A 123,329-nucleotide genomic window follows, 5' to 3' on the forward strand; every position below is an offset into this window, starting at 1 on the left:
AACACTGTTCTGACGCTGAACGCCGAACACCCACCTATGGAGCTCGAAGGAGCCCAAAGGGGTGAGGCACCTGGTCACGACACCCGACCACAACGGTCTAGTGAGAGTCACAAGACATCACAGACTCAACCGTCTCATCCGAGAGACGGCTACTCGAAACCTCACTGGCCCAGAAAAGAGCGATCTTACTCACGTGCAGAACACAACGAACCTCCTTTTAACCCTCACAGAGGAAAGTTCTTCCCAAACCGGTTTCCCAAATACCCAGCTCGGGAGAACCAGGGTGACTATAAAAATAGGCCTCGGGACACACATCCACGCACGGAATGGTCCAAATTATCCCAACAGGAATCGAATGATTCACACAAAAGGAGCAACAAAGACTCTCCAGGCATGAGATCTGAAAAGGAAAAAGAAGCCTTTGGTCTCAGCCAGGATGAGATAGACAATATTAAACGTTTGTTGCAAGAAATGAAAGAAAAGAAAGTTAACAAAAAGTCTGACCTTCTGTCTATAACCACTGTGACACAGAACCTGGCCCTGCCAGCTGATTCCCTTTCACAGCCAGAACGAGTAGCCGAGCCAACTCCAGAATCTGAGCTGGACCCACAACAGGCTCAAACAGAGTCACAAACTCCTGTGAACAGCACAGAAGAAGAGGCAAAAGATCCTCTCCCACCTAGCGCAGTCTTGGTTGTACAGCTGGATCAAAAAGAGATCTCCTCTGACCAGGATGCCTCTCTGATACAAGTTGAACCACCTGTACACCAATTTCTGTGCAACCTCTCTGAAAAGGGAGTCGCACGCAAGTTTTACATCTCACTAACCTTGGAAAATGTGCTGAGACATGAAGCTCTCCTCGACACCGCCGCGGATATAACTTTAATGTCTCTATCTCTTTTTAACAGACTTCGTAAGGCAGCAAACCACGGCAATAAAGAGTTAAAACTCCAACCTTGCTCTCTGGAGGTGCGCCCGTACGCCTCTAATAACACTACGCTGTCAGCAGTATCTCTGATACAACTGTCAATCGGACCAATGACTCTGATTCATCCCGTGTATGTGTCATCGCTTGAGTCCATTCCTTTGCTTGTCGGAAAAGATCTTCTGAACCGTTTCGAGCCTTTACTCGATTTCAAACGATTGAAAGTGTGGGCACAAGTGCGAGAACCTCTGACGATTACTTTTCCGTACAATGAAGATTTTAGCTGCTATGTCCTTGAAAGTGAAAAGCATAACTCTGTCCAACAGATAACTTTACTCGAGCCGTCCGAAACCGTAACACACGATGAGGTTGTCCACAGCAGTCCAGCCGCTCAGGCCGACCCTGACAACCTGGTGACGCAGCTCGCGACACAGCGAGACACTTTCCTGTGTGCATTACAACCGTCAGCCACGCAAGACGAGTACTGTCCACAGGTGCTCGGAGGTCTTGAACTGCAAAAGTCGCAGATAGATGATGTGATTATAGCTTTATGGGCTGATAAATCCGCAATCAGTAAAGATCTATATGAGTCACTGGCACGAGAAAACGCCAATCTCCGGATGGTGAAGAAGACCTTCCGTTTCCCATTAGATCCTACACCAACCACAACACTCACTGCCATGGGTGTTTGTGCTCTCACATTAAAGTGGAATAACAGAATGTTGATTCACACTTTTCTGGTTATTCCCGACCTTCCACACTCAGTGTACGTAGGAGGCGATATACTGGTGAGACTAGGAGTCCAAATTGACACAGTAAATAACATTCTGTGGTCACTAACAACCGTGCGTGATTCTTCTTATCTGCCTGACGCAGACAACCTGAAGTCAGGACAGACAATTCCAGAGGTATGCCAAGTAGCTAACTTCCAACATGCCACAATACCAGCACGCACGGCGAATGTCCCTCTCCGGATATGCATGCAACCAGGCCAGAGTCTTAACCACTCACAAGCTCTGTTTCAACCTTCGCCACTGTTCTTCGAACTTGGACTGTCCCTGGAAGCAACTCCTCTTTTGGGCCTAAATTCTAGGACCACATTCTTGCTGATCAACAACATCGGCGAGGAAGCCATACTGATCCCAAAAGGCACGCCACTGGGCTGGCTTATCAGTACCGACTTCCATGACTTTGAGCTGGGCATCCCAATACTGGGACAAATCCCAACTCCACTCTTCCCAAAACATCAGACAACCCACGTTGTCTACACAAAGCCTTCAAGGGCGATCGCACTCTTTTCGGTCGTGACTCTCGACCAGAACTCAGTCAGTCGCATTGATCTTAGTCATGATGAACAAATGACACTTCACACGGTTGACGTCTTGGCGGTTACATCAACCCCAGATTCTCCCGACGCACAGGAAAAAGTAACAACAGGGCCATCCCCTAATGTTGCTGATCGAATCGAAGAAGTGGTAACGCAAGCTAACGCTCTCGTTAATGACGAGGAACGCGACAAGCTACGCCAAACCCTTCTCAAATATCAGGATTTTTTCTCACTTGATTCTTCGGATTGTGGATTAACCACAATCCACTCAATGCGCATTCCTACTCCACCAGACGCACCGCCAACTTTTGTGCGTCAGTATAAGATTCCTCTAGCATCACAGGAGCCTATACAAGAAATAATAGACGACCTGTTGAAAAACGGGATCATTCGGCCTTGTAACAGCACTTACTCGGCACCGCTCTGGCCGGTCGTGAAACCCAATGGAAAATGGAGACTCACGATCGACTATCGAAAACTCAACCAACAGGTCCCTCTCTCGAGATGGCCAATGACTCAGCTTGAACAAGAACTTCCTCGCGTTAAAAATGCCAAATACTTCTCCACTCTAGACGTGGCGTCAGGTTTCTGGACCATTCCAGTACACGCTGAGGACCAACACAAGTTGGCATTCACGTTCGCTAACCGTCAATATACATTCACCAGGTGTCCTTTTGGCTACGCCAACTCACCTGCTGAATTCAACATATTTCTGAACAAAGCATGTCCTGATGCCGGCGAACGAGGTAACCTCATCTACGTCGATGACATCCTCCTCCGTAGCCCCAACCTGGATGCACACATTCAGGAAATCGACCATGTCCTGGGTCAACTCACCACTGCGGGTGCAAAAATATCACTCTCAAAATGTCAGTGGTGCAAAACCAAAGTAGACTACGTCGGTCTCCTAGTAGGACCAAGTGGTGTCGAGCCACAAGTTAACCGCATCCAGGGCATCAGTAACATCAAAGTTCCCTCAAACGTCTCTGAGCTCCGCAGCTTCTTAGGAGTCTGCAACTACTCTCGACAGTTCATTGAGAGCTATGCCGACATAGCAAAACCTCTAACTGAACTACTTAAAAAGGACACACCTTTTATCTGGGCTGGGCCACAACAAAAGGCCATGTCCACCTTAAAAGAAAAACTGTGCACAGCACCATGTTTAAACTACCCTAACTGCGACAAACCATTCCACCTCGAAGTGGGCTTCTCAACTCACTGTTTAAGCGCTGGTCTGTATCAGAAATACGACCAGGATAAGAGAGTAGTGGCGTACGCCAGTAAAACGCTAGCTATACCCGAGCTGAAATATTCTGACTGTGAAAAAGCTCTGCTTGCCACAGTTTGGGCAGTTAAACATTTCTCCAACTACCTTGGAGGCCAAAAGGTCATTGTAGAAACACAACACCAACCTACCACGTTCCTTAACAGCCAACGTATAAGGGATGGAGTTGTAACAAATGCCCGTGTGGCCTCATGGCTAATGGCTCTGCAAAGTTTCGACTTAGAAGTCCGCTACGCGCAGAACAAAAAGAGCCCTCTCGGCACCGATCTTGCTGCATGTCAGAACTGCACTGCAGATACACCCCCACTCTGTGCAATTACAGACAAACCCTCACCTGTAACCAACCTCCACCACCACTACTACGATGAAAACGTGTGTAAAAACATGACTACTGCGTATGTAGATGGGTGCTCTTTCCATCACGACACGGTTACACGAGCAGGTGCAGGCGTCGTTTGGCTCCAAAACAAACCCTATGAACCTCAAAGCTTCCAGCTTGGTTCACAGTCGTCCCAATACGCAGAAGTGGCAGGTGTCCTGATCACGGTACAACTCGCTGCAGAAAAAGGTGTGAAAAACTTATTGATTTGTACTGATTCTAACTACGCTCGTCTCAGTTTCTCTTGCCACCTTGCCACGTGGAAACGCAATGGTTTCCTGACTTCCAGCAGAAAACCTGTGAAAAATAAAGAATTGTTCCTGGCATGTAACCATGCCATTGAGTCCAACGACATGCAGATCTACTGGAAAAAGGTCAGAGGCCACTCACGTGTACCAGGGCAAGACAAAGAACTGAACGATCTAACTGATTCCTTGGCAAAACAGGGAGCGATGCATGGCATCCCCTGGTCACTGGATCCCTCGTGGCTAACCGCAGCCACCGCGGACTCCTCCGAACCACAGATCTGTGTGGTGACGCGTTCCAAAACAAACCCTCCCGCCCAGACATCTAACGATGGATCAGTGTCAGTGGAACCAGCGTTCACCGACACTGACCTGGTCACCCTTCAATCGCTCGACCCTGCCATCAATAAAATGGTGTTGTTCGTGTCTGACGGCTCAAACACACCCTCTGAGTCTGACCTCAATAACATTCCTGATTTAAGGAAACTCTTTGCCACTCGATCAGCCCTGCGGTTGGTCAAAGGTGTCTTAGTTCATGTTTCCGACGCACTCTCTTCACCTGCGTTCGTGGTCCCTCGAAACCAAAGGGGGGTGATGCTTGTGCACGCACACGACCTTCCCGCGGCTGGACACAAAGGTGTCAAAGCAACATACAGCGCGTTAAAACAAGTGGCATACTGGCCAAAAATGAGAAAAGATGTAGCCGACTACATCAAAGGATGCCTTGTGTGTTGCCAGTTTCAGCCGACAAACCCGATACACCGGGCTCCGTTGCAGAGGAGAGGCATCTCATTCCCATGGTCAGACCTCCAAATTGACTGGGTGGGACCTCTCACCAAATCAACCAGAGGCAACAAATACTTCCTCACGGTTACATGTGCATTCACCAAATGGGTAGAATGCCTACCAGCTGCAAACGATACAGCTGAAACTACCGCCTACCTGCTCATGAACCATGTGTTCTCAAGATTCGGCCTTCCGAGTCGTGTCAACTCAGACAGAGGAACACACTTCACGGCAGAAGTCATGCAACAGTTGTGGCAAGCTCTGGGTGTGAAAGCAAACTTTCACATCAGTTATCACCCGCAAGCCTCAGGTCAAGTAGAGCGAGCCAACCGAACTGTGGTGAACATACTCAAGAAGTACGTTGCATCCAACCAACGAGATTGGGATGTGAAATTACCGTTGGTCTTAATGGCCATCAGAGCAACACCACACGAAGCAACGGGAATCTCCCCGTTTGAAATGATGACAGGCAGACAGATGACAATGCCACTGCATCTGCTCTACCAACCAGGTGAAGCCAGTGTAGCAACAGCGTACACCACTCACCAGTACATGAAGGACCTCAGCAGACACCTACAGGTAACCTTTGCATTCGCTCAGAAACACCTGGAAAAATCGGTCGAGGGAAGAAAGAGCTATTATGACCAAAAAGCCTCACAGGAGGAACTCCAAGTGGGGGACAAGGTCTGGTACTACAACTTCACCAAAACCGGTGAACAGACGAGTCACAAGGTTGGAAAGCTGGCCAAAAAGTTCCTTCCTCGATGGACAGGACCCCACCTGATCACCGAAAAACTGTCACCAGTGGTGTATCAGATAAAAATCAGCCAAGGACAGAAAGAAGCCAAGTCCAAATGGGTCCACAGAAACCAAATTAGACCACATAAAAGCTTTAGGGGACCCGCTGAGGACAATAAGGTCCCAGCAGACCCATAAAACCGAGATCCACAAGGGGGGGAGCAAAAGCCTTAACAAAAACGATAAAAGAAAAGAACACAGAGCTCCCTCCTAAACAATATTATTAGCAAGGAACTAAAATCAAAATAGGCAAAACCAGAATAGTTCAAACTAAAATCCGTCTTCCCGATCCGACTGCCTGTCTAATAAAAGCTACTAACACACTAACTGCAAGTGGGGGTGAACTAGCCAACTCTAACCTCCGTCCAACCAAAAGTGTATCAATTTGAAATAAGCCCTAATATCCATCACTGTTTTTCACCAGGATGATGACACTCTGGCTCATACTTGCGACGATGGGACTGGCAACTATTCCCACTTGGACTGAGATCGTTGAACCCGGACCAGACTCCGGAATTGTTCTAATGGAACAACCCGGACTCCTGATCACCAACTGCCGGCTACACACCCAGAAGGTGTATGTCCGGTTCAGTCCTAGTGTGCTGTGCACGAGGAACGTGCCTAGCTCCGCCAAACTGACTTCGTGGGCCGGCGCTCGGTGGAAGAGAGAAGTCATCACTCATGCGGAGGTAGACATCACCCATATGTTGCAACAACTCCAGAAGTTCACCATCACTCAATCAGAACTGAGTGGGGCGAACAGAAGGGAGAAACGCTTCATTGGGGGACTACTGGCAGCCGCATCCGCCGTCGGCTCCCTATTCAGTTTGGGGGCGTCAGCCGTGAATGCCGTAAACATTGCCGCGATAAAGCGTCATATGGGTGAGTTGCAGGGTGAAATCCCGGGCATCCAACAGCAACTAGACTTGCAGAGAGGACAGCTCAGCACGGTGACCAAAACTGTGGAAGGCACGGTCTTGGTTTTGAACTCCCATAGTGAAACCCTGATGAAGACAGTCGCAGCAGAAGACACACTGCTGGGAGTTTTAAAGGTTGATTATGCTCACACACAGCTGGTAACTATGCTCATGTCTGATCTGATAAGAGATGTTAGCTCCTCCGTTGATACTCTAGCTATGGGAAAAATCCCTCCGTACCTAGTGTCGCTAGCCGTAGTACAGGACATTCTGTCCACGGCCACTAGAGAAATTGTTAACCCCTTGCAAGCACATCTAGCTTATACACTAGGCAGCGCAGTCCCCATTCACGTAAATCCCGAAGGCCGCGAAATAGCCTTCCTCATTAATCTTCCCATAGTTACCCTCGACAACATCTACCGACTAAAAGACGTCATCAACGTAGGAATCTGGAAAGGTGAAACCCACGTTAAAGTGCACACACCAACAGTGGTAGCGTACCACGATAGTTCTCCAGATCTCTACCTCGCGCCCAATTTAAAAATGTGCACCCTTACCAGAGACATTCATTATCTCTGCCCCAGCAAACCATTCGTTAGAGACGACACTGGGGGCCTCTGTGGACTTAAACTTCTCACCGAAGACTCCCAGTGCCAAACAACTCTCACACCAAAATACCAAGTAACTAACACCCAAGCAGAAACTGTGGGAAGTCGCTGGTTGGTTAACACTCCAGCGAAGACCGCCACTATTAGTTACGATCAACACGACACGTCTACCAAAATGGAACTACCAAACCGCACATTGTGGGTCACAGTTCCTGAAGGCGCAATCCTTCACATAGGAGACCTGGCCCTTTACCACCTTAATCCTGACCAATACGACGGGGAAATAGAAATCTCCGATTTCTACTCAAAGCAATCCCTGGAGCTTGAGGCAGACACGGTCACTCAACTCCAATTTGAAGGTTTTAAAACCATTGACGTCAGTCCCATAGAGAACGTGCTGAAAGAAATAACCTCCAGCAACAAACCTCCCCGACCAACTATATCCTACTCATGGTCAGGCCCCGACACAGTAACCGCGACTATGGTTGCCCTAGGCTACCTCCTCACCTTCGGAATCGCGTACCTATATTCTCGACGCGCTAACGCCCTCCAGGGCCAAATTAACCTACTCAAATGGACCATGAGACGTAACAAACGTAAGAAGCCAGATCAGGACAAAAACACCACCGATCTAGTGACTTTTGATGAGGAGACAGAATCGGAAGAACCCCGAGTCATATATTCCCCTGCAGTCCACGAACTAGCGAATGAAGTATAACTCTAAGCCAACTTTTCTGTCACCTCTGCCCCTTTTTGATTTTTCTTTGTTACTTAGTCCATTTACCCTTTTATAAAGAATTAGCTAGAAGATAGGTTAGACATTAGTTTCAGGCTACGACTATAGTCCCTTAAGAAACCGTAGTTAAATTCGTTATATCTTTTTATATGTTTTTCTAATTCCATAAGTCTTACAGTAAAATAGTACTACAAGATAGGAAAAGCCAACACAACCACCTCAGAGAACACCTCAGCCTCTTGGACCTGAGACCACTGGGATTACTCCTCCGTGATTCCGAGATCTCCCCAGGACACCTCCAAATCAAGTGGGGGATATGTAGCGTGCTCTCAGGAAAGACAGAGCACAGAGATGTTTACATAAAGATCCAACCTTTCTTGACATCAAGAAACGTACCCTCTTTACGACCCTCTCAACGGATCAGCTCAAAGGAGATAACGGAGCCAGATGTGAGACCAACTAAATGGGGTTCTTTGTTTCCGAGTCTTCTCTCCCCCAGACCAGCTACGAATAATAAATTATGTAGGACACCTCCTGATAAGGGAGCAGATGTAGCCTCAAATGTCCTGCTGGTCCAACCTGAAGGAATGCCACACTTCCCTATTTTCAGAGAGTGAAAATTCCACTATAAACCTCGCTTTCCGTAGACTGAAAGTGTGAAAATCATTACTGGACAAACCTACAGATCATTTTGAAACATTCGCCATTCTTGTACCTTCTTCAATTAGCAAATTATGAAAATTGGATTTAAAAGGGATCCCTCTCGTGGAGCCACAGTGCCCCCCAAAGGACATGGATAACGGACACTTTTCAATATATCAGCCTAAACAACCATGGACAATTTCAACTACGGATGTTAATGTTCTCATTATGTGCAATGCAAAACCTAATAGGGTTTAATTCCACAGGTATTACTCGAACAGCTGCAGATCATTCTAAATTAACAGCAAGCAAAGTTGTCATTACCATTTTTGTCATGATAATATGAAGTATTGTATGCTAATAAGTGTTTCATGCTCATATTTGTGTTTATGCCTGCTTTTATGTGACATTATTGTCTGTTAAGAACATTATATTGTCTAAAATCACTGTCATATGGGTTAAATACGGTATAAGAAAGGAGCAGAATCCCCCCTTTTTGTCTCATGAATTCAGCATGGTCAACCCCCCTTTTTTCCCTTTGGTCAAAAGCCAGCTGAACTCTGATTGGACGAAAGCTGACATGTGACCTCGAGTTTAAAACCCGAGCGCACCAGAGATTCTCGCTCTCATATCTACCATCTTCCCCCTCTTAGCTCGCTCTTACTGCTTACTCTCAAAATCCGCAACTCTGGGACCTCCCTGTGGTCCTCCAAGCCTTGACCACTCCCTTTGTCCCCTAAGCTTATGCTTACAATTTTTGACCTCTTGTAGTCTTATCGCTTGCTCTTAGCTCAACTCTTCTGTCCTCTCTCTATTTTACTCCGTAACTATTAATTCCCATTTTTTTAGACTTCCTTTTTTTTATAAAGTCTGGTCCGATACACGCGAGTGTTTGCTAAATCACACCGCCCGGCCCAAGAAGAACAGCCGACTAAACGTCACCCAGCCGGTCACCAAGGAAACGTGGTCTCCAACAACGACGCCCAGCCGCTGGTAACCAAGGAAACGTGGTCTCCAACAACGACGCCCAGCCGCTGGTAACCAAGGAAACGTGGTCTCCAAGGACTGACGCTCACCTTGTAAATAACCACGATACTCTACGACAAAGTAAGGTGCTGGTTTGAGATCTTTTGAAACCGTGGATAAAGTGAAAACTTTCTCTGGAAGCGACGAATGAACAGACCTACGCGGGCAGAAGACTGTTGGCACAATATCCGTGTTATGAACCAGATTTAGTCACATTTTTGATAGGTAACTCTGTTAATGGCCTGCTCCTTTCTTCCCTATTACCCTTTTTTTTGGTTTCCCCAATAATTCTAATTTCTGTCTCTTTATCAATTGTTTATACCCCTATATACCTGTGCAATGTTGAATAAATGTTTATTTTAAGCCACTTAAGAGTGTCACAGACAGTTACTAAAGCCGGTTACCAATCCAAATAGGACGCACGACTCAGAATGAGACTGATTCTTAAAATAACATACTAGGATTGCAAGATTTTAAACAGTCTTCCTCTTTGGACTGTAACGTAACAAATTAAAATAAAAGAGGTGGTGTCCCAGCTATTTTCGAGGTAAATATTAATTAATAACGTGTCAACGCTACACTCTGTAAAGCCTCTTTTCCCCCCTTCCATAGTGGCATTTCACCTTTTTCCGACTCTTTCCGGACCTTTAAATAGATGCAGTATGGCTTGGGGCATGTCTATTCATTAAAGGGACATGCTTTGTCTTCATCATTTACATCTGCAATCGGACTGTCTATGAAAGTCTGTCAAATCAACATTTAATAATATAAAGAGTGAGATTACAAGTCTTCATCCAAGCTGGAGTGTGCACATATACAGACTTGGTCAATTTAAATGCAGTCTCCTTTAACAAATTGTAGTTCTACTGTAGCTGCTGAGCCCTCAAGTCTCTAAATGCATCTGACAGAGGATGTGGTGAGTGTCTCGTTAACATGAGCTAACTTTATAGATGAAACTTAACAAATCTTCGTGCTTGCCAGTGAATTTTTAATTGTTGTGAGAAGCCATGACTGAAGTAACAGACTATATGGATTTATACATTCAACACTTCTTAAAATACGATTTTTGTGCCTCTAAAATAATAACCTGGCCTCTTGTCATAAGAGGACCTTCACAGAAAATCCTCATAATGACTCTGAGATGAGAACCACCATTAATAACTGGCTAGAGATGATCCGAACACACACAACAAGACACAGGGGCTTTAAAACATCAATGATTGGTCTGTTACAAGCAAGCAGCGTGCTCCTTATTGCGTGTGCACCAGTCATACTGTTTCTTTTATTTAAATAGGATTACAGCTACATCTACTAAGATTTAGACCATCTGCACTTCATTTGAATTACAATTGTAAAAATGCATTTTATTTTTAACATCATTCAGCAAACAAAAGTAACACGGATCTTGCAGACAAAACAGAAAGCAAAGAATCAGCTTAATAAGTAGGTCCACTGGGTAATTCTCTGGTTTTGTCTAGACTTCAGAAATGCTATTGTGTAAAAACTTGTGAGGCCAAAAAACAGACAAAAAAGAAAAACAATCTCCATATATATTACTGTATGGACTATAATCAATGCAAGGCACCACAGGAGAAAGAGAGGACTCCATGGAAAGAGAAAGATGTCTAAAAAAAAAATGTTAAAATGTCAGTAAAAATGAGACATTTCTCTAACAGTCAGCGGGGGAGCTGGGTCAGAACACGGGAAGCTGGGAAGGGTGAGAGGTGTCGCAACGGGTCGGGTTCAGATGACAGAGCGAGTTCCATATAGCATGTCCGATTTCTACTGACTCCCTCTTTAAATGGGCTCTGGTTTGAGCTTTTCAGCCAGGAAATCGTTGACAAACTGCTCCACTACGATTGGCGTGATCTCCTCTACGTCCAGAACGTACTTGGCACGGGCCGACATGTCCAGGATAGTCAGCAGAGGTGCCGCCTCTGGCAGGTTAGTGTAGTCTCGCAGGGAGTCACTTATGTCGTCCTGTGGTGAAAGAGAGAGAAAAAATTCAAAGTGGGATATTGCAGTAATGGCCTTTTCATGAAGTAAAACATTAAGCAGAGACTTTCCCATCTTATTGTGTTCAGCAGCCCATCACTTCTCAATTATTTAGGTTATGACAGCTCTAAGTACTTAAAGGTACAAGGTTTTGGATGTTTTGACTTCCAGCAGTATAAAATTGCAGATTGCAACCAAATGAAATGCTGCTTTTGATGAACCTCAGAGGTTTCATGTCAGAACTAATCTGAAAGGGCTCCTTTTTGGTATCCCTGCTCGATTTCACCTCATCTAAAAAGGGAAGGATTTTGGATCATGGGTGGTTGCCATGGACCCCCACTGAACTATGATTGACCCCTGAAGTACCTCTGTCTGGTTACTGGGGCCTTGAGCCTTTACAGATGAGTAAAAGTTACTAACTGTGGCACTTTAAACACTGCTGCAACAATCTTGTATTTACATCTCGTGGGACATCGCTAATCCAATCTAAATTGTAGCCAACAGTAAACAATGGATGTTTGGTGAAATGTATAGCCTATATCCCTCATTTCTTGGAAAAAAAATCCTTGGTTTGCCCCTGTTTTGGTTATTTAATCAATGCAGGCAGACTAGGCTGCAATCATCCTTAAACCCAAGATCGTGTAACCCTCGGAAATTATGCCACGAGTACGTTTAATGGCAGTTGCTTGAAAATCAGCTCAAGTTAGGAGGGGCCAGCAACATTCGATTAAATTGTAGAGAGGACGAAAGAGCAAAACAAGAGTGAAAGACAGACAAACGACTACAATGGACTCCCCCACAAAGCCAATTTTTGTCCAACATGATTTCTGTCTTTTCCGCAGCAGTGCAAAGGTAAAGGACCAACAAGAACATCAACAACCAAAAGTAATCCAAAGATCAGACTGTTCCACTTCTATCTGAGATTGCCCCCGAAGTGGCAGCAAAATGCTCACTCATTTAGAAGTGAGTTTTTTGGAGCACCAACATGTAGGCGTCACAGAACCATGTTTAACCCCTGAGGCTCAACTGGCCATGACCTGCTGATATGTAATCTGTCAAAAAGGCATGAAAGTATAGATACTTTTTTTTTTTTCTTTTAAAGAATTTCAACTAATTAAGTTGGAATATGAGCACGATCTTCAGGTATAAAAACATCTCCAGGAAATCCCTGTAAACATCAAAAAACAAATGTTTACAGGGCTGCAAGTGATGCAGCTCTGTATGTGTACTGGGGGTGAGCGGCTGCAAAGTGAGGGGAATTTTTTTTTTTTTTACATTGGATCTCATTATCCATGCTGATGTAGCATTTTAATTACTTGGACAAAAATGAAAGTCAATTATGTTTCTCTGAAGACGCTCACTCCAGCTCATCAGCTCAGATTTCAGAAAATGAGGACAGCGCCCTGTACTTGAACTACACGATGCGGTTACCTCATAACATCCCGAACTGCCTGACACCATCTTCACTAATACACACTCCCTAAGACAGTTAAGGTTGAAACTCATCTGTTCTGATGTCATCCTGCAGGCAGCCTGCCCAGAGAAACCAGAGAGTTTCTGCTTAGTCACACATCCTGCTGTGTGGAGAGACGGGAAGGAACCAGGTGGGGGTCCAACAAGATCCCCCGCTTTCTCAGAGCTTTCCCAATCGCATAGCCTTTGAATAGCATATGCAGGAAACCGTTAGATGATACACAGACTCGTGAAGGAGGGTGTTAAAAATAGATTACTGCTGGGCTTAGCTGGAGTCCAGTTTTATTTCTCTGCAGTTATTTTCAAAGACCCTCACCCATGTTCAGCCTGAGGCTTGATGTCACCTTCACCCTTCAACAACTCAAGACTCACAGCTGTAGCCAAAGGTAACAAGAATGAATCACAAACAGGCGGACAGGCACGTAGCAGCTTTCAAACAAGCGCGAGAATGCCATTAATTATTGAGACTGAATAAGAAATTCAGTTTCAGTTCCAGCTGGGAGAACTTCTGCAGCTGGCATTCCTGCCCTCACAGAGATCCATTCTTCTTGTTACAGCTCCAAGTTAAATGGATTTCATGTGCTAAGGTCGAACAGTTCACTGGAGTGCAAACACCTAAAAGTAATAGAATTTTGAACATTCTATGTTAAAAGTACACGTTTCCAAGCATAAATGTTCTGGTACACAAGCCTGTGAATTGTCTGAGGAAGATCCTGTGAATCAAAGTGCTGCCTACTTATAAAGAGAGTTAAATTATTTTGGGGATCTAACAGTGCCGACTTCTTCTCATTCTCATGACCCGATCTCCCCTTGGCTTTGTGTGCTCGGTGGGAGACTCTCAAAGATTAAAGATCAGCTTCATATGGAAAAGATTAAGCTGCGAATGCAGACGTTACGAGAAAAGGCCAGAGGGTGGCACTGCAACAAAGAGCGAGACTTTTGATGGGAGCAGTGCCTCTGATGTCAATACTTTTAGTTAGTGATTTATGCACCTCTTTGTGTTTAGTGCAAACAAAGTCAATGACGAGTGGCTTTGGATGAATTTCCTGCTACATTAAAAACTCAACCACCCCGTCCTCTCAGCTCTTTGTGGTTCTGCTAAATAAAAATCCTCAACTATTCGTGCTAAATAGATCAAACCACACAATCAGCTCTCATGCTTGTCATTGAAAAGCTTGGCAGTGTCCCTACCTAAAAAGGATAAATATGCCAGGAGGATGAAGTCTGTGACCTCTACTTCGCAATACTGCAAAGAGATGGAACAGATGAGCTGCAGTGTGGTATTTTCTCAAAGGCAGCTAACTCCCTCTGAAGTAAGCCCGTTCTATTACGCTGCAAATCACCAAGCACTGAACAGTTAATACTCACAGATGTAAGCCATCAAAGAGGACAGCGTTGTTACCAGTGAAATACTGCTTTTTTTCCCCTCTTACTACAAATAAAAGTCTTCCCTTTCAGGCTCTCTTGCAGCCACATGAAGCGTAGATTATAGATCTTTTGGGCATGCGGTGTGAAGAAGCCACAAAGAGAGAAATTCCACAGTCTCTCACTGTGGCCTTTCCCGCCTCACTGATATGAGAAGATGTAATCTCTGCATCAGTATTTACCTCCATAGGAAGTCATGCATCTTCTTTTGTGTGGCTTTCCTGCTTGTGTAAACTGCTTTTCTTGAGTTGCCGCCATTCCAGAGGCCCCCCGCCCTCTGCAGCTCAGCCCAGAACAAAAAAGACAAAAGGCCTCGCTGCTGCCGCCCACACTCAGTGCGGTGATAAGGCTCAGCATGTGTTCACCGTGTGGAACCTGCTGGGCAATGTCAGGATTATTCTGATTATTGATGCACTGTGGCATTTCACGACGATGACCACCTGATAAAGCCTCAGCTAAGAGCAATAACAAACCTTCCGGTTGGTCTCTAAGCTAGGGCTGCGTTCATCTCTTGGACAAGCCTTGAGGAACGATCATCACGGGCAAATACTGGACGTCAGCACTAACTGCTCAGCTACTAATATCCTACAACATTTACAAGCTACATGAGATCCCTTTCATAATCAAACCTAGCGCTCACAATCACAATGCTGATATTTTGATTTTAAGCAGTTGAATATTTTTTTCCTATTCAGCTAGTTAGTATTAGCATGCTAACAACTACAAACTATGCAGCCCTGAACTCATTAGTTTTGCAAATATTTTTTTATTTTAAGTACTTAAACCTGATAACGGTGCTGGTTAAAAACATTTTAATCCTAAAAGGCAACATTCATCTCTGTAACAAAGTTAGTTATTCAATTCACCCCCTAACAGCAAATATTAAAAAAGGCAGAAAATACCATATTTTGAATATTAAATACAGTCATGTTAAGAGGAAAGTACATTCTCCTTCAGTTCCAAAGGAGTGTACATAGCAGGATATAATAAAAATAAATAAATCATCAGATCCTTACTAGGTCTTAAAATTAAGTAAATACAACCTCAAATGAACAACACATGACATAATACACAGTGTCATTATTTACTTAACAGAAGCAATATTTGAAAAACTAAGTACATCCCATGATCCACCTTTAGCAGCAATAATGAAGTAATTGTTTTCTGTATGATATCAGTCCACGCTGTTCAGTTCATTGAAGTTTGCAGCCATTAAGTCCTACCATAGAATTTCAGTTAAGCTGAGGTCTGGACCTTTATTGACTCTTTGCAACACTGATTCTTTACATTTTCAGCCATTGTGTTTTCGATTTGCTTAGGTGCTTGGGATCACTTTTCTGCCTCATATGTGACTCTACAATACTTTGGTATACAGAGGAGTTCAGGGTCCACTCAATGACTGCAAGGTGCCCAGGTCACATATGGGTGGTCTTACTTTTTCCACACGCCTTTTTTTAGTGCACCCTGAACTGGAACTGGAGATGAACATGCTGACTTTTTCACATGTCTGTAATCTGGTGTTTATTTCTTTTATCACGGTTTGTTCTCTGAAACATCAAAAAGAATGAAAAATACAATTCGGTGAATGCTGATGCCCAAACTAATGCCATCAGCCGTCTTCTCCATCGATTCCAAAAGACTAAATGTGGCACAAATGTGAGATCGAGTTAGAGCTTGGAACTTTTAGGGATGTAGAATTTTTGTGAGAAGAAAAGACAAGTGATTGTTGCTGACACCAAATCATTTCAGCTCCAACAGTAAACCTGACTGTGTTGCTGGAGGAAGGCGGTGCCCCAAATCACGACAATCTATCAAACTGTTGCTGAAACCTTTGATTTATTAGCACTCATGTGAACCTCATGGTGGCACTAGAGGTAAGGTAAGTACATCACAAATACCAGAGGCCGTCAAAAATGCACATCACTTATCCAATAATTGTGTAATTTCTTGTGTACACACAGTAAAAATAAAGAAAATATCTTATATTTTGAATTTATAAAGCAGTACACCACTCTGTGGCGAATGTTTATTTTTTTTTTTACAGTAGGGTAAGAAGATCTGGTGTCATTCGTCTCAGCCCAGCCTCTCCCTAAGAAACTGCCAGCATACTGCCGTCTCATGGACACAGAAAACCCAGCTGCTGACTTGGCAGTGAAGTGTGCGAGTACCAGGGCAAACCCAGGCCAAGGTGAAGGAGTCCGGGCCCAGAGCCTGGAAGCTCCACTGAATCCCTAAAATGGGAAGTGATATCCAACTGTGAACCCAATCTGGAAATGAAACCTGGTGATTTCGTCGAAAGCTAAGCTACAGCCAGGAAATTCTACCTGCACTACATGGATATAAAAATATATGGCTCTGCATGTGTGCCACAAGGGAAACAAAGCAAACACAGACTACCGCTAACACGAGAAGCTCCTGAATTACTACAAGCTTCAGCGCAACAATGTTTCTTTGTGTTTGGTCAAATAAAAATTGGCACAAAGACAATGAAGCCCTAATGTTGTCGTGACGGCCTTCATCTTTCTGAAAATCTGAGCATTTTCTCGCTCCGTGTTCGTGTGTCACTGACATTTCAAGGCTGATATTGGAGCGGAGCAGTCAGGGTGGTGCTGACAGCACATGTGCGAGCCCCGCGGCCGAAACCTGAGCCTGCTTTTTTAGTACGTGACACAAGAAACCTGCGCTGTTCTCCCAGATGGCTGGGCAGAGGGAGATCTGGGAGGAAGGCATGCTGGAGGGCAGAGAACAGGGGGACTGAGGAGAGAGGTAGCTAAGCTGGTAATTATGTGTGCTGTTGCTGCTAACACCACCAGCTCTGGAAAGGTCGCCACAGAGCAACACGAGATAAGATAAGTTCTGAAAACTCAATGGTTCATCCCACGAAGGGAAAATGTAAGAGATACAGCAGGAGATGGGAGGGTGATTTGAAGGAGAGAGCTGGCTGTAAAGCTCCGGGTCTACACAGGAGAACAGAGACAAGCGGCTGAATTGTGGATCATGGATAGGACTGAGTGTCTATGCTGAAGGTTCAAACAGAGCGTCGAATAATGCCATTTCAACAGGATCTTTACCATAAGATTGTTGTTTCCGCTGTTCGGTGTCTGCTCGACCACATGTGTAATTTGAAGTGTGATTGGAAGCCGTTTACGAATTTAAAAAAAAGTTTTAAAAACTGACGACCCGCTCAGCAACACTCAGCAGACACAGTACTTACGTGCTTAACTAACAAACGGAACATTTAACAACAAATGATCCAGATATTGACCCACATCTGCTGTTCTGGCTAATTTAGCAGCAATCTCACCAGTACATACTTTGCCTGCAAATTTTAAACAAGGAGGAACTATAAGAGACTTTGTAACTCAAGTACTGAATCCTTTTTTCCTTCACCAAAGACCGGGAGCTGATAGATAAAAGTCTGGAGCAAAGATGAGTGGGTTGAATTGAAGTAAAACTGTGAAGGACACAATGGTCATGAAATGATGCACAAGGGGAAAAGCATAAAGCCCCAGAGCAGGTGGATCTAATTTATTGAGTGTCTTTGCTCATTACAAGAGAAAATGACCATTCTTTAAAATCACATCGGAAATCTTTATTTATGTTTCATGTTTAGAGCAGCCTATCTCACCTCTCCAGCCACAAAGAACAGCAGCGGCGTCTCCTCCTCCTTGGCTTTATACTTGGCCATGAGCTTCTCCGCTATTGGCTGAATCAACTCCTTGGCTGGCTCCAGCTCACCTTCCTCCTCTGCATCTGAATAAAAGAAGGAGGGAACAAAAAATAATGTAAAAAAAAAAAAACAACAACTGGTGCACAGGTGGGTAAAAAGAGATGAGAACACTACACAGATGGTCTCCATCTTGTTTTGCACTTTGATTTGACCTCAAGATTTCTGGGGCCTCTCACATTTTGAGGGTCATCGCTGTGAATCCTCCTAATCTTTTCTCAGTTCTATAATGTCATCAAATCTGCTTTGCATTCTTGTCAAAGAATGGCTTCGATCTACTGGAAAACATATGTTCACACTTTCCACATTAACACACAGATTTGTAAATGCTACAAACATCTCTGGAACTCCTAGACACAATTTTTTTTCCACACAGTCTGACATTCAGTATCCGCTCACAGTAAATGCCATTTCATTATGTCAGAGCCCCATGTGGAGCCAAACTGCATCATAAATCCCCATCTACTGACCCACAAACAGGACGAGGCAGGGCCCCTCGTGGAGCTGCACAGCGTTGGACTCGCTCAGCTCAAGCACAGGCCGGGGGTGCCAGGGGAAGAGCCGGCACTCTGGGTCGTTCAGCACCTCCACCCGGCCCTGCCGTGTGATCACGTGACCCTCTGTGTCCAACAGAATCAGCGTGGGAATACCTGGAGAGAGAAAGATGAAGAGAGTGGGATGTGAGAGGAAGACAAACAGAGGAGGGGAGGAAATGGGCAAGACTGTGAAAGTTAGTTTGGGTCATTTCCACCAATTATTGCTTCGTGATGCAGATGTTTCCCTCTCCCACTGAGATTTTATTTGCTTTGTGGAATCTCTTTACCTTTTAGATGACTTTCCCCACTCTAGAGGTGAAAAAGTCAGAGCTAATGTTTTTTTTTTTTTTTTTTTTTTTTTTTTTTAAATCAGAACGTTTTGGCCCCCACCATCCTTCTGATTACATTCTCCTCACCTTATTAGCAGCCTTATCAGAAACAGACACCATCAGCCAGCTAGCTGTGCATGAGTCAGTGTGTTCCTGTCTGCGCATGTGGACTGAGGTCTGCAGAGGTGGAGGCGTTCATGGACTGCAGGGGTTTGAGTGCAGGAGGGGCGCAGTGTTGACTCGTCCTCTGTGCATTCCTCGCATTCTTTGCAGGACAGACCGAGAGCCAGCCCCAGCTAACTTCATTCACAGTCCTCTGCACAGGCACGGTGGAGGGAATTGGGAGAAAAGAGCAAGGCACTGAGGCGCTGCACTTCAGCAGCCAGTGAGACAGTAAACTTGATAACCAGCCCACATTCCTCAGGCTGCAGGGCAATCTGAGATGCTATTTGCCTGCCTGATGCAGAGAGCTGTCAGCCATTGTGCCAGTGTTTCAGTTTGTGACATAACTTAGTTAGGCAGGGATAGAAAAAAAAAACAAATCTACTCTTCGCTTGAAGCTCTGAGGCATTATGAGGAGGATGCGGCTGTGAAATACCTTGTATTCCATAGAGTCTGTTGAGCCGTGATCTCCGAGCCTCATCTGAATATGGCACCGCCAACCATGGCATCTCGCTGAAGTACTGCTTAAAGGACTCCTCCGACCTAGAAAGGCAGAAAAGCACCAAAAAGCAAGACAACAGATGAAAGAAAATGAGTATTTACTTTCTTGACAGCCCGAGACAAAAACTGTACATCACAGCCAATCTCACCTGTCAGCGCTGACAAACACAATCTCAAACTTTTGCCCCGACTCTTTGATGGTACGATAGGATTCTACCAAAACCCGGGTCAAGCTGCGGCATGGTGGACACTATAAGAGACAAACGGAGGAGAAATGACTAAATGTGATATGTTGCTGCAGCAGCTTTCCTTGCTGGGGTATTTCCCTACGCTTTCCCTCTGTTTGTCACCAAACACCTTTCCACAAACTGCCAATTCTCCCTTGTTTTGTATCCAACTGCTTTAAAACCCAAAGTATTGCAGCACTAATCCTGCTGCCATACTCTAGATTAGGAAAATATTTGCTCTGCTGTGTGTGCTTGGGGAGGCCACATTCTATCCAGGCCGAGGGAGGGGAGGCGGGCCTGGCATGAGGGTGACATCAGAGTGATGCCAGCAGGAAGAAAAACAGACCAACCTTATCTCCAAACCTCTTTCCCATGCTCCGTGTGTTGCCCAATGATATTTATTCTCTTCTGAACAGATGGTAAAATAGAACAAAAATGGTTATAATTTGCACGAGACAATTTGGAGAAGATATGCAGTTCAGTCTGCTTTAATAACTTTTGTAAGAGAGGTACAATTGAGTACTTATTCTCTCAGTTTGCTCATTTTCTCATTTCCTGGTAATCTTGGATTTGTTGGCCACTAGAAACTGTAATCACAACACTGATGTTTTCACTTTAATAAGTAGATATGGCAGGTTAGTTACTTGTTAAGCTTGAGCATCTTTTTCATACGTTTTAGTATATTAAGATATTTTTGTTTGTTATAATAATGCATCATATTCTGTAAAGCCTAATTAGGTGCAGGCAATCCAAGCTTCTACTCGATACAGCGTGTTACGCTCTGTGATTTATCCACAGCAACACAAAGGGACAGTGCTATGACAGTGTGAAGCACAAAGCCTTGATTACCACTTGGTGATTGGTGATTATCAACAGACTCATTCACACTTTATATTGTGTTCTTTTTGTCCACAACAGAGTAGTGTCAGTGCAATTATTTTATTATGCCGTCTATTTTGGGCTTTTGTTTCTTGTGGCTAAAGTTACAAAAGCTAAAAAAAAAAATAGAATATAGAAAAATTCAGGTCACATGTCTGTCTGGCAAGGGCCATTTCAGGTCCCCGTGAACACTGAGGGGAAAAGAAATATATAAACAGAGGTGCTGGTGTTTCAGGTCTGTAAAATGACTTTTATAGCAGATAGATTTACAGAAGTAACCAGAAGTAACCAAGAGTAACGTGGTGTAAAAACACAAATGACACAAATAAACTCCTGGAATGGCCTTTGTGACTTGTCGTTTTCAGTGTTTAATGAGTTTGGGGTGCGAGCCAGCACATTATGGCGTCAGCATGCTGAGTCGGCGGTATCTGAGGCTGCACCTCTGGCAGCTGTTGGGCTGACTGGCCTTTGACGCATGTGCTGCATCTCATCAGTTACAGTTAGCTGACAATTTAGCTGATCATCGGTGAGTCATGATCCAGATGTGGTGGCAAAAAGATTGATGGAGACAGTTAACCACTGTCAAACACAATTGCCTCCACTTTCCTGCTGATATCTCTTATCATGCTCTGCCCCTTCCTGCTCTGCTCTGCCCCTTCCTCTCTTCAGCGTCTCAGTGTATTCACATAGTTAACAGGCCTGGAAAGTAAAAACCGGAGTCCTCTTTGTTCCCTTTTTCCCTCTCTTTACACTCACCCAGTGTGCGGAGAAATACACTCCCACGTAGTGTCCCTCCAGAGAGCTGCCGTCTGTTGTCTGCCTGTTGTTCCTGAGCAGAGGCCCTGCCACCACCTCCGCAAATGGCTTCGGCCCCCAGGGAAACTCCAGGCCTGAGAGAGGGAAGGGAAGTGGAGGTGCGCAATGAAAGGGGGAACATGGGCAGAAAAACAAGAGATCATAGCCACAGCTCTGCTTTGACTTAAATGCTAATGTTAAAAAAAAAAAATTCAACAATTAACAGGTGCAACTGACACTGGATCACGACAATCCGTCTAATAATTGTGCAGATATTTAGCTCAAAGCGTTAAGCTCATAGTTTAACTTGCAGAGCGAGATATTGGGAATTTCCTGGGAGTTTCAGCCATTACCAAATTGTCTTTATTCTTAAAGCTACTTAGATATTTAAATCTAGACGAAAGAGTTGAGCCACTTGCATGGCTCAAAATCATTCTTCAGTAGGTGAAAGCCCCATTGACACTTATTGTCTGCACATATCAGACTTTTTTTCCCCTAATATCTGCTTTTAAGAAGGGACACCTTGAACACACACGCACACGCACAAAAATGGTTTTAATGAATACTAAAAGCTAAGAGTCTCACACAAACGAAGGGTGCCAGAAATGCTTCCCTCCTGCTCTCTTTCACACTTTCTATTTCGTTTTCTTTGTTCTGGTCCTGGTCTGGAGATGCATTTGGTACAGCCGAATTTAAGAGGAGGTAATTATGAATAAAACCTTGTATGGTAGCTTCATGGTGGCCTCTTTATGTGAGCGTGGTTGTCAAGGGCTTCATTAGGCAGGGATGATGTGTCTGCACCGTGTAGGCATGGCCTTTCATTGTTGTCTTGATTATAAAAGTGTACTCCATCTTTACGCTTCAGGCTAGTCTGCCGCCACTCAAGTCAGGCCTTTCATTGAGAGTGAAAGGAAGAGGGTCCTGAATTGCTCACCCACCCCTTTCAGTCTCAGTGTATGACAAACCTTCCACTGCCCGTTTCCTCTCTGAACTGCGGCGGCTGGAAATGAACTAACTTGTATTGGTCAAATACAGAAAAACAGGAAAAGAATCCCGATGTGATAACATTATAAAACTGTTCAAAAAAAAATCTAAGCCTTATTTTTATTTCTTTGTCTTCGTTAGGAAAGTACAATCACACATTTCTTATCTCCCCACATCCACTTTGGAAGGGTGTATAATAGGTGGTGGAAATATTCCGAGTAGCTTGCATTGCTTTAATAAGACTGACAGAAAAATCTGTCCAAATTCTCATACAAAACTCATCCCGCATCACTGTTTTCCCAGCCAAAGTGCTGCTCTTCTCCCTTTTCACTACTGACCGACTGCACACACTGTTTTTTTTTTTTAATTTCAAGCTGACCAAACAGGGAACGAAGAGGAGGCGTTTTAAAACATTTAGATTTTCTCAGCCTCCGAGGACGCCCGCAGTACAGGAGAGGAAAGCGAGCCCACTCTTGTTAATTCTGCATCTCCACTTCAAAGTGCAGAAATGATAGGTTTTGCTTATGAGGGACTGAAACATGGACACACTATAATATCCATGGAGACCGTAATTATAGCTGTATCAACTCAAACAAGGGGAAAAAGTTAAAAGGAAAGGCTTCAGCCAAATGCTGACTGATATGAGAGTAATATCTCCACAGTGGATATCCTCAGTTACAGCACCCTTTATTTTACTTATTTATATATACCCAAGCTGTGTGATACAGTGTGGCAGGTTAGATACTGCGCTTTTAGTTGCATTAGTTGCGCTATTTAGAGTGCTGCAAAAGTTATCATTCCTTGCGATTCTGTGGCTCATAGTCCCGTCCCTGAGTATGAACAGTTGCTGCGTAGCTAATAATGTATATTTAGCCTGCAACTAAAACCTCAGTCAAACTTCCACCGAAAAGACAACAGGAGGCAAATGAAAATGTCAGATCTGTGAGGATGATGGGCAGAGTGATGCTATTCAGCCTTGCTGCCCGTTTGTCCCATTAGTGGTTTGTGGTTCTCCATTGAAACAATCAGCAGTACCCCGAAAAACACATGAAACCGCCCGGAAAAGGAATTTTTAAAGTGTGTTACATCATCTCTGTGTTATGTCTGAATGCATGTGCAGAGCCAGCAAGGCAAACACTAATGCCCATATGGAGTTGGCAACGTGGAAAAAAGCGGAGCCCTCAGGGGATTTGAGCCATTGTTGAACTATGAGTAAAATGGCCAAAAAAAAAAAAAAAATTTAAAAAAAAAAAGATGAAAACCTTTTTCAGGCTGTCATAATACCCTCCAAAAGACCTTATGAAACATTATCAATTTTGGCTAATAACGTTTGTAATGTCTGGAGGGATTATTGAATTTTATCTCTTTGGCATTTAGGAAACCAACAAAAACCTGGAGTATACAACATCTGCACTATTTACACAGGACTGAATGACTCACTGTCTTTTTGCACGAGGCTGAAATTACAACACATTCATGGTGTGAATAGAATAAAAACATAACCGTTACATATTTACTCATGCTGTAAACATATATTCTATATTTACAGTACATTTTCCGCAAGATTTTCCATGGCTTGAGATTTTAATTACACACCGTTTTACACCAAACTGGAGAATCTGCAACAGCCGTTGTGCTTAGCACTAATAATGCACATTAACACACCCTTTCTTTTAATAAGCTTCCAGGCATTTAGATGGCACTTTGAATCCGTCTCACATCCAAGTTGTTGATTCTTGTATTGTACATTGTTTAATGGGAGACCATAACAGTAGACAGTCTCATGTGAAGCCACAGTGGGTGATTTGGAGTGTTACCCACAGCCTTGAGCGACTGAAGAGTGCTATTCACCAAGAATGAAGGATTATACAGATATGACAGACAAGAAGTGTGGGAAAAGCATAAACAGTGTTCTGTCCTCATGACCTTTAAATGTTCCCCTGTTAGCACAATAAAAAGTGTTGTTTTTTTAAGGGTTGAATAATTGGTGGTTAGGGTTACGGTTAACCATTCAGTAAAGAGGATTAAGGTCTCAGCTTGAGGTTAGCAAGAAGGCTTCCCAAATATTATGTTGAGTGCATCTGTGGCTGTAGAAATTTGATCTCACCTTTTGGGTCATCTCTGACCACCAGAAGACCATTTCTACACACAACCTTCCCCGTGGCTGAATCCACAAACACCAGAGATGGGATGCTGGTCACCTTGTACTTGTTCCACAGCTTCATCTGTAGAGGGAAAAGCATGGGAGAGGTTGGATAATGTGGTTGGTAAAGACCACAGGAAACAGCAGGTTGCGTTCATTTCAATTTCAACACTGGAGAAACAGCTTTAGCTCTGCTGCGTGTTCACAAGAAACGTTACAGTAGGAACAAAAGTCACCCAAGTACTACATGCATTTTATTGGACAAAGAGTGACTCTGCTGGTTAAAGGAGAAGCATGGGACTAAGAACAAAACCAGCCCTGAGTAGAATTAACAGAGGGCGGGAAGCACACTGCTGGATTTAACAGAGAGCTGCATTAATAAATAGTAAAGTAAAAGTATGTGGTTTATAGGATTCATTCTTTGATGGGCATGTATGAACACTAATTGGCCTTAAATCTAACCATAATACTTTCTAAATGACAAGATTATATTAAAACAGCCTAATAAAGCCAGAGAAGACACTTTATAGAGAAAAAAAAAGCTATTCATGAACTATTCATAGAGTTCAGCTATCAGCACACTTCTTAACATCAAAGAGCAGATAAATCATTTCTGAGACTCACTCTCCACATCAGAGGCAGATTCTTAGCCCAAGAACTGAATACAACCATATAAAGAGCAGCAACTGGCATCATGTAGTGAAAATGGTACTTTACACAAAAACCAGAGACAAACTTTGCAAATTTTGAAGAAGAAAAACAAAGATACACTGCGTTTTATTCTCTTTTTATTGAACAGACTCCTCGTACAATTACTGGATCAAAATGTCTAAAATGATGCTTTGTACACCTGCTGTCTAAAGGCAAACGCTCCTGTTCGTGTAATATCATTATTCCCAGTGTCTCAGTTACTCTACATGGCTTTCAGTTAAACTAAGTGAGCACTGCTTTCCATGGGGCTCAGCAAAGTAAACATCTGTGGCTACTGTTGAGCTCCAGGTGGATGGAAACCTTTTTGTTGCTTGTTTGTACAATGACTTCACTGCACAAAGACATGTAGATTTAATAAGAGCAGAACACTTGCACACAGCCTGTTTTACTCATATTGTGAGCTTTCCCTTTTGCGAGTGTGTGTGACAGCTACAGAGGTCAACCACAGATCCTCTCTGACAACAGAGCGCAGACGGCCTGTCCCATGGACAAGACGATCCGGAACCTCCTGACTACATTGGTCTGGAGAATTCTCAAAAGCAAACTTCAGCGTCTGCCTCAGTCAACAGTTTTACCACATGCTTCATGCTTCTCTGGAAACCCAATCTGTGCTCATAAATTGATGGGGTTAGGGGCATCGACTGTGACTGTCTCTGAAAGCCAACAGTCCAACACTGCATCTGTGCAACTAAATGGCCTGCTGGATTTAACCGAAGGCGTTTGTGAGCAACAATAGAAATAAGCCGAGTGATACGTGGCTAGTTCTGCAATAACACTATCATGACAGGAAATATACCCCGTTACCGGCCACGCTGAAGGCATACTGTCAAGCGAATGAATGACAACTTCGAGAGAGAAAGAGTCAGTGTCACATCTCATATTTGTAGTAAGGCAAACCTACACTCACTGCAGATCTGACTTTTTAGATACAAATATTAATAATGATAAGCCGTTAAAACAACCAAAAATAGAAATAACCAAACCTATAACCCCATGACGGGCCTTTTCATTCTCTCAGACTATGTTAAAATAACTGAAGTTCTGTGACACTTACTGGAAAAAACAGTAAAGCTAAAAGAAAATGACATGGAAACAGTGACTTGTGTAACTGAAGTGTTGTTACCACCATGCTGAGAAGCCCGAGATGTAAAATCTTTTCAGGGTTTAGATATGCCCTGCTGAATTCAGACTAGAAAAATTGCTTTCTTAATACAAAACGTGCAAGACCTAGAGTAAAACAAACAAATGTCAACTGCTTTTCAGCACCTTCACAGGAAAGCATTTGGGGTTGATAGTTAGGGTAGTACAGGGGGAATTCTCCCATGTGTGGTAGCTACTTATTTTACTTGCAACTTCAAAAACTGCCTCCAGAAGAGCACTTAAGCCCTACTTATTGCTATTTTTCGTCCTTGTGAAAACATGAAGATCATAAGCCACATGTCCCCAAACACCTTTTCTTATTGCATCACAGCCTGTATATTATATATATATATAGTATATGTTCAGACAATGACAACAAAGCGTCACATGACATGTTGCTAAAAAATAATTAAATAAATTCACATATCTTAGCATATAGCATATAATCATGCTGTCAATTCTGCTCCGAGTCCTTTCTTAATAAACAGCTTCAGCAGTAATGAAGGGGTGTTAAAGACATTTCTGTCATTTGATGAATGCGTTTCTGATGTATGTGGTGCAGAAAAAAAAAATGGAGGAACAATTTGACAAATTGGGACCTATTGCTTTCTTGCCAAGACTTACATGAAATGGACTAATATCACTCTCATATCTGCAAAAGAACTATCAAGCAAAGGTGACCTGCCAGTTAGCTTAGCTCTGTTAAAAGACAGCAAAAACCCCTTACTTGAAATATTTTGGTAAATTACACAAATAAACCCACAACTGCAGAGCTTTAGATGTGTTTTAGATCTTGAATTTAAACAATGTCCCGTTTCCTGACTTTATGCTGATCTCAAATGCTACCTAGCTTTATGTTCACTCTACAGAAGCAAACAAAAGCAAACAATGACTTAGTATTTTCATTGATGAATGGGAAACCAGCACTTCCTTGGTTGAGAAAACATTAAGCTAAATAACCAACAATGCAAACAATAGTGTGTTACCAGTCTTTATGTATGCTTTAGGCTACTGATGTGTGAAATTGTACATTTATTTAGGAGCAGAGGCCAATTATCATGTAAACTGACGGAATATTCAGTGCATCAAAACTGCATGCCAGTGAATGGATTCCTCTAAAATAGGCTATTCATTATCAATATCTACAGAGTATGTAGCAACAGAGCCAAGCGGGAGGTTTGGCTGTATCATTACATACCAGTTAAACTATGCCAATAACCCTTGTATGGAGGTCACAAACTGTTCAGACTCTAGGGGGTTGGAAATCTGTAGGCCTACTAAGAATCCATTTACTCTCCTAGACATGCAAACATTGGCCCCACACTACGTGCACTGCTCATCATACTAATTGGATCACGCATGGCTGCGGATCCATATCCAGAAGCAAGCAAATCAGCCCACTGTGGGACCTGTGCGTGTGGAGATACCAGGGTTGAAAATCCTTCACTGATCAAAGGAAATGCTGATTCTTTTTAGAGGCTGCTTGGTGGGATCATTGACTGCATTCATTTACTACCCAGAGCCTGTTAGAGGGGGAATGAGGAAGAGAAGAAAAAAAAAAAGAAAAAAAAAAGCCGGGGAACAACCCCAATTCCTGTACACTGTATCCTTTCCATGTTAGATGTCAGGCGTGGCGATTGCTTTCATGCTTCTTTGCATCGCTACACTTTATGGCTACATTTTGAACTTTAAAAGAAGGTTAGCTTAGGTGGAGAACCCCAACAGTCTGTGCAATGAAACTGAAAGCCACACACATCTGCTTCAGCTTTGGCTCAGTCCCTTTTGAAATGCCTATCGCTTGTCCTGCAATAAAATTCTGCCTCTGTCAGTCACCAGGGGCTCCCCACAGTGGCTGTAGAGTGGTGAGTGTCTCTCAGTTGAGAGATAGAGAGACAGAGAAAGAATGTGTGTGGAAGAAGTTTCCTCACTCAACATTCCCAATTCATAAATGATTGTCTGAGCCTTATCTCCTCACAGATCAGCTTTTACTGGACCGGTGTGGCCTGAGGCGTCAGCCAGACGCTCCCATTGCTGCTTCACTACAACAGTGCCGCTACAAAGGAAAGTGAGCCCTTTACAACTAATGAGATGAGAGGTATCCTGCTGTGGTGCTGATAACAGCTCACTCCTTTATCTTTGCATATTATATGGAGGGACAAATGCTGATAATCCAATTGATGCCTTAAAGAGAGAGAGAATAAAAAAAAAAAAAAGAACTCTAGCAAAGAAGATTTGTGGAATTTAATTTAACCTAGTTATGAATTCTCTGTGGCATTTATAACCGGCAGAAAAATGCCAAATATTAGCTCTTCAATCATTTCAAGGAGTATTTATTGAAACAGTTTACCACACTAACTTTGATTCAAGTCTTTAGAGGAGAGTTTTGCTGCACAATCAAGTGATCAATACATTTCCACTGATATTGTATGAAGGCATTTGCTGGGAGATTGTCTGATGGACTAACCAACCCCCTCAAGACATGTTCAACACACACATTTGTCTTTTATTAGGGCTTTTTGAAAACATTTTTTATTGAAAGTGCCTGCAGGTGGTGTGATCTCTGACTGTAGAGTTTTGCCGTAGTGCAGGAGAGGAGAGCAGAGACCGTGCCTCTCGGCTCACAAGCTTTTATAACCATGAAGCCATGACATGTGCAGCATGGGCAACTTCAACTGCAAATGGATTTAAAAACTAACATGTTAGTGCACAGAAGCATCAACACTTCATTCATCATGTGCAGGCAGGCAGCTTTCAAGGTAGAATCTGAAACATACTGCGTTTTCTTCTCAGTCCTCAGGTTGCAGACAGATGAGAAACAACCTTCTTCTGACTGCACTGCTGTAACTCCCTTTTGGCTGGGCCCCTGCAGCCAGATTTTACTTACATTCCTCCAGGCTGAACCCCGCCTCTGCTCAATCTGCTCCCGAGGCTCTCAGTAACTGCCTGTATCCACTTCAAAATGCTGTTGCTGCTCTTCATGGCTACAAAGAAAGCCCTTCCCTCCCACCTCTCAGCCATACTTCAGCTCACACTACACCGGCTAGTGTGTGTTACTTAGAGCCTCCATCTGTGCGGCTCTGACTTGACTATCGCTTTACACCGTCAGGAGTCCACACTGCTGTGGCTCCCCTGGTGGTGAAATGTACATCTTAAACCCTGTGGCAGCTGTACAGTTGCCGCCCTTTCTCTGCAGTGTCTTTTTAAACATGAGCACAATTGTTATTCTTTCATCTAAACAACCAGCATTAATTTCTGCATCACGGTTGTCACATGATCTTAAAAAAAAAAAATAAATAAATCGTTAGACGATTTCCATTTTCTGATCACGTTCCTAAAATGAAAAAGGAATAGGCCACCCACTCTACCCAGCTCCATTGTGCTGATTCCAGAGCTCATCTTGCACCAAGCAGCCACTGTGATGATAAAATGTGCTTCCTACGAAAGATTGCAGAGCTGGAAGCACAATGCTGGCTTCAAACCAACCCCTTTCAATTCAATTGCTACCCTAGTATTTTTAATATTCCAATAAAATTTTGTGGGTGAACCATTTTGCTTGCAAATTCTGAAGAACGCAGATGGGAGACAGGGGCTAAATTGCTTTTTTTTTTTCTTTCTTTTTTTTTTCCAATAAAAGGCCCCCTTGTTGCCAAGGCAACTAACACCCACCCATACCCCTCCATGAAGTCAGGACATGTCACCAAGTGGCAGACACTTTGTGGGCTCTTAGTTAATAATTCAGAGATAAATAAATGTTTTTGTGAGGAAAACAGGTGCCAGAATGTCAGAGGGCTTTGGGGAAATAGCCCAGCAGGAGAAAAAGGAAAAAAAAAAAAAAAAAGAGGGTGAATGAGGAAGTGAGAAAGGGTGTGTGTGGAAGGGGGAGGTTTCTTGTAAGGAGGGACAAAAGCAACCCCCTGAATACAGGCTCTAAATCCAAATTCGGATCCTGCATGGTGAGTTTTTATGTCGTGAAGAAGGCAACGTAAAAAAGCAGGGGGGATTGTAAAGGAGTAAAAAGCCAGGGCTCAATAGGTATCTGCAGCATTGTCTCTCTGCAGGAGTGGGCTGAGGCCCTGAGGCCGACATTCAGCGAGGTCAAGGGTCACGATGGCAGGGGGTGCATTCTTCTCTCCCAGTTGTGTTTAGACCAGTCTGCCTGCCTGACTCCCCGCCCCCCTGTTACTCTTACTGTTCTTTATTTCTCTGTAAGTCTTTCTTTTGGAATAACAGCAACACGTAAACCCATTACGCACACAGGCCATGTCCACCCTAATGTGGAAAATGTAAAATTACACCCTCTTCTCTTCGTGTCAGTGCTCAATCCACGCTAAACTGACATTTTTAGCCACAAGAATGCATCTTTTTGAAAGCGCTTAATCCAACACCAGTCTTGTTTGCATCGGTGTGTGATTATCATGTGACTCGAGGCATCTGTTTCTCATGTGATTCATTTTTGAGCATCCTGATAATGTTCTCACTCATTCCTCTTGTTTTATTGATGTAAATGACACTTCATGCTTTTGCTAAAAGTGCAAAGCAGGAGTGCAGCTGCCTTCTTGCTCCAGCTGATCACCAGAAAACACTTCAGTAACTAATATTCCTGTAATTTTCAGTGATTGCTTCCCAACCAATGGATGCACAGCTCAGAACACAATTGTCAATACTCTGGTGGCAGATTCACAACTAAAAAATTATTTTTAAGGTGTGAAAAACCTCCTTTTTGTTAAACATTTTTTTCAGATTTACCTGCACAGACCACAATTTGCATTTATATACATGTGTTTATTTGAATTCAACGCTGCATTGTTAATCAGTTCAATCTTTGCATGTAAATAATTAAACTCCTCTGAAAGAGCTACTCGTGTGCACAGCAATGATTTACTTCTACACAATGTTAGAGGCCTGTTGTAAGAACACCGTGTTATGAATCTTGAGGTAGTTTTACCTCTGTTAACTCTGTCAGTGGCCTGCATTTCATCAAGTCGAGGCCTGCAGGCTCTGACAGACACAGATAAAGATTATACAAAACTGGTCTGGCCCTGGACCAGGTCTGTTAGTTATCTTAGTGTGATCTTCTGAGATGGGCAATGCAGACTCGCACTGAGCTGCAAACTCATGACTTGGAAAGCCTGCTGCATTTTTCAGTATTTCTTATGCACACCATGAGCCAAAAGGTAATACAACTCATACAAGCTCAGTTTCCTGTAATTCAAAACATCATGCAATAATTCTGCAGTCAAATGAAATACTTTTATTCGTAATGGCTGCTGCACGGACTTAATGAGGCTCTGCAATCATTAGACAAAACGCACATTAAAATGAGCCTATAGCTGAATGTTGCTCTCTGCTCGATTAGCGACACTAAGCTAGCAGACCCACAGCAGCCGCGTATTAATTCCACCCATTACCGTTTCTCTGGAACCCTGATTTCCAGAGAGTGGAGGGGGGGGGGGGGGCTTAGTCAGCTTCCCTGTTGTGACCTCTGTTTGCCCCCGCATTTAACTCCCAACAGCACTCCTGTTTCTCGTCACACTGGAGCCCTGGAAAGTCTGCCGGAGCTGGAGCTCAATCCCTGATCCCATCACAACAACACATTAATATTTATGAACATTTCAAACACATTATCAGTGCTTTGTGTATAAATTGGGACAGCTCTGGATGCTATAGGCTCCAATCCGTCCAATGCATCTCGAGGTGGCCGTTTAGATTCTATTGTGTTTTTTCCCTGTGCCCACATATGTATTTTATATTGAAAAAAACAAAACAAAAAAAAAAAAAAACTGCACGCATCTAATTCAAATATTGAACTGATTTATAATTCCATCTAAACGCTAACCATTACACAGTAGGTGAAGAAAACCAGTAAAAATAAAGACCCTTTTAGATTCCTTTGACGTGTTACTTGAAATTTAAATGTGATGCTTCTTCATACTACTTTTCAGAGGGAAAGATCGGAAACATTTGTTTATGAGGAAGTAGTCTTGAGCAACATTTTTCCAGGCTTTCTCCAAGCTGCTTTTCCCACTCATTTTCAGTTCAGTTTTTGTACCAGACCTTTTTTGGACAAATGTATCATTTTGTTTGTAGAGTCACTAAACAATGAATCATTCAAGTCTATATAAAAAAAACAAAGACACCAAACCAAGGTATGAACCAGTGTTGTGTCTACACAAACAACTATTCCTGAAGACTACTAAAAGAAATCACCAGAGAGTTCATCTGGTTCAGGCTGTGTTAAAGAATAAAGGCGGTCATAACAAATATTACCCTTCAAGCTCATTAGAATTGTAAAAAGCCTTGTAAACTGCATTTCCAATCCTTTTTCCACATTTTTCAATAAACCACTGCATATTTGCATTGCATGCCAAAAACCGATGTTGAAGATGTCTGATTATCAATTTTCTTCCTCTTTCCTTCAGCATTTCACATCTGTAAAACATAAAAACCCAAAATCCACATCAGATAGAGGTTATTCTAAGAGAAGACACTGTTCACAAAGTGCCTGAAAAGCATTCATTTTCTTCCTTTACTTAATGATAACACAATGAAACACATTTGCCAAATCCTTGCCTTGTGGATAGTTTGGAATGCCTCATACAAAGAAATTAGAAGTTAAATCGCACCCTGCCTTTTTTTTGGCATTTTGGCTGACCAATCGGAGCAGAGGTGCTATAGTAATCTACAGTAGAAGATACACTTTTTTTTCCCCCCCTAACATGCATGTAAACCTCTTCTAGTTGACTGAAAAACTATATCATAATCATGTAAATTAGAATATCATGAGCTCTTTAGTACTACTCAGGGATCTTACAATCACCTTCCAGTCTGCTCGTTCTGAACACGTCCAGTAAAGTGGAATGCACACATTAAGCACTACGCTGTAAATACACTGGAAGGCTATTTTCGCTCCAATTGTCCCATCACAACAGGCAAGGAGCCTGATAAATCATAATGACACACAATGGTTGCTCTGCTTTATAAAACACAGACTTCTGACAGGCTGCACAAAAATACCCGTGGACATAGATAAATACGTACACATACAAACACCCATGTATCCTATCTCAGCCTGACAACCACCTTTCCAGAGACGCCTCACAAATACATCAACTACTGCTGATGGGCAATGACGACGTGCTACAACAACAACAATGGTCCCAGTTTCCTGAGGGAAAGGATGTTCTTGCTTTCTGCACTTTACCTGAGCTACATTCAGCTCTGCAGTCTCTAGTGCAGTGACACTTTATATCCACTCATTAACCCATTTCCTCTTCTACTCATACACTCACTAAAAGTCACATCTGTTTGGCTGCAGCTGCATACCAGCCCCATGCATTTTATAGCCCAGCTGTACATCTGGACCCCTGTTGTATCTTTCACAGCTGCCCCTCCCATTGCCCGCCTTCCCTATTCCATGTACGCTTTCTTTCCGGCTTATTCCACCCCCAACAACACTTTCTACAGCAGCGGCGACAGATTCAGGAAGCCATAAGGTCTCTCTTCACCAGTATGAGCCCATATTGGCCAGGAAGGGTCTCATGGGTAAATAATTAATGTTATCCAAGTTGTGTGTTTCCCATAAATGGCGCAAGAATCAAATATCCACCAAGACAGAAACACTTCAATGGGAAACAAAGTACATCTACACATTTTCAATAAGCAAAACATCGTATATATATCGTTAGAAATTAATTACCACTTAAACGTGTGTTACAATTAAAGTGGGTGAATAACAAAAAAAAAAAAAAAAATTCATTTGAGAGGAGTCAGGCAGGCTTAGAACAGCTATAAAAAAAAAAAGGTACATAAAAGCACATTGTAAAAATGCTTCCTGGTAAAACTCTGCTTTGAGAAGTGGTTTGAAAAAATGCTACTCATCTGGCTAGTTTCAGCTCTGGCAGGCTGCTGCAGACCTCAGGAGCTCTGACAGCAATAACCAGGTCACCCTTTTGTTGCAGGTCGTTAGGACCAGCAGTAGTGCTCTGCCAGAGTCTTTACCTCCCTTCAGAAGTAGTTTTAAAATGGTCCGATGTGCAGCTCGGAGCCCAACTCCTGCTGAGCCTCAAAATAAACAGCCATCAATCTTCTAGATATTTAAGGTCAAAACCGCAATGGCAAAACAGCAAGCAAAGTGTCTTTTTCTCTTACAACTTCCTCCAGCGTCTCTTGGGAGATCTACCAGTTAAGGGGATGGGATGATTTCTATCAGGGGTTCGCACCTAAAACACCTCAGTTCAGAGCAAAATGTCCCAGTGACTGAGGTCACTGAAGTCGCTATTCAGTAGCCCCAACTTGGTTTCAAAAAGTGTTACTTTCCAAAGTGAATGCAAATAGAACCTGAGCTGAAATCAGCTTTTTCCCTCTCCAATATGAAGTTCCAAATAAAAAGTTCCAAAAGCCAAAATGTAGCAAGTTTACAGCGACAGAGAAATTGCAAATGTTTGATTGCTCCATTTTTATCAAAGTGTATAAAGGAGTTTCTCATCATATCAAGCACCATTTTGTCAAGATTTGGATAAAAGTTTCCTTCTTGATGTTGGCTGCCAATCATCCATCTCCTGAGAATTTGGGACGTGATCAAACAGACAAATTTTAAGCATTTCTTGCATACCGTTGAGGCTTTCACAACAGTGATAAAAATCTCCAGGAAAATATCCGCACACACTTTTCCCAGTTTTTCAGTTAAATTACCCAACACAATAAACGGAATGTGAGAATATAAACTTGATGAAATGTTGTGTGGTAATGAATTACACGTAGTAGACATGTTCATGTCTCCGCAAGCGTCTGTTGAGCGAATGCTTCACTTCTGGATAAAAAGTGTATATGTCTGCATTAGCATTGTAAAGCTATTTACTGTTGCATGCTACGAAAGCGCAGAGAAGCACAGAAGATAACTCGAGGCTTTTTAAACAAACGTGTGACGTCGAGAGTCAGCAAACAGGTGAGCGGATCAAAGAGGGGTAAAACAGACATGCAGACAGGCAAGGCAGAGAGACATCAGTGTCAATTTTCAGGGTCATGTCACCCTGGTGGAGGGCTGACTGACACGGCACAGCACCAGTTCAAAGTTCAAGCCTTTAATAGCTCAGTTGGAAAAGCATGACCTCCAAGTCAGCCGTTCACAGTCCCTGATCCACCCTGACACCACTGTCTAAGCTTCAGATTCAACTCCTACGAGGTAAAAAAAACCCAAAAACTTTCAAATATAAATATTATGTAATCTCCCCACTTATCACAGTCACATCTGAGGACCTCTTTTAGTGGGATTTGTACACGGCTGCTACGACTCTAAGAGGGAAACACATGCCAGAATAAAGAAAAGTATCCTTTTTAGAGGATTTCTATTCACAAGAGTAAAAATAAGACACCCATCATCTGCAGTTAAATGTTTTCACTGCATCAAAACAGAACAAACAGACAAAACAAGCAAGTAGAATCACAGGAAAGCGCCTACTCAGTAGTGTATGTGTAATTCAGCTCTGATCTCAGACCTCCACGCAGGCAGGGGTCATCCACCCTCGCTAAGCCCTGGCTTCCAGCAGACTCTTCTGATATCTCATTTCAGAAATTCTAGCACATTATAGTCAAGATGACGAGGATGTAATCCTGAGGCACAAATCATCCACTCATTCGAACACATCTCCATTATTCATTTACATTGTTGTCGCTGCTAAAGCCTGGGAAGATTTAAGCCTCTGGGTAATTATACACCATGTCATCGTACTATGCTTGAAAGGAGCATCCTTGCAGAAAAGACCAGAATAAAAGAAGATGTGGAGGCACTGACAAGCCCGACTGTGATTTATGAGGAAAAACCGCAGGTGTTTCTCTGCATCTCACCCTGTACATTGCTGCAGCATGTTGCATCAGCTTTGTGTCAAGTCAAACAAAGCTCAGCTTGAGCATGATGTGGAAATCACAATACGACTCAAATGTGCACCTTTTGAGTAGGTTGAAGGGGTATTTTCGTCAAAGTAGTCCTTTCTGACAAGGCTTTTGACACAAACATGCTCACTTGGCATTGTGCTGTCAAGTTACAGTTCTATGGATCTGAAAAAATGCACAACATGGTTCAACGTGTTCCTACTTCTATTAAAAAAAAAAAAAAAAAACGCATACAGATGCTTGGTCAGGAGCCATTGGAGTATTGGGAAATTTTATTGCAACAATTTTTTTCATGTGAACATGTGGCCAGCATCTTAATTGGCTGCACCTGTCAGGGTGTGCTTAAAAGGAAGGGTTTTACGCAATATCGTCAATGTGCATATTGATATCACGATGACAGTAAAATTTCAACTTATTGGAAAGCCAATATAGATGGCATGGCACACCTTCCCCATCTGCAACAAGTCTCCCCTTCTTCCCCTGGGTCAGACATCACAGTGATGTCATGAACAGATATTTGGCTACAGCCTCATGCTGTCCATTTCAGACAAAGAGAGACCACCGGACTACCCTGTGCAATGAAATATTCTGCTGAAAATGATTCTGAAATCTTTCTTTTAAAAGAGAAAGTCTGTAGCAGAAACCAGAAAATTTCAAATGAATATTAAATCTTCTTATTACCTTTGTGGGGAAGGGTTGATTCCCTAGTGTGCAATGCAATTCATCTCCAGTTTTAAACATGTCAGATTGTGCCGCAGAGGAAAGCAGACCAGACCTCCGAGTGCCTTACAATGATTTGTAATCAAACTGAACATTTACAGAAGCAAAAACCTATTAAAAGCCTGCCAAAAATCAGAACGTCAGAGGATAAGAAACAGCGAAGCTTTGTGTATGAAAGATCTGTTTGATTGTAGTCGGCATCAACATCAGCCTCCTTTGGCATGCACAGAGCAAATCATAAAAACAACAAACCCCACCCCCTTAAAAATAAAAAACAAAGATGAATGACAGGAATTCTTGTCTGCATACTGTACCAATCAATTTATGTAATCTTTGCAGTCTGGTTGGAAACTGAGTCAAGTACAATGGAACACTGCATAACCAGTGTATCCACCAACACAAACTCTAACATAAAGGAAACCTGCACACAACTGCAGCCAAAACAAAACAGAAAAAAAAATAATAAAAAAAAATATATATATATATATATATATTTATATACACACACACACACACACACACACACACACATATACATAAAAACATACCACTGTCCTAAACGCAAATAAAATGTGATACCTGACGACAGAGAAAACCCAGAAAGCAAAAGCATCACTGTCCTGTGCAGGCTTTGAAAAGCTGTCATGGGGAATGTGATCAATGTTTTCCATAAACGCAGAGGAGCATGTCCCCAGACATTTGGACTGAAAGAAGAAGAGTTGCACTTTTCAAAGCAAAGTTCAGTCATAGGCTACAATTAAACGGAGCACTGCCCTGCCAAAGAAAGACTCCTTCCCATTAATATGAGTCATGGAAGACCACAAACAGTGGTCATAAAAACAGCCAAGAGCAAATAAAATGCCAAAACAGCATGGAAAGGTTTTCCATGCACCTCCAGAATAGAGAGAAAAAAAGAAAATCACCAGGATTTTTTTCTTTTCTTGTTACAGTAACCTTCATTAGAGTGGCACTGAGCCTTCACCTCTAATCCCAACAGTCAGAATGAGGCTTAATGCTGAGACAAAGAGGACACACAGGGGTGAGGTGAGGCTCTCCTCGAGTCTGTGGCAGTCTGGAATGCAACGTGGCTTTTCTGGGTTTATAAATAACATCAGAAACAGGCAGACACAAAAGGTGCTGCTGTTCTAAGCCGGACCACTCTTTCAGAACACCCTCTCCACTGTCCTTGTTACTACAAGCGTCTCACCGGAGCAGTTAGCAGCAGTTCCTGACCCGCCCAGTCTGTCTGCTGCAGGGTATTCCTGCAGCTCCAAGCATCACTAGTTAGGCCTGAAAACAGGCGAGAACAGTCAAAGCAACCTGTGACGCCATACAAGGTGGTTGTGTGTATATAAGGGGGTGCTGGTTAAGAGGGAGGAAAGAGACCAATTAGGGCTGAAACGGTGATTATTTTCATTATTTCGATTTTTTAACCAATAAATAAACTAAATAAATGATCTCCGGTGACTGCACTCAAATTTCCGGATCAGAAATCTTAACCTTGGAAGGCTGGCTCGCTATTCTTTTCTAATTTGGTGAACATTTAATTCTTATGTATATACACACACACACACATACACATGAACTGTTACATAAAAATGACTATCAAATTATATAAAAAGCCTCTGAGTAAAAACCCCCAAGAGCACAAAGAGGAACAAAAGTGGAAAGATTGCTATATGTATGACTTCCAGCTCAGATTAAGAGGGAAAAAAAATCATCTGTCATGTTTTTTTTTTGATCAGAAATATAACTAAATATATCTCCCAATGAAATAAATAACCTAAGATATGTGCTCATTTGCATAAATATCCAATAAACAAAGTAAAACAAACCACTTTAATCGGTTTTTGGCCTTTTTTTTTTTTTCTTTAAAAGAGAAAGAAAACAAAAGTTTCGCCTGATGTGTCTAAAGCATACCAAAAGCCAACTTGTTATCACATGATAGCTGATGATTTTGTGGTTCTCAACAAGAACCTTTTATCCGTATGCAACCAAAGCCTGCTCAGCCACGACTGGTCAGGGCAAATCGGACTGCAGACAGATAGTTTCTAGTACAAAATAGTCTTCCTTGCCCACAGCTTCTGTTTATAGATAGTTGATTCATTACTTTCGGTTACTTATTCAAACCAATTCAACTTCTAGTTATCCATTTCAGTCATTTGCTTGCAGTGAAGTTGAGTTTTTGTTCTTGCATTTTTCCCCTCCATTTGCATTTCATACAAAAAAAATGGTGTGCCAACAAAAAGATTGGGTAACTAAAAGTAGCCGCGAGCTACTGCAGCCTCTGATGAAAGTGGCTGCTCTCAGTTCCAGCATGTGTTGTTCAAAGACGATTTCTTATATAGCCATATTCTAATCTACTCTGTTCGATCCATCTTTATGCTCAGTGGTGACTCCAAACAGAGATGCAACCCATCTGATTGGGACCCAATTTCAAGACCGCATATAAGCTCAAACAGGATTAAGGCAGTTAAGAAAATAATGAGACAATGTGGCTGCAGGGATGTGGGAGTGTGGCTTGATGGTATGAAAAGTGGCAGGTAGTCCATCTAAAAAATGTTTTTTGTGCAAAGCTTGCTGATAGAACAGGATTATGAGGAGATTCAGTCTGTGCTGCCACTTCACAGCCTTCATCTTTTTCCTCCTGGTTGCCGGGGAGCAGGAGCCTGCTGCTGCTGCCACCGCCTGCACCCGGAGCACCACCAAGATAAAAACCAGCCTGATTTCTATGTCTCAGTCCTCTCCTCACCGTTCCATCACTCCCTTTTCTCCCCTCCCTTCAAAATGAGGGACTGTAATGCCATGCATTAAGTACACTGGGGAGGCAGGGAATGAGTGAATGGAGGGTGAAAAGGTGACAGGCAGCACAAAAGCCAGTCACACCACATTTAAATGCTTTTCTCCAATAAACAGTCGAAATGGAAAGTGAGCAGGGCTGGACGATATGCTCCCGAGTATGTACGGTTCTTCATGCGGTGGAAAATTGGATTGTGATGGCGATTCAGTGGGATTCGTCAGCTACAAAGATTTCTCTCAAAAACAACACAAAGAAAAAACACCATGTGAAACAGACAGATTTCTTTTTGCCGGTAGGATATCCAGGTTCCTCTCTTTTTAGAGCACCAACACAGAGGCGTGGAGAGAAAACGGCCTGAAAATGGTGTCTGTGTGAAATTGATAAAGTCTGGTTAATACCCTCAACACAATGGCTCCCTCCTTACATTAGTCACTATAGTCACTATTTTCCACAAGCTTTCACATCTTAGTAAACATCGTTCCTGGATGTTCAGTGAAAACTGGACTTTCTAACTGTCCATGTCTACACGAACAGAGAATATCAATAAATTAAACAACCGTTTTCTATTCAGCTGGCAAGTTTGTTATGCCATGCATTGTTTCTTCCAGCAGGTGTCATGTGATCCGAGCAAAGTGAACTTATGTTACACGCACTGATGTAAAAATTGACAATTTCAGCAACCTTGAATACCTAAGGTGATGAATCATCTACCTCTGTATCTACTCCTCGTCTACCCTTTTTCTTTTTTTATCTAAAAAAAAAAAAAAAAAAAAAAAAAAAAGTGAAAAAACAAAATTTTCCACTTGACCAGACTTTTAACATGGAAACCATCTCATGTTCGAATCAACTGACCACTTAGCAAGAAAACATACCTGTAATTAATAATTGATCCTTAAGGCTTTTCAAATGAAAGGATTTGTTTTTTTTTGTTAAAGGCCCACATGAAAATCAAAATAGACATTTAAGTGTTTTTGTAAGATCAGCCATGCATAAAGCAACATTAAACATCACCATCTGGCCCAGCAAAGTACCAAAAAAGAAGGAAAAAAAAAAGAGGTTATTTTGGAGTTGTTCTCGATAGCATTTCAGAATTTGTCCTTTTCAGGAAAATATATAAAAACGTGTATGACTCATCATGCGCCTGGAGTCTGAAGTAATTTAATATAACACGGAGCTGACATGAAACCGTGGGCCGAGCCTGATCAGGTCATTGTAACTGACCGAACACAGCAAAACTGGGCTTTTTACTGGGTATGGGGCTGTGGACTCTCAGGCATATGTTTTTAAAGATAATATGCAGAGGCAGATGGCACTGAGCTAGCAGTTTCGTGGAAATTTTAAATGTAATAAAATCAAATATTTTGGTATTGAAACATATTCACCAAAAATCATGAAGGACATGCCTACTTTTGACATTTTATACACCAAACATTTTACCAACAGATCAAAATCTGCACATCACCGGATCATTTTGACAATTGCCACTTGTCATCCATTTTGACCTTTTGTTGGTCAAAAAAGTTTTAAGAAAACATCTGGAAACTTGAAATGGGAGTTTTTAAACAGTTCAGTGACAAAAGTATTGATACAATACCCCAAAGATAATCCACAGAGGAAAAGAAAATACAGCGATGGCACAGTACCAGAGTTTGACTTTTGATAAATGCAAATTTGTTGCGATCTTGCTGTGACGCTGTGCGCCTTTTTTCTACCTCAAGGCTGTATGTTTCGGGCCCAAGCCTGTGAGCATTTGCTCGGGGCAAACAGAACACTAATCTACAGACAGATGAGCGTACATACTGTTTTATGCAGATGTCATGCACAGCATGAGCAAACAACAACAAAGAAACAAAACAAAAAAACAACAAAAAAAAAAAACCAAGAAACAACTCAGGGGCATACTTAAGGTGGGCGGGAAAAACGTGGGTTTTTCAGCCTTTCGGGCAAAAATTGAGTTGTGAGTTTCACACACAATTAAATGAGTGTATGAAGTACTTTCAGTTTTTGCACATTCCTCTACAGTACATGTCAGTCTCCACGCAGGCTTTTGCATTCACAAATCTGATATAAATACAATAACACAACTCTTGACAAACAAAAACACCCCCATACTCACACAGCAAACAAAGCTGTCCTCCTTTGCACTCGATCATTGTGTGTCTGCGGTAGCCCACTTTTTATACACAAGTCCTTTAAAAGCAATCTGTGCATTAACCTCAGTGTTTAGTGTCATGCACAGTGTTGTTACATTACAGACACAAATGCAGCTGCCCAATGTGGAGCGGATCTAATTAAATGCTGTTCCACATTAACAGGATTGAGAGAAACCTACAGATTTCCATCTGCTCCCTCCGGCCCGTGAGTGGCATTTGTTGTAATGCATACAAGCAGGAACCGGATGAAGACCTTCCTAGAACACACACACATCCTGCCAGACAAAAGCGAAACCGACATCCATACACTCAGATGACCTGTACGCTTTGTCACTCAGTGTCGCCGAACATGGCGGCAATGTTACAGTCGCACAATGAGCAAGGGGAGACATTGCCACAGTGAAGCTGCTATTCGGGACTTGGAGTCTTTATGTAGCTGTGAGCAGTATCTGGAGGTGTTGCCTCCGCTGTCAATCCCAATGTCAAATTATAGGTCTGGCTCTTCCTCAGTTGTCTGCATTAAACTTAATATATTCAATCTATGCCTGCAGCCTTTAGGGCTTTGGATTAAAACCAAAGTAGCTCAGGTTTTGCTCCACATGCTGCTAAATTCCAACCAGGAAACTGTGGTCTGTCAAACACACACTTTATGCAGTGGCCTGCAGAGCAAGTGGCTGGTTTGCCTCAACATACAACTACCAACTAAAGCTAAAGCACTGATTGAAGGTTTGCTTGTTGTGAATTTGGCACATCTAAACGAGTTACAAACTAATTATGAGGCAACATATGTCATATGAATGGGACATCACTGCTGTTGTACTTAGAATAAACTATATATCATTATGACCACAACTTCATGACTTCTGCAGAACTAAATGGACAAGATGTAAAGTATGACAATATCTGGGCTTTGAGATGTAAACAGCAGGGCAGTGTTCTCACAAATGTCCGGGACTCTGCTACTCAACAGGCCCTCTTTCCTCTCTGTTTATGTGTTCACTCACATCTGTTGAGACAACGGAACAACTGGTCAAGATCTCGGCAGTCGCCACTTTACAAGACAGACTGCAACAGCCACGAAAAAAAAAAAAAGTTAAGTCAAACAATATTTAGACTTTCTGACAGATAACCTACCACAAGCAGACCACACAGCCTGCTCTTTGCTCTTCACTCCTGCTCACCCAAAGCTTTATGGAGTTGAAACATTTCCTACAATTTTACTCACTCCCACACTGCAACATCCCACTTTAAAACAGCAGGAAGTCAATATACTTCTATTTGGGTTGGGACAAGGTATACAGAGGAAACATATGCAGGGTCCCGACACGATAAATCTTTCCATCATTACTGGATTAACTGTGACAACGTGTGTGTCTCTCATGGCTGAGAAAAGTTTTTGTTAGTCACAATGATTTTATGTTGTCTACAGTGTCTTTCCCCTGTAGCGTGCCTCAGGGGTCTATTCTTTGACCCCTCCTTTTTCCACTGTAATTGGGTACCATTCTGAAGAAATATGGAATCTCATTCCACTGTAACTTTCTGAGCTTTAATGACAATAAAACCGAGGTCACACTGTTCTGTACAAGTGGCTCCCCCCTGTTAAACTTGGCTCTTTGACACCATAAGTGAAATCCACTGTGATAATTGACTGCGATCTCAAATTTGACAAACAGATCAGCTCTGTGTTAAAATACAGCTTCTTTCAATTGAGAAAAATAGCCAAATTAAAGTCCATTTTGCCAAGGCAGGGCTTGGAAAAAGTGATCCAACTCGTCTAAACTACTGTAACACTCTGTATGTCAGCGAGGCTTCCCTCTACCGCCTCCAGATCATCCAAAACGCTGCTGACACAAACACATAAGCGAGAGCACATCACTCCCATTCTGGCCTCCCTCCATTGCCTCCCAGTGCATTACAAAATTGATTTTAAAGTATTTGCATATAAAGGTCTTCATGGCCTCGCTCCATCCTACCTCTCTGACTGACTTCAGCCATACTTTCTGTCGTGCTCCCTGAGATCAGCTGACCAGCTGCTCTTGGTCATTCTGGGGATGAGGCTGAAGCTCAGGGGAAAAATAAATAAATAAATAAAAATCATGCTTTCTCGGTTGGGGCCACAAAATTGTGGAATGGTTTACCAGTTCATATCAGACAGGCCTTTTTCCTACCCGTTTTTAAATCCCTCTTAAAGACACATCTGTTTTCCCTGACATTCAACACAGCATGAGTTATGCTTGTATTTTCCCACGTGTGAGGTTGTGTTTGCTCCATGTGTTTTAGGTCTTCTGTGTCATTAAAAAAATGATCTTTAGTGTACAGCACTTTGGTCAACCATTGTTGTTTTAAATATGCTTTATAAATAAATTGGATTGGACATGTACGGTACTGTGCAATAGTCTTGCGCCACCCCTTCTTTCTTTATCATTTTCCAAGAAAAATGAAAACACGCTTATAGTATTACATAAGGTACAGATGAGTTTCTACAATTTTAACGAGCTTCAAAGTCAGTATTTAGTATGAGAACCATTATTCTTCCTTATGAACCCTCTTGGAGAAGATTTCTTGTAATGTCTTTAAGTAGTCTTCAGGAATAGTTCTCCAGGCTTCTTAAAGGACGTGTCAAAGCTCCTCTTTGGATGTTGGCTGCCTTTTTTTATGTTCTCTGTCAAGATGATTTCACACTTCAAAATAAAAAGACAATTTGGTTGGTTTCATTATGCCGTTTTATACTAGAGGACAGACACTATTCCCAAAACATGCATCATGACTGTGACAGGCTTCAACTTCCATTTCTGGGTCTTCTTTTAGTTTGTTAGCTAAAGTTGTCACTGTGGGATCAACAGTCCTCTGTCTGAGGGTGCTTCAAGACAAAAGCTTTGAAAACAAATACAGATTCACTGATTAGATTGATTAGAAGTCCATGAACGAGCTCAACATGGAATACTGTCTTCACATAGTTTAGTTCAGACGATGATTTCACAGTGGTGCCACATAAAAGACAAATAACATTTTTACAAAGAGATGTTCCTGTATACATTTGGACCTCTATTACCAAAGTTCAGAATTATTAGCTATGTTCTTGTCAAGCGAGGCAGTTAGGTATGCCAACATTGCATTCAGCTCTCATGTTGATTAGTCCTGGTGTCTCTTGCCAAAAATTAATCTGGAGATCAGCTTTGCTGAATGATCCATTTCCCAGAGGAGCACAATGTTCACTTGTGTAGCCCACAGGATCTGCGTGGGTGGTCCAGCAAAGGGAGTAGCAAATGGACCAGCCTGGACCGATTCAGCCAATAGTGGACTTTTGTATGGGACACTTAATTTTCCCCTCCAACTCATTTCTCTCGAGTGAAAAGACAGACCTGACAATGCCATCCCTTTTTCATTTTTAATGAGCTGCCTTTCCGTTTCAACAAACAAATTCAGTCAGCGATTTTCATACATCGTACAACAAAACAAACAAACAAACAGAAAAATGCTTAAGCCCGCATGCAACGGCTATGGAATACAAAGACAAAAGGGTCCAAAAGCTTCCAGAGTCCATTTCATAATGGCCCTGAGAAATCCAATAACCACTAATTGCTCCTCTAAACATGTGCACTTGGCTCTTAATGACTCCATGTCTTCACACTCTGTCAATCTTTTAATATGTCTCTGTAACTACTGCTTCAACCCTGTAATGAGTTCACAGCACAGCACCCCTCCCTCTTTTAGATCTTGATGATAAATTAGGTAATTGCCAAAGATTTCTCTAGGTCCACGTGGTCAGTACAAGCCCACCAGTCTGCTCCCTTAGCAACAGACCTGCAGCCTCACGATGGCTGCAGTCGCATAGATTTCTCTGCTATTGGAGCACCTGTCTCTAAAGCTTTAGAAATGGGGAGAAGTAGAATATATCATTCAGCGATCAACTGCTTTGGACACAATGTTCGATAAGACACACATCTTTAACTTGCAATGACTTCTTTGTTTTATGGAGCATTTTCGTTTCTAAGTCCAGCGTCAAGCTCTTAACACAGCTGCTGGACAGTGAAAAAAAAAAAAAAAAAAAAAAAAAAAAAAAAAAAAAGATGTAGGTGTTGGAGCTGAAGATTAGATAAAGGGCACAACCTCTTTTCCCCTAATTGGAGAACCTAAAGGAATTCTGTGCAGCAAAAATGTCTGTGCCTTCTTTCTCTGGGAATAGCTCACATAAAGGAAAAAGGCACTGGGAGGTTTATTTGATTAAATCCAAACAGCTGCTTAATTGCTGCAGTGTTGTTTTCCATTAGGTCATGATGAGCAGCACAGAGCTGGGCTTTAAAAAGAGTGAAATAAAGCAGATATCCTTGTCAAAGACCTCTTTTTCTGTACCAACTATATGTCGCTCTAAAGGAATCTGCATGGTGGAAAACAAATGATTATCTGAAGAGTAGCAGAGGACAAATACACAACATCTCGATAGGCAGATATCAAAACTTTAGTGATTTCATGTGGTTCTCTGCAACACTTTAATGGATGAATGTAGATGTAATTTACCTAAAAGTTTAAATTATATGAAGCTAAATGGATTTTATTTCTCATTTTCAGCTGATTTTAAAGAAACCTATACACTACAAACTCCGAAGCCAATATTCGTACAGTTGCTCAGTTCAACATTTTGTAAAAGGGTGTAACTTTGCAGATCAGATTTCACACAACAGACATCCATTAAAGTACCCATGAAATCAAATTTGATGTCTAAATGTTTTTTTTATTACACGTCTCAAACCATTGAGGTAATGCATGTGACATCAGAGATGTCACAGTACTTGGGTTCTGCTCACCGAATGACAAAAAGACACGACTCGATGGCTTTGGACTTCGTTACTAGTCGGAAAACATAGAAAATGCATTTATAATGGCAAATACCTGTTCAGCAACAGACTGTACCAACAGATTTAGCAGGTTATCTTATGACAAACTTAAAAGTAGTAAAGGGACAAGAGCCAAATAGATGGCGGACAACTGGAGCCCAGTCCGCAGAATGTGGATTTGCAGTGAACACTTTACACACTAGATAATTCTGCATCTCCTGTTTAGGATCTGCAAATGTCATTGTTTTGCAAGCCTTTGATGGAAAAGATCATTTCTAACAATGCCCCTTTTGGTCTGAATTGTGGATGAGCAATCAACAATCAACTGCCGGGCACATCTGTGAGCGTCTGTCTTGTATTTTTGGTGTGCAATGCACCATCAGTATTATTAAGACTTCACCTCTTAAAAAGCGCAATAAAGAGGCAAAAGGTGGGCCACAAAACATTTTAAATGTCTCATGGCTTTGCTCACATTGTATAACATGAGCTATGAAGCCATATAAACATTACTAATCATCTCTACTATGCTGCAGCACCTGATTGTTATTGTTTTTTAGTTAGAAAAGGAGAATAGAGAAAGTTATTCACCTTTGCACCGAGATTAAATGACTCCTTTAAGGATACTAAAGTCACAAAGGGAATAAGCAGTCGGCTGAAAAGGAACTTTATTGATGGCAATGACCCGTAGTGGAAATAAATCTCCAGAGCAGCTGTGTAGTATTTATGCCTAACAAGCCCCATCAAGAGATGGCTTTGCATAAATTGAGCAGCACTGTGGGAGCTGATGATGCACCACTTCAGCCCTCAGGTTTGTATTCTTCTATATCCAACCACACAGAATCTCTCTTATGCATTACCTAAAATAAAATTAAAAAAAGATTACCAGTTAAAGAGGCCACCTTTTGCTTGTTTTGGCTTCTTTGCACTGGCTCTTGTTCAATTTAGAAGCGATTTAAAAATCTTACTGTGTTTTTAAAACTCATTAAATAGGTGAGCGCCTTCTCTCCTTCACTTTACACTCTCCCAGCAGATTACTGAGGTCATCTGACCAGATGCTCGTAGCCAGACCAAGAAGCAGAGAGGGAGGAGATTGTGCTTTCACTGTGGCTGAACCCAAGCTTTGGAACAACCTCCGCCTTCATATCAGGGCCTCACCAAAATCCAACACTTTCAAAGGTTCTATATTTGCTTTTATTGTGTCCGTCTCTGTAGCTTTAACCATTTTACTTTCTGTGCTTCTTACCGCTTTTCCCAATTTGATTTTGGTTGTATACCTCTTTACTCATGCCTTGTTACAAAATGAATGTGCTTGTAAATACTTTGACTTGACTTGAACAGTTTTGTCTTGCAGCAGCCTAAACCCATCTAATGATGATGATCTCATAGGCAAGGCTGTCTCTTAGTGCACTCGTACAAGCCCATTACCTCCATGTGGCAGCATGCTCTAATTGTTTATTTCAAGTGGATTTCTGAGCGTCATTACCTCTCCTGCCCTCCAGATCCTCCAGATCCTCCAGCGCTCATAGAGCTTGAGTGACAGACGCTTGTTGTGGCCCGGGGCAGAGGGCAGGAATCACTCAGCAGTGCTGAAATGAAAAGACCAGCCGTTGCTTGGCTGGCACAGGGCATGACGCCACAGCTGCTGCCAGCAGAGCTTGACTTTCTAAGCAGCATCGTTTTAAGCTCTCGCCACTAGCAGCACATCAGCGGCCCGGGGACGGCTGGCCACCAAAGCAGAGAACACAGCTCCAGCCCACTTGTCGGCTGGCTCCCCAGTGCCCTGCCTTGATCTACAATTACCACCCGTCACTTGCCATTCCATTGAAGAAATAAAGGCTGTTTAATGCTTGAAGGGGTAAATGGGTGAATAATTAAATTTTTAATCAAGCTGAAAGAATCTCTTCAACAATAAAACAGCAGAGAGTTACAACTGGAGGAGGGATCATCTTCTTTGAAAGGAAGCGATCCGCAGACCCCCCTGTGTGATAAGAAGCCTCAACTGCAGAGAGATGTTTAACCGCAAGTGCTTCAGAACTGCCAATAAATGTCCACTTGAAAGCATCTCTGCCGAGTGTAATAAAAGAAGAAATAACCTGAAACTGACAGATTTTTAAAGCAACACTAGATTCCACAAAATGATAAGAAACAAAAGGAGGAAACAAAATACTCATTGAAGAGTCAAACAAAGAACCTGAACTCTTTGTTTTCCTCTTTTTCTTCCCTTCTGCATCCTGGCAGTTTCTGTGGCCTTCATACTGAGATCCCACTTTAAACACAAACTGATATCAAAGCAGATCATAAAGCAAGACAAACAGGCTGCCTCCTGGCCCGACTGCTGACATGAGACACCACACAAAAACAAATACAACAGCAAACAAAGACTAGTCCAAAAAATTACCTACATTATTGGCATGAAGCTGCAAGATAAATCTTTAAAGTATAACTCTGCATCATCTGGTGTTTGCATACAAGTGTCTGTTAAATACTAAAGATCTCACAACCAAACTTCCACCGAAGCAGCTTTGTAATAGTTCCAGAAACTCAAATCTGAGGCAGCTCTCAAACTGATTGGCTGATGTTGAGAACACAGCTGGGGGCCTGGCCTACGTAGGGGGGCTTGTTGTAGAGAAGTTGGGGGTGGGGTTCTGGGGATTAAGAGAGGCCGGCAATGAGGGAGCCATTGTTGGTCCCTGAGAAAGTGTGCAGGAAAATTGAAAGTGATACACACTTGTGGAAATAAAGTCACACCGCTCTGATAAATAACAAGAAGCTGTGACACACACACACACACACACACACACACACACATCTGCACAGTAATGCACACTGCTCGCACATACATACATACAGTATCATGGAAGCTATGCAGTACAGTCTTAACCATCCAACATCATTCTGACTCAAGCGACCGGTTGTTGGAGTGCTTCCATTTTTTTCTTTTTTCAGCAGCTGAATTTGGCAGCCTGAGATGACAGAGTGCTTCTCATCAGGGAAATAACCGGGCAGGAGGATGTTGCTGAGAGGCTAAACCCACCATGTCTCTAAATGCAATTATCAAAAAGACCTTGAGCTGGAGGCATGAAGTATAAGCATGTCCTGCTCCTGAAGAACTAGTAATCTGTGACAACCCACTTCTGTTGTTACTGGGCAGTGAAAACACACATGCCCTCCCACATATCTCACAGCCTCAGACTGTGAGATACCAGATCCCGCTTGAACTCGTTGCCTTTCACAAACTACCGCTCGTTTGTCCACAGAGATTTCTGCCTTTGCTGATTGGTTCCGGATGACCACAGCTGGAAAAAGGTGAAATCACCTTCTACAATAATCAGGATTTAGCAACATATGAATGAATGAAAAAAAAAGGGTGTGGGATTGTTTGCCCGTGTTGCCAGGCAACTGTCAAATCAGCCCAAACCACAGCTGCACAGTTGTGATGGAAGTAATTTATATCTGAATGCATCTCACTCTTAGCAAATATTCATTAGGGAGGATTAACAACAAATTGTCATGTGGATCTGATGCAAGCTGTGAAATGATGCTAAATAGAATGTGCAATGAGCACATTTCTATGACCTGATGAGGAGGGAATAAACGAAGGCTGTTGTCAGAACGTGGCGGCTTACAGGTAGGATACGTTACACATGGCTGTCATAAACAGAGGAGTTATTGCTCATGGGAAACGAAACCAAAGCTTATCGCCTTGGCTGAGGAATCTTCAGGATTTGTTCCAGATACGATGCGATTATTCTTTCAAGCTTGTTTAGGCCATGTTCATTCTCTAGAAACAGAAATGGCTGATCTGGGATCTGAACATGGGTGACATGTTTGCTACTTCAGAGCATAAAGTAAAAATGCATTTTAATCTTCCCTTTTGCATAATGACTTTTTTTAAAAATCCACAAAAACAATTCCTACGAGCATCAAAGTAATTTAGAATTCTGCAGCATTCATCAAATGCAGTGTATGATCCCAACTTCGTGTCATCTGAGATAAGTTTTAAAACACAAACATGTCTACATTACAATAGAGGTGGCTTTAGTATCTCAGAAATATTCAGAAACAGCAACCTCTTCTGCTATACCATTTTCTATAAACTGCACTTTAAGCATTTAAAAGCCGTTTGGAGACCTGTGTACAACTTTGTACAATAAAAGAGTGAAAAGAAGATCATTAAGATGTTGAAAAAAGAGAAGGGGGACGCATTAAGGGCAAAAATGGAAGGAAACCTGACCCACTATTCTTATCCTGTTCTCTGTAGTTTTAGTGAACATAACACTGCTGCAGGGGTGGAGTTTATAGGAAAAAAAAAAAAGAGCACAAAACATGGCACACTGGTGTGAGAACACAAGTGTCTGTCCAAGGGTTTGTAATAAAACTCTAGAGTCATCGTGTCCTCACTAAAGTATCTTTTCCCAGTCCGTGTCAGTCTCGGACCTTCAAACTTACTGCATGTACTTTTCAAAATGACACAATGGTCCAGCAAATCCCTGCTTGGTATAAAGGAAAAAACTAATCTGGGTGCTACATTATATCCTTTGAGATCCTTTCAACATCACAGGAAACAGCTGCAGCTGTACAGTGTTGACGACGCTAGCATGCTGCAGTAATTATTTCAGTCCTAATGCTGGCATCCTGCTACAGCTGCTCACACTTCACCACGGGAAAACACAAAAGCAGGCCCGGGATGGTGGCTGAAGCTTTGTTTCTTATCTCTCAATCTGTCAACTTAGTGCCAAGTACACAAACTGCACTAACCATCGCCTGCATTGGTAAAACCCAAAACCAAACATATTTCATGCTGGCTTCTTTATTAACAGATTGTGACTGGAACAGATTTCCATCTCGAGATATTATAATATCGAGGTATTATTAGTGTGTTTGCATAGCGAGTCGTGCTTTGTATGGCATAAAGCCACTCTAAATTTGATATTAAAGCTAAGCCTGTATGAACGTCAAAAGAATGGTAATCAGAGGTATTTTATATAGAAAATCATGGCACATAATGACTGCAATTTGAGGATCAAAGATGGTGCGGATCATTGAAAAAGCAGCAGTTCCTTCCTTCTCTTAATCGCTGGATTTCAGCTAAGGAAAAAACGCTGCACGGTTCTGCCCGACTTTATCCTTCTGATGTCTAAGGGTCATGCAGAGAAACACAAAGGCAGTCTGACTAAAATGTGATTCTAGGGCTGCAGGTTTGGCTATCAAGGGCAAAGTAACTCAAGGGTTTCACCATAAAAAGGGAAATTTATGTTACAACAAAGCTTAAAGATCTCGAGTTTCCCTCAAATTTTCTTTCCTTTTTAAAAACAGGACAGTTAAAATATTCTCCCTCAGGAGCACAGCTCTCACCTCATTCATCAAGTCCTCACAAAAACACACAACCTCAGACCCACAACGTAACTATGATTCCAGAAGACGCAGTTCAAACGGGTCGTATTGGAGAAACCCCAGTGTATTATAACCTAATATTCCAGAGCAATGTGTGGTGCACCCATTCCTCCACACAGGCAGCTCACTGGCCACAAAAGGCATGCAGTCTGTTATCTCTATTCATGAACTCACATAAACTGCTCTGCTTTCTGCAGAAATATTCAGAGCTTTAAGGCAATGCCAGATATTTACTTTGGCTCCGCTTTCAGTCTCTGAGAATGGACAAAGGAAGAACACATAAAAGGAGAGACAAAAAAAGCAAGAAAATGTACACCTTTCTCCCCAAAGCATGATTCATTTTCTGCTGTGCAAACTGTCTGATCCCACAGTTCCGATTTGTGGGAGGAAAAAAAAAAAAAAAAAAAGACCAATAACAGCCTGTTAGCGAGTGATGCCAGTTAACTGCTTTGATATGTTGGGATCATGCTCTGATGCCAGTAATTACTGAGTGTAATTACAGAATACATTATGAATATATCCCCACCCCACTGGCAGGTCCCTGCCCAGATTCTTTCTCTCACCACAACGAAGTTAAGAGAATTCCTTAAGCTTAAATCAGCCTCTCGAGCTTGAGTAAGTCCAGCAGAGGTAGAGCAGAGTTTCATTAAGTACCTTTGAGAATTTTACAAGCCTCACAGAACATTCCGGCTGATATTCTTCATGGGGACTTTTTCCTTTTTTTATAAAAATCAATCAGACAGCGGAGACCTGGAGCCAGAAAATGTTCAGAGGGAGCAACGAAGTGAGGATGATGCATTTGTTTCTCAAGGGGGTTCCAGCCACATAGCAAAAATGGACAGGGGCGATATGACTCCACATACAGGGTTTCAGCTATAATGAGCCACTCTTTGCACTCTGTCTGCTTGGGTCTCGCCTTTCTTTCCGAGCCTGGCTGCATTCATATTCTTATTTGCAACAATTATTTAGTTTTATTCACCCTCCTTTGGTCCATTAAAAACATAGTACATAGCGGCTCTTGCTGCGCACCATAATTATGATAAATCTTGACAGGTCTTGACAGAAACGCATTCCTGAAATGAAACCGGCATTCGGTTTCTTTCTGCTCAAGTTCATCAGCTTTGAACATTTCTGTGTGGGACTGTACTCACAAACAGAGCACTATTGATGGGACTATACAAAGATATATAATGAACCTAGTATACTAAGCCCCACCTTAGAAAAAAAAAAAAAGGGGGGGGGCTTACTGACCACAACATAGACCGGGGTTGTCGGGGTGGAACCTGCTACCTTTAGAGCACACCTGCTGCTTCTAAAAGCAGCCGTACTGTCAAATGAGCAGGTGGTGAGTGACAGTGGTGAGCTAAAGAGCAGAGGCAGGGTTTCACTATTTTGTCGGTTTTTAATCCACTCTCTGCACTCACCTGGTCTCCAGACTCAGTTTCACACCTCACGGCCTGATGTGGCCTGACAATAAGTTTGCACGCTCTCTACGATGTAATCGCCTTCAGACAAAAGCTCAAAAATAGACACAAGCCTCAAATCCTGTTCATCTCTAAGCTTCCTAGAACCACATACTCCTTTCTTATGAGCACTGAAAAAAAATAAAAGCGTCTATAAAGGCTAGAAACAAGATTTTAAAGCTGATCAAGTGTATACTCCGTATGATATTGCAGTCGTCTACAAGAAAATAGCTCCCAAGCTTTGACCTTCAAACAACAGAGCAGGTCATGTGTGCTAATGTAATTTCTCCTCATTCTTAAGCCATTATAAATAGTACCCATAGGAGTGGAAGTAATTCAAAGAAAAGGCAAAGTCACTCCTTACTGAAGTAAGTGTCCTGGCATTCAGTGTGGTCATAAAAAAATAACTTATGTGGGTGTAAACTGAAACTTAGCAAGTCTAAAAGAGAGGGATATATTTTATCTACCATCAGTGACATTTCTGGATAAAATACAGACACTGAATGCAGAGCTAGAGCCAATTCAAACACTGCGAGAGGATTAATGCATGTGAAGAATTATGGTCCTTCGTAAGACTTGCAAAATTTTTACGATGACTTTTGTTTAACTCGGATGCAGAATTGCGAGAAGCGCACAACCATTACGGTCTTACCTCGAGAATTATTTTCAGGCCTGGACGAGTGCGCCAAAAAAAAAAAAAAAAAACTTAATTAAAAAAATATTTTGCTTTGATCAAGCAAAATAAATAACAGTTTTGTTCATTTGGCGCAATAAAGACTTAAGACATGTTGACCAAAACACTGGCACAAACCCATAAAGTGGTATGACCACAAGCTATATTTGGGGCTCTTTAACAACTCTGGGCTCCAGACAGATTTGGGATGTTTCATTTATGATTTGAATGGTTTCGTTCGACTGGACCAGTATCAAATATTCTTATTTCTTCCTCATCTGTGCTTCTGATTAGCTCTGGAGCTGTGGAGACAAATCTTATTTGTACTTGTTTGTCCATTGCATGGATTAAAAACAGCAGCGTTAAGTCGGCATCAGGCGTCCATGCAAGATTGTCAAAGTGGGCTCTGTTCGACACGATGCACGGCAACATTAAGCTCACAATTCAGTCTAGGGTTTGCCTTACTCTCGTCCTACAAACTGCCACTCAACATTTCACTCACCGGTTAAAGCATATTAGGCAGCAGTGACCCATTGACAAATGGCTTAATATCGCAGTGGATCTCAGGATAACATCATGGAACAAAAAATATCCAAAACAGACAACAAACTTTTAGGCAGTGCATGATACAGATGTGAACAGAGCTGGAGAAGGTAAAGCTGGAATAATATGCCTGTATGCAAAAGTGTTACAGTACTATAAACTCTGTCAAATCTTCTGTCAAACCCCTTCCGCAGTTTGAGCTCTTTTTTTATGACTTGTTAAAGACAGAAAGTGCAAGAATCTCTCAGACTCATTTTATGGAACAGCGCTGCACAGATGCTCAGACACTCATCTAGACTTTGAAATGAATGGATGTTAATGGTGTTATTTCTCACAGGCTCTTGTTAGCTCGGTGGCCTGCAAAGCTTGCACTCCTGTCAGGGAAACAGTGCACATTACCATTATGACTAATGTGACACTGTGCTACAAACACAAAATACACAGATCATCAACCCTGAGGTGGACACGTACTTCCCAAAAAGCTCACAAATTCTTATCATTGGGGCAGGATAATACTCACTTCCAACGCAGTCTGTCCAGTTCAACATCTGCACTTGGACATCGGAAAGTTTGTTTGAGGAAGAATTTAAATCGTATGGATTGTTGACACTAATAAAAAGCTTAAAATGCACGGAAATAAAAAAGCCCATTATTGTCAAGTTTAAAGCAAAGAAGTTCTATTTCCCGTTACCACAAATTCTATCACTGCTTTGCCTAATAAAGGAAGTTTCAGAGAGAGAAAGTGATGAGGGACTGTCCTTTTTCTGGAGCATGCACCTCACAGTCCTCCTCAGAGGAATGTCGAGGGAAACCGCTCAGTCTGGCTTCTCCAACAGACAGCTGCTGTTGGAGCTGCTGCTTCATATGTAAACTGCTTTACATAGCCGATGTTATGCACAATGGATGTTTGAATATGTTCCCCTTAACAGGTCAAATACACTTTATATTTTATGCTCACAGTCGAGAAAAAGCGAAGGTGCCACACCATCCCGGGAAATGCAACTTTCACTGCTGCCTTAGAACGTCATACCACCTCTCGCCTTTACAATTCAGCTGGTAAGATGTTGGTTTGATGTTGCATTGAGTCTTCCTCAGATAACAGCCCTGCGACTGCGCTTAGTCATTTCCTCCTCCAGTACCTTTGAGAGAACAGCACCAATCATTATGTGTCACGGCACAAACTGGACGATGTGCAGGACAAAAAAAAAGAAGCCGGCCCCGACTCATTGCGCCCGTAATGTCTCCCTTTGAGGCCCCCGCGTCTCTAATTGCCTGGACACTCGTGTCCGATGACTGCTCTCGTTCCTCAGTGAAAAGATGAGACCTCTTACACTCCTTACAACAGGCTTAAGCTGATAAAGCCTTACAATGTGGCCATGGGATTGGCGGTTCATACAAACAAATTGGTCAAAAAAAAAAAAAAAAAAAAAAAAAAGGAATCAAAACAGCGATTAGTCCCCAACGTGGAAGCAGAGTTAAGCCACAGCTCAGTCACAGCAGGGGGTCCACTCTCCAAACCACTAAAAGCGTCGGATGATTTGTGAGAGACCTTTCTGACAAACGCATGCCGGAGTGCAACATCAGTTGGAATGTGTGTGGAATGCATGCGGTGGAGTTTTTACTGAACAAAGACATAGCATGGAGGATTTTGAAACACGATGTGACGACTGCACAACTGAATGGACACGCAGGCCACTCTCAGACTCTCCAGTCTCACTGCTATCAGGAATCCAAGGTGGTTCAATAAGAATTCCTTCCATTTAGATAATAAACGCGTCGCATGACACATTTGATCCATGTCACAGTTAAATTCCTCCAAGTCTTCCTTCTCATTTTTTGCCCCGTTACACCCAGCAGCACTGCCAGAGTCTCCATCTCAGCAGCCATCAGAGCACCATCAGGCCAGCTGCTGTTGTATATTACACAAAGTCCATGGATGGATTTTCTAATCACCAAGGTCAAGTTCTGTGTTTTATTTGCAGCTGGAGTGAATAAACAAGGCGGAACAAAATTCTAAATCCATCTCCAGGGCTACCATAAAAACGCAGCTTTTCCACAACACACTCTGCAGAGTAACCCGGCCTCAAAGATTTAAATGAAGGAACGTGCAAATTTGTTACTCAACAGTTGGCGTTTGCACATCCAGCAGAAACAATTCTTCTGAAATTCGTATTCTTCTCTCCAAACTCCACTGTGTTCACCAGTTAGCCACTAATTATCTAACTAAAGGTCACATGCAGTTGAGTATTTTAACAGCGGTTGCATCTCTGCTATGAATTCAATTTTTTTTTTTAAAGTTAAGAGAATGTTATAGGTCTAATTCTGAGACACTCAGATAAATGAGCTGAAGGCAACAGAAATACTATTTTTGGTGACAAATCTTCCTGTCAGCAAAACTTGGCTAAATAATTTCTCATATGCTCCGATTTCATTAAACATGTGGCACATACAGGCTTTTAAATCATCCGTCGAAAAAGATAAGCTGTAATTGGCATACACAGGTAAGATGATGTGCACCTTAGCGTTGCCCTAGCGCCGGGTTTTAAGAAGTAGGAAATGTGGAATCAGCAAGTTTAGACATGTCCATCTTTACTATAATGAAACCGATAATGAAGCAGCATGAATCAATTTTTGGGTACGACTGCAGCAGCATTATTTGCTTTCCACATTTGCTTGCCCACCAGAGACCCTGAGTAATAGCTTACAAATATATTCCAAAGAATCATGTGGCTTTATGGGCACACACACACACACTAAGACAGTCACCAAGTGGGAATCAACATATCCATTTGTCCGAGTAGATGTAATCGCAATTATGTAGGAGCGTGCTGTTGCAGTGGTGTCAAATAACACCAGCAGTGTAAACTCACTGACCCTGGCTGCAGATAATTCTGCATAGTCAAAATAATAATTGAACCAGAAACAAATTAAATGATGAAAATTCAAGCACGCTTGTTTGTGTGCAGACTCCTGGAGGAGCAGGAGCTGCTCGTGCCTGCAATAATTCCGAGCGACTTTTTGATTATTAAAAAAAAATAATGAGCCAACTGCAGGCAATGAGATCTGCTTCAGCGGGACTCCCGTCAATTTGTCTCCACTTTCTCTTCATACAACATGCCAACTTAGCCGTACAATCCTCGAGTAGCACTGAGTAGCAACAAAGAGTGCATTCGAAGATGCTTACTTATAATTCTTTGCTCTTTCTACGGCTGTTAAAACTCTAAACTTGCTACTAAGCTACATCCCGAAACCCAACTGAAAAAGCTGATTCAATATTATGGAAAAGATTCCTCTGAGTGCAGCGGCATCTGACCTGATGAGATATATGATACATCATCTGCTTCATTATCCTGCAGGAGCTGTGAATGTGGCATCTGTCTAACACCAAAACAAACAAACAAAAAAAACATAGCCGCCCATCAATTAGAGAGGGCTAAATCCCAATTTTTGGACATCGACAGGGTCAAAACACGACATGAACATAAGCTCCTCGAAAAACACAATGAAAAAAAAAGTCATATGTGAAGCAGCCACTAGGAATTAAAAGGAGGGCTGGTTACTGGGTCTGATCTCCCAGTGGAGACAGAGTAAGCTTCTTTAAAGTGTCAAAAAAAGACTGTGACCAAACTATTTCTGGACTCTAATACTGTTCAGTTTCCTGAGTGATGGGGTCTGACAGATGCCTGAGTGCAGGCACATGCTGACAAGCTGTCATACGATGTCACTGTGGAGATGTGGCATAATGACACTGCCGTCCATTTACGCTGTCAGTCAGTACAGTTCCACGGACAGCTGAGTCGAGCAACAGTTACAGCTCGACTTGGCCATTTAATTGAACCAATGTCCTCGTTCAAGTGTACATCCACAGGGGAGCAGGAGATATTGACCCAAGTACGTCCAACGCCGCAACACTGGACTGCAAATTCAGCTGAATTGATATACATGTAAACTTGTTTTTTTTATTAAATCAAAAATAGATTTTAATTCAAATCTAATTTATTCTGAACCTATAAAAGGGACCACATCTTTTATTTCATTTTTCACTACATTCATCATTACCACATGGCGTTTCTAAACCCTGCAGCAAACAGCAGTCAGTGTTTGTGAATTATGTTCTATGAAGCGTTTCCAACTGCCTTTATAAAAAGGCATTTATAAATGTGAGCAGAGACATTAAAACAACAAATATGGAGAAAATACAATTATGACCCGACACTGCTATTTTGACCCCCTACTAGATTGTCATCCTTTTATCATTAGTTTATTTTTTTTCTTTAAAGATGGTCTCAAAAGTTTTAGTTGGTCTTGTTGGGCCAATAATGATGTAAATCTATCACATATCCATGATATAAGTGGTTCCTAGAGAGACCAGTAGAAAATTAGTGCCCCTCTGAAAAGCCATCAAACTGCCCCGGTTGAAAAAAAAAAAAAAAAAGCTATATTACCACAGCCAGCTCCATCATGTCTGCACTTTTACTTGTTTTGATAAGGGAAAAAAAATAATAATAAAAATGCGCAATGGTGAATGTCCACAGGTAATCAAAAGTGTATATCCACAGCAGCCAGACTGAAAAGCAGATGTGGTTGCCCTAATTCTTTGTTCACCAGCTTGAAATAACCGCCTAATATCAGTTATCCTTAAAGTGGCATTTATTTGACCCAAATAGTCGCTGGACCGGTCTGCTGTTCTGTGATGAGCCCATCTGTGCCATTTAAAAACTTCCTTTTCCAATCTCAAGCTTAAAAAAAAAAAAAAAAAAAAATTATAGGAAAGAGTATCATTACTGATTTTTATCTGAGGAAAATTACACGCACCCAGCTGGCACACAAATCAGGCCGTGTTATTAAAACCGCACACTATAATGAGAATGACAGGCAACAAAATAAGATCTACTGCTACTTTTTTTTTTTTTTTTTTAAATCTAAATTCTTACAAGATCTGGGCTGGATGCTCCTCCGTTTTGGAAAAATGAAAAACCAAACTGCAAAGGTGGTCTGTAAGTATTTGGGCATTTCCATGAACACAGTTCATGTCCATCAGTAAAAGTGGAACATGTTAAGACACAAAATGATTATTTCAACAGTCTTTAACTCAGAGGGATGAAGCTATCTTTTTCCTTGTAAGCCTAGATGCTTTCCAGCAGCTTGATAAAAAAACGCCCTCTGCCACATGCAACAGCTAAACTAGTCAAGACAGCAGGGCTGGTGCCAGTGTGCCATGCGGCCTGCTGAGACACTGGGTCTCTTTGTAAGGAAGGACTCTTTTCAGAGGGAGCAGGAGCTGCAGGAGCACTTACACTCGGGTGAATACACCACACAGAGAGGCGGGTTTACAGCTCGCCTCCAACCACTGGGCAGGGCGGTGGTCACATGGAGGGGAGAGGGTTGTCGTCAGAGGGGAAACTTGTCACGGCAGAAAATTTCAAACTATGAATAAATTTACATCAAATCAATAGTGTCACTCCCTGATGGAGCAGACATCCCACAATAGATGGATTTCATTGTGTGTTGGTGACAAAGATGAAAATTTGCAGTAAGTGCCGACAGTGAACAACTCCCATCCATCACGGTGTCGTTTTGCATTTAGCTTAAGAAACACGATCAGTGGTGATGATGAGGGGGAAACTGAGAAATCACAAAGAGCCAACATTCAATCTAGGGTAGATAACAAAAGGCGAAGGAGAGACAGCTCTGGATGGCAGGATGCCCCTGGGGCGGCAATGCTGTTATTATGTTGGAAGGGGCTGCTGAGCTGCGGTGTGGGGCAATTATGGACCAAAAGATGGACTGGGGGAGGGTCCGGGCACAAAAGCCCATCCATGAAGGCTTCTCAGCTCAGAGAAAAAGGAAGAAGAAATACAGCAGCATTAAGAGAAAAAAAAAAAAAAAAAAAAAAAAAAAAAAACATACAGCCACATCAGCTGAAGCAACAACCATGTGCTTATACTAATGGAAAGAAGCTTGACCCAAGCTACTTTCCTGTCATCACCAGAATCCGAAATGAATGTCAAATGATTTCATGCTGAACTTTATGGGGCACTGGTTTGAATGATTTCACTGGTAAGTATGTAACAATTGGGCTGGTTTGGCATAATGTGCGCAAGCAAATGAACCATCTGTTGTTCTCATTGAGACCTACTGCAGACACCGTGGTTAAAACACATTCGCCACATCTATTATCTTTAACGTCTCTCCGCTTTGGAAAGTCCTGTCTTAAAGAAAAAAAAAAAAAAAAAAAAAAAAAAAAAAAAAAAAAAAAAAAAAACACACAGCGTCCAGCAGGAGAACAAACGACAGAGTGGAAAAGTCAGTCTCAGGGTATCGTTTCATTGGTCCACAGACCACAGACAGAGGTCGCAGCCTTACAGCTTTTGTGTGCTGTCGTTTGACGGGTAGACAACGGAAGTGAAAACAGATTGAGTTGCAAGAGGGAAAGGGTTTTACAAGACACGCATTACGACTGTTCCCTAAACTCTCACTTGGGTAACTTAGCTTGTAACTTGGTAACTTGAGCTTCACCTCCAATGAAATCCCTCTTGTCGCCTCTCATAATATTACAGATCTCGCTGTAAAGTGACCACAGTAGGTTGTGAAAGGAGACAGTAACACAAGCTTGGTGGTGTGAGATGTAACAGTTGGCAGTGCCAAGTATCCCGAGTCTTCACAAACACACACACACACACAGTTTCCATGCCCTCTGGCCTTGAGCGGCTTCAGTGCAGCAGGTGTCTGCGCACATTCTTTACATAAGCTCTTGTCAAACATGGCGCTCAGCAACAAGGCCTCACAGCTGCACAACAATGGTGTCAAACTTCAGCTCTGCAGACAGACGTGCACACTTACTGCCGGAGTCAAGGTAACAATTTCTGCAAGGTCAGTTTACAGTGAGAGGCAGAGCTGCTGCAACACAAAACCAGATGGTGTGGCCTGGAATGTCTAAATATTAGTGATCACAAGAGCTACGGTGCATTTACATTGTCATTTGAATATTATTATGTTCAGTCTTTATGAGTTCACCAGCTGCAAAGAAATTTTATACAGAAACCGCCGAAGTGATCTACATTAACAACCAGTTTAAGGTAGAAAAACTTTAAATCAGTTACGGAAGCAGATGGGTTTAACCGCGGCTGAAAATAAAAAACACATGTCTGATCAGTATTTGAGGCCGAGGTGCCACAGTGTATTGGTTAAAGAATTAAATATCATTAACATGTAACCATTAACATAAAGATAATGATTTTGTCTCAGCACAAACTGTATTGATGCAGATGTAAAGCCTTGTTCATCAGCTCATGCGACTTTCTTTCTACATTCATGAAGTGTACTTTAGAACAGTGATGGCAACAGCCAACCGCCTTTCACACGACATTAGCATATGTAAGACCGGACTGACTTATGGCATCATTATTTTTTTCCAATTATCTGAATTATAACTAATTAATTGAATAATGGCGATATCAGAAACAATATCATTCCTGAGTCAAAACCTTGGGTAACTTAATTATCTATATGTTTAGCAGTGTGAAACTTGAAAAGAGAGAAGAATCCATAATCTGTGTTTAGATGTAAAATAATCTCTAAAATACAGGGTAGATGACAAGTTTCTGCCGGTTTAATACCCCAACATGACTTTGTTATCCTTAAATTCCCACCACTTTAAAAGTATTTCAGCCAAAAAAAGAATAGGCCTATACATCTCTCCATCTATATATAGAAGGAGAGATGTATATTTAGATGTCATTTTAGGGTTTCACTGGACATTAAATCTGCTGGGGTCAAATGCCTTGAAGTAAGTATCAGCCTATTTTCTGTTCAGTCCCCTCAGCCTGCTTCATATTAGGCTACATTCTAAACCCTGTAACAAAGGAATCCAAGCAGTAAGGATTAGAAAGCTAGAAAAGAGGTTCACAGCTTTAGCTTGTACCATGAGTATGATGGCCACTCTTATCATTAAGCTTCTTGTATTTCTTCCATCGGTGTTGGAAATCCTTTTCTACTTTTAGTTTTCTTCCGAGTCAGTCTTCGGGTGTCACGCACCCTGCACAGTTTTATCTTTATCCATCCATTTCATATTCAGCAAAACTGCTTTTGAATTCTAATGATTTAGGAGCAGCTTTATCTTTTCAAGCAACTGATCGTGAACCAAGTTGGATGCTAAACAAAGCGGAGAACACACTGGCTGAGCACAAATTAATTATAATTAGGTTTAAAGCTTTTAGTGGGACACTTTCTACATCAGAGAAGTTTAAAAAAAAATGTCACGTCCCGTTGACTTTATTAGTGCAGTTGAGTGAACACAACAAAAGGAGAAAGCGTCTGACAATAAAGGCTCACAAAACCAAATGCAACACGGATAGATCAAGGGCAGAGGATTACCACCTGCAGATAAAACAGGCCGGGCTCTTTTCAAGCCACTTCTGCAGTCAAAGGGCAAGAAGGGCTGCGACACATGATGGGCAGAGTGTAATGCAGTTTTCAGCAGATCAGTGACACACTGATGAAAAGCGTCCTTAGCCCCACTCTGAAGCCCCCTCTGCACCCTCAGTCCCTGGCAAGGAGCCAACTGAGCAGGCGTCCTGCCTCTGGGGGCTTATTGCTGAGCAGAAGCGTCCATCAGGAGGACTCAAACCAGAGGCCTTACTCTGCCTCCCTGTCCTCATTCCTGCTGGAACAAATCAGAGTTTTCTCCCCTTTCAGTCCAGTTTGGTTTCCACGTCACCTGATCCGAGTTTTGCAATCCATCTACACGTGAAACTTTTTCTCCTGTTGCACAAGTCCACATAAGGCAGTGCCAGCACGTCACAGCAGCCAGATAGCCGGCCATCTCTGAACAGCACAGAGACATCCACTCACTCAGAACATGCTGCTCAAGGCACAAGAGGAGCGCTGGTCGTGTGCTGTTCAGAAACAATGTCGGCCTGCCTGTCTTTAAAACTAACAACATCTTAAAAACTGATAACATTTTCCACTCATCAAACAAGGCAGAAAACATTAGTGTTTCTAAAATCAGACGTGCACATGAGCAAAGACCTAAATGAAAACTGGCACCACGGAAGGAAAGCCAATTAAGCCTTCTCAGTATATTGTTGTTGGTTAAAGACCAAAGAGTTTCACCTATTTTTCCAGCTACAGATTAAATAAAGGTTGGCTTCAACTTTAAGTTAACAACATCAGACTTTCTTTACTATCTGTATTTAATCGAGAACAGTATGCTTTCTTGATTTAATAACAAACATTTCCTGCAACGGGAAGGCCTGGATAACCCATGAGGGGAAAAAAAGAAAAGAAAAAAAAAAAAAGAAAGGAGGACAGCCTGCAGTAGGAGACAGTCGGTGCAGACTATAGGAGAGGCAACAGGGGGAGGAGGAGGAAGAAAAGGGAGGAGGTACAGTCAGAAAAATCTGATGTGGGAGGTGAAGCTCTGAAAGATACGACTAAAGAAAAATTGGCCCCCCTCACTGGGAGATGAGCTCAGCTTGCATTGCAAGAAAAGAAAAAAAGAGAAGAAGAACCTGAGAGGAGGGTTGAAGGGGCTGCCTAGTCCACAGACACGCAACGTCAATAGAGTCCTTCACCGGGTCAACACCTCTCCCTCATCAGGTCTGTCTGTGCTTCTCTACTGCAAATGGATTTTCACTTCAAGTGTTGAAATGTTCACTTTCAGATCATCAAGAGCAGCCTCTGCTGCTCAGAGCCAAATCAAAGCCTTTACACTCTCCACTTTTACTGCCTGCTAATTCCAAAATGTCTATCCAGCAATTGTGAGGACTGCACATGAACTGGACATCCCCAATTATAATTAAAATTAGAAACTTGGTGTGATTTTGCCCGAAGTTGTTATGGCTGCAACTAACAATTATGTTCATTATCATTGAGTCTGCTAATTATTTGCGGCTTATTTTTCAATTCATCCATTTGCCGTTTTGTCAAAAAAAAAAAAAAAGTGTGGAAAATTATTATTAAAATCTATTAGAAATTCTTAGAGCCTGAGATGATGTTCTCTGACGATTCATTATACCCAACCAGTAGTCCAAAACCAAAACATGCAGAGTGCATGATCATATATGGCGAGGAGAACTATCAAATCTTAATGTGTGCGAAGCTGGATCAAGCAAATATCTGGCGCTCTTGATTGAAAAATGCTAATCTGCAACAATGTTCAGTAGAGAAGGGAATCAACTATCTAAATTGTGAGTCAAACTTCATGTCAGCATCTCTAAAGATAAACATAAACTGACTGGAGAGGAGGACAACTGAAGTGCAAGTAAATGCACAGATACCAGCATGCATAAACTAACATGTGGATTACAAGAATTACCCAGCTCCACGGGCGACTAAAGATGTCACATCCGTGACGACACTGTTACCGCAGTGAAACAGGAATTTTCTCTGCTGTGTTATAATAAGAAAACAGTCAAATACCAAACTGAACCAAAGCTGCAGGCCTCTGCAAAACAGAGATAGACAGCTGCACCACGATATTCTCAAAAGGCCCAGACAGCAAGCAGACCACCAGCAAGAGCATGAACAATGCTCGTGTTGATGCCACAGATATTTTCCACATGGAGTTAAAGCACAATAACACTACGCTACAACAAGACGACCCCCACCTCCCCAGCGTCACCGCCGAGCCTCATTCATGCCTGGACCTCATTATGAAGTGTAACAGCAATCATCATTGGCCATCAGAAAGAATTTACAAGACAATGTTTCAGTCCAAGTCCTGCCTCACCGACACAAAGAACAGTTAAGGTTGCAGCGGCTACATGAGGCCAAGCAGAAAAAGATGCATCCTTTTCCTGAGTAAATACAGCGTTAAAGCTAAGAGGCAGGCTTTTAACCGATCTAATCCAAAATAATTTCCTGTACATCTGGTGCAATATCAACAAGAAGTAGATTTCTATGAGCTGCACAGTGCTCTTTTAAAAAAAAAAAAAAAAAAAAAAAAAAAAAAAAAGATATATAGGTGGGCCTCATCTTAGAAAGCAAGGGGTCACAATGCTCTGTGTTTGCACAGCTCCAAATCTACGGAAGCAATTTACTTGGCGAGAATGCCATCAGAATTCACTGACATGCCTGACTGATGCCACGCAAATGCAGCTAGACATCATACAGCTCTTTGTTTATGTCTCACCTAGCTACCGAGGGAATGGATGAGACCTGCGGTGTAAGCTGGACATTGACGTGGACCTAAGTCAGCCCGCAACACACACACACACACACACACACACACACACACAATGAATGCAACACTTTCAACCGAAAAGACTCCAGTAGGTTTTTGCAGCAGCAAACATGCTAAATGTTTGAAGACATTTTTGTGTTATTGTGGTGGTTAAAGCTGAAACAAAAAGAAACGCCCAATTTTTATCCATCTGATTCCAGTGAGTTTTATCCAAAGACAAGTCCTGACAAATGATGCAATTTGGTTCTTAAATAACAGCATCACTTTAATAAAACTGTCCGTTTTACACTGATGGTTTCTCACAAAAGAATAAATCCAAGTGAACTAACAATTTGCAAAAATATAAAACTACTTAATATGACAAGTAGTTTACTATAAATTATCAAAGCACTACTTTGTTGACACCTTTAAGAAAATAAAAAAATAAAAATAAAAAAAAATAGGCAGCAGATGAGATGATGGCAAAGCAGAAGGCCTTCCCTGGGCAGGATACACATGCAGGAACCCAGCTAATCGGACAGATGCAACATAATGACACTGGTCGGTCATTCAGCTGAAATATGGTGCGTCTACAAATCACTCCCCAGATAAAATCTTGAGCTAAAAAAAAAACAAGAGAAAATGAAATACCCTCGCCCTTCTACTTGTAACTCAGGAATGCCCTGACACATTTATGATGTCCTGATGAAATTAAGGCCAAGAATAAATGGCCACTCCACTGACTGCAAATGCTATTATCAAACTATCAAAAGATGACTTTATCAAGTCAAATTTACAGAAAATTCCTGACATATTTCTCTAATGCAAGCACTGATGTATCAAACATTTCATTCTGATTTTGTTGGTGATATTCTAGAACAAATCAATTGATTGTTTCCCAGCTAGACTTGATTAAGAACACACCTCTTAATGTTAGATGTGTTGCTCATCAGTAAATAATGACAGTTACTTCATTTCTACAGACGAACATTTTGAAGTGATAGAAGCTCGATTGAATTTTTTCAGATTTCATTGATTTTAACAGGACAAAAGTAAATTAATCAATTTTATGACCCAAACTAAAATAACTTTGCACTAAAAGTCAGTAGAATGATGATGATGATTTGTCTCCTGATCCCATGGAGGACAGAGGATCTTTAAATGACTATTTTGCTGTGCTGCTCTTCATCAATGCCCATCTTACCTTTTTGTGTCTGTCTTTGAAAGGTAACGCAGGCCATGGCATCTCCTGCAAAAAGTCTTGCCAGTGTTTTTGGTCCTGATCTGACGAGATGAAGACGATTTCCAATTTATCCTTATGCTCAGAGGTCTTTTTGAACCTGCTGTAAAACTCGCAGAGGCTGCCGTTGAACTGCTTGCACGGGCTGTTCAGGCTGCATCCGAAGAAGAGCCCGACCAGGGAGAGCTTGGCGCCCAGAGACTGAACGTCCACCTCGGCTTTCTCGCTGTTCACGAGCCGCTCCCCGAACAGACTCACCATAAACTCCGACATTGCAGCGCGCACAATCCTCGATCACAAACCGTAAACCCTCAGCCGAGGCTGCTGTACATGTAACCGCTATGTTCGGGCGACACCCAGCACTTCCTCCACCTCCAATGTGAGGTTTTAGGTGAGCTCCAAGCCCCGGCGAGGCGTTGCAGTCTGTGTGTCACCGCTGCTCGTCCTCCGGTGTGAGCGCTGTGCAGGAATGCGCTCCGCTTAAATCGCCCTGACTGCAACAGCGGTTGTGCTCGTTTTCAAGAAAGCACTCACTCTTATCGGGACATCTGGTCATTTTATTAGTAAAAATGACATTTAATCGCCCTACTTCGCTAATTTTGGAAGTGTTAAGAGCCTTAAACGAGGCTAGCTTGCTTGAGTTGATGTGTTTTGTAGCTTCAAACACGCACTTATTTCATATTTAAAAACAGCCGTATTCAATGTTTGACCGCAAAAACCACAAGATTTGTTACACAATGCGAGTTTGATGGCCTAATAAGTTTCGCCAAACATTTATAAATTAAATTCAGCAAAATCCCATAAAGCCTGGAGTCAAACAACTTACCCATAAGGAAGTGCTGCCATCTAGTGGTCATGCAAGGAAGACAAATGTTAAACTACTACAGAAACATTTATAGCTCGAGAGTACATCACCTTCAAAGATACAGTCCAGAAGACAATCTTAAACTCTAAAATCAGAAAATAAGGTCCAACTTATGTCCACAACATGAATAATAACTATCCTATTAAATTATATATACATAATATTTTTGTACTTGTGATTTTTGTACCCATTTTATTTTGTATCTTATATGCTTTTTTCTAATTGAAGGATTTTATTTCTGTATTTGGCTATCCCAGTGCTTCTATAGCAAGAAAAATTTCCCATTTAAGGGACAAATAAAGTTTTATTCTATTCTATCCTGAAAACATTGTCCCATTTGATACCACCTCACTTGCAGCCCTTGTTGGGTTCATCGTTCAAGACGCTACAAAGGACAGACACGCGCACACACACACACATTCAGCTACAAGTTTAATTTCATTCAAAGCCTACTTCAAAGCAACGAAAATCCCTTGTAAAAAATGGCAACAGCATAAAAACCTCAAGAGTTTCTTTTAAATCAACAATTATTGTGTTAGATATTGACCTCAAAGTTACAGTTCAGCATTAACTGATTGCTCAGAGATAACAGAAAGTGAAACAAGATTTCACGACATGACTGAACGGATAGCCGTGTATTACAAAAACTGCACAGTGTTTTGTTTGTTAACTTGGACAGATGACAATTAACGATGGAGTCAAACGGGGGTACATTTGGAGTTACTGTTAATCATTAAAGAAAAGCTGCATTCTCAAGAGTCCTGTGAGCAGTAGAGGACCCCTCAGTCCTCAGTGAACAGCATCTTCACCAGCTCTGCTTTGAAGCACTCTTCCTCCACCAGTTTCTGAGGCTGAAACAAAAAGATTACAGATGGTTTTTAAACACTACTCTGGCTACAGCAGTACTAGGTAATCAAATGTAAAGCCTTTGAGAATTAATTTAATCAGAAATTTGGTTTCCTCAACTAAATAAAATAATAATTTGTTCATGCAAAAGATTCAGAACTCATCTGTATTTTGCCTTATCTATGAGGTAATGTGCTCTTACTGTGCCATATCGCAGCAGAGTGGGAACTCCGGTCAACTTCAGTGTCTTCTTGAAGTCATTATTTGGATTCTTCCAGCTGAAACATGAGAACGGCATGACAAGGAAGTTGCTAGTTTAACATCTTGAAAAGAAAAATCAACAAAGATCACAGGTTTTGTATTTAAAGATGAAATAGTTACATTAAATGGTAGAGAAAAATAACTCTAATATACCTGACCTGGAATCACTTCGGATAAGAGCATCTGCTAAATGACTAGTTGTATGTAAACGTATAAATAATCGTGGACATATTCTGTAATGCATTCTTACACAATATATATAATCTAATCTTAAAGAAGTTTTCAGGCACAGTTCAAAAAGCACTCGTCTGTCTATTCTGGTAATTATTATTTCATAAATGCATTGAACTGCTGAACAACAGGTACTTGCTATGAGTTACTGAATTTAAAGGTACTAAGTAAAGAAAGACTTGATATTTGGTTTAAAAATCAAGCACAAAAACAAAGGTCTGTGGAGCAAAACTGTTGGTTGCAGTGCTGATGGGATATCCCATCTGTTGGAGTGAAGATATTAATAATAAATGTATGGATCACTTTGCTACAAAATGCATGAATAACGAAGAGTTAAAAAAAGAGAGAAAAAAAACTAACTAAGCTCTTTCTCCAACTTGACAATAAATGAAGGCGGCGCCCTCAGGAAGGTGACCCATCTCTCCTCTTACAATTGGTTCAGCTGAAAACCAAGAGAGAATACAAAAGAATGAATAAAAATTTTAACTGACAGCAAAATAACACACTCTTTTCAAGAACAGTCAAATAAATGCTTTAAAAGGACTATGTGTTCAGATGACTCTATGCAAAAGCAGGGCAAGAATATTGCCTTCTAAATGACAAATCCTGGTAGAAAAAATGCGAAGTCACCTTTCACACAATCTGGACACCAACTCTTTCCCTCAGCGTCTTTATCACCTGAAAAGTAAGCAAATATATCCTTTCCCTTCCTTTCGGAAACAGCCTGACAGAACTCATCATAACCGCGTACTTTAACTTCTTCGTAGCGGGCCATCGTTGTGACTGGGATAAATTGAAAAACCGCAAAATTCAGCTACTGATCTGAGATTCTACAATACGTGTGATATGAAGTGTTGCGTTACTGCACCCTGTGTCTGATTGATATACTAAAAAGTTAACGGGATCACTTCCGGGCTGTGCAAAGGTTCTTAAAGTGACCGCGTACCTGAATTAGATAATCATAGTATTTTATTCTCATCTTCGTCGACTATTTTTCACATTGTTGATCGTATTTACATCAATTTTAGATTTCAACAGTCATAAACTTAAATGTTTTTTATTTAAGTTAATGATTTGTTATAATAGTTACGTTTTGTTTTTGTTTTTTTAAAGGAAAAAGCTTTTATTTCTTTTTACCAAAAGAAAAAAACTACTTCCGTCTGTTGTCGTCATGGCGCCGTTTCAAACTGATGTCACTCTGTTATTAAAATGTAAAACGTTAAACATCTTCTGTATTTTAGTTAGCTTCTAGTTAGCCGCTTTTTACGCCAAGTGAGTTAAAAACTCGTTTTACAAACTAGAAAAAGATGTAATTGGCGAGGGCAAAATGGTTGATTGGACGATTTTGGGATTAACTTGATGTTGGCGAAATTACGTTAGGTGAAGTTAGCCTGTTAATGCTAACGCTCATTAGCATTTTGATCACAACAATTGTTTACTGCCCTTGACATAGCTCGGTGGATGCTTTCAGCGCAATGACCGCACAGTTCTTGCAGAGTGGTCCCATTTTTTCCCTGGGACAGCAAAGCTGTGACAGAGACTGGGTTGATGTTGGCGAAATCCGAAACGCGAACAATCGCAGTACTTTAAGGACCAGAACGTCCCAAACCAAGGTAAACAACAGTGGAGGGAGTATTTCAAGCCTGCTCATTTGAGCCTGTTTGTCTGCTCATTTTCCTCAACTGTCCAGTTAAGTCGCTTCTTTGTTTAAATATTTTATAGACCCGTGTAATTTGTTAATATTTGCTAACCTATACCTCTTAATTTTGGGCATTGCAGGTTAACAGAGTCATGATTGTAGACCCCAAAGTCTTAGCAAAAAACATACTTAATTTAGGATTTGCTGTTACGTATCATTACATATAGCTTGCAGACATCTATAAAGTAACTAGAATGGGAGTGTACAAACTTCTAATTGCACAGAGGCTGTCAAAATTAGATTTGTAAATGATCAAAATTATAACATGTATACTGGTTTATCAAAAGTTTGTGCAAGGATGAAGTGCATTAAATACTTCTTTTACACATAGAGGTGTGGTGTGTGGACAAATGCTTGCACGTTATAAAAAAAATGCAAGAAATATAACATAGACAAGTCCAGTTGTCAAGAAGTTGGTAGATGTCATCAAATCATAAACGTCAGACAAATGTGAGTAGCAATTAGTGTGTTACTGTAGGAAATTAAGTCTTGCTTACTGACCTCTACGGTTCCAACAAGGAGGATGTTATTTGTCGGGAATTATATGTTACAGCTATTGTTCAATGAGGACATCCCTCCAAGGGTCATCAACCGTGCCACCCATGTAGGCCCCCCAGCCCCCATTGTGATAGAAAGACTGCTTCCACGGTCTGAAGTGCATGAGAGCGTGGACAGCATCAGAAGCTCGTTGAACTTCACTACACTCTCCGAGGAGAGGCTTCAGGCTGCCGTTAAACTGGCTAAGAGAGATCTAAGACGAAGGCACCTTGAGTCACAGAAAAAAATCCCAGCTAAACCTTCACAAGAGGCCTCCGTCTTTGAAACAAGTGATGTGGAGCTGCTTCAGGTACTCCTGTTGTTGATACATGGTTAAGAATAAATGTAAACTGTAAATAAAGAGTCTGTATGAAAGTTTACTGGTTTTAAATGGTTAGCGCAAACACCAAAAATAATCTTTACTCTTCTTCGTAGGAATTAGCAACCACTCAGAGTAAAACGAAGGTGAAAGCCTCAAGTCCAAAAGAAAAGGTGGCTCGGTCTGGTATCAAGCAGCTCGCCTCCAAGAAAAATCCAGCTTCTTCTTTGCCTCGTGTTGGCCAGTCCCCTCCAACCAGAGACCCTGGCCCAAGACAGGTGGAAAGAGGAAAACCGGCACCTCTAAGCCATGAGATCCGTAAACTGCAAAATGAGCTGGAAGTGTATATTCAGAAGGTGGAGGAGCTAGCTAAGAGAGGTAAACCATGACAACGACATGTTGCTTTTGATTTACATGTACAGCTTATGTTGAGCAAACACAAAGTCTCTGATTTTATTGTTAATTTGAGCTGATGGTGGATAATACACTGTATTTTGAACAATAGGGGAGAAAATGGAGGAACCATTGGAACCTGAGGAGCAAAGCAAGTTGGAAATACGCAGACAGAAGCAGGCGGCCCGCTCAGCACGAGTCATTTATGTTCTACAACAACAGGCATTTAAATTTCTACCACCACATGCTAGTGATAAATAAACTGTCTCTTCCTTTTTTGCACTGCATCTATGAACACAGTTTTTATTATTTTACAGGTGAAAGAGATTCAAGAAGATATAGAAAAACTACGAAGAGAAAAAATGTGGGACACCAAAAAGGTTTGTCTTCAGCCGTCTAAAAGCTTACTGGTAAATAGAGCCATTAATGATAATTATGATGCTTTAAATGCTCAAAAAATGATTCATCTGTTATCTGTTAATGCATCTAAACTTATGAACAACTCAAACTACATTTCTTTTAGTTACATTTGTTAAATGTATTTTTCTAAAAAGGGGTTTTTGCTCATTTTTTGCCTTCTGTCCTGCCGAGTACCCAATGAATGATCTGTTTTCCACAACTTTAAACAGATTAAAAGTTTCCTCTTCTTTCAGTCTGTTGCAATTAACAGACTTGCAGCTGCCCACCGTGGAGCACTCAGGGCCTTACAGGTTATCATCCACCAGCTTTCAGATCTGTCTCAGAGCAGGGTGCCCCCCTATTACAAAGAACTGGGACAGCTGATTCGTCAGCTCTCTTTGTGCTCAGCTAAGGTTGAAGCGGACCGGAGTTCAGCTGTGCCTGAGACGGCCCTTGACATCTTGCAGAAACTAGAGGTAAGAAGTATAAACTACAGCAACTACACTATGGTGTTGTTTTGTTGTTTCAAAGCATTTAATTTGCATGAATGATGGCTTCATGTAAAACTTTTACTATGCAGTCCATTAACTATGGGATCATATAGCAGGAATATAATCCCAAAGAGAGACAACGTTAACAGTTTTTGTGTTTATGAAGTGGATTAAGCTTCACAATGGGAGATTTGAAGTATCTGCTGCAGTTTTTTTGCCACTTGGGCTTATTTTAAGCCCAAGTAAACTTTTCGCAGCTGCTCTCTGCCCCCCTAAAGTCTGAGATTATGTTAAGAAAGGTTGACAGTTTCTGAAGGTTTTGTCTAATATTTAAGAAAGCACTGACAAACTGAACTGAGTCTTCAGTGCAGTTACTCTATGAGAGCTTCAAGGTGTACATGTTTTATTAGATTTTTTTGGTTAGAGATTTGAATGTCCATCTATATTTTTTAGGAGGACTGGTTTAGGGATAGTTGTTATAATGATTGCTGTTATTGTTCATAATCCAGGATTTAAGTAAACATCCCTTTGTTCCTCTCAGACTTTGGATTCAGCTCTCAGGAAACAAGAGATGCTTGAAAAGATTCAGGCCCAAGCATGTCCTCCACGCAGGAAGTCTCCTCATCGCAGCGTGTCCCCTGCTCCTGCGCCCAAGGGTCCCAGCGTGTTAACTGCTGCAGGTCCTCGCAAACGCACAAAGCCCAAGAGAGCTGTCCACGGTGAGAACTGATTTTTCTTTTTCTTTTTTAAAAAAATCTTTTTTGCAAGGAGTAAAAACTTAATATAACAACATGAATTTTATATAATAGTATTTTCCTTGGAAAATGGCTGAGTTGCTCCCAGAGGCTTGGAAATAATTGCACAGATATTAAGTGTGCGTAGTCTCCTGTGTATTGGGTAGTCAGCTTAGCCAGCTTAGGGCTTTTTGGTGGTTGTGTTTGAGCCTCCTACTGTGCTTAAATGGCTGTAGCCAGGTTGAAAATTGATAAGGAGCCATGAATAAGTGATAGAAAAACAGGAACTGATGTGTAGAACCCAGGCCTTCGGTCCCCTGCTGCTTAGTTTTATAAGCAGTTAAGACCTGCTAGTTCTTATTGAGCTGAGAGGCATCCTTTGCAAGACATAAACACCTACAATGAGCTTTATCTGCAATCTAGATCTTCCTGGAAACAGAATTTGCCGCATTGCTTAATTCCCTGTACCATAAACCGAACAGGTTGTCCAGAGTGTGCACTTACTGACAAATCGATGGTGTGTGTTCCCACCTGGTTTCCACCTTATTTACTCCTATTTTTTTTTATTTATTTATTTTTTTTTTTTTAAGGGATGGAAAAAAAAACCTTGTTGTCAATCATAGCTATTCCTAAATTTCTATTTAAGAAAGATTCAGAGGCTAAATTTGGATCAGAACAAATCAGTGGTTTCATTTTTTATTTTGCAGCAGGAAGAAAAATGACCTCACAAAAGCCCAAAGCTACTTCTCACCATCCCATGAGCAGGAGAGAGGTGCCGAGGACTGGTGTGCAGAGCCTCGCCCAGCAGAGGGAGCTGATAGAGCTGCAGGAACAGTCTCAGACAAACAGTACCAGCAAAAGAGGACGGCAAGCTGAGAGAAGAAAGGCTGACGTAATGAAGGTGCTAGACTCATGTGTAGCTGAGAAAAAGGAATTAAAGAAAACACCCACTGAGCGCTAAAAGAATGATTTTGATTCTGTTACCACACAGTGGAAAGGTGTGTTAGCGGTCAGATTGAAACCGTGTGAGGTTATATAAACAAAGTAAATGTATATTTTGTCATCTTTGTTAGCGTAATCAGAAGCAAGATGTGGGCTTCCAGCAGCCCACAGTTTCCTCGCGGCTCCGAGTTACCCAGCTTCCTCAAAAAGAGCACTCTGTGCCCTGGATACCAACGTCCCCTCACTCTCCTCCTCCACAGTGGTGAGCATGTTATCTCTTTGTATGACGGTTGATTTTATAATCCTAACTCTCTTAGATGATTTATATCATTAGATAGCCAGAGTTATGTGCAGTTTTCGTAAGTACGTGGATGCTCTTTTGGCTGAGCTGAACAGCACTGCCCATAATCTACAGATGTTGCAGCGTGCCTGATGAAGTTAGCCAAGTGTTGGAAGTATGCTACTGATGATCACTCAACATATTTTGGCCTAACCTCTCTCTCAGACCTTGCAGACGAAGCACAGTGCCTGTACAGTACTGTGTGAAAGTCTTGAGCCGCCCTTTATTTGTATTTTGAGCTTGTACGTTTGAGCTTGAAAGTCAGTATTTTCTTTGAGCACATTTTTTTTTCTTCAACACAGCCTGAACCCTGTTAGATAAGCTTTCTTATAATATCTTTAAGTAGTTTTCAGGAACAGGAGCCTATCGCAGCTGCCATCAGACAAGATTCATTCATCTTCTCGGAAATCCAGCACCATTTGTAAATCATGGGACAGCTTTATTACTTGACAAACGTGCTTTGGCTTGTGGATTTCCAAAAGGTCATCCTAAAACATTCAACACACAGCATTTGCATAAACCAAGCTTGATGTATCCACATAGATGCAGCATATTAACCAATGTGCACTTAAAGGAGTGGGTTGAGTACATGTTTAGATTGCTTTAAACTAGTCATTCTCCCGGTTTTGGATGAAGAATAGTTTATAACGAGAGTCACATCTCAGTTATTTACAACTCCACAAAAATTCTTCTCTCTAAACTTGTAAATGGTGTGTTCAAAGTGATCCAATGTCACACCCAAAACTGAACAGATTTATCCATCAGGAATGTTTTTCCTCTTTTGGCCCTCATTAATCATCCGCCAACCCTTCAATTTATCTGGTGGCTGTGTGTATAAAAACTTTATACAAAGTAGGTCAGACTATCTCTGTTTTCAAAAGCTGCTCAGCACATAGATAAGACAGACATTAGATTGTCATTTATTCACTCGATGCAGAGAAAAACAACAGAGATGCAAAAACACTTAGCATCTTTTTCTTCCATTTCAACTGTCGTTTGAAATTTTTTTAAATTAAATCTATGTGAAGGAGACGTAAGTGTAAAACACATTAGAGTTGCAGATTCAGTGTGTAAAAATCACCCTTTCGGGGTTCTCTGTCTCATTCTCTTCTGTGTGTTCGTTTGTTTCTGACTTTCACAGCAGGTCTCCTCAGAGGGCGAGACAGGAGCCTCGTTGTCTCTTCTCTCCGGTGAAGCCCTCGTCGAGCCCTCCAAAGCAGCAGGTGGGAGGTGGATTAGAAGCGGAGCTGAATTTGAGCCCAGCAAAGAGGAAAGAAGCTCAGAATGAAGCATTAAGGTTAGCCCTACCTCCCACAATTGTCTCTAATTTGACTTTATTATCTTCTCATTTATCTCAAAATGAAATGTTCTAGTTTGTCAGATTAGCTGTTTCGTGTTTTCTCTTTTTTTTCTCTTCCACTCATTAGATTTTCTGTCCTGGCAAAAGAGAAAAAGGCCATGTGGATGAAATCTTGGGAAAATAAATTTGAATGAGTCTCTGTTTCCGCTGATCATTTCTAACCTGTATGTCAGGCCCCACTTGCTGAGAGCCACAGGCAATACTCGGATTGTAATTCAGGGATAATTCCTTACAATAAATGAATCTAGATTTTTTTAGATTGAAGCCATTTCTCTTTTTAAGTAAACGACAGTTGGCCTGTTTTCAGTGCTTATTAAATACCTCATTGATTGAGTGTTGCACACATGCCTCTGTTTAATCTAATATTAATTACTAGATTTGCGCTTTCCTATTAATCAGTGGCTCGAAGCCGGATTTTAGAGATGAGGATTATAAGTTATTCATGTGAAAAGCTTCATCAAGCTTGTGTTTTGCATCCTGTAATGGTTTCTGGTTTGGAACAGGAAAGCTTGGCTGGATAAGGTGACTGTGCAGGGACTGAAAAAGCTCAACCATCTCAGTAAAGAAGAGGCTGCACACCTTCAGAGATTAAGGTATGGTGCTAATAAAATTACACTTTAAGCACATTTGTAAGATCCATGGGGACTGAAGTTGAAGGTCATTTTGTGGAATCCATCATTGGTTATTAATTTCATAAGTAAAAAATGTGTTGGAATCAATTTTTGATCTCACTGGAACTTCAATAGACTCATTGACAATGAATACTAAACTGGAGTTGACTGAAATGAACTCATGCACAAAATGTTTGGCTAATGATGCAGTTTAAACAAACTTAAACAACACACAGAGGTTTAGAATTCTTCAGTTCCCTGTTAAACACAAAGTAAGACATTCATCTTTATAATACACGAGTCACTTAAGAAAAAAAATAAAGCTTTTATGCTTTACCTAATCAGTCACTGGAAAAGCTGAAATGTAAAAGATTCAGTGAATATATGAGGTCATGCTTTTCTTTTCTGCCTCGCAAAGACTCAATACCTGTTTTTTGTATTGATCTGAGGTTTTTAATATCTGGGAGTTTGGATTTCCATAAAAGAACAGCAGACGTCCCTGGTTGTGCTCATATTTGGCTATCAGGACACTTTAATTTAGATAGACCTCTATTACTGGGCTGTTGTGCCTGTTGTAGCCTTTCCTGCTTCATCTGGTGCAATCACATTCCAAAACGCATGAAATGAATATTGTCTACAAAAAAAAGTCAATAACAGTGACATCATCCATATTGAAATGAAGTAGAATGTAGAGCACTTAATCAGTGTGGAACCTTGGAATTTTTTTATCAAGGATTTTCTTGTAAAAGAAAAATAAATTGTAACTTTATGGGACCCTCTAAAAATACAATCTCTTCTGCAAATATTTTCTAATAAAAATTTTTGAGGTTTGGTCTTGAAATTCTTTTTCTTTTAAACCTCACCAGTTGCTACGCCTTCGTTATTTCTTGGATTGAGTTTAAATTTGTACTGAACGTCAGTAGAAACCTGGATAAGCCCTCTACAATTTAAGCAAATTGTGTATCAGGGCAGAGTGGTGGCAGTTTTGGGGGATTTGATGTTGGTTAATTGCTGTGAAGATGAATATTTTGGAAACTACTGCCTTGTAAATATATTCTATTATGTACACTTACATTGTGCTTTCCTACAACTCGGTGCCCCTTTACACTACAATCCATCTTTACCCACTAACAAAAACGTGGAATGCACTGTTTTGTTTTATACATAGAACATGTTTCTTATGTATTTATTCATCAATGACACATCAGGGACAATCATGAGTTGCAGTACCTTATCCAAGGATACGTGGACATATGGAGTGTGGGAGTTGGGATTTGAGACAGACCTTCAGATTAGTTCACAGCCTGCTTTACTGTCAGTTAAGAGTTACAGCCGCCCCATAACAACACTGCTGCTTTGTGTGAATCCCATTGGCCTTGAAAACCAGAGTGTTTTAATAATGAACACTTGTGAAATGAGCGATTACAGACTTTTTCATCAGGTGAGTGACTTCTGACCATTTTTTTTTTAATAATGTTATCTGGAGAAAAATGTTTCAGCTCATCCCTTAAAGCAGTTCAGCATCACAACGACCTCTGTGACATCTGGCAATGTTTTGTTTGACAGATCTGAGGTGTCGCCAACTCAGTGGACGGAAGGAGCTGAGCAGAAGGCCAGAGAGAGAATTCAGCCACTTCTGGACGAAGTCCAGGTGGGGAGACTTATCTGCAGCCTGGCTGCTGCCACTTTAGTCTCATTTCTGAAAAATCCATTTACTCCCCTTGATTTATTTTGATTGATTATAGAGTACTTTTTGGGACTGTGTTTGTTTTGACTGTGTGCTTCAGCTGATTGGTGAGCCCAGGAGCAGGACCAGCACCTCGTGGAAGAATCCGCTTTCTGAGCAGGCTGCAGAGAGGGTGAGCTACCATGCTTGAGACTTGACTTTTCTTTTGTACAAAGTTTCAATTTGGTACCAAGCCGATGATTACACAGTGAAGCACAATAGTAAACCTTGGTAGTCACTGCATTTAAAAAAAAAAAAAGATATGAAATGTTCTGCACAGGCAGCAGAGAGTGCTGAACAGCTGAGTGAAGCGCTGCTGGAAGAGCTGCTGGAGGACACCGCTCGGGTTGCGTGGGCGGCTGAAACAGACAGACAGGTGGAGGGCATGGCCAAGTGCGGGCTCCAAGCCCCCACCCTCGAGAGCATGCTGCTTCGTATGGAGGAGATACAGGTAAGAGCTGGCCCACCAGAAAAAGGTCAATGTAGAGCTTGAAAGGTCACCTGCGATCAGCTTGTTATTTATAGTGAGCTGTTATGGCAGCTCTGGTCTGCTGCTTACTGATCAGGTTTGTCACGTTATCAGATTTTCAATACACGGCAATCTTTTGGCGCTTTTCCACTAGCACGGCTCGGTTTGGTTGTGTTTCCATTACAACAGAGTATACTTCGTGCCTCCTCGACGTGGGCGGGGTCGTCGTAACACGGCTGCGCGACCAGAACAACAACAACAACAACATACGAGGAGGATAGCATGGAGGACATGGAGGCGCTTGTGTTGCTGCTCACCCTGTGGCTTTTTGTCGCACAGAAGGCAAGAGAAGACTCCTGGCCGCCAGACAAAACAGTATTGAAAAGTGACGTCACTCATCGGCCAATCAGTGGAAGGCAGTCGGCTGACGTCACGTTTTAGTAACGCTTCTGCCCGCTTGGCACCAGGGCTCAGGTGATACGGAAAATCTACCCGGTTGCAGGTACTGCGTGCTAGTGGAAACACGCAATAACGCGCCGAGCCGAAGCGAGCTAGTGGAAAAGCGCCATTTGCAAAGTTAATTTTTAATGTGATATTATTGGGTTATCTTTAAAAAAAAGAACGTTATCAGATGGACACTGCGCCAGTAGAATGTGTTTTTCTGTGTCTTTAAACAGAGGTATGAAGAGGAAGTTAGAAGGAGGTTTGCCTGTATCACCTATTCAGATCCTCTTTACTGGGATCGCCCCGGGGCAACAGGTAAAAAGACTTCCAACTGCATCGCTCCTGTCTTATCTGTAAATGCATAGCTGAGGAAATGATGTGTAGGTGGAGACGGTGGTACAACAGTGAAGAGAAGCTGAATATTTGTCATTCAGTATGCTTGTCTCCTCTCTCCATCTGTCTGCCTCTCTGTCCCTTGCTCCGCTCCTTCCCTCTCAACACACTCTGCCATTTCCCCCTCCTCCTCTTTTTCTCTGCTCTCTCTTAGGATCCCAGTGCCATGCTCCAGTCTCCAGGCCAGCCTCTCCCCAACCAATTAGGCTCACAAAGCCAGTGCTGAAACAGACATCTGCAGCTGATATTGTCCTAGAAAAACCTATAGAGACTGGGTGGGTTGTCCTTTCCGTCCTCTTCAGTCACATTATTTCTATTTCTAATCTTTTTCATATGGTTTTTGAAGAACGTTATCTTTTCTAACTCAAGTTATAGGTCTAAACTTCTATTATCAGTCATCGTAGCTCCAGCACAACACTGCTGATTGCATAAGGTTATTTCCTAAATTGCAAATATGGATTTTGATGACTTGGAAAGTCTTCAGTCACTTTTAATATACTTTTTTTTGTAGTAATTCCATTTTCTACAGCATTCTCTATTACACAGCTAGTGCAATTGGACTTTTAGTCTTGATGCAAAGGAAGAGGTTTGTGTTTTTCCAGATGATGTATCAATGCCCCATAATCACTGTTTCATTCGGAGGCCTTACTCATCCCACAATACTCACTTAGTGAGTACCGTGCAGGGCAGAGTCTATTCCTGACTCTGGTAGCAGGCTCCAGAGAGAGACCCTCCGCTGCCCTGGGCTTCAGCTGCAGCTACTCTGCTGCTTAAATTAATGAAGAACTTTGAGGGAGGAGAAAATATAATGGAAGGACTAGAAGTAGTTGACACAGACAGACCAGCAGGATACTTCAGATAAATTTGAGTCATAAGGATTAGCAAGTTAAAGCCAGTCCCTTTTGAAGCGCCTTAATATCAGTTCCCTGAATGGAAACTTTTCCCGGAGGTCTACAGTGACGATGACTCATCTTTGACTCTTTAACAGCTTTTTTTTTTTTTTTTTTTTTTTTTTTTTTGGCAGACATAATGCAGATGCTCGGAAGTCCAGCATTTGATGTATGTAATATGTTTTCAGAGGAATGTGGCCGTCCAGCCACTTAACAAGGACAAAATCAATTGAGAACTGCCAGCTCATTTGGTCTGAAACTCCCTGGAGGGATTCTTTGTTGCATTGTGCAGACCTCCCTGCATCCTCAGCATCCCCACACAAATTACATTCAAGACATATATGAAAAATAGATTAAATTATATTTAGCAGCACATGCCTATTTGCTATGATACAGTGGTGCAATGATGTTGTTATTAGAGAGTAGAGCCCTGCACTCCCGCGGGAGTCGGGACCCAACGCAAAGCACTGCGGCGCGGGACACATTTTGAAAGCTCATTGCGGGCGCGGGCGGGAGGGGGAGTGCCTAGTGCGGGAGCGGTGATAAGCTGCAGTCCCGCTGACTAAAAACGTGAGGCACAACGACGAGGGACAGGGCATGGTTAACCTACCGGTACTTAAATAATAATTGGATTACATGTTACATTTTCAACATTCTGGGTTTAGAAAAGGTAGGGTAATTAATAACACATATTGTTTTCATTCCATTTATTTGCATTTAAATCAATGTAACGTGAGCTGTAGGCTTAGATATGTATGCTCAAATCCACTCAAAGTAGGGGGCGGGGCTCCATCACGCTGTGTTTAAAATCATATTAACTAAAAATATATAGGCTACTTTTACTTCCAAGAATGGAAATGTGACGAGTGGCATTAAACATATGTGCAATGTATTATTCTTAATATTCACGGTAGATTTTGGTAGGTATGTTGGGTAGGCTTATTGCTGTAAAGCCTCAGCTGCTTGTGCCATCTGATGCACTCCTGCACTATGTGCCCCACATGAAGGATCGGACAGTGGTGTGCGCAGCTAAGATCATGTTTCTTTCCTCAAGCCAATGACAAGAACTTCCGTGAGAAGTAACGCGAACGTCTGAATCATGCGGGAATTGCGGGCGGGAGCGGGACTAAATATGACAGGTGCGGGCGGGAGCGGGACTAAAAATCCTATCTTTTTGCGGGAGCGGGCGGGAGCGGGCGAGAGCGGGCGGGAGCGGGACTGTAAATTCTGTCCCGCGCAGGCCTCTATTAGAGAGCTCTGTGTGCCTTATAATCCAAGTTCATGTGTTCTCTAACATGGCAACGAGGCTGGCTACGTGTTCATCTTAGTGCGAGTGCGTGCTTCCACTGAATAAACTACATTTTCCAACTATTAAATCACCCTGATAGAGAGATTTAAGATGGGAGTCAACATCACTCAGACACGGAGATCTATGGGCTGCTTGAAAATCTCCAAGATGAGTTTCATGTTTGGTTTTGGCCCCTTTTGATTTGGACTGAGATTATGCTTCGCAAATGTGACAGCCAGTAGTTTTCTACGGTTATACGCTGGACCTTTGTAATGATTCCAGGATGTGTTACTGTGTTTTTTAGCCAGGAGTGTCTGAAACGTCTTGGACATACAAGAAAGAATTTTGAGTTGTATTGGTATGTCGCTGAAGTCCCTCACTTATCGTCGAAGGATTGCTGCGCTGTCTATTGACTCACACATCCCATAACAGAACGTGCGTCACTGCAAACAATGTCGCTGAATATGAAACTTGCCCACATTGTGTGTCAGAGCTCCAATGCTTATTTGCTGTGCAGTGATTGTTCACATTTGGAAAAGAAAAGCAATTCCCATTGATTCTAATGTGTTGTCCACATCAGTCACCTCTGCCCCTCTGTGAATGATGATCCAGCCCATTTTACTGTTAATTACCTACTGCTTTACAAGCATAGTGACTCCTAACAGATTGCGTTTGTGATGCCTCTGTGACAGCGACAGATGTTGCCGGAGGTATTATTCTCTAAGCTGGTCCATCCATATGTATATACCTGCATCTGTCCCACTCTTGAGTATGCACTATGTCTTGAAGGCCTTGAGGGAATTTCCACAAATCGGGCACAAATTTTGACTTGAGAACAAACTGATTAGAATTGATGGTTAAAGGTCACAATCACTTTCACCTCATCAAACACGTTTTTGGCCATAAATGAATAATCTGAATGCTAAAATAGTTGTCTTAAAGCTATGGTAGGTAATCCTAGAGAGCTAGCAAGAGAGCTAGCAAGATTCGAAAGTGTCCCCTCCTCTAAGCTCCACCCCCCCCTCCCCATTCCGTCAGTGCTTCATCCAAAGCCGGTAGAACCGCATGCGCACACGGAGCAGGGAGCCGACAGAGGGGGGCGTAGGCAGAAAGCAGAGGCATCTGATTGGTTTTTGTAGGCGCTCCAATCCGAGATCAGCGTCCCGCTGATCTCGGATTGGTCAGCTTTTTCTCAGTCCTGCAGCTGCCACAGAGGTCTGATTATTTTCGTCCCTTTTTCTAAATACATCTTGTATAGATTTCTCTCAGGACAGACGGACCATTTCACCCAGTATTACAAAATGTGTTTCTGAACAGGATTACCAACCATGCCTTTAACTTGATGTGACAAAGCAGTGTTCTCCAAAAACCAATTTTCTGGCCATTATGCAAAGCTGTGACTTATGAACAGAGGGAGAGTTTGTGACCACATTTCATTTCCTAGGTGAGATACTGAATTGTGGACAATTACCATGGGTACAAACCTTTTGAAATTTTTCTGATAGAGTTCACATACTGCATGAATCTGGATAGACAGGTATGTAAGCAGTGGGTTGATTGGCTGCCAGTAGGTTTGCTTTTTTTGTTTGATATACAGGGATTTTTTTCATCTTATGCCCTGCAACTAATTGAAAGCAGAAACCGCTTCTTTTTCTGCACTGCTTAATTCTCTGAGAGGTAATGAAGTGGGGTATTGCGTCATTCGGTGCAAGACAGACAGAGTAATTGTGTTTATTAGACACATTGTTTTATAGAGCTGTCTTTTGGGGCCAAGGACTCGTTTCATGAACTGGACTGAAGCTTTAACGGAGATGAGTTGGCTACCTGAGGTGCAGGCTTAAAAATGACCCTGGTGCCGCATTGGGCAACACATAGCAGCAGAGAGAACGCGAAGAAGGGTTTTGAATACAGATTCCTAAACAGCATTAGCAGTTATTACCAACCTAAGTTGTAGCAGTCTGCATATTCAATTAAGGTCTTTGCCTTTGATGATGTCGACATGTGTCCTTCATCTCAGTCTTTTTCAGGTTGTGTTGGGAGAAAAAGGATCTGTTTCTTTGCAGTTTTTCATATGAATTTAAAGAGGTGTAATTTAACTCAACAGCCTAATATTACTGTTGTCAGAAATTGCTCTTCATCTGAAAAGCAAAATTTGAAAAAAATGTATGTCAGTTTTAATGATAATATTTCACTTTGATGGCAACCCGTCAGTCTACTGACCCCACTGCGGTGTACATTTACACAGTAAAAATGATATTCTGTTTGCTGAAAACTATACTTGTTATAAATAGTTACATCTCAGCCGGTAGTCACAGCTGTGGATAGTCCAGATATCTGCCAAAGGCTCAGATAATTGATACTTGTGTGACTCAGAACACTTTTGGGGAGTAGAAAATCTTCGATCTGAAAAATTCTCCTTTCCAGTTGCTTATACAGCAACTGATTAGAAGAGGTCTTGCACCATTCCCTATGTGAAAGAGTGTTATCTGTTTTTGTATTGATGTGCTAACGTGTTAATCCTCGATCAGTGTTCAGTGTTCCAGTGTTCAGTTCAGCAGAGTGGCAAAGTTTAATTTTGGGATTTGGAGACAGCACAATGTGTGAAAATCTCTTCATGTGAGGTTTCTCAGCTCTGGTTTGTTCATATGAACCATATCTTCGGCTTGGACAGACATATCAGTTTGTCTCAAGATGACATAATCGGCACTTGTCTTCCTTGTCTTTTAATGGAAACGTGTACATATATTTTTTTGTATAGAAATGCAGAATGAAATGATGACAAAGTAAGCTTATATTTAAAAAAGAGCCGTGTCCATATTCCTGCTTGCCACACACACATTTGAAAACTCCTCAGGAAACCTCACGTCACTGTGACGAAGCTACAGTCTGTCTGCCTGTGTCTTTGTCATCAGACAGCACAATCACAGTCTGCAATTGTTTATAGCTGCTCTTGTAGAGGCACAGAAAAGAGGAAGGTGAAAAGTGATGGAGGAACACAATTGTAGAAAGAAATAACTTGATTTGAAAAAATAAGTGACTATATGTCTGTGTGTGTAGATGTAGGGAGGGATATATGGTTCATAGGTTACTATTTTAGTCTTTGCAGAGGACAGGTATTGTTACTTTTGAGTCGACGTACAACAGTAAGGCCGACTGCAACAAAGAGCCACCTGTTGTTTACATGAAGCCACTGTTTTCACTTCCATTGACTGTCATCAGCACAAACACTGTCTTTGTCCACCTGACTACAATTTCTAAAATAGCATCTATTATTTTCATCTTGGCTGTCTTTGTTATTGTACCTGTGTTAGTGCTTTCAAGCGACCGAGACAATGGACTGTGAGATTTCATCTTTTAACTCATCAGCAGAGCGGACGATAAGATTGACTATGTTTCCATGGTGAGGAGCCCAGATTCAGACCTTGATACTTTTGACTTACCCAGGTACAAATCAATGAAGAAGATGAAAGCCCCACTCAGCAATATAGTAAACCTTTCATCCGTATTTCTTCTCATGCCAAGTATTTCATTACTTAGTAAATGCCAGATTTGCGGTTGTGATAGCGTCGACCCTCTTTATCCTGCTTCACATGGACACCGCTGCAACATGAGAGAACATTTCCTGTCACGCTGTAGAACCTGTTTCTTACCACATTTATCTTTCCTGTTGTCACTGGGGTTTCTAATCGTCTCACTCGAATCACCCCCCTCAATCTTTAAGCCGAATTTGATTCTTCCAACTCAGCAAGCGTCCCTTTTGATAAATCACATATGGCGGCCTGCTTTGCCAGACGCTGCATGGCTGTAGCATTCACAGAGAAAGGAGAGCACACACTTGAGGTGATCTTGCCGATTACTAACATTATTTGTCTGGTTTTTTTGTGCACACACGTCCTTTGCACGTCAAGTGGTAGTTTGACAATAAATTGAAGCCGTTATTTTAAAAAAAAGTGGTTTAACCATGTAATTTTGGCTTTTTTCTTAATTACTGGCTACACAGAAAGGCTCACATCCTCATTAGTATACCCTCGACTGGCTTTGTTAGTTCATTTTATGCGGCTAAAGAAGGGAACAATATTGGCTCTTGAATTCGCACCAGAAGCAATTATGCGATCTAGTGATCTTCATGATGACATTATCTGAAGCTAAATGTTCATCCGCACCTGGTAAAGATGAGGGCCTCCCTCTAGGGTTCTGTCAGGGCTCAGTAAGCTGCCTGGAGCTTTAGGACCTGTTGGACATTTTCCCAAAAGTCAGGCTTTGCTAATCTCAAGAAAAGTTGTAACACTGGCGAGCTTTATGTTATTGAGCCCTTCAGTCCTATGCCAGCTCCCAAAGTTGGCACTCGTACTTGAAGACGTTAAGAGTCCCTGAAGTGGTTTGGAGGGTTACTGAGTGATGCAGAAGAATAGCGATAAGATACCACTGTGACTTTGTCATAACTTTCTGTTACCATTCCTTACCACACTTTCACCTTCAGTATTCAAGTTTTATCTTGACTGTCTTTTGAGCTAGAATGTTTGAAAGGTCCCTATTCATTTTCAACTGTGGCACAAAAAGCCCAAGACTTGAGTCTGCAGGTTGTTATATTGTTGCTTTTGTCACATTGGTCCTCTGATACCTGTCTGACTGTAAATCGACCCATTTCACACAGGAAGCAGAGTTTACAGTGTTTGTACTTGGATATTTATGGCTGCACCATGGTTTGTAGCCCCTGTGGTCAAAACTGAATAAAGTTCAGCGGAGGCCCAGGGAGCTCAATAGAGAGAAGCACTTTGCTTGGGAGCTGCAACATCACTAAATATAGCACAGCGAGCACCAATGCAAGAGCCTGGCTGATTTGTCCGAGTAGAGAGGATTATAAAGCAAGACCATGGCGATGCCCAGCTGAGCCCGTACTCGTTCAAAACAAGTGGCAGGCGAGACACATTTCCTAAAGTCATCCTCCTCAACCACAAATTGCACGGCAATAATTTTTAGTGCTGCTATCTAATGTCAATAAATGAGTTTGCAGATTCGCTGCAGATTCAGGCAGTTTGCCCTGTACACACACTCTGAGAGGAAAAGATAATGATAAAGTGTATCTCCTGGCCTCATTCTGTGGCCATGCCCTTGTGTTTCCACCTTCACAGTTACCTGATTGAGAACAGCCCAACACAGGAGGCATCCCAGGAAGAGCAGCCACCCACAAGCATCTCTGTGTTCGGTGGCTCAGCACAGAAGAGCAGTGGAACCGCGATCTCAGTGCCAGCCGGCATGCTGAGAAACATCCGCCGCTACCACGACAACTACGACGCCTACCTGCGTTCTGTGGCTCACGAGGCCATCGGCAGCTTTAACCCATGGGGCTTGGCAGACAGGTAAAACATTTTTAAAAAGATAAATAAATCAGTCGAAGCATTTATTTAGGCAGAAAGTTAACATAATGGCTGATGGGTCCAGAAGTTCTACTTTACATTCATGTCAAAGCTGGTTGCTGCAGCAGCAGCTCCCTCCATCACTCCCTCCAACCTCCTCCTTTTGTAGTGTTTCTTTAACCTGAGCGTGCCTAAATGCTCATGCATGTAATTTTAGGGAAGTCGGAGCTCCTTTACAACTAAGATTCGTGGAGAAACCCCTCAAGCAGCAAATAATTTTCCAACAAATCAAACCAATTATCCATTACCTACGTATAGTCTCGTTCCTTTTTCCTTTAGTAGGAGTCTCTGACTGAAATAACTTCTTTGGTATTTTTAAGGATTAGAAAACAAAAGAAGATTTCTACAGTGTTTAAAACTGAACCAGAGCCATACTGAAACAGATTTGTTCCTCTGGCTCCTTGTTTGATCCCTCGACATAATGCACCACAGGAAGTCCTCACTCTGAAGGGTCGTCCAGAGTTTATGGTGTGTCGTTTTGGGGGTCACCGTTCTTCCTCTCTCACTCTCACAAATTTGCACTCTCACCAGAATGCCTAATGCATTGGTGCGGTGCAGTCTCTCAGTATTAGTGAAAACAGTAAATCTATGAGTTTGGTATTGTAGTTTTACATTTCTAACAGATTTGTTCCCTCCTCTGTGTCACATATTTACATAGAATTGTTCAAAGCAGAGCTGGAAACTATTGTCCAATCCCACATGATTACATGCTCATTATTATTCCCACAACAGAGAATCAAACTTTTCATTGATCTGTCCTTATTCAAAAGGAAAAAGAATATTGCGTGAGGAGAAGCATCCAATTATTTCAGACTTTGTGGAGCACACGCATGTTGGCTTGTACACCCCCTGCTGAACTGTGACACCGTGCAGAAACCTTTCTAAGTGATGAGATGGTAATGAGCAGCCCAGAGCTGCCGTGGAGCACACACCACCTGCAGGATCTCATTCAATCTGTCTGCTAACAGATTGATGGCAACAGAGTCTTGAGCGTTACCAAAACATAGAAAACTTACATCTACAAAGCTATTTTAAGATCTGGTTATAACATGTGGCAACACTGAGTCAGATAATAATTCCGTGTTTGGATGAACTTCCTTCTCATGAGACTTGAGACATTGACCTGATGCTGCACAATTAGTTGTTTGGTAAACATGCAGAAAACGGAGAGCTAGAGGACCAAGAATGGATTTGTGAATATTAGCGGTAATATAGGACATATTAAAGGCTGTTCCGATCCGCCCCGTATGACACATTCTTTTGCAGACTGATTGGTTGTCCAAGGAAAACATGCACATCAAACCGCTGTTGAATATATTATTAGCCTTTACTTTTAGATAGCAGGCCTATTTTTGCCTGTTTTCTCCTAATGATACACACAAATATCCACACGTACACATATTTCCTGCTATATTTTATTTACATTTGATTTAACATCATGTTGATTTTTGTAGTCAATGTATTCAATGTAATCATGAGCGCTGGTGGTCTGAAAGGGTTGTAATTGTTTGAGTGATCACTTTGTTCATCGAAGGTTGTGACGGACCCAAATCATCATGTAGTTGCATTTTCAGTTGTCAATATCTTCACTTACTCGTTACTTTAATTTCTTGCATTATAGTATCTTTGTGCTGTGTTGGAGATGTAAGTGCTTCTTTAATAAGATCAGCCAGAAACATGATCCCTGCAGAGTCTAATCTTTTTGCCGTTTAAGGACTCACTGCCACCCGTTGTCTGAGATGCATCTCTTCTCCTTCATCTTTCGACCTTTTTCTTCTCTACCAAAGAAACTCCTTTGTCTCTCTTTAAATCTCCTCCATTTCTAATTGTTTACAAGTTGTTTTTTTATTATTAATGGTTAAGACGCTTTATGAATAACTTTTATCTTCTCTTGGATCCATTCTTTAGTTTTCAGGGGGACACCCACAACTCGAAGAATTGTCTTAGGATTTCATCAGTGGGAGAAACTCTGCTCAAGGACTTTTTTTTTTTTTTTAATGTTTTGGGTGCTTCCTGAGAGGGTTCTTTTACATCCTACCCTCGGTGTGTGTGTGTGTGTGTCTTGACCCAGATAACGTTCACTTAGATTTAGTATGTCGCTGCACTCAGCTTACCAGCCTTTGAAGGCTTTTTTGTTTGTTTTTTGCATTTCAGGGCAATACAGAGTGTCTAATTCTGTCAGCATAATCCTATAGAAAAATCTGCGCTGATTGCACAATCTGTAATTTTATGTATGGCTGGATAGTATAGTGGTGAGATTGCCTTTCATGTGGGTGACATGGGGTTCAAATTCCACCATGAAAAGGTACTACCTTCAGTAGGGGTACTTTTGCAAGACCCGCTTACACTACCTGCCAACCTGGGATATGAGTCTAAGTCGCTTTGGATAAAGTGTCCGCCAAAATCATAAATAAAGCTGCTGTTTGCATTTTCTCTAATATTTTTGGAAATTAGCTTAGGTAATGTTTCATGTGATTTACATTGTGTCGACTTTATCTACTTTGTTGTAACTTGTTGTCTCACAGCCTTGCAGAGGAGTTGCTGTCAGAGGCACTGGCTGATGTGTCAGCGGAGTTTCAGGAGGTGGTGGAGGAGTATGCCGAGGCCGTTTTCACCTCAGAGTTCCTGCAGCCGATCCAGTCGCCTCCTGCTTCAGCTGCGGCTTTGGTCAGCCAGTAGGATGCCCCAGCACTATTTGTGCAGTGGTTTCTTGAAAGATGCATTATTTTGTGTGTTTGTCATGGTGTAAAATCTGCAGGTTACATTTTTTTAACCCAGGATATGATTATTTATTATTATTATATAGCTTTTTATGATTAATTTTTGGATATTTGACTTTTGAATGAACTTCTTAAGTGTTTATGTTCATTTGATCTGAAAAAGTATTTTTATTTAACTTCTTTGAGAAGATGGCATCTGACTTTATTTCACTGTGATTTCATGTTTAATAAAGACGTTGCAGCCGATGAGATTGTTGCAATTGCACAGGAAGGGTTGGTCTCATCACTCTTTATGGTCCATTTGTATCTGTGATTGATTTCCTATGGGAAAGTTAGTTTAGGGTAGATAAGCTTGGAGGAACCATTACGACATTACGGAGGATTATAAGATTACTGCCCTCCCCTTGCTCTTGGTTTAAATCTCCCTGAGGATTATTCACACTTTCTATTTTCACGTGGGAACATAGACATAAATTAATTGCATATGGCCTCAATCTGAAAGTGTGGAAAGCCAAGGACATCATATGTTTAATCTGCTGGAACATTAGTTCCTTCTTTTGCTTTGAAATTTGAAAAAAAGGATCTCAGTGCTGCATCATGGATTTGTGGGAGTTTCTGACATTTGTGGTCATAAAGATTTTGCTTTTTGAAGCTGTAAAGTGGTTGAGTATCAGTTTGTAATGATCTTCTCAGTGCTTTTCTTAATTTGTTTGGTTTCCCCACAATATCAAACAAAATATGTCCTCTAGTTTATATACTGCATAATCCTGCATAATCATGGTGAAAAGCACCAACACGAGGAGAATGATTATACAAGACATGCTTGGCACACTTAGAAAATGTCTGAACCCCTTGAGAGCAACATGAAAGCAGCGCGAACAGAACAGAGGGGACACGTGCAGATGTTGCGCCGGCCTGTGGGGATCAGCCTCCGACAGCGTTCAAACAGTGACTGAATGAATTAGCTCACACGGAATCAGTCGCCGCTGCTCTCTCAGGCTGGATCCTGCGTGGGCGTCACAATATGCACGGGCTCCAGAACAGGGCAAATTTCTTCTTTTCGACCGCCAACAAATGGAGTGCTGCCAGTTTTACAGTTACATAAAGGAACTGAGGTTGAACTGACATTCGTACAGGAAACATTTAAAGGCAGTAAATGATTTCCAGTTAATTTTTGATTGTTTTTCACTTTTGGGTCAGAGAGTCGGAGGACAAAGTTGAACAAATTTTTATGGCCACCACAAACTGTGTTGTCAGTAAACCACTGAATAGTCAAATCAAATCCCTTCTGTAATTACTGTATTTCTCTGAACAGTGAACATTAGTAAAGCCAAAATTTATTTGTGGCTCAGCTGAACTATGGTGAACCTTTAGCTCTCGATGATGCTTAACAGTGCTGTGCACAGGCAGATGTTACTGTGAAAAAAAACTAAATTAGCACTAGTTTGCAAATGATTGTAATTTCTAATGATCCAAGACCTTCATCCCAGCCAACGCTGACTCATAATCAGAGCTAATTTCACAACTGGTCAGGTTGCAGCTGACTCCAGCACATTCATGATGCATCGAGGGGGTACATTTCCATGCAGCTACATTATGGCTCTTTGACATTTGGGTTGTGGTCTTTTTTTTTTCCAGCTCATGCTCAGTATTTATACCAGATGGATGTAGACTCTAGGCTTATTAGTCATGCTTGCTGTTCTCTAAGGACTTTCTGTTGGAGCTGAAGGGATGATTTCTGCTGAAATGCTGGCCATTATTTAGGATTCTGTCTCTCAAGTACTACTGTAGTTTACAACCTAATAATGACTATTGCAAGGACATTTTGTTCAATTGCTTTGAGGCTTCATTTGCTGTCTGAGACGTGTTATTGTTCCTGATGTAAGGGCAGCTTTTAATTATTTTCAACATGATGTTTCAAACATGATGTTTGAATTAATGATAAAAGTCATGACTACTGAAGATAATATACCAGTTAAACTAGCATTGATGCGCTGTGAGACTCAAACTCAAAACCATTGTTCATCTGCTGCAGAGAAGATGCAGGCGATTAAAGAATGAAAATCTGCCTTTTTTAATTACTGTAGAAGAGACAAGATCACACAAAAAGACTCGCTTCTATGGGAGCAGCAGTATTACTTTTTCCTCCCCCAAACATCACTCGCCCTATCACTCAACTCCTTCAATATAGGGAACAGTTTGCCTAAAAATAACAGCCACATACATACCAACGCAAACCTCAGTTCTTTATCAATTTGTCAAGAATCATGGCATTATTATCTGCAATGGGATGTTTAATGATCATATCTAATAAACACAATATCAAAGGAGATTTTTGTAAACAAGTCATCTCATCTTTGGTCAAAAGACAGAAAATATAACACCATAGTGAATAAAATACTCCATCAATGATTAAAAGTCCAAATAGATATGAAAATATGTTGGTTAAACAAAAGTTGTGAGCAAAGTATAGAATACTTGCAAAAGCATTAAAAAGAAAGTAGACCTAGCCTCTGTGGCCAAGGAGGAAGAGGGAGTCATTCACTAATTGGATAATCAACGGTGTTTGGGTAAAAGATACTGAACCTACAACAACTCTAAATAAATATAGTGCATTCACTCATGAAACTTGATATGTTTTTTCCAACAACTGATCCTTTTAGTGTTACATTAATGATACTGGAAATTGATAGTGATAATCGTTCAAATCAACATTACCATGTGTTTCATTCACTATTGATTCTATCTGTGTAATAAGAGTGAAAAGTACACTGATTGCAAGTTATAAAATGTGTTTTGATACCAAGAAATTTGCTTTTTTTACCTTCTTCAGCTTTTTTACCCTTTTTTTTTTTAGCTTTTTCAGCTTTTTTCAGCTTTTTTTTTAGCTGCTGCCATTTAAATATGTTTCACTCCACTTATATAAAAACTACATTGCCTCGTTCCTCTAAGCCTTCTGCTTCTGACGGTGTTCAAATTATTTTCCTCGCTCTTATACTTTTCTCAAACAAAGTCATAGTATAAAGTATTGTGCTTCAGCTTTTTGCTGCAGTTCGCAGCTGCAGTTTGCTGTTTGTGTGTGTCAGCTCGTTAACACAGCTGTGTACACTCAGGACATATCTTTATATACATAGTATTCACTTGTGCTTTCACAAGACTGAATAGTCAAGTGGTAACACGACCGCCTTTCATGCTGGTGACCCAGGTTCTAATCCCCTGCAGAGCATTTCACTACAGAGATGAACAGTTGTCATTAAAAAGATCAAAGTTTAAATGGATGACCACGGAACTGATTTAAAATGGGAAACAGAGAAGAAAGAAAGAAATTGAAAGCAGTTTGAGTATGACAGTTGAAAAAATATGAACATTTTGCTCCTTCTGGGACTTTTATGAATGAGACATTCAGCAGTGCGTGCTGATAAGTTTCAACTTCATTATATAAAATCTATATTGCCGCGTTCCTCTAAGCCTTCTGCTTCTGACGGTGTTCAAATTATTTTCCTCGCTCTTATACTTTTCTCAAACAAAGTCATAGTATAGAGTATTGCGCTTCAGCCTTTTGCTGCAGTTCGCTGTTTGTGTGTGTCAGCTTGTTAACGCAGCTGTATACACTCAGGACATATCTTTATATACATAGTATTCACTTGTGCTTTCACAAGACTGAGTAGTCTAGTGGTAACACTGCTGCCTTTCATGCGGGTGACCTTGGTTCGTATACCCTGCATGACTGATGCATAAACTTGTTTTTTAACTACTTCAGCAGACTTTTAGCCATTTCAACAATTTTGGTATAAAAAATTGGGTACATTTGAGCTTTTAGCATGGTTCATCAAATAGCTTAAAATCATTCGACTCTTTTCGACTTTACGACTCTTTACGAATTTTAAATGTCATTTCAACTTCAAGCTCCTTCAACCAAGCCTTCAGCAACTGTTTGTTCTCGGCTTTTTTTTTAAAGCTTTTTTTTTACCTTCTTCAGCTTTTTTACCCTTTTTTTTAGATTTTTCAGTTTTTTTCAGCTTTTTTTTAGCTGCTGCCATTTAAATATGTTTCACCCCACTTATATAAAAAACTACATTGCCTCGTTCTTCTAAGCCTTCTGCTTCTGACGGTGTTCAAATTATTTTCCTCGCTCTTATACTTTTCTCAAACAAAGTCATAGTATAGAGTATTGCGCTTCAGCCTTTTGCTGCAGTTCGCTGTTTGTGTGTGTCAGCTTGTTAACGCAGCTGTGTACACTCAGGACATATCTTTATATACATAGTATTCACTTGCGCTTTCACAAGACTGAATAGTCAAGTGGTAACACGGCCGCCTTTCATGCTGGTGACCCAGGTTCTAATCCCCTGCAGAGCATTTCACTACAGAGATAAACAGTTGTCATTAAAAAGATCAAAGGTTAAATGGATGACCACGGAACTGATTTAAAATGGGAAACAGAGAAGAACGAAAGAAATTGAAAGCAGTTTGAGTATGACAGTTTAAAAAATATGAACATTTTGCTCCTTCTGGGACTTTTATGAATGAGACATTCAGCAGTGCGTGCTGATAAGTTTCAACTTCATTATATAAAATCTATATTGCCGCGTTCCTCTAAGCCTTCTGCTTCTGACGGTGTTCAAATTATTTTCCTCGCTCTTATACTTTTCTCAAACAAAGTCATAGTATAGAGTATTGCGCTTCAGCCTTTTGCTGCAGTTCGCTGTTTGTGTGTGTCAGCTTGTTAACGCAGCTGTATACACTCAGGACATATCTTTATATACATAGTATTCACTTGTGCTTTCACAAGACTGAGTAGTCTAGTGGTAACACTGCTGCCTTTCATGCGGGTGACCTTGGTTCGTATACCCTGCATGACTGATGCATAAACTTGTTTTTTAACTACTTCAGCAGACTTTTAGCCATTTCAACAATTTTGGTATAAAAAATTGGGTACATTTGAGCTTTTAGCATGGTTCATCAAATAGCTTAAAATCATTCGACTCTTTTCGACTTTACGACTCTTTACGAATTTTAAATGTCATTTCAACTTCAAGCTCCTTCAACCAAGCCTTCAGCAACTGTTTGTTCTCGGCTTTTTTTTTAAAGCTTTTTTTTTACCTTCTTCAGCTTTTTTACCCTTTTTTTTAGATTTTTCAGTTTTTTTCAGCTTTTTTTTAGCTGCTGCCATTTAAATATGTTTCACCCCACTTATATAAAAAACTACATTGCCTCGTTCTTCTAAGCCTTCTGCTTCTGACGGTGTTCAAATTATTTTCCTCGCTCTTATACTTTTCTCAAACAAAGTCATAGTATAGAGTATTGCGCTTCAGCCTTTTGCTGCAGTTCGCTGTTTGTGTGTGTCAGCTTGTTAACGCAGCTGTGTACACTCAGGACATATCTTTATATACATAGTATTCACTTGCGCTTTCACAAGACTGAATAGTCAAGTGGTAACACGGCCGCCTTTCATGCTGGTGACCCAGGTTCTAATCCCCTGCAGAGCATTTCACTACAGAGATAAACAGTTGTCATTAAAAAGATCAAAGGTTAAATGGATGACCACGGAACTGATTTAAAATGGGAAACAGAGAAGAACGAAAGAAATTGAAAGCAGTTTGAGTATGACAGTTTAAAAAATATGAACATTTTGCTCCTTCTGGGACTTTTATGAATGAGACATTCAGCAGTGCGTGCTGATAAGTTTCAACTTCATTATATAAAATCTATATTGCCGCGTTCCTCTAAGCCTTCTGTTTCTGACGGTGTTCAAATTATTTTCCTCGCTCTTATACTTTTCTCAAACAAAGTCATAGTATAGAGTATTGCGCTTCAGCCTTTTGCTGCAGTTCGCTGTTTGTGTGTGTCAGCTCGTTAACGCAGCTGTGTACACTCAGGACATATCTTTATATACATAGTATTCACTTGTGCTTTCACAAGACTGAGTAGACTAGTGGTAACACTGCTGCCTTTCATGCGGGTGACCGGGTTTTTATACCCTGCATGACTGATGCATAAACTTGTTTTTTAACTACTTCAGCAGACTTTTAGCCATTTCAACAATTTTGGTATAAAAAATTGGGCACATTTGAGCTTTTAGCATGGTTCATCAAATAGCTTAAAATCATTCGACTCTTTACGACTTTACGACTCTTTACGACTTTAAATGTCATTTCAACTTCAAGCTCCTTCAACCAAGCCTTCAGCAACTATTTGTTCTCGGCTTTTTTTAAAGCTTTTTTTTTTACCTTCTTCAGCTTTTTTACCCTTTTTTTTTTAGCTTTTTCAGCTTTTTTCAGCTTTTTTTAGCTGCTGCCATTTAAATATGTTTCACTCCACTTATATAAAAAACTACATTGCCTCGTTCCTCTAAGCCTTCTGCTTCTGACGGTGTTCAAATTATTTTCCTCGCTCTTATACTTTTCTCAAACAAAGTCATAGTATAGAGTATTGCGCTTCAGCTTTTTGCTGCAGTTCGCAGCTGCAATTTGCTGTTTGTGTGTGTCAGCTCGTTAACACAGCTGTGTACACTCAGGACATATCTTTATATACATAGTATTCACTTGTGCTTTCACAAGACTGAATAGTCAAGTGGTAACACGGCTGCCTTTCATGCTGGTGACCCAGGTTCTAATCCCCTGCAGAGCATTTCACTACAGAGATGAACAGTTGTCATTAAAAAGATCAAAGTTTAAATGTATGACCACGGAACTGATTTAAAATGGGAAACAGAGAAGAAAGAAAGAAATTGAAAGCAGTTTGAGTATGACAGTTGAAAAAATATGAACATTTTGCTCCTTCTGGGACTTTTATGAATGAGACATTCAGCAGTGCGTGCTGATAAGTTTCAACTTCATTATATAAAATCTATATTGCCGCGTTCCTCTAAGCCTTCTGCTTCTGACGGTGTTCAAATTATTTTCCTCGCTCTTATACTTTTCTCAAACAAAGTCATAGTATAGAGTATTGCGCTTCAGCCTTTTGCTGCAGTTCGCTGTTTGTGTGTGTCAGCTTGTTAACGCAGCTGTGTACACTCAGGACATATCTTTATATACATAGTATTCACTTGTGCTTTCACAAGACTGAGTAGTCTAGTGGTAACACTGCTGCCTTTCATGCGGGTGACCTGGGTTCGTATACCCTGCATGACTGATGCATAAACTTGTTTTTTAACTACTTCAGCAGACTTTTAGCCATTTCAACAATTTTGGTATAAAAAATTGGGTACATTTGAGCTTTTAGCATGGTTCATCAAATAGCTTAAAATCATTCGACTCTTTTCGACTTTACGACTCTTTACGAATTTTAAATGTCATTTCAACTTCAAGCTCCTTCAACCAAGCCTTCAGCAACTGTTTGTTCTCGGCTTTTTTTTTAAAGCTTTTTTTTTACCTTCTTCAGCTTTTTTACCCTTTTTTTTTAGCTTTTTCAGTTTTTTTCAGCTTTTTTTTAGCTGCTGCCATTTAAATATGTTTCACCCCACTTATATAAAAAACTACATTGCCTCGTTCTTCTAAGCCTTCTGCTTCTGTCGGTGTTCAAATTATTTTCCTCGCTCTTATACTTTTCTCAAACAAAGTCATAGTATAGAGTATTGCGCTTCAGCCTTTTGCTGCAGTTCGCTGTTTGTGTGTGTCAGCTTGTTAACGCAGCTGTGTACACTCAGGACATATCTTTATATACATAGTATTCACTTGTGCTTTCACAAGACTGAGTAGTCTAGTGGTAACACGGCTGCCTTTCATGCGGGTGACCAGGGATCGTATACCCTGCATGACTGATGCATAAACTTGTTTTTACAACTACTTCAGCAGACTTTCAGCCATTTCAACAATTTTGGTATAAAAATTGGGTACATTTGAGCTTTTAGCATGGTTCATCAAATAGCTTAAAATCATTCGACTCTTTTCGACTTTACGACTCTTTACGACTTTAAATGTCATTTCAACTTCAAGCTCCTTCAACCAAGCCTTCAGCAACTATTTGTTCTCGGCTTTTCTTTGAAGCTTTTTTTTTTACCTTCTTCAGCTTTTTTACCCTTTGTTTTAGCTTTTTCAGTTTTTTTCAGCTTTTTTTTAGCTGCTGCCATTTAAATATGTTTCACTCCACTTATATAAAAAACTACATTGCCTCGTTCTTCTAAGCCTTCTGCTTCTGACGGTGTTCAAATTATTTTCCTCGCTCTTATACTTTTCTCAAACAAAGTCATAGTATAGAGTATTGCGCTTCAGCTTTTTGCTGCAGTTTGCAGCTGCAGTTCGCTGTTTGTGTGTGTCAGCTCGTTAACACAGCTGTGTACACTCAGGACATATCTTTATATACATAGTATTCACTTGTGCTTTCACAAGACTGAATAGTCAAGTGGTAACAGGGCCGCCTTTCATGCTGGTGACCCAGGTTCTAATCCCCTGCAGAGCATTTCACTACAGAGATGAACAGTTGTCATTAAAAAGATGAAAGGTTAAATGGATGACCACAGAACTGATTTAAAATGGGAAACAGAGAAGAAAGAAAGAAATTGAAAGCAGTTTGAGTATGACAGTTTAAAAAATATGAACATTTTGCTCCTTCTGGGACTTTTATGAATGAGACATTCAGCAGTGCGTGCTGATAAGTTTCAACTTCATTATATAAAATCTCTATTGCCGCGTTCCTCTAAGTATTCTGCTTCTGACGGTGTTCAAATTATTTTCCTCGCTCTTATACTTTTCTCAAACAAAGTCATAGTATAGAGTATTGCGCTTCAGCCTTTTGCTGCAGTTCGCTGTTTGTGTGTGTCAGCTTGTTAACGCAGCTGTGTACACTCAGGACATATCTTTATATACATAGTATTCACTTTGTGCTTTCACAAGACTGAGTAGTCTAGTGGTAACACTGCTACCTTTCATGCGGGTGACCTGGGTTCGTATACCCTGCATGACTGATGCATAAACTTGTTTTTTCAACTACTTCAGCAGACTTTCAGCCTATTCAACAATTTTGGTATAAAAAATTGGGTACATTTGAGCTTTTAGCATGGTTCATCAAATAGCTTAAAATCATTCGACTCTTTACGACTTCATGACTCTTTACAACTTTAAATGTCATTTCAACTTCAAACTCCTTCAACCAAGCCTTCAGCAACTGTTTGTTCTCGGCTTTTTTTTAAAGCTTTTTTTTTACCTTCTTCAGCTTTTTTACCCTTTTTTTTTTAGCTTTTTCAGCTTTTTTTTAGCTGCTGCCATTTAAATATGTTTCACTCCACTTATGTAAAAACTACATTGCCTCGTTCCTCTAAGCCTTCTGCTTCTGATGGTGTTCAAATTATTTTCCTCGCTCTTATACTTTTCTCAAACAAAGTCATAGTATAGAGTATTGCGCTTCAGCTTTTTGCTGCAGTTCGCAGCTGCAATTTGCTGTTTGTGTGTGTCAGCTCGTTAACACAGCTGTGTACACTCAGGACATATCTTTATATACATAGTATTCACTTGTGCTTTCACAAGACTGAATAGTCAAGTGGTAACAGGGCAGCCTTTCATGCTGGTGACCCAGGTTCTAATCCCCTGCAGAGCATTTCACTACAGAGATGAACAGTTGTCATTAAAAAGATCAAAGGTTAAATGGATGACCACAGAACTGATTTAAAATGGGAAACAGAGAAGAAAGAAAGAAATTGAGAGCAGTTTAAGTATGAGAGTTTAAAAAATATGAGCATTTTGCTCCTTCTGGGACTTTTATGAATGAGACATTCAGCAGTGCCTGCTGATAAGTTTCAACTTCATTATATAAAATCTATATTGTCGCGTTCCTCTAAGCCTTCTGCTTCTGACGGTGTTCAAATTATTTTCCTCGCTCTTATACTTTTCTCAAACAAAGTCATAGTATAGAGTATTGCGCTTCAGCCTTTTGCTGCAGTTCGCTGTTTGTGTGTGTCAGCTTGTTAACGCAGCTGTGTACACTCAGGACATATCTTTATATATATAGTATTCACTTTGTGCTTTCACAAGACTGAGTAGTCTAGTGGTAACACTGCTGCCTTTCATGCGGGTGACCTGGGTTCGTATACCCTGCATGACTGATGCATAAATGTCTTTTTTCAACTACTTCAGCAGACTTTCAGCCATTTCAACAATTTTGGTATAAAAATTGGGTACATTTGAGCTTTTAGCATGGTTCATCAAATAGCTTAAAATCACGACTCTTTTCGACTTTACGACTCTTTACGACTTTAAATGTCATTTCAACTTCAAACTCCTTCAACCAAGCCTTCAGCAACTATTTGTTCTCGGCTTTTTTTTAAAGCTTTTTTTTACCTTCTTCAGCTTTTTTACCCTTTTTTTTTAGCTTTTTTCAGTTTTTTTCAGCTTTTTTTTAGCTGCTGCCATTTAAATATGTTTCACTCCACTTATATAAAAAACTACATTGCCTCGTTCTTCTAAGCCTTCTGCTTCTGACGGTGTTCAAATTATTTTCCTCGCTCTTATACTTTTCTCAAACAAAGTCATAGTATAGAGTATTGCGCTTCAGCTTTTTGCTGCAGTTTGCAGCTGCAGTTCGCTGTTTGTGTGTGTCAGCTCGTTAACACAGCTGTGTACACTCAGGACATATCTTTATATACATAGTATTCACTTGTGCTTTCACAAGACTGAATAGTCAAGTGGTAACAGGGCCGCCTTTCATGCTGGTGACCCAGGTTCTAATCCCCTGCAGAGCATTTCGCTACAGAGATGAACAGTTGTCATTAAAAAGATGAAAGGTTAATTGGATGACCACAGAACTGATTTAAAATGGGAAACAGAGAAGAAATTGAAAGCAGTTTGAGTATGACAGTTGAAAAAATATGAACATTTTGCTCCTTCTGGGACTTTTATGAATGAGACATTCAGCAGTGCGTGCTGATAAGTTTCAACTTCATTATATAAAATCTATATTGCCGTGTTCCTCTAAGCCTTCTGCTTCTGACGGTGTTCAAATTATTTTCCTCGCTCTTATACTTTTCTCAAACAAAGTCATAGTATAGAGTATTGCGCTTCAGCCTTTTGCTGCAGTTCGCTGTTTGTGTGTGTCAGCTCGTTAACGCAGCTGTGTACACTCAGGACATATCTTTATATACATAGTATTCACTTGTGCTTTCACAAGACTGAGTAGACTAGTGGAAACACTTCTTCCTTTCATGCGGGTGACCCGGGTTCGTATACCCTGTATGACTGATGCATAAACTTGTTTTTCAACTACTTCAGCAGACTTTCAGCCATTTCAACAATTTTGGTATAAAAAATTGGGTACATTTGAGCTTTTAGCATGGTTCATCAAATAGCTTAAAATCATTCGACTCTTTACGACTTTACGACTCTTTACGACTTTAAATGTCATTTCAACTTCAAACTCCTTCAACCAAGCCTTCAGCAACTGTTTGTTCTCGGCTTTTTTTTAAAGCTTTTTTTTTACCTTCTTCAGCTTTTTTACCCTTTTTTTTTTAGCTTTTTCAGCTTTTTTTTAGCTGCTGCCATTTAAATATGTTTCACTCCACTTATGTAAAAACTACATTGCCGCGTTCCTCTAAGCCTTCTGCTTCTGACGGTGTTCAAATTATTTTCCTCGCTCTTATACTTTTCTCAAACAAAGTCATAGTATAGAGTATTGCGCTTCAGCCTTTTGCTGCAGTTCGCTGTTTGTGTGTGTCAGCTCGTTAACGCAGCTGTGTACACTCAGGACATATCTTTATATACATAGTATTCACTTGCGCTTTCACAAGACTGAGTAGACTAGTGGAAACACTGCTTCCTTTCATGCGGGTGACCCGGGTTCGTATACCCTGTATGACTGATGCATAAACTTGTTTTTCAACTACTTCAGCAGACTTTCAGCCATTTCAACAATTTTGGTATAAAAAATTGGGTACATTTGAGCTTTTAGCATGGTTCATCAAATAGCTTAAAATCATTCGACTCTTTACGACTTTACGACTCTTTACGACTTTAAATGTCATTTCAACTTCAAACTCCTTCAACCAAGCCTTCAGCAACTGTTTGTTCTCGGCTTTTTTTTAAAGCTTTTTTTTTACCTTCTTCAGCTTTTTTACCCTTTTTTTTTAGCTTTTTCAGCTTTTTTTTAGCTGCTGCCATTTAAATATGTTTCACTCCACTTATGTAAAACACTACATTGCCTCGTTCCTCTAAGCCTTCTGCTTCTGACGGTGTTCAAATTATTTTCCTCGCTCTTATACTTTTCTCTAACAAAGTCATAGTATAGAGTATTGCGCTTCAGCCTTTTGCTGCAGTTCGCTGTTTGTGTGTGTCAGCTTGTTAACGCAGCTGTGTACACTCAGGACATATCTTTATATACATAGTATTCACTTGTGCTTTCACAAGACTGAGTAGTCTAGTGGTAACACTGCTGCCTTTCATGCGGGTGACCTGGGTTCGTATACCCTGCATGACTGATGCATAAACTTGTTTTTTAACTACTTCAGCAGACTTTTAGCCATTTCAACAATTTTGGTATAAAAAATTGGGTACATTTGAGCTTTTAGCATGGTTCATCAAATACCTTAAAATCATTCGACTCTTTACGACTTTACGACTCTTTACGAATTTGAAATGTCATTTCAACTTCAAGCTCCTTCAACCAAGCCTTCAGCAACTGTTTGTTCTCGGCTTTTTTTTTAAAGCTTTTTTTTTACCTTCTTCAGGTTTTTTACCCTTTTTTTTTTAGCTTTTTCAGTTTTTTTCAGCTTTTTTTTAGCTGCTGCCATTTAAATATGTTTCACTCCACTTATATAAAAAACTACATTAGCTCGTTCCTCTAAGCCTTCTGCTTCTGACGGTGTTCAAATTATTTTCCTCGCTCTTATACTTTTCTCAAACAAAGTCATAGTATAGAGTATTGCGCTTCAGCTTTTTGCTGCAGTTCGCAGCTGCAGTTCGCTGTTTGTGTGTGTCAGCTCGTTAACACAGCTGTGTACACTCAGGACATATCTTTATATACATAGTATTCACTTGTGCTTTCACAAGACTGAATAGTCAAGTGGTAACAGGGCCGCCTTTCATGCTGGTGACCCAGGTTCTAATCCCCTGCAGAGCATTTCACTACAGAGATGAACAGTTGTCATTAAAAAGATCAAAGGTTAAATGGATGACCACAGAACTGATTTAAAATGGGAAACAGAGAAGAAAGAAAGAAATTGAAAGCAGTTTGAGTATGACAGTTTAAAAAATATGAACATTTTGCTCCTTCTGGGACTTTTATGAATGAGACATTCAGCAGTGCGTGCTGATAAGTTTCAACTTCATTATATAAAATCTATATTGCCGCGTTCCTCTAAGCCTTCTGCTTCTGAGGTGTTCAAATTATTTTCCTCGCTCTTATACTTTTCTCAAACAAAGTCATAGTATAGAGTATTGCGCTTCAGCTTTTTGCTGCAGTTCGCAGCTGCAGTTCGCTGTTTGTGTGTGTCAGCTCGTTAACACAGCTGTGTACACTCAGGACATATCTTTATATACATAGTATTCACTTGTGCTTTCACAAGACTGAATAGTCAAGTGGTAACAGGGCCGCCTTTCATGCTGGTGACCCAGGTTCTAATCCCCTGCAGAGCATTTCGCTACAGAGATGAACAGTTGTCATTAAAAAGATGAAAGGTTAATTGGATGACCACAGAACTGATTTAAAATGGGAAACAGAGAAGAAATTGAAAGCAGTTTGAGTATGACAGTTGAAAAAATATGAACATTTTGCTCCTTCTGGGACTTTTATGAATGAGACATTCAGCAGTGCGTGCTGATAAGTTTCAACTTCATTATATAAAATCTATATTGCCGTGTTCCTCTAAGCCTTCTGCTTCTGACGGTGTTCAAATTATTTTCCTCGCTCTTATACTTTTCTCAAACAAAGTCATAGTATAGAGTATTGCGCTTCAGCCTTTTGCTGCAGTTCGCTGTTTGTGTGTGTCAGCTCGTTAACGCAGCTCTGTACACTCAGGACATATCTTTATATACATAGTATTCACTTGTGCTTTCACAAGACTGAGTAGACTAGTGGAAACACTGCTTCCTTTCATGCGGGATACCCGGGTTCGTATACCCTGTATGACTGATGCATAAACTTGTTTTTCAACTACTTCAGCAGACTTTTAGCCATTTCAACAATTTTGGTATAAAAAATTGGGTACATTTGAGCTTTTAGCATGGTTCATCAAATAGCTTAAAATCATTCGACTCTTTACGACTTTACGACTCTTTACGACTTTAAATGTCATTTCAACTTCAAACTCCTTCAACCAAGCCTTCAGCAACTGTTTGTTCTCGGCTTTTTTTTTAAAGCTTTTTTTTTACCTTCTTCAGGTTTTTTACCCTTTTTTTTTAGCTTTTTCAGTTTTTTTCAGCTTTTTTTTAGCTGCTGCCATTTAAATATGTTTCACTCCACTTATATAAAAAACTACATTAGCTCGTTCCTCTAAGCCTTCTGCTTCTGACGGTGTTCAAATTATTTTCCTCGCTCTTATACTTTTCTCAAACAAAGTCATAGTATAGAGTATTGCGCTTCAGCTTTTTGCTGCAGTTCGCAGCTGCAGTTCGCTGTTTGTGTGTGTCAGCTCGTTAACACAGCTGTGTACACTCAGGACATATCTTTATATACATAGTATTCACTTGTGCTTTCACAAGACTGAATAGGCAAGTGGTAACAGGGCCGCCTTTCATGCTGGTGACCCAGGTTCTAATCCCCTGCAGAGCATTTCACTACAGAGATGAACAGTTGTCATTAAAAAGATCAAAGGTTAAATGGATGACCACAGAACTGATTTAAAATGGGAAACAGAGAAGAAAGAAAGAAATTGAAAGCAGTTTGAGTATGACAGTTTAAAAAATATGAACATTTTGCTCCTTCTGGGACTTTTATGAATGAGACATTCAGCAGTGCGTGCTGATAAGTTTCAACTTCATTATATAAAATCTATATTGCCGCGTTCCTCTAAGCCTTCTGCTTCTGAGGTGTTCAAATTATTTTCCTCGCTCTTATACTTTTCTCAAACAAAGTCATAGTATAGAGTATTGCGCTTCAGCTTTTTGCTGCAGTTCGCAGCTGCAGTTCGCTGTTTGTGTGTGTCAGCTCGTTAACACAGCTGTGTACACTCAGGACATATCTTTATATACATAGTATTCACTTGTGCTTTCACAAGACTGAATAGTCAAGTGGTAACAGGGCCGCCTTTCATGCTGGTGACCCAGGTTCTAATCCCCTGCAGAGCATTTTGCTACAGAGATGAACAGTTGTCATTAAAAAGATGAAAGGTTAATTGGATGACCACAGAACTGATTTAAAATGGGAAACAGAGAAGAAATTGAAAGCAGTTTGAGTATGACAGTTGAAAAAATATGAACATTTTGCTCCTTCTGGGACTTTTATGAATGAGACATTCAGCAGTGCGTGCTGATAAGTTTCAACTTCATTATATAAAATCTATATTGCCGTGTTCCTCTAAGCCTTCTGCTTCTGACGGTGTTCAAATTATTTTCCTCGCTCTTATACTTTTCTCAAACAAAGTCATAGTATAGAGTATTGCGCTTCAGCCTTTTGCTGCAGTTCGCTGTTTGTGTGTGTCAGCTCGTTAACGCAGCTCTGTACACTCAGGACATATCTTCATATACATAGTATTCACTTGTGCTTTCACAAGACTGAGTAGACTAGTGGAAACACTGCTTCCTTTCATGCGGGAGACCCGGGTTCGTATACCCTGTATGACTGATGCATAAACTTGTTTTTCAACTACTTCAGCAGACTTTCAGCCATTTCAACAATTTTGGTATAAAAAATTGGGTACATTTGAGCTTTTAGCATGGTTCATCAAATAGCTTAAAATCATTCGACTCTTTACGACTTTACGACTCTTTACGACTTTAAATGTCATTTCAACTTCAAACTCCTTCAACCAAGCCTTCAGCAACTGTTTGTTCTCGGCTTTTTTTTAAAGCTTTTTTTTTACCTTCTTCAGGTTTTTTACCCTTTTTTTTTAGCTTTTTCAGCTTTTTTTTAGCTGCTGCCATTTAAATATGTTTCACTCCACTTATGTAAAAACTACATTGCCGCGTTCCTCTAAGCCTTCTGCTTCTGAAGGTGTTCAAATTATTTTCCTCGCTCTTATACTTTTCTCAAACAAAGTCATAGTATAGAGTATTGCGCTTCAGCCTTTTGCTGCAGTTCGCTGTTTGTGTGTGTCAGCTTGTTAACGCAGCTGTGTACACTCAGGACATATCTTTATATACATAGTATTCACTTGTGCTTTCACAAGACTGAGTAGTCTAGTGGTAACACTGCTGCCTTTCATGCGGGTGACCTGGGTTCGTATACCCTGCATGACTGATGCATAAATGTCTTTTTTCAACTACTTCAGCAGACTTTCAGCCATTTCAACAATTTTGGTATAAAAATTGGGTACATTTGAGCTTTTAGCATGGTTCATCAAATAGCTTAAAATCATTCGACTCTTTACGACTTTACGACTCTTTACGACTTTAAATGTCATTTCAACTTCAAACTCCTTCAACCAAGCCTTCAGCAACTATTTGTTCTCGGCTTTTTTTTAAAGCTTTTTTTTACCTTCTTCAGCTTTTTTACCCTTTTTTTTAGCTTTTTCAGTTTTTTTCAGCTTTTCTTTAGCTGCTGCCATTTAAATATGTTTCACTCCACTTATATAAAAAACTACATTGCCTCGTTCTTCTAAGCCTTCTGCTTCTGACGGTGTTCAAATTATTTTCCTCGCTCTTATACTTTTCTCAAACAAAGTCATAGTATAGAGTATTGCGCTTCAGCTTTTTGCTGCAGTTTGCAGCTGCAGTTCGCTGTTTGTGTGTGTCAGCTCGTTAACACAGCTGTGTACACTCAGGACATATCTTTATATACATAGTATTCACTTGTGCTTTCACAAGACTGAATAGTCAAGTGGTAACAGGGCCGCCTTTCATGCTGGTGACCCAGGTTCTAATCCCCTGCAGAGCATTTCGCTACAGAGATGAACAGTTGTCATTAATAAGATGAAAGGTTAATTGGATGACCACAGAACTGATTTAAAATGGGAAACAGAGAAGAAATTGAAAGCAGTTTGAGTATGACAGTTGAAAAAATATGAACATTTTGCTCCTTCTGGGACTTTTATGAATGAGACATTCAGCAGTGCGTGCTGATAAGTTTCAACTTCATTATATAAAATCTATATTGCCGTGTTCCTCTAAGCCTTCTGCTTCTGACGGTGTTCAAATTATTTTCCTCGCTCTTATACTTTTCTCAAACAAAGTCATAGTATAGAGTATTGCGCTTCAGCCTTTTGCTGCAGTTCGCTGTTTGTGTGTGTCAGCTCGTTAACGCAGCTGTGTACACTCAGGACATATCTTTATATACATAGTATTCACTTGTGCTTTCACAAGACTGAGTAGACTAGTGGAAACACTGCTTCCTTTCATGCGGGTGACCCGGGTTCGTATACCCTGTATGACTGATGCATAAACTTGTTTTTCAACTACTTCAGCAGACTTTCAGCCATTTCAACAATTTTGGTATAAAAAATTGGGTACATTTGAGCTTTTAGCATGGTTCATCAAATAGCTTAAAATCATTCGACTCTTTACGACTTTACGACTCTTTACGACTTTAAATGTCATTTCAACTTCAAACTCCTTCAACCAAGCCTTCAGCAACTGTTTGTTCTCGGCTTTTTTTTAAAGCTTTTTTTTTACCTTCTTCAGCTTTTTTACCCTTTTTTTTTTAGCTTTTTCAGCTTTTTTTTAGCTGCTGCCATTTAAATATGTTTCACTCCACTTATGTAAAAACTACATTGCCGCGTTCCTCTAAGCCTTCTGCTTCTGACGGTGTTCAAATTATTTTCCTCGCTCTTATACTTTTCTCAAACAAAGTCATAGTATAGAGTATTGCGCTTCAGCTTTTTGCTGCAGTTCGCAGCTGCAGTTCGCTGTTTGTGTGTGTCAGCTCGTTAACACAGCTGTGTACACTCAGGACATATCTTTATATACATAGTATTCACTTGTGCTTTCACAAGACTGAATAGGCAAGTGGTAACAGGGCCGCCTTTCATGCTGGTGACCCAGGTTCTAATCCCCTGCAGAGCATTTCACTACAGAGATGAACAGTTGTCATTAAAAAGATCAAAGGTTAAATGGATGACCACAGAACTGATTTAAAATGGGAAACAGAGAAGAAAGAAAGAAATTGAAAGCAGTTTGAGTATGACAGTTTAAAAAATATGAACATTTTGCTCCTTCTGGGACTTTTATGAATGAGACATTCAGCAGTGCGTGCTGATAAGTTTCAACTTCATTATATAAAATCTATATTGCCGCGTTCCTCTAAGCCTTCTGCTTCTGAGGTGTTCAAATTATTTTCCTCGCTCTTATACTTTTCTCAAACAAAGTCATAGTATAGAGTATTGCGCTTCAGCTTTTTGCTGCAGTTCGCAGCTGCAGTTCGCTGTTTGTGTGTGTCAGCTCGTTAACACAGCTGTGTACACTCAGGACATATCTTTATATACATAGTATTCACTTGTGCTTTCACAAGACTGAATAGTCAAGTGGTAACAGGGCCGCCTTTCATGCTGGTGACCCAGGTTCTAATCCCCTGCAGAGCATTTTGCTACAGAGATGAACAGTTGTCATTAAAAAGATGAAAGGTTAATTGGATGACCACAGAACTGATTTAAAATGGGAAACAGAGAAGAAATTGAAAGCAGTTTGAGTATGACAGTTGAAAAAATATGAACATTTTGCTCCTTCTGGGACTTTTATGAATGAGACATTCAGCAGTGCGTGCTGATAAGTTTCAACTTCATTATATAAAATCTATATTGCCGTGTTCCTCTAAGCCTTCTGCTTCTGACGGTGTTCAAATTATTTTCCTCGCTCTTATACTTTTCTCAAACAAAGTCATAGTATAGAGTATTGCGCTTCAGCCTTTTGCTGCAGTTCGCTGTTTGTGTGTGTCAGCTCGTTAACGCAGTTCTGTACACTCAGGACATATCTTCATATACATAGTATTCACTTGTGCTTTCACAAGACTGAGTAGACTAGTGGAAACACTGCTTCCTTTCATGCGGGAGACCCGGGTTCGTATACCCTGTATGACTGATGCATAAACTTGTTTTTCAACTACTTCAGCAGACTTTCAGCCATTTCAACAATTTTGGTATAAAAAATTGGGTACATTTGAGCTTTTAGCATGGTTCATCAAATAGCTTAAAATCATTCGACTCTTTACGACTTTACGACTCTTTACGACTTTAAATGTCATTTCAACTTCAAACTCCTTCAACCAAGCCTTCAGCAACTGTTTGTTCTCGGCTTTTTTTTAAAGCTTTTTTTTTACCTTCTTCAGGTTTTTTACCCTTTTTTTTTAGCTTTTTCAGCTTTTTTTTAGCTGCTGCCATTTAAATATGTTTCACTCCACTTATGTAAAAACTACATTGCCGCGTTCCTCTAAGCCTTCTGCTTCTGAAGGTGTTCAAATTATTTTCCTCGCTCTTATACTTTTCTCAAACAAAGTCATAGTATAGAGTATTGCGCTTCAGCCTTTTGCTGCAGTTCGCTGTTTGTGTGTGTCAGCTTGTTAACGCAGCTGTGTACACTCAGGACATATCTTTATATACATAGTATTCACTTGTGCTTTCACAAGACTGAGTAGTCTAGTGGTAACACTGCTGCCTTTCATGCGGGTGACCTGGGTTCGTATACCCTGCATGACTGATGCATAAATGTCTTTTTTCAACTACTTCAGCAGACTTTCAGCCATTTCAACAATTTTGGTATAAAAATTGGGTACATTTGAGCTTTTAGCATGGTTCATCAAATAGCTTAAAATCACGACTCTTTTCGACTTTACGACTCTTTACGACTTTAAATGTCATTTCAACTTCAAACTCCTTCAACCAAGCCTTCAGCAACTATTTGTTCTCGGCTTTTTTTTGAAGCTTTTTTTTTACCTTCTTCAGCTTTTTTACCCTTTTTTTTAGCTTTTTCAGTTTTTTTCAGCTTTTTTTTAGCTGCTGCCATTTAAATATGTTTCACTCCACTTATATAAAAAACTACATTGCCTCGTTCTTCTAAGCCTTCTGCTTCTGACGGTGTTCAAATTATTTTCCTCGCTCTTATACTTTTCTCAAACAAAGTCATAGTATAGAGTATTGCGCTTCAGCTTTTTGCTGCAGTTTGCAGCTGCAGTTCGCTGTTTGTGTGTGTCAGCTCGTTAACACAGCTGTGTACACTCAGGACATATCTTTATATACATAGTATTCACTTGTGCTTTCACAAGACTGAATAGTCAAGTGGTAACAGGGCCGCCTTTCATGCTGGTGACCCAGGTTCTAATCCCCTGCAGAGCATTTCGCTACAGAGATGAACAGTTGTCATTAATAAGATGAAAGGTTTATTGGATGACCACAGAACTGATTTAAAATGGGAAACAGAGAAGAAATTGAAAGCAGTTTGAGTATGACAGTTGAAAAAATATGAACATTTTGCTCCTTCTGGGACTTTTATGAATGAGACATTCAGCAGTGCGTGCTGATAAGTTTCAACTTCATTATATAAAATCTATATTGCCGTGTTCCTCTAAGCCTTCTGCTTCTGACGGTGTTCAAATTATTTTCCTCGCTCTTATACTTTTCTCAAACAAAGTCATAGTATAGAGTATTGCGCTTCAGCCTTTTGCTGCAGTTCGCTGTTTGTGTGTGTCAGCTCGTTAACGCAGCTGTGTACACTCAGGACATATCTTTATATACATAGTATTCACTTGTGCTTTCACAAGACTGAGTAGACTAGTGGAAACACTGCTTCCTTTCATGCGGGTGACCCGGGTTCGTATACCCTGTATGACTGATGCATAAACTTGTTTTTCAACTACTTCAGCAGACTTTCAGCCATTTCAACAATTTTGGTATAAAAAATTGGGTACATTTGAGCTTTTAGCATGGTTCATCAAATAGCTTAAAATCATTCGACTCTTTACGACTTTACGACTCTTTACGATTTTAAATGTCATTTCAACTTCAAACTCCTTCAACCAAGCCTTCAGCAACTGTTTGTTCTCGGCTTTTTTTTAAAGCTTTTTTTTTACCTTCTTCAGCTTTTTTACCCTTTTTTTTTTAGCTTTTTCAGCTTTTTTTTAGCTGCTGCCATTTAAATATGTTTCACTCCACTTATGTAAAAACTACATTGCCGCGTTCCTCTAAGCCTTCTGCTTCTGACGGTGTTCAAATTATTTTCCTCGCTCTTATACTTTTCTCAAACAAAGTCATAGTATAGAGTATTGCGCTTCAGCTTTTTGCTGCAGTTCGCAGCTGCAGTTCGCTGTTTGTGTGTGTCAGCTCGTTAACACAGCTGTGTACACTCAGGACATATCTTTATATACATAGTATTCACTTGTGCTTTCACAAGACTGAATAGGCAAGTGGTAACAGGGCCGCCTTTCATGCTGGTGACCCAGGTTCTAATCCCCTGCAGAGCATTTCACTACAGAGATGAACAGTTGTCATTAAAAAGATCAAAGGTTAAATGGATGACCACAGAACTGATTTAAAATGGGAAACAGAGAAGAAAGAAAGAAATTGAAAGCAGTTTGAGTATGACAGTTTAAAAAATATGAACATTTTGCTCCTTCTGGGACTTTTATGAATGAGACATTCAGCAGTGCGTGCTGATAAGTTTCAACTTCATTATATAAAATCTATATTGCCGCGTTCCTCTAAGCCTTCTGCTTCTGAGGTGTTCAAATTATTTTCCTCGCTCTTATACTTTTCTCAAACAAAGTCATAGTATAGAGTATTGCGCTTCAGCTTTTTGCTGCAGTTCGCAGCTGCAGTTCGCTGTTTGTGTGTGTCAGCTCGTTAACACAGCTGTGTACACTCAGGACATATCTTTATATACATAGTATTCACTTGTGCTTTCACAAGACTGAATAGTCAAGTGGTAACAGGGCCGCCTTTCATGCTGGTGACCCAGGTTCTAATCCCCTGCAGAGCATTTTGCTACAGAGATGAACAGTTGTCATTAAAAAGATGAAAGGTTAATTGGATGACCACAGAACTGATTTAAAATGGGAAACAGAGAAGAAATTGAAAGCAGTTTGAGTATGACAGTTGAAAAAATATGAACATTTTGCTCCTTCTGGGACTTTTATGAATGAGACATTCAGCAGTGCGTGCTGATAAGTTTCAACTTCATTATATAAAATCTATATTGCCGTGTTCCTCTAAGCCTTCTGCTTCTGACGGTGTTCAAATTATTTTCCTCGCTCTTATACTTTTCTCAAACAAAGTCATAGTATAGAGTATTGCGCTTCAGCCTTTTGCTGCAGTTCGCTGTTTGTGTGTGTCAGCTCGTTAACGCAGCTCTGTACACTCAGGACATATCTTCATATACATAGTATTCACTTGTGCTTTCACAAGACTGAGTAGACTAGTGGAAACACTGCTTCCTTTCATGCGGGAGACCCGGGTTCGTATACCCTGTATGACTGATGCATAAACTTGTTTTTCAACTACTTCAGCAGACTTTCAGCCATTTCAACAATTTTGGTATAAAAAATTGGGTACATTTGAGCTTTTAGCATGGTTCATCAAATAGCTTAAAATCATTCGACTCTTTACGACTTTACGACTCTTTACGACTTTAAATGTCATTTCAACTTCAAACTCCTTCAACCAAGCCTTCAGCAACTGTTTGTTCTCGGCTTTTTTTTAAAGCTTTTTTTTTACCTTCTTCAGGTTTTTTACCCTTTTTTTTTTAGCTTTTTCAGCTTTTTTTTAGCTGCTGCCATTTAAATATGTATCACTCCACTTATGTAAAAACTACATTGCCGCGTTCCTCTAAGCCTTCTGCTTCTGAAGGTGTTCAAATTATTTTCCTCGCTCTTATACTTTTCTCAAACAAAGTCATAGTATAGAGTATTGCGCTTCAGCCTTTTGCTGCAGTTCGCTGTTTGTGTGTGTCAGCTTGTTAACGCAGCTGTGTACACTCAGGACATATCTTTATATACATAGTATTCACTTGTGCTTTCACAAGACTGAGTAGTCTAGTGGTAACACTGCTGCCTTTCATGCGGGTGACCTGGGTTCGTATACCCTGCATGACTGATGCATAAATGTCTTTTTTCAACTACTTCAGCAGACTTTCAGCCATTTCAACAATTTTGGTATAAAAATTGGGTACATTTGAGCTTTTAGCATGGTTCATCAAATAGCTTAAAATCACGACTCTTTTCGACTTTACGACTCTTTACGACTTTAAATGTCATTTCAACTTCAAACTCCTTCAACCAAGCCTTCAGCAACTATTTGTTCTCGGCTTTTTTTTAAAGCTTTTTTTTACCTTCTTCAGCTTTTTTACCCTTTTTTTTAGCTTTTTCAGTTTTTTTCAGCTTTTTTTTAGCTGCTGCCATTTAAATATGTTTCACTCCACTTATATAAAAAACTACATTGCCTCGTTCTTCTAAGCCTTCTGCTTCTGACGGTGTTCAAATTATTTTCCTCGCTCTTATACTTTTCTCAAACAAAGTCATAGTATAGAGTATTGCGCTTCAGCTTTTTGCTGCAGTTTGCAGCTGCAGTTCGCTGTTTGTGTGTGTCAGCTCGTTAACACAGCTGTGTACACTCAGGACATATCTTTATATACATAGTATTCACTTGTGCTTTCACAAGACTGAATAGTCAAGTGGTAACAGGGCCGCCTTTCATGCTGGTGACCCAGGTTCTAATCCCCTGCAGAGCATTTCGCTACAGAGATGAACAGTTGTCATTAAAAAGATGAAAGGTTAATTGGATGACCACAGAACTGATTTAAAATGGGAAACAGAGAAGAAATTGAAAGCAGTTTGAGTATGACAGTTGAAAAAATATGAACATTTTGCTCCTTCTGGGACTTTTATGAATGAGACATTCAGCAGTGCGTGCTGATAAGTTTCAACTTCATTATATAAAATCTATATTGCCGTGTTCCTCTAAGCCTTCTGCTTCTGACGGTGTTCAAATTATTTTCCTCGCTCTTATACTTTTCTCAAACAAAGTCATAGTATAGAGTATTGCGCTTCAGCCTTTTGCTGCAGTTCGCTGTTTGTGTGTGTCAGCTCGTTAACGCAGCTGTGTACACTCAGGACATATCTTTATATACATAGTATTCACTTGTGCTTTCACAAGACTGAGTAGACTAGTGGAAACACTGCTTCCTTTCATGCGGGTGACCCGGGTTCGTATACCCTGTATGACTGATGCATAAACTTGTTTTTCAACTACTTCAGCAGACTTTCAGCCATTTCAACAATTTTGGTATAAAAAATTGGGTACATTTGAGCTTTTAGCATGGTTCATCAAATAGCTTAAAATCATTCGACTCTTTACGACTTTACGACTCTTTACGATTTTAAATGTCATTTCAACTTCAAACTCCTTCAACCAAGCCTTCAGCAACTGTTTGTTCTCGGCTTTTTTTTAAAGCTTTTTTTTTACCTTCTTCAGCTTTTTTACCCTTTTTTTTTTAGCTTTTTCAGCTTTTTTTTAGCTGCTGCCATTTAAATATGTTTCACTCCACTTATGTAAAAACTACATTGCCGCGTTCCTCTAAGCCTTCTGCTTCTGACGGTGTTCAAATTATTTTCCTCGCTCTTATACTTTTCTCAAACAAAGTCATAGTATAGAGTATTGCGCTTCAGCTTTTTGCTGCAGTTCGCAGCTGCAGTTCGCTGTTTGTGTGTGTCAGCTCGTTAACACAGCTGTGTACACTCAGGACATATCTTTATATACATAGTATTCACTTGTGCTTTCACAAGACTGAATAGGCAAGTGGTAACAGGGCCGCCTTTCATGCTGGTGACCCAGGTTCTAATCCCCTGCAGAGCATTTCACTACAGAGATGAACAGTTGTCATTAAAAAGATCAAAGGTTAAATGGATGACCACAGAACTGATTTAAAATGGGAAACAGAGAAGAAAGAAAGAAATTGAAAGCAGTTTGAGTATGACAGTTTAAAAAATATGAACATTTTGCTCCTTCTGGGACTTTTATGAATGAGACATTCAGCAGTGCGTGCTGATAAGTTTCAACTTCATTATATAAAATCTATATTGCCGCGTTCCTCTAAGCCTTCTGCTTCTGAGGTGTTCAAATTATTTTCCTCGCTCTTATACTTTTCTCAAACAAAGTCATAGTATAGAGTATTGCGCTTCAGCTTTTTGCTGCAGTTCGCAGCTGCAGTTCGCTGTTTGTGTGTGTCAGCTCGTTAACACAGCTGTGTACACTCAGGACATATCTTTATATACATAGTATTCACTTGTGCTTTCACAAGACTGAATAGTCAAGTGGTAACAGGGCCGCCTTTCATGCTGGTGACCCAGGTTCTAATCCCCTGCAGAGCATTTTGCTACAGAGATGAACAGTTGTCATTAAAAAGATGAAAGGTTAATTGGATGACCACAGAACTGATTTAAAATGGGAAACAGAGAAGAAATTGAAAGCAGTTTGAGTATGACAGTTGAAAAAATATGAACATTTTGCTCCTTCTGGGACTTTTATGAATGAGACATTCAGCAGTGCGTGCTGATAAGTTTCAACTTCATTATATAAAATCTATATTGCCGTGTTCCTCTAAGCCTTCTGCTTCTGACGGTGTTCAAATTATTTTCCTCGCTCTTATACTTTTCTCAAACAAAGTCATAGTATAGAGTATTGCGCTTCAGCCTTTTGCTGCAGTTCGCTGTTTGTGTGTGTCAGCTCGTTAACGCAGTTCTGTACACTCAGGACATATCTTCATATACATAGTATTCACTTGTGCTTTCACAAGACTGAGTAGACTAGTGGAAACACTGCTTCCTTTCATGCGGGAGACCCGGGTTCGTATACCCTGTATGACTGATGCATAAACTTGTTTTTCAACTACTTCAGCAGACTTTCAGCCATTTCAACAATTTTGGTATAAAAAATTGGGTACATTTGAGCTTTTAGCATGGTTCATCAAATAGCTTAAAATCATTCGACTCTTTACGACTTTACGACTCTTTACGACTTTAAATGTCATTTCAACTTCAAACTCCTTCAACCAAGCCTTCAGCAACTGTTTGTTCTCGGCTTTTTTTTAAAGCTTTTTTTTTACCTTCTTCAGGTTTTTTACCCTTTTTTTTTAGCTTTTTCAGCTTTTTTTTAGCTGCTGCCATTTAAATATGTTTCACTCCACTTATGTAAAAACTACATTGCCGCGTTCCTCTAAGCCTTCTGCTTCTGAAGGTGTTCAAATTATTTTCCTCGCTCTTATACTTTTCTCAAACAAAGTCATAGTATAGAGTATTGCGCTTCAGCCTTTTGCTGCAGTTCGCTGTTTGTGTGTGTCAGCTTGTTAACGCAGCTGTGTACACTCAGGACATATCTTTATATACATAGTATTCACTTGTGCTTTCACAAGACTGAGTAGTCTAGTGGTAACACTGCTGCCTTTCATGCGGGTGACCTGGGTTCGTATACCCTGCATGACTGATGCATAAATGTCTTTTTTCAACTACTTCAGCAGACTTTCAGCCATTTCAACAATTTTGGTATAAAAATTGGGTACATTTGAGCTTTTAGCATGGTTCATCAAATAGCTTAAAATCACGACTCTTTTCGACTTTACGACTCTTTACGACTTTAAATGTCATTTCAACTTCAAACTCCTTCAACCAAGCCTTCAGCAACTATTTGTTCTCGGCTTTTTTTTGAAGCTTTTTTTTTACCTTCTTCAGCTTTTTTACCCTTTTTTTTAGCTTTTTCAGTTTTTTTCAGCTTTTTTTTAGCTGCTGCCATTTAAATATGTTTCACTCCACTTATATAAAAAACTACATTGCCTCGTTCTTCTAAGCCTTCTGCTTCTGACGGTGTTCAAATTATTTTCCTCGCTCTTATACTTTTCTCAAACAAAGTCATAGTATAGAGTATTGCGCTTCAGCTTTTTGCTGCAGTTTGCAGCTGCAGTTCGCTGTTTGTGTGTGTCAGCTCGTTAACACAGCTGTGTACACTCAGGACATATCTTTATATACATAGTATTCACTTGTGCTTTCACAAGACTGAATAGTCAAGTGGTAACAGGGCCGCCTTTCATGCTGGTGACCCAGGTTCTAATCCCCTGCAGAGCATTTCGCTACAGAGATGAACAGTTGTCATTAATAAGATGAAAGGTTTATTGGATGACCACAGAACTGATTTAAAATGGGAAACAGAGAAGAAATTGAAAGCAGTTTGAGTATGACAGTTGAAAAAATATGAACATTTTGCTCCTTCTGGGACTTTTATGAATGAGACATTCAGCAGTGCGTGCTGATAAGTTTCAACTTCATTATATAAAATCTATATTGCCGTGTTCCTCTAAGCCTTCTGCTTCTGACGGTGTTCAAATTATTTTCCTCGCTCTTATACTTTTCTCAAACAAAGTCATAGTATAGAGTATTGCGCTTCAGCCTTTTGCTGCAGTTCGCTGTTTGTGTGTGTCAGCTCGTTAACGCAGCTGTGTACACTCAGGACATATCTTTATATACATAGTATTCACTTGTGCTTTCACAAGACTGAGTAGACTAGTGGAAACACTGCTTCCTTTCATGCGGGTGACCCGGGTTCGTATACCCTGTATGACTGATGCATAAACTTGTTTTTCAACTACTTCAGCAGACTTTCAGCCATTTCAACAATTTTGGTATAAAAAATTGGGTACATTTGAGCTTTTAGCATGGTTCATCAAATAGCTTAAAATCATTCGACTCTTTACGACTTTACGACTCTTTACGATTTTAAATGTCATTTCAACTTCAAACTCCTTCAACCAAGCCTTCAGCAACTGTTTGTTCTCGGCTTTTTTTTAAAGCTTTTTTTTTACCTTCTTCAGCTTTTTTACCCTTTTTTTTTTAGCTTTTTCAGCTTTTTTTTAGCTGCTGCCATTTAAATATGTTTCACTCCACTTATGTAAAAACTACATTGCCGCGTTCCTCTAAGCCTTCTGCTTCTGACGGTGTTCAAATTATTTTCCTCGCTCTTATACTTTTCTCAAACAAAGTCATAGTATAGAGTATTGCGCTTCAGCTTTTTGCTGCAGTTCGCAGCTGCAGTTCGCTGTTTGTGTGTGTCAGCTCGTTAACACAGCTGTGTACACTCAGGACATATCTTTATATACATAGTATTCACTTGTGCTTTCACAAGACTGAATAGGCAAGTGGTAACAGGGCCGCCTTTCATGCTGGTGACCCAGGTTCTAATCCCCTGCAGAGCATTTCACTACAGAGATGAACAGTTGTCATTAAAAAGATCAAAGGTTAAATGGATGACCACAGAACTGATTTAAAATGGGAAACAGAGAAGAAAGAAAGAAATTGAAAGCAGTTTGAGTATGACAGTTTAAAAAATATGAACATTTTGCTCCTTCTGGGACTTTTATGAATGAGACATTCAGCAGTGCGTGCTGATAAGTTTCAACTTCATTATATAAAATCTATATTGCCGCGTTCCTCTAAGCCTTCTGCTTCTGAGGTGTTCAAATTATTTTCCTCGCTCTTATACTTTTCTCAAACAAAGTCATAGTATAGAGTATTGCGCTTCAGCTTTTTGCTGCAGTTCGCAGCTGCAGTTCGCTGTTTGTGTGTGTCAGCTCGTTAACACAGCTGTGTACACTCAGGACATATCTTTATATACATAGTATTCACTTGTGCTTTCACAAGACTGAATAGTCAAGTGGTAACAGGGCCGCCTTTCATGCTGGTGACCCAGGTTCTAATCCCCTGCAGAGCATTTTGCTACAGAGATGAACAGTTGTCATTAAAAAGATGAAAGGTTAATTGGATGACCACAGAACTGATTTAAAATGGGAAACAGAGAAGAAATTGAAAGCAGTTTGAGTATGACAGTTGAAAAAATATGAACATTTTGCTCCTTCTGGGACTTTTATGAATGAGACATTCAGCAGTGCGTGCTGATAAGTTTCAACTTCATTATATAAAATCTATATTGCCGTGTTCCTCTAAGCCTTCTGCTTCTGACGGTGTTCAAATTATTTTCCTCGCTCTTATACTTTTCTCAAACAAAGTCATAGTATAGAGTATTGCGCTTCAGCCTTTTGCTGCAGTTCGCTGTTTGTGTGTGTCAGCTCGTTAACGCAGCTCTGTACACTCAGGACATATCTTCATATACATAGTATTCACTTGTGCTTTCACAAGACTGAGTAGACTAGTGGAAACACTGCTTCCTTTCATGCGGGAGACCCGGGTTCGTATACCCTGTATGACTGATGCATAAACTTGTTTTTCAACTACTTCAGCAGACTTTCAGCCATTTCAACAATTTTGGTATAAAAAATTGGGTACATTTGAGCTTTTAGCATGGTTCATCAAATAGCTTAAAATCATTCGACTCTTTACGACTTTACGACTCTTTACGACTTTAAATGTCATTTCAACTTCAAACTCCTTCAACCAAGCCTTCAGCAACTGTTTGTTCTCGGCTTTTTTTTAAAGCTTTTTTTTTACCTTCTTCAGGTTTTTTACCCTTTTTTTTTTAGCTTTTTCAGCTTTTTTTTAGCTGCTGCCATTTAAATATGTATCACTCCACTTATGTAAAAACTACATTGCCGCGTTCCTCTAAGCCTTCTGCTTCTGAAGGTGTTCAAATTATTTTCCTCGCTCTTATACTTTTCTCAAACAAAGTCATAGTATAGAGTATTGCGCTTCAGCCTTTTGCTGCAGTTCGCTGTTTGTGTGTGTCAGCTTGTTAACGCAGCTGTGTACACTCAGGACATATCTTTATATACATAGTATTCACTTGTGCTTTCACAAGACTGAGTAGTCTAGTGGTAACACTGCTGCCTTTCATGCGGGTGACCTGGGTTCGTATACCCTGCATGACTGATGCATAAATGTCTTTTTTCAACTACTTCAGCAGACTTTCAGCCATTTCAACAATTTTGGTATAAAAATTGGGTACATTTGAGCTTTTAGCATGGTTCATCAAATAGCTTAAAATCACGACTCTTTTCGACTTTACGACTCTTTACGACTTTAAATGTCATTTCAACTTCAAACTCCTTCAACCAAGCCTTCAGCAACTATTTGTTCTCGGCTTTTTTTTAAAGCTTTTTTTTACCTTCTTCAGCTTTTTTACCCTTTTTTTTAGCTTTTTCAGTTTTTTTCAGCTTTTTTTTAGCTGCTGCCATTTAAATATGTTTCACTCCACTTATATAAAAAACTACATTGCCTCGTTCTTCTAAGCCTTCTGCTTCTGACGGTGTTCAAATTATTTTCCTCGCTCTTATACTTTTCTCAAACAAAGTCATAGTATAGAGTATTGCGCTTCAGCTTTTTGCTGCAGTTTGCAGCTGCAGTTCGCTGTTTGTGTGTGTCAGCTCGTTAACACAGCTGTGTACACTCAGGACATATCTTTATATACATAGTATTCACTTGTGCTTTCACAAGACTGAATAGTCAAGTGGTAACAGGGCCGCCTTTCATGCTGGTGACCCAGGTTCTAATCCCCTGCAGAGCATTTCGCTACAGAGATGAACAGTTGTCATTAAAAAGATGAAAGGTTAATTGGATGACCACAGAACTGATTTAAAATGGGAAACAGAGAAGAAATTGAAAGCAGTTTGAGTATGACAGTTGAAAAAATATGAACATTTTGCTCCTTCTGGGACTTTTATGAATGAGACATTCAGCAGTGCGTGCTGATAAGTTTCAACTTCATTATATAAAATCTATATTGCCGTGTTCCTCTAAGCCTTCTGCTTCTGACGGTGTTCAAATTATTTTCCTCGCTCTTATACTTTTCTCAAACAAAGTCATAGTATAGAGTATTGCGCTTCAGCCTTTTGCTGCAGTTCGCTGTTTGTGTGTGTCAGCTCGTTAACGCAGCTGTGTACACTCAGGACATATCTTTATATACATAGTATTCACTTGTGCTTTCACAAGACTGAGTAGACTAGTGGAAACACTGCTTCCTTTCATGCGGGTGACCCGGGTTCGTATACCCTGTATGACTGATGCATAAACTTGTTTTTCAACTACTTCAGCAGACTTTCAGCCATTTCAACAATTTTGGTATAAAAAATTGGGTACATTTGAGCTTTTAGCATGGTTCATCAAATAGCTTAAAATCATTCGACTCTTTACGACTTTACGACTCTTTACGATTTTAAATGTCATTTCAACTTCAAACTCCTTCAACCAAGCCTTCAGCAACTGTTTGTTCTCGGCTTTTTTTTAAAGCTTTTTTTTTACCTTCTTCAGCTTTTTTACCCTTTTTTTTTTAGCTTTTTCAGCTTTTTTTTAGCTGCTGCCATTTAAATATGTTTCACTCCACTTATGTAAAAACTACATTGCCGCGTTCCTCTAAGCCTTCTGCTTCTGACGGTGTTCAAATTATTTTCCTCGCTCTTATACTTTTCTCAAACAAAGTCATAGTATAGAGTATTGCGCTTCAGCTTTTTGCTGCAGTTCGCAGCTGCAGTTCGCTGTTTGTGTGTGTCAGCTCGTTAACACAGCTGTGTACACTCAGGACATATCTTTATATACATAGTATTCACTTGTGCTTTCACAAGACTGAATAGGCAAGTGGTAACAGGGCCGCCTTTCATGCTGGTGACCCAGGTTCTAATCCCCTGCAGAGCATTTCACTACAGAGATGAACAGTTGTCATTAAAAAGATCAAAGGTTAAATGGATGACCACAGAACTGATTTAAAATGGGAAACAGAGAAGAAAGAAAGAAATTGAAAGCAGTTTGAGTATGACAGTTTAAAAAATATGAACATTTTGCTCCTTCTGGGACTTTTATGAATGAGACATTCAGCAGTGCGTGCTGATAAGTTTCAACTTCATTATATAAAATCTATATTGCCGCGTTCCTCTAAGCCTTCTGCTTCTGAGGTGTTCAAATTATTTTCCTCGCTCTTATACTTTTCTCAAACAAAGTCATAGTATAGAGTATTGCGCTTCAGCTTTTTGCTGCAGTTCGCAGCTGCAGTTCGCTGTTTGTGTGTGTCAGCTCGTTAACACAGCTGTGTACACTCAGGACATATCTTTATATACATAGTATTCACTTGTGCTTTCACAAGACTGAATAGTCAAGTGGTAACAGGGCCGCCTTTCATGCTGGTGACCCAGGTTCTAATCCCCTGCAGAGCATTTTGCTACAGAGATGAACAGTTGTCATTAAAAAGATGAAAGGTTAATTGGATGACCACAGAACTGATTTAAAATGGGAAACAGAGAAGAAATTGAAAGCAGTTTGAGTATGACAGTTGAAAAAATATGAACATTTTGCTCCTTCTGGGACTTTTATGAATGAGACATTCAGCAGTGCGTGCTGATAAGTTTCAACTTCATTATATAAAATCTATATTGCCGTGTTCCTCTAAGCCTTCTGCTTCTGA

General features: G+C 40.8%; 3 protein-coding genes across 5 annotated transcripts; 1 reads left to right on the forward strand and 2 right to left on the reverse strand.

Annotated features, from left to right (window-relative positions):
* Positions 1-10,641: 10,641 nt before the first annotated feature.
* nxn (nucleoredoxin) lies at positions 10,642-68,050 on the reverse strand. Its single transcript, XM_075473167.1, has 8 exons — positions 67,539-68,050; positions 24,815-24,932; positions 21,685-21,818; positions 19,972-20,072; positions 19,758-19,864; positions 18,765-18,944; positions 18,196-18,320; positions 10,642-11,654 (listed from the first exon to the last, which is right to left on the reverse strand). Exons 1-8 carry the CDS (start codon positions 67,845-67,847, stop codon positions 11,472-11,474), a joined length of 1,257 nt encoding a protein of 418 aa, XP_075329282.1. The 5' UTR covers positions 67,848-68,050; the 3' UTR covers positions 10,642-11,471.
* An 804-nt stretch (positions 68,051-68,854) lies between these two features.
* txndc17 (thioredoxin domain containing 17) lies at positions 68,855-70,671 on the reverse strand. Its single transcript, XM_075474352.1, has 4 exons — positions 70,408-70,671; positions 70,138-70,219; positions 69,488-69,563; positions 68,855-69,290 (listed from the first exon to the last, which is right to left on the reverse strand). Exons 1-4 carry the CDS (start codon positions 70,550-70,552, stop codon positions 69,222-69,224), a joined length of 372 nt encoding a protein of 123 aa, XP_075330467.1. The 5' UTR covers positions 70,553-70,671; the 3' UTR covers positions 68,855-69,221.
* Positions 70,672-70,948: 277 nt separating this feature from the next.
* kiaa0753 (KIAA0753 ortholog) lies at positions 70,949-91,211 on the forward strand. 3 transcript variants are annotated; one of them, XM_075473168.1, is made up of 18 exons: positions 70,949-71,390; positions 72,030-72,323; positions 72,449-72,710; positions 72,838-72,947; positions 73,043-73,105; positions 73,379-73,600; positions 74,157-74,334; positions 75,057-75,250; positions 75,423-75,553; positions 76,773-76,928; positions 77,495-77,584; positions 79,169-79,253; positions 79,390-79,461; positions 79,609-79,779; positions 80,475-80,556; positions 80,789-80,909; positions 87,945-88,172; positions 90,755-91,211. In XM_075473168.1, exons 1-18 carry the CDS (start codon positions 71,253-71,255, stop codon positions 90,906-90,908), a joined length of 2,751 nt encoding a protein of 916 aa, XP_075329283.1. In that variant the 5' UTR covers positions 70,949-71,252; the 3' UTR covers positions 90,909-91,211. The 3 variants fall into 3 exon arrangements, with proteins under 3 accessions (XP_075329283.1, XP_075329284.1, XP_075329285.1); XM_075473169.1 differs by having other exon boundaries at positions 76,776-76,928; XM_075473170.1 differs by having other exon boundaries at positions 75,060-75,250.
* Positions 91,212-123,329: the final 32,118 nt, after the last annotated feature.

The sequence above is a fragment of the Odontesthes bonariensis genome, chromosome 9, assembly GCF_027942865.1.
Source record: "Odontesthes bonariensis isolate fOdoBon6 chromosome 9, fOdoBon6.hap1, whole genome shotgun sequence".
NCBI classification, from domain to species: domain Eukaryota; kingdom Metazoa; phylum Chordata; class Actinopteri; order Atheriniformes; family Atherinopsidae; genus Odontesthes; species Odontesthes bonariensis.

What these genes read in the sequence shown, in the direction of transcription:
- nxn (XM_075473167.1), bottom strand. Translation starts at nt 67,847, where the DNA reads ATGTCGGAGTTTATGGTGAGTCTGTTCGGGGAGCGGCTCGTGAACAGC. An exon ending in TGTATTTCTCCGCACACTGG is followed by an intron (nt 20,073 to 21,684) that starts GTGAGTGTAAAG and finishes TGTCTCTTATAG; the next exon opens with TGTCCACCATGCCGCAGCTT. An exon ending in CAGACTCTATGGAATACAAG is followed by an intron (nt 18,945 to 19,757) that starts GTATTTCACAGC and finishes TTCTCTCTCCAG; the next exon opens with GTATTCCCACGCTGATTCTG.
- txndc17 (XM_075474352.1), bottom strand. Translation starts at nt 70,552, where the DNA reads ATGGCCCGCTACGAAGAAGTTAAAGTACGCGGTTATGATGAGTTCTGT. An exon ending in CAAGTTGGAGAAAGAGCTTA is followed by an intron (nt 69,564 to 70,137) that starts GTTAGTTTTTTT and finishes CTCATGTTTCAG; the next exon opens with CTGGAAGAATCCAAATAATG. An exon ending in CTCTGCTGCGATATGGCACA is followed by an intron (nt 69,291 to 69,487) that starts GTAAGAGCACAT and finishes TTTTTGTTTCAG; the next exon opens with CCTCAGAAACTGGTGGAGGA.
- kiaa0753 (XM_075473168.1), top strand. Translation starts at nt 71,253, where the DNA reads ATGACCGCACAGTTCTTGCAGAGTGGTCCCATTTTTTCCCTGGGACAG. An exon ending in ACATCTTGCAGAAACTAGAG is followed by an intron (nt 73,601 to 74,156) that starts GTAAGAAGTATA and finishes TGTTCCTCTCAG; the next exon opens with ACTTTGGATTCAGCTCTCAG. An exon ending in CACTTCTGGACGAAGTCCAG is followed by an intron (nt 79,254 to 79,389) that starts GTGGGGAGACTT and finishes TGTGTGCTTCAG; the next exon opens with CTGATTGGTGAGCCCAGGAG.